Source organism: Moschus berezovskii, chromosome 14 (genome assembly GCF_049115385.1).
Source record: "Moschus berezovskii isolate FMDL1 chromosome 14, NW_MosBer_1.0, whole genome shotgun sequence".
Lineage (NCBI taxonomy): Eukaryota > Metazoa > Chordata > Mammalia > Artiodactyla > Moschidae > Moschus > Moschus berezovskii.
This window is the reverse complement of record NC_142473.1, coordinates 62373199-62517377: the sequence shown is the minus strand read 5'-3', so window position 1 is coordinate 62517377 and position 144179 is coordinate 62373199. Positions and strand designations below refer to the sequence as shown.

General features: G+C 40.4%; 2 protein-coding genes across 3 annotated transcripts; both read left to right on the top strand.

Moving 5' to 3' along the window:
* Positions 1–10666: 10666 nt before the first annotated feature.
* LIN7C (lin-7 cell polarity scaffold C) lies at positions 10667–21215 on the top strand. The gene is made up of 5 exons (XM_055423753.2): positions 10667–10735; positions 13921–14039; positions 14295–14366; positions 16367–16576; positions 17614–21215. Exons 1-5 carry the CDS (start codon positions 10699–10701, stop codon positions 17767–17769), a joined length of 594 nt encoding a protein of 197 aa, XP_055279728.1. The 5' UTR covers positions 10667–10698; the 3' UTR covers positions 17770–21215.
* Positions 21216–36941: 15726 nt separating this feature from the next.
* On the top strand, positions 36942–141693 carry LGR4 (leucine rich repeat containing G protein-coupled receptor 4). 2 transcript variants are annotated; one of them, XM_055423749.2, is made up of 18 exons: positions 36942–37644; positions 93565–93636; positions 112213–112284; positions 113819–113890; positions 121808–122023; positions 122882–122953; positions 124761–124829; positions 125712–125783; positions 125965–126036; positions 126356–126424; positions 129201–129272; positions 130340–130405; positions 131619–131690; positions 133410–133481; positions 133734–133859; positions 134652–134767; positions 135034–135117; positions 137470–141693. In XM_055423749.2, exons 1-18 carry the CDS (start codon positions 37460–37462, stop codon positions 138744–138746), a joined length of 2856 nt encoding a protein of 951 aa, XP_055279724.2. In that variant the 5' UTR covers positions 36942–37459; the 3' UTR covers positions 138747–141693. The 2 variants fall into 2 exon arrangements, with proteins under 2 accessions (XP_055279724.2, XP_055279725.2); XM_055423750.2 differs by lacking the exon at positions 36942–37644 and adding an exon at positions 92860–93115.
* The last annotated feature ends 2486 nt before the right edge of the window (positions 141694–144179 follow it).

Below are 144179 nucleotides of genomic sequence, written 5' to 3'. Positions count from 1 at the left end.
TTCTCCCCTACCCTTCTGTCCCTTTTCATCTCACCACCCATCCTATATCACCTCATACCACCTCACCTGGGTCCAATTATGTGGAATTTCTCCATTCTTCTTGCAGTGTTGGCACTTTCTAAAAATCGGAGCTTAACAGACAATGCTCAAACAAAGGTGACTCTCTCAAAGGAATTTTCTTACTATCTGCTGTGAGAATCTAGGTTTCTTCCTCTGTTTATATTTCTAAAATATAGTTTTAATTGTAGTTATTCAGCTTTTAAGATCTTCTGATGGCTCACTCTAGCTCAAAGGATAAACCCAAGCATTCAGGAGCCCCCACAATCCACCTCAGCCTAAATCTGAGTGAGGAGTGGCCATGTGGCTTGCAAGATCTTAGTTCCCTGACCAGGGATCAAACCTGTGCCCCTTGCAGTGGAAGTGTGGAGTCTTATCCATTGGACCACCAGGGAGGTCCCTCAGTTCAGTTCAGTTCAGTCGCTCAGTCGTGTCCGACTCTCCGCGACCCCATGAATCACAGCACGCCAGGCCTCCCTGTCCATCACCAACTCCCGGAGTTCACTCAAACTCATGTCCACAGAGTCGGTGATGCCATCCAGCCATCTCATTCTCCGTCGTCCCCTTCTCCTCCCGCCCCCAACCTTTCCCAGCATCAGAGTCTTTTCCAGTGAGTCAACTCGTCGCATGAGGTGGCCAAAGTATTGCAGTTTCAGCTTTAGCATCAGTCCCTCCAATGAACATCCAGGATTGATCTCCTTTAGAATGGACTGGTTGGATCTCCTTGCAGTATAAGGGACTCTCAAGAGTCTTCTCTACCTCAGTCTAAATGTTAGCCCTTATTTTCTTCCACACCCACTTAACCCCAGGTGCGTATCCATACTCCCACTGAAGCCCTCCTCATTTCCTAAACAGGGAGTACGTTTTTTCCCTGCCTGGCTCTTCTCACATAGCCCTCTTTCATTCCCATTCCCCATTTACCCACTTGTCAACATTCTGATCATTCCTCAACAAACGTTTCCTACTTGCTAAAGCTGAGTTTCTCGGTCTCACACCATTCACATTTTGTGCTGAATAATTCTTCATTGAGGGGGCTGTCCTGCACATTGTAAGATGCTAAAGCAGCATCTCCGGCCTCTACCCGCTAGATGCCAGTAGCAATCTTCACCCCCATTCCACCATCTGCAGTCGTGACAATTAAAAATATCTCCAGATGCTGTCAAATGTTCTCTGGGCTCCAAAATAGCCTGTTTGAGAACCCCTGCTCTTTGAATTTTTTTTTTCTGGTTACCCTTGATGAGAAATCACTTTATCCCACACTTCACTACACAACATTATTCTATTAAAACCCATGCAACTAAGGCAATAAGAACAGAAATGATAATATTTAGGGAACTTCCTTGGTTGTCTTTTCATACTGCTCATGAGGTTTTCAAGGCAAGAATGCTGAAGTGTTTGCCACTCCCTTCTCCAGGAATTGATGCCTTTCAGTAGGAGAAGACTCTTGAAAGTCCCCTGGACTGCAAGGAGATCAAACCAGTTAATCCTAAAGGAAATCAATCCTGAATATTCATTGGAGGGGCTGATGCAGAAGCTGAAGCTCCAATACTCTGACCACCTGATGTGAAGGGCCAACTCATTGGAAAAGACCCTGATGCTGGGAAAGATTGAAGTCAAGAGGAAAGGGGGATGATAGAGGACGAGATGTTTGGATGTCATCCCTGACTCAATGGACACGAGTTTGAGCAAGCTCCGGGAGTTGGTTAAGGACAGGGAAGCTTGGCGTGCTGCAGTCCATGGGTCACAAAGAGTGGGACACGACTGAGTGACTACACAACAGCAACAACCTGGTGGTCTGGTGGCTAAGACACTGCATTCCTAATGCAAGGGGCTTGGTTTAATCCCTGGTCAGGGAACTAGGTCCCATATATCACAACTAAAGATCCTGAGTGCCACAACTAACACCTGGCACAGCCAAATTAAATTAAGAAGGAAAAAAATGAACTGAGAGGAGGCATTATAAGAAAAAGAAACATTTAGCACCATCTGTCTTTTGATTCTGGGGTTGATCTGATGTCTATGCCACTATCACCTTTCACTGGGTTTTGTGACCTCTGTGAAAGCAGGATTCATCTTTCTGGTATCTGGACTCAGTTTACTATAGTGCACTGTTGTTCAGTCACTAAGTTGTGTCTGACTCTTTGCAACCGCATGAACTGCAGCACGCCAGACTTTTCTGTCCTTCACTATCTCCCAGAGTTTGCTCAAACTCATGTCCATTGAGTCAGTGATCCATCCAAACATCTCATCCTGTCATCCCCTTCTCTTCCTGCCCTCATTCTTTCCCAGCGTCAGGGTCTTTTCCAATGAGTCAGCTCTTTGCATCAGGTGGCCAAAGCATTAAAGCTTCAGCTTCAGCATCAGTCCTTCCAATGAATATTCAGGGCTGATTTCCTTTAGGATTGACTGGTTTGATCTCCTTGCTATCCAAAGGACACTCAAGAGTCTTCCCCAGCAGTCCAATTTGAAAGCATTAATTCTTTGACTCTCAGCCGTCTTTATGGTCCAACTGTCACATGAGTACATGACTACTGGAAAAACTATAGCTTTGACTATACAGACCTTTGTTGGCCAAGTAATAGCTCTGCTTTTTCACGTGCTATCTAGGTTTGTCATAGCTTTTCTTCCAAGGAGCAAGCATCTTTTAATTTCATGGCTGCAGTCACCATCTGCAGTGATTTTGGAGCCCAAGAAAATAGAATCTGTCACTGTTTCTACTTTTTCCTCTTCTATTTGCCATGAAGTGATGGAACTGGATGCCATGATCTTAATTTTTTTCAATGTTGAGTTTTAAGCCAGCTTTCGCACCCTCCTCTTTCACCTTCATCAAGAGGCTGTTTAGTGGTAATTGGGACATAACTGCAGACTTGATGTGATAAAGGCTGTAGTCCCTAACTAGCCATTTGATGGACACATCAGTTGAAAGATTGAGAAGCTAATTATTCTCATGCTGTTTTGCAAAGTTCTGTCCATACCTAACAAGTTATAAAAAGTTTTACAAACAATGGATTCTGGAGAGTTTGGGTTTTTTTGTTTGTTTGTTTGTTTGTTTTTATGTCTTCACATTTTGGAATGGTTTGTGACTGAATAAGTGTTAATTTTCAGACTCAGTTTTCGCTAACATAGTAATGTGGTTCATTTCAATGAAAATTTTAGTTTAAGTCAGTTTGCTGACTAAATGATTTTTTCAAAGCTTAAATGTAAATATAAAGTAGTGGGCTAAATCGTAAAACATAGTGCTTCAGTAAATGCTGGTAGAAAGCATTTCTGGATTGTTTCATTTCTGTAGATTTCATTGTCCAAATTGCTTGAGAGTTCCTTGAGGGTAGGAGCACATCTGGCCTTTTTTCTCATAGCACTTGCTAAGTAAATTCTTTTGAATTAATTATAAATTTTCTAATGGGAAAAAATCTATCAATCTGGAATTCTCCGGGAACTAAGTTAAGTTTTGAAAGTTGTGGTATGGTTTGGCAAAGTTTCTAGCCCAGGGGTCCCCAACCTCTGGATCTAATGCCTGATAATTAGAGGTGGAGCTGATGTAATAATAATATAGACTGCCCAATAAATGTAAGGCCCTTGAATCATCTCAAAACCACCCGCCACCCCTCAGTCTGTGGAAAAATCATCTTCCACAAAACTTGTCCTGGTGCCAAAATGGTTGGGGACCTTTGTTCTAGAGGCTTATCCCAGCATTCTTTTTCCTCTTCTTCTCAAGGGGACAGAGTTGAGAGTTTTAACTGAGCCCTTTGTCATTCAAAATACAATACTTGCCCCAAAATACATATTTCTGGATTTCTTTTACTTACTTTAAATGCACAGCTATTTTGAAGTTTTGTGTTTATATGCAGCTGCACCTATATTAACTAATACATATTCAATTGTAATTAAACAATATTTTTGAATACTATGCATTAGTTCAGTTGTTCTCAGGAAAGAGAACACATTACAAAAACCACTAAATACAAATGTTCCTTTTGTACTTGAGACTTTCTGAATCAAAATTTATGTGATAGGCCTCTGGCATTGAAAATATATATATACACACACATATTCATCCACACTGTTATACATATCATAAATTAGCTAAATTAGATGGCATGAATAAAGATATTATTTATATATAATATATAGTAAGTAAATATGTACATGAATAGTTGTTCATAGTATTCTCTTTACTCTTTTATAAGGTTGATGGTAATGTTCCCTCTTTTATTCTTGATTTTAGTAATTTAAATCTTCTCTCATTTTCTCCTGATCAGTCTACCTAAAGGTCTGTCAACCTTTTTGATCTTTGAAAGGAGACAAATTTTCATTTATTTTTTTCATGTATATATATATATATATATACACATATACATGAACACATATGTGTGTATATATGTATATTTTTATTTCTCTAATATTTATTTTTCTTTCCTTCTACTTATTTTGGATTTAGTTTGCTCTTCTTTTTTGAACCTCTTAAGAGAAAAAGGTTTTTGATTTCAGGTCTTTCTTCATTTTTAACATAAGCTTTTATAGCTATAAATTTCCCTCTAAGTACTGCTTTAGCTACACAACAGATGTACTTTTTTTAAAAGTCCTGCAGATAATTCTGATGTGCAAACTTGGTATTTCTTTGCCAACATAAATTTTTGTTTTTCCATCTCCCACCAGGGTTGCTGACTCTTTGTGTCCACAAAGCAAAACGTCTTGGTTTTGGTTTGGTTTTGAGTTTGCTTGCAGCTCAAATATTTGTTTTCAGAGACTGATCAAAAAAGTAAGGGCATGTTTGTTTTCACTGATCTTATCTGTGAAGATTTAGGTTATATAGGACCTTCTTTCCTACAAAGCCCTTTTAGTTGGAATCTTCCTTCCCAGCTTATTTCTAGAGTTTATTCTTGGCAGCCCTGACACAATGTTTATGTCATTTGAGCAGAGGTCAGCTAATAGTGAGAGCTTCCTCTGCTACCATAAATCCTCTCCCCTGGCCTCTGTACTTTGTTATTTGCCTTTCTTTGTCCATAATTTGGCAGCATTATCACCCAGTCCACGTGACAAGTGACATCATTGCTATAATGAGAATTCCAAGCAGCACCACTGGATCTAAGCCCATCTGTGTGCTTGCTCCCACACTTGAGAAAACAAATTCCAAATTCATTCAGCATGCCGGTGCCATTTAGTCACTGTGACATATCCCAAATTTTGGACTCTATGCAAAAACCGATCTGTGCCCACAAAATTAATCATGGAACACATTTTATGACGTTTGACAACAACTTAAAAGGTTCTTATCTTTGGCAGGTGGCTCTGCCAATCTGCAAGTATGTGCACGACAAATTTTGAACAATATATTGTGTGCCTGAAAATACATCGTGCAGGATGCATACCCTGGAGAGAGCCAGAGTGAGTCCAAACAATTCTGAAGTCTGTCTCAGTGACACATAAGCCAGACTGCTGTCTTGTGAAGGAAGGATGATGGCCTTAGGTACACATAGAACGCCAAAGAAAAGGCAACAGCTCATGTGCCAGTAAATGCTGAGAACATTGGCACAATTGCCTGTGTTGGCAGGACCAAGAGTGAGATGGCTAATTTAAGCGACAAGATCCTGGCAAACAGATTTATTTAGGGCAAGGGTGCGTCAGGAAGATGCCAGAAAAATGCATCAATCTGTGCCTTTACATGTACTGTAGAGTGATGATGAAACAACTGACATTAAAAAAAGTAAACCCTTACACTTTAATATAATCTGCAACTCATTCTAATAACAAGGAGGGTTTACCTTAGATTTCTGGTACTCTGAGATGAGGTTTTTGTGTTCTGAGCTAAGATCTGTGACCAAGAAAAATTCCTTTCTGAAGGTATTCTTAAAGAGATTTCCCCATATTGTGGTAGTTAATTGATTAGACCAAGTGTTTTCATATATTATTTAAAATGCAAGCTATTTCACATATGACATTTCACATTCACTTCAAATAAAGAAAGCCATTTGTCTAAAATTTTACTTTTCTGAAGTGTGTATTATAGAAACTCAATTGGAAAAAGAAAGAAAACTGAGACTTTAATTGTACCTATAGAAGCCTGAATAGGTCCCTTTATGTAAAATTAATGTTTTACTCTGTAGTAAGATGTGACTCTTTTAAATATGTATTCTATATAGCAGTGCCTATTTGCATACAATTCAACAGGCAATGAAATAGTAAAACCTTCCACTGGGAGTGTCTGACTTCCTCATACTACTTCCTCCTTTCCGGGCTTCCCCAGATAGCCTCCCATCCCCATTGTTCCCACCTACTCCAGTTTTCTCTTAATTGATGCTGACTTAGTACATTCCTCCTGCAGTGTCTTAAGAAAGTTCTTATACCTACAACCTACTTGGGACTTTCATTTCTTATACAAACATGATATTGGCATAATTTAGCTTTCACTGGAATTTGTCTAGACTCAGACTTCCTATTCTAATTTGAGTGTTCCTCTTCATCTATGAGACAGGAAGTAATGTGAGCAAGCAACAGGTGATGAAGAGTGCTTCCACAGGAAGAGTAATTCTTGATTAGGAAGCTGGCTGATTTAATAATCTAGCAGAACCATAAGAACAAAAGCAGCTCTGCCTCCTTCGAGATGCAGAATAGTGATCAGTCTTCTCTTCGGTAAAGTGAAGGAGTTGGAACTCTCGAGACCTCTCCTAACTCTAAATCTCAAAGATATATGAATTAGGGAAGGATATTTTAGAAGAGCTCGCCTCACATATTAACTGATCCTTTCATTTACTTTGTGTGTTGAATATAAATGTGTTCATTAATTTGAATCATAGTTTCTCCACTCAGAAATAGCTCCTAATACTTTTTCTTCCTTACTCATGCCTAGAAAATCCCATGGATGGAGGAGCCTGGTGGGCTGCAGTCCATGGGGTCGCTAAGGGTCGGACACGACTGAGCGACTTCACTTTCACACATTGGAGAAGGAAATGGCAACCCACTCCAGTGTTCTTGCCTGGAGAATCCCAGGGACGGGGGAGCCTGGTGGGCTTCCGTCTATGGGGTCACACAGAGTCGGACACGACTGAAGTGACTTAGCTGCATGCTTCAAATAATCAGCAATCTGTAGTGTTCTGAGTCCCAATTCTTTAGAATGTGACTTTTTATTCTTTTCATTCTCTCTGAAAACTTTGAGGATCTTCTACTTATCCCTGGAATTCAGAAATTTTATGAATATATGTATTAAGAAATTACCAAGGGTAGGGAATCATTCAAAAGGAACAAAGCAAACAATCCACAATTCCAGTTCATGAGACTAGTTCCTATTCCTGCTAATCAGTGTGTGTGTATCTATATGTGTGTATGTGTGTGTGTGCACGCGTGCTCAGTCGTGCCCAACTCTTTGTGACCCCATGGACTGTAGCCTACCAGGCTCCTCTGTCCATGGGATTTTCCAGGCAAGAATACTGGAGCAGGTTGCCATTTCCTTCTGCAGAGGATCTTCCATACAGAGGGACTGAGCCTGTGTCTCTTGTATTTCCTGCATTGGCAGGCAGATTCTTTACCACTAGTGCCACCTGAAAAACCCCTGCCAATCAGAGTTGAACCTCGAAATTCATGTGGCATGAGGTAAAGAACTTAGAAGGGTATTTATTTCCTCAGAGGTGGAACACAATTAGCCCTTTACAAAAGACTGAACTAGTTCCATTTAACAAAGCTTAAAATTAAGCCTCAAAAACCAAAATTATTTTTAAGTGTCCCATCTACATTTCAAAACAAATCTCAAAAAATATTTATACAAATATAAAAATATCTAGCTCCCCTAAATGTAAATTTCACGATGTTTAGCCCTACTTATTTAGTGAGTTACTGATCAGGCAAGAGGCAAGAAACTATGGGCTTCCTAGGTTTGGCTAGTGGAAAAAGAACCTGCCTGCCAATGCAGGAGATGCAACAGATGAGGGTTCAAACCCTGGGTCAGGAAGATCCCTGGAGGAGGGCATGGCAACCCACGCCAGTATTCTTGTCTGGAGAATCTCACGGACAGAAGGCTATGGTCCACAGGACTGTGAAGAGCTGGACACAACTGAAGCAACTTAGTATGCATGCATAAGTCATAATTAAGAGAAAAATCAATAGAAATGGCACAGATGACAGACTTAGTAGATAAAGACATTAAAACTGTCATTATAATTTTACTCCATATGTTCAAGAAGCTAGAGGAAATATTGAGCATGTTAAGTGAGGACACGTAAAATGCAAACACACATACACACAAACCCCTAAATCAAACTGCTGAAGATAAAAAAGACAAATATCTGAGATGAAAAATGAGCTAGATGGGATTAAGAGAATATTTTATGTGGAAAAAAGGAAACAGAAACCCTGAAAAGCTAAAATGAACAGAGTATTCAGTTCAGTTCAGTTCAGTCGCTCAGTCGTGTCCGACTCTCCGCGACCCCATGAACTACAGCACGCCAGGCCTCCCTGTCCATCACCAACTCCCGGAGTACACTCAAACTCATGTCCACAGAGTCGGTGATGCCATCCAGCCATCTCATTCTCTGTCGTCCCCTTCTCCTCCCGCCCCCAACCTTTCCCAGCATCAGAGTCTTTTCCAGTGAGTCAACTCATCGCATGAGGTGGCCAAAGTATTGCAGTTTCAGCTTTAGCATCAGTCCCTCCAATGAACACCCAGGATTGATCTCCTTTAGAATGGACTGGTTGGATCTCCTTGCAGTATAAGGGACTCTCAAGAGTCTTCTCCAACACCACAGTTCAAAAGCATCGATTCTTCGGTGATCAGCTTTCTTCACAGTCCAACTCTCACATCCATACATGACCATGGGAAAAACCATTGCCTTGACTAGACGGACCTTGGTTGGCAAAGTAATGTCTCTGCTTTTTAATATACTATCAAGGTTGGTCATAACTTTCCTTAGTGAGCTGTAAACAATGTCAGACACAGGAATATACATGTAAATGGAGTTATCAAAGGAGAGGAGCTGGAGGATGGAAGAAAAGAAAATCTTTGAAGGTCTGCATTTGTCTTTCTCCACATAGCATTCTTAGTGCCTAGCAAGGTGTCTGATAGACATTAAGCATTTAATAAACATTTGTTTAATAAATTTGTTTATCACAAATGACAACAAATTTGTGACAACAAATAACAACAATGAATAAGATATAAATACGTGAATGCTTTTGCAGGCTATAAGGGCCATTAGGGACCAATAAGGAGAAGAGGATGGAGATAGGGAAGCTGAGTAGGAGTGACACGTCTTCATAGCCCTGGAGGATGGATGGGTTCAGTCTGAGAATGTATATAGCCTAGAGAGCCAGAGGAGATGGGGAAGGGCAATCCATTTAAGAAAACACAAATGAAGACTTGTAAACAAGAAGAAACATGGTTTTGAATATTCCTCCTCTACTGGAGTGTCTACTCCATTTGACGGATAAAGAGAAACTAGGTTAGACAGATGAGTTATGTTCATAGTACACAAAGCTTTGGGCTTCCCAAGCAGTGCAGTAGTAAAGAATCTGCACGCCAACGCAAGAGACACAAGAGACATGGGTTTGATTACTGGGTCCCAAGGATCCCCTGGAGTAGGAAATGGCAACTTGTCCCAGTATTCTTGCCTGGAAAATTCCGTGGACAGAGAAGCCTGGCAGGCTACAGTCCATGGGCCCGAAAACAGTTGGACACGAATGAGCACACACAACTTTAGAAACAGGAAACAAAGGTAGAAGCCACTGAAAATTTTCAAGGGGAAAACAAAAAGTGTGATGGTGGCATTCATGTTGGACAAGAAGAAAATATTATGTTGAATGGGAACAGAGGATGGGGGCACCCAACTGATTATCAGCATCGACTAGCACTCGAATAAATGTTAGTGGACTCTAATACTCGGAAAATTAATATTTCGCTTAAGGTTCAAGAAAATTTCAAAAGTGGCCCTAAGAATCTACAATGTATGAAGAATATTACTTGATTCCTCATACGTCATTTTAGGGGCTTCCCTGGTGACTCAGTGGTAAAGAATCCAACTGCCAATGCAGGTTCCATCCCTGGGTCGACGAGATCCCCTGGAGAAAGAAATGGCGACCCACTCCAGTATTCCTGACTGGAAAATCCCATAGACAGAGGAGCCTGGTGGACTACACTCCATGGAATTGCAAATAGTTAAACATGACCGAGCAACTAACCACCACCCAATTTCATTGCTTAAGAATGTTAAGAACTCAGACACAGAACTTCTATGTAGGACAGAGGAATAAACTGAGGCCAAAAAACGGTAAGTGAGCACTCCAAGTTCACAGAGCCCCGAACAGTCAAGCTGGAACTAGAGTCCAGACTCTGCCTTGTGAAACCAAAGGTTCCAAGGGAAAAGAATATGGCTCGAATCCCCAGGAATGGGGCAAGAGTCGGGAAAGGGACTCTTTTCAACTATACCTGGCCGAGGGATTTCAGAATCTTAAGACTGCTGAAGTGCAGCACAAAACTGGCCTCGGAAGCCCACTACCCACACTCTCTCTACCTCGGCAAGACTCGAGGAGGCCCAGAGCCACCTCTCCCGCTCTCGCGATACTGGACGGCCCCTCCTCCCGGCTCCGCTAGGCCCCGCCCCTCCACCACAGCCCCTCTGTCGTCACTTCCTGTGGGTCTGCAGGCAGAGGGAGAAGATGGCGGCCCTGGGGGAACCTGTGCGACTGGAGAGGGGTGAGTGGGGCCGAGCCTGGGACCGAGTGGGCGGAGGAGGAAGGGGAGTGCCTTGTCGTCCGAGGGGGCGAGTGGGCCAATTTCCGAGACCCCGAACCAGGCTTTCCCTCGCGCTGGCGCCTGTGGCCACCGATGTCGAAGCGCCGGGCCCGGGGAGAGGGCTTGACGCTCTTGACTGATCCTGAAACCCCTTGTCTGTTCACATGGACTATCCCGGAGCACGGCATAGTTCACCACCACCTGTCTGCATTCGCAGACACACGCTGTACACACGCTCCCTGGATGGGCACGGCCTACTTTAAGTTCAGAGACGTCAAGCTGAGCAAATATCCCACGCCCCGTTCGGAAGGACTACACGCCCTGCCCGTATTGACGCGTTCATACACAGTGTCCCCACCTTCACTCACCCAGCCGGGACACGCAGCGCGTTCCCACCAAACCCCCTCTCATTTATGCACAAATGCCATCATTACTTCCACCACAGCCTCGCTTGTATACGTATTGAGGATATTTTCTGACTGTGGTGCCCCTCCCGGGTACGGAGAAGGTGCTTTACAGTCCTTCTGCTGTGGTTCTGGAAAGAAGGTTGCATAACTAGAAGAAATAGTGATTGTAAATTACGTTAAAGTGCAGCATTATTCTTCATTACAGATCCTACGATTGCTAACTGGTTGATTGCTTGCTTTTTAGAGCAGGCTGTCAAGGAAAATAAAACCTGTTCTGCTAAGTAATTAAAAACCGAAAGCCAGTGAAGTGAAAGACTGTGAGCCTAAAAGCGTAGTTTCAGTTTTTTAGCATTCCACTGTTCCCCAAATTCTTTCATATAATTTCAAGTATACTTTTGACACACCTGTATTAGAAGTCATCAGTAAGAGTCAAAAAGTAAAACTAGACATTTCGAGCACTAGTAGTAAACAAAGTATAAGATGGAGATTGACAGTATCTTGTAAATATTAACATTTGCATTTACAGTCTGAATATTTAAGTAGTTTCTGCTCTAAAAAGAGGTCTAAGTGAAGATGCTTAGTTGTGTCTGACTCTTTGTGACCCCATGGACTGAGGAGCCTACCAGGGATTTTCCAGGCAAGAATACTGGAGTGGGTTGCCGTTTCCTTCTCCCTAAAAAGGGGTACATTTTTAGAATTGAATTTTGGAGTCTTTCCTCATAACTTTACACAGACCCATGCATACACTTAACATTATTTATTCCTTGTGGTATTCACTATTTGTCAGTCTTTTTACAAGTAATGTTTTCCTCCAGCCCACCAGGCCATTAATTAAAGTATCGGTTTGACAGAGTAGCAGCTTACTCTGGGAAGATTTGCTAAGTTAGGCCTAAGATTGTGACATGTTCTTCCAAGCACAATGACACTGCTTTGTAGATGGGAACAGATTTGTCTGGTGTTAACTGGAGTAGGTGTTTTTCTTTGAAAACTTGTTGTAGAGTTCTGACATGTTGGCAGTCTTGTATTGTTAAGTGCAGTTCAAAATGTGAAGCTTCACCTCTGGCATTTAGTTTTGGTAGTCATGCCTTTGTTTTTTCCTGTTTCAGAGTTCATTTCAGTTCCACAGTAAGAGTGCTCAGAACCTGAGGATAAGCTATTAGTGGATGCCATTTAGCAGGATAAGAAAGATTACATCCACTTTGATTCTTACTTAGCATTCTGTTTAAGAGATTCTATTAAGAAACTCTCCCAGCAATCCTATAGTATAAAATTAGTTCATATGATCAAGATCTTGAATGCCTTCAAAGACATTGAAACAAGATTTAGTGGAACACATTTGAGAACGTACTGGGTACAGTTTAGGTTTGGTAAAGAATATTTTACTTTTTCAATTTTTTGTTACTTGGAAATTTTCATATAGCTTGTATATTATAATTTTGTAGGTCAGAATATTTGATGAACCAGCACTCCACATTCACCAGCTATTCTGATGGTGGGAGATGAGAATGGGGAAAATATTTTTCTGCTGCATTGGATTAACATCGGTTTAAACTTCTATTAGCTGAAATTGAAAAATCTACTTCTTTCTTCACTACATTTATTCCTAATTTTCCAGTTGCAAACAAAGACAGCAATACTGATTATATAAAGAGAAAAGTTCCAATCCTTTAGTATAATAGAAAATTTGGGATTTCTTCCACTTAAGACAAAAGGAGGGAAGGAACTTTAGAATAATAAGTACTCTAGCCCCCTGTGGTACAAAAACCGTTAAAAATCAGGGGAGAAATAGTATGAAACATGACTGAATCTTGTAAAAGTTTCTTAATTTGTAAAACACTTTTCCTTTACACTTCCCAATGAGAACTGCCTAACAGGCTTAATTGGTGCTAATGTAACATAACATTTATGCTTGCCACATGCCAGGCCCTTACATTGTTTTTTTGTTTCATTGGTCATGTAATTCTTATAAAGGAGATACTGTTATTTCCATTTTATAGTGGAAAACAGACACAAGGAGTTTTAAGTTACTCGCCCAAGATCACCCAGCTGTTACTGATACCAGACTCACAAACTAATTGCTTTGTATTTTGTAAACATGTATTTGACTGAGCTTGTCTTAATTAAAACACTGTGTGATGATCCTAAGTTGAAAACAGACCAGTTAATTTTACTGATTTGTATCATTGTTTTAAATTGTGTTCCTGCCAGTAACTAACTGCACATGTTATTGAAGAGTTTTTATATGTACATATATATTAAGCTTTCTTTTGGAAAATAGTGACTTCATTAGCACACAACGTTTTATACTGCTCAGCACTTTGATTACTGTTGATGGTAGGTAAATTTTTTTTGACTAAGTAGCTTCTGATAATGCTGTCAGCTTTTCTGAAGTACTACAATGTTCATGTGTCTGTCACATTTGAACTCCAGTTCTTTCCTGTGATGTTTAGGACTTTATATTTGTTTTCCTGTGTCTCTTAAAGATATGGTTTTTTCAGATTTTATGCATGTTCAACATCAGTTTTTCTTCCTAATCTGCTGTAAAATTTAACATTTTTCTCAGATTTTACATTCCCACCCTCCATACATGAACCGCCCCACACACAAGTTCATACTCTTAGGCTTTTTTCCTCTGTGTTCTATATATTTCTTGTTAGCCATTGAGGAGTAAATCCTAAATGCTGCACTGTTACAGAGGCATTTAGAGAAAATTATCTATTGGTGTGTGTTTAACTCTAGATATTTGTAGAGCAATTGAATTGTTGGAAAAACTGCAAAGAAGTGGAGAGGTACCACCACAGAAACTTCAGGCTCTACAGAGAGTCCTTCAGAGTGAATTCTGCAATGCTGTAAGAGAGGTAAGTAAATGGGATTAAAATGACTATAAACTTGCGTTATTTAGGGTAAGATAACATTCTGAAATTTGGGTTTGTAGTTTCTTAAAGTTAACTTTAGAACCCACCCCTCTCATTTTTGGAATTTCTAACAGAAAAACATGGTACAAAGATGCATAACTTTTTCTGAAATTTTGACACATTCATTAACGTTAAAAAGAACTCAAGCGTGTTATATTTTGAGATTTAAAGTCTCAGTGATAACTTTGGGTTTTGCAGGTATATGAACATGTCTATGAGACTGTGGACATCAGTAGCAGTCCTGAAGTGAGAGCTAATGCAACTGCAAAGGTACATTTTTTTCATTTACTGAAAGTGAGAGGATTCATCACAAATTACAGGTTTAAAATGTGAAGTTATTAGTTTCATGATAGACTTATTTTAAAAACTAACAAATAGTACCTTTCAAGTTACACTCAACTTGATTACTGAAAAGTAGGACTTTTTAATTGGCTTTACAAAACATATTTTATGCAGTCTAGCTGATACATTAAAATATATTTGCACACAAATAATACATCTATATAATATGTGGTTGCTGTAGGTAATATATATATATATTATTATGTAAATATTCATCAAAATTCTGAGGTATGGATTATTAGTCTCATTTTATTGGTGAGGAAGCATCAAATTAGATTACTTGCTTCAAATCACACAAATAGTAAATGGTAGATCTGAGGTACTCCCCTATGTTGCCATTCACTTTCTCCTTAACCTTAACTCTGCAAATAGGAGGTTACCTCCTCAGAGCTACAGGTGGGAGGTTTTATGTGTTTTTCTGTACCAGTGTTTTCCTCTAATAATTCAAGCATTGATCTCTGTCCATCATATGTGGTGGTGGTGGTTTAGTCACTAAGTTGTGTCTGACTCTTTATAACCCCATGGACTACAACATACTAGGCTTCTCTATCCTCCTCAATCTCCTGGAGTTTACTCAGATTCATGTCCTTTGAAGCAATGTTGCTATATAGCCATCTCATCATATATGAGTTAGAATAAGTAGTAGGTGATTTATACTGAAACTAACTATTCATTGATAGTTAACTGGTTCACAAAAGGCAATATTGGATTCTCTGTTGAGTCATGTGGGTATTGTTTGACAGAGTGGGAAAAAACAATTAAAATTTGGGTTTAATTCCTGACTTTCACAGCCTCCTGTACTTCTGAGCCTTAGTTCCATTATCTATAAAATGAAGCCTCTTAAAGAGCTTCGAGTATTCAGCAAATCTTGATTTTTTTCTCTTCCTTCCCATGTTTCTCATATACCCTGATCTAATACACAAAAATATAGTACCAGATTACTTAATTACATAAAGCAAAATGAAACCCAAATTCTCAACTTTGTGTTAGAATTCCTCTGAATTAGTCTAAATTTGAAAGATTTGGCTCTATGTGGGTTAATATACAGTGCAAATAGTACAGCAGCCAGAATGACTGCATAAAAGGACACCTACCTACGTTTAGGTTACACACATGGGTTGTGCCACCCCAAATCCCCTGAATATACCAGGCTGCCCAGCCCCAAAGTTGGTGGCATGCGAGGAGAGGGAGTTCTCCTTGTTAGTGTGCACAGCGTTCATCTTCCTGGCAAGGCCTGCTTGCCAAACACTGCACAGAAGTTCTGGGCACGGGAAGAACCAGGAGTGACCTGAACGACCTCAGCACTTTCTGCATAATCCCAGAGTAAGCTTCCCAGACGTCCTCTTAAAAGCACCATCTACTTAGCTTACCTTCACTGTCAGTGAATTTGCGGACATTCAGACATCAAAAATACTTCCTTCAAAAGTCGTTTTTAATTTGATACTGATTTCTAATTATCAGTATCACTGTGATTGCACAGTGATAAGAGAACACACTCTTATGATTTCAGTACCTTTAGACCATGAAATTTTTCTGTTTTGTTTTATGTCCCTGGATATGTTTCAGTTGTCTACTGGTTTATAGTCTATGGGAACTTGAATAGAATTTATATTCTGCAATTGTGTGAAAATTGTATAAATCTTAATTATGTTGAATCTGTTCATAGTGCTTTTCAGGTCTACTGTCTCCTACTTTTCTATCATTCTCTTAATTTTTGCGAGTTTGATATTGAAACTCCAACTAAAAATCTTAATCTACTTAGAGTGGGACTGTATGTAACTTGGTTCTGTATTTTTCAAATCTGCTGTAAATGTGTTAACCATACCCTCATAATTTAAAAAAAGAAGAAAAAGTAGTTTTTAAAAAGGGACAAAAGAGTGAAGTAAACAAAGGTCCTATTTTTTTAAATATGTAAAATTTTCTTTCAGGCTACTGTTGCTGCATTTGCTGCCAGCGAAGGGCATTCTCATCCTCGAGTTGTTGAGCTACCAAAAACAGAAGAAGGCCTTGGATTCAATATTATGGGAGGCAAAGAACAAAACTCTCCAATCTATATCTCTCGAATAATTCCAGGTGGAATTGCTGATAGACATGGGGGCCTCAAGCGAGGAGATCAGCTCCTTTCTGTTAATGGAGTGGTAAGGATGCATTTTCTTTCTACTTGACCACTTGGGGGTGTATTCGAGTTATAGAAACAGTCGTGCCCGACTCTGTGACCTCATGGACTGTAGTCTGCCATGCTCCTCTGTCCATGGGGATTGTCCAGGCAAGAATACTGGAGTGGGTGGCCGTGCCCTCCTCCAGGGGATCTTCCCAACCTAGGGATCGAACCCAGGTCTCCTGCATTGCAGGCAGATTCTTTACTGTGTGAGCCATCAGGAAAGTCAGAAACAGAAGATGCAGGGAAAGACCAAGAAGCTTTGTAATTTAGAAATCCCTTGGAAGACTCTTAGGCACCGCTTTTTGTGGAGTGATACATTTTGAAACAGTTTGTGTGTGTTTTGCTTTTTTCCAGTGTAAATTAGCAGGAAGGACTGATGCTAAAGCTGAAACTCCAATACTTTGGCCACCTCATGCGACGAGTTGACTCACTGGAAAAGACTCTGATGCTGGGAGGGATTGGGGGTGGGAGGAGACGGGGACGACAGAGAATGAGATGGCTGGATGGCATCACCGACTCGATGGACATGAGTTTGAGTGAACTCTGGGAGTTGGTGATGGACAGGGAGGCCTGACGTGCTGTGATTCATGGGGTCGCAAAGAGTCGGACACGACTGAGTGACTGAACTGAACTGAAGTGTGATTTTTTATGAAGTTATTAAGCTCTTTAGTAGTTAAGGCAGTACATTGAATCGAAAGCCTCTCCTCAGTTTAACTTCACCAAATAGCAATTGCTTGATTTACTTCTGACCTAGTGAAATAAAAGGGCATGTAGATGGATATACTAGGTATTTGGAACTTAAAAACCAGTTCCTGGACTGCAAACAGAATATGATTTAGCAGACAATTTTACGCTGATTAAAGTGACAAAGCAGGATTATTTCATAGGTTTATAGTTTGAAATGCTAGAACATTAAAATTTTTTTGCTTGTATGTGTTTTAAACATTTTTCATTTTGAGTTAGGTACAATACCTAGATATTAATTGTGTTTCTGTCTGGTTTGTTTTTTCGTAGAGTGTTGAAGGAGAGCATCATGAAAAAGCTGTAGAACTGCTGAAAGCAGCGCAAGGAAAGGTTAAATTAGTAGTGCGGTACACACCCAAGGTCTTGGAAGAAATGGAGTCACGCTTTGAAAAAATGCGATCAGCAAAACGCAGGCAGCAGACCTAATGCAGTTAAAACCTTTATATTCCATTTTGCTTGTAGCTAGAGAAGTTTTACTTGTGACCTACTGATGGCCACAATGCCAATGATTGTAAAAACAACAACAAACTTCCCATGAAATCCTCCTTGCCATTTTATAAATACCTATTTTAACATCATTTATGGTTCCAGAGATGCATACACTTTTTTCTGACAAGAAAAAGCAAAAAGGTAATGAGGGCAGTTCTGTCCTGCTGTTTTTACAGGCCTTTTTCAACAAATGCAGATTTTGTCATAAAGTTGTTATAGATTTTTAAAAATGCTTTTTTAATATTAAAATGTACTTTTACATTCTTAAATCTTTTTTTAGGAAAAAAGGTTTTCTTTATTTGCTTATTTGAAAAGAACAGTTCTCCATTTTTTTTTAACCTGTAACATTTCTTTATGCTTCTCCAAGAAATTACACATAACAGTCTCAGCAGTTCATTACACTATCAATTCAATGTTAACATCACTGCTGCGTTTTGTATTTGAAACACGTAATATAATCAATGGTAAATTATAACTCAGCACAGTGGAAGTTTTTTACTTTTATTTAAACATAATATATAATGAATATTCGTTTGTACTGATTTATAAAAGTTTTTAAACACTGATACAATCATTGCTAAAATATGTATTCTTTCATAATATTTGAGCAGTGAGGCAAGAGAATGTAATTTGATTGTTTGCATTACTGATTACATCTTTCTGTTTATATTCAACTATATCATAAATTACAAAAGCAAAAAAGGTTTAGGTTGCTTTTGCTAATTTTTTTAATGCTATTCATTGTTATTTAAATATATCTTCTTTTTCATCCTTCCATTCCTAGAGATGAGCCAGTTAGTTTGTGATGGGATATAGCAAAGGAGAAAAAATAATACCTTTAACCTCACCAGCCTCAAGAGTTATAGCTCAATTTAAAGAATTGATACTAAGTAAGAAAAAGATATGTTTAAGATATGTAGAAATTATGATGTGGTGCATTTCATAAGAATCTGCATACACTTTGTCAAAATGAGGAAGAACTCATTCACATTAAAGTTGTTGGATTTAGAGTTGTGATTCTTATGATTCAAATATGATGAGAATTCTGAGATACTTTCATTTGTCCACTGGATGTCACTGTTTTACTGAAAGGCAGCTATTAGTGGATGACTGTGACTGAGGTCTTTTTAAAGGCAGAAATTAAGAGTTAAGGTTCATATTCAGACATAACTTATAGGAACATTTGTCTGGCTTTTAAAAATTTTAAGTGACAGGTGCTAGAAAGAAAATAATGGATTGAAATATATAAGGACTTTAGAATAATTATCAACCCTGTGTAAAGAGTGGGCATTTTGTGACATTCCTTCAGGAAGGATAGAAATGTGTATCTTTCTGCATGTTTGTGAGCACTGTGAGTCTTAAAAAGATTATTCCAGTTTTCAGTGATTTCAGAAAAAAAGTCAATCAGCATTGTTATTTATCTTTTAGGTATTGAACACTGGATTGCATGGTTGAATGTGTCTTTAGTCCACTACAAAATGTGCTTGTTATTGATAGGATCATGTTGAATTGTATATTTCCAAAATTAATTGATGTTTTTAAAATGTTGAGACCAAAGTAGGGTAGAAGAATTATAGACTTAATTTAAATGTAAAATTATTAGAGGTATTTGTTGTAGAGCTTTATATATTAGAGAGAGGTATTGGTGCATATAAAAACAGTAATATTATTGTTGTGCTTGTATTCTTGCATTACAGGGTAAATAAACCCTGAAGAAATCTTATTTTAGTATTGCTGCAGCTGCAGTAGCTTTTAAGGGTGTGTCAACATTTCATTATAAATTATAGCTTCCTGGTTCAGTATCTCAGCTGTTTCAGAACTTTCAGCCAAGTTAAATCTTTTTTGGTGTTGAAACTTAGTAAGTTGAGTAAGCTATTTTTTGTTTCTTATACAGTAATCCACAATCTGTTCTTTGTGTGGGTTGGCACTTATTTATAATTTTTAAAATATGGATAGCTTAAAAGAGCCAAATACAGTCGTTTTGCTTGCTCCTGTTGAGCGTGAATAGTGGTAGTTTATTTTCTTTAATGCAGTTTTCATAGTGTATCCCAGAATTTTAAATCATGACCATAGAAAAACGCAGTCATTCAGTGGCAAAGATGTATGATCGTGGTTTAGTATAGTGAGGAAATGAGGGGAGTTTTCATCTTATAAATGTATGGTTTATGAACATAACTAAGACATAGTAAATAATAGGTATTTGATTTGTAAATTATAAATGTAAGTTACCTTCCCTCCCCAGTTTCCATTTATTTTTTTTGGTATTTCAAAATGAGTTGACCCGGTGATTCTCAACCTTAGCTGCATATTAGAACACCCTGCAGGCCTTCAAAAAAAATAATGACACTTGAGTCCTACTGCATACCAACTAAATTGCAATCTCTGAGGTGGGCCAGATGCTTATTTTTTCGAAGCTTTCCAACTGGTTCTAAAGGACACCTAGGGTTGAGGACCACTTGTTTCCCCCTTTATAACATGCTCTAATTACACTGGACTCTGTTTGGAAGCGTCAGAATAATTCAGTTTACGGCTACTACTAAATAGCTACAAATGTAAGGGTCAGTGATATTTCTTAGTAATCTCTTTAGGAACAAAGGTACTTGGCATTCCTTATTGGGAAAGTAACTATAGCTTAACTTTTTCTTTCTTTTTTTAAATAAAATCTACCAGTAGTTTAAATGTAAGTTTTTAATGTCTGTCACCTTTCTGCCCTCTTTGCCTTTAACTGTCAAAAATGTATGTTATTTGAGAAAGCATGTTTAAAAATTGCAGATAATATTTAATAATATTTTCACTGATAATTACGAACTGTCTTAATATGGCCATCTTATCCGTTAGTATAACACTAGGCTATAGTGGCCTGCTTCTTTGGGGTTTGATAATTCAGATTTTTTTTTTTTAATTGTTGTCTTCCTCTTCTAAATTTTTGAAAGTTACTTTTCTCAAGTACTTAAATAGTTTGGCTCAAGTACTTTGTATAAAATATAAGTGGATATTATAGCATTTAATAGAAGAAATGGCTATGGCTTATCTGAAAAGAATGTCAGCATGACTTGGTGTAGACTTACGAGACTATGTGTTGTGAATATTTTATTATGTGGAATGATTGTTGAAACATCAAGGACTCTAGTAATTGTATTTCCTGAATAAATGTACGTTTATGAATTTTCTAACTTATATTTTGTTGTTCCTTTGCTGACAGTCTGGTTTTATACTTTTTATTGTCCAAAATGTCACTAGTAGTGTTTCTTCAAAGGTTGTTGTAGTTCTAGAATGATGAAGTAGTGGAAAAGTGCTTGTTCATCAATTTTCAAGAACTTCCAGACTAATTTGTATATGGATGTAGTTTTTAAAAGCATCAATAAACAATATGTTTCTACTTTAAGTTTGAAGTAAAGGAATATAGTAGCCAAAATGGATTTAACACTTTTGCAGTGGGTGACTTCATTTATCAATTCTGATTCTAAGGCTTATTAAAATAAATTTGTATTAGTTATATTTTTGTTCTTTGGATTTAAAAAAAGAATTGATGTAACTACACAATCATTGTGTTTCTGAAACATACATATCAGTTCAGTTCAGTCGCTCAGTCGTGTCCGACTCTGCGACCCCATGAATCACAGCACGCCAGGCCTCCCTGTCCATCACCGACTCCCGGAGTTCACTCAAACTCATGTCCATCGAGTCGGTGATGCCATCCAGCCATCTCATTCTCTGTTATCCCCTTCTCCTCCCGCCCCCAATCCTTCCCAGCATCAGAGTCTTTTTCCAGTGAGTCAGCTCGTCGCATGAGGTGGCCAAAGCATTGGAGTTTCAGCTTTAGCATCAGTCCTTCCAATGAACACCCAGGATTGATCTCTAGAATGGACTGGTTGGGTCTCCTTGCAGTCCAAGGGACTTTCAAGAGTCTTCTCCAACACCACAGTTCAAAAGCATCAATTCTTTGGCGATCAGCCTTCTTCACAGTCCAACTCTCACATCCATACATGACCACGGGAAAAACCATAGCCTTGACTAGACGGACCTTTGTTGGCAAAGTAATGTCTCTGCTTTTTAATATACTATCTAGGTTGGTCATAACTTTCCTTCCAAGGAGTAAGCGTCTTTTAATTTCATGGCTGCAGTCAGCATCCGCAGTGATTTTGGAGCCCAAAAAAAATAAAGTCTGACACTGTTTCCACTGTTTTTCCATCTATTTCCCATGAAGTGATGGGACCAGATGCCATGATCTTAGTTTTCTGAATGTTGAGCTTCAAGCCAACCTTTTCACTCGCCTCTTTCACTTTCATCAAGAGGCTTTTGAGTTCCTCTTCACTTTCTGCCATAAGGGTAGTGTCATCTGCATATCTGAGGTTATTGATATTTCTCCCAGCAATCTTGATTCCAGCTTGTGCTTCTTCCAGCCCAGCGTTCCTCATAATGTACTCTGCATATAAGTTAAATAAGCAAGGTGACAATATACAGCCTTGATGTACTCCTTTTCCTATTTGGAACCAGTCTGTTGTTCCATGTACAGTTCTGACTGTTGCTTATATACAATAACTTAAATGAGGTAAAAGCAATACTCAGGTGGTTACTGGAATGAAACTTCAAACTCTACATTTTGCTTTGTGTTTCCTAAAATATAACTGGAGAGAATATTCTGTTGTATTATTTTAAGAGAGGCTGTCCGGCATGTGATTGAGAGCACAGAATCTAGAGCCTGATAACCCTGATTTGAATTGTAGATTCACCACGACTGTAACTTCTGCAAGTTACCTCTCTGTGCCTTAGTTCCTTCATCTGTCATGTGTAGTGAGGATGCGTGTAAGTGTCATATTGTGATCTGTAAAGCCCTTAGAAAACAGCCTGCATAGTAAGTGCTATTTATGTCTGCTGTTACTTTTGTGTATGATAGTTTTAGGGCCTTATTAGCTAAAGGGAGACATTGTGCCCAAATAATTAAAATTAGCACGTTCTTATTTTGTCCTTTCGGTTGCTCTAGGTGTTCATTGCCTGCCTGCAGTCTAGTCTCCAAGAGCAGGGACTGCTCCTGCTTGCAGTGCTCAGGCGTCTCAGTTCAGTGGCTCCTCTTGTGGAACATGGGCTCTAGAGCATTGGCTCAGTAGTTGTAGAACATGGGCTTAGTTCCTCCTCGGCATGTAGGACCAGGGTCAAAGGACCAGGACCAGGGATCAGGACCCCAGACCAGGGATCAGACCCGTATGCCCTGCATTAGTGTGTGGATTCTTAATCACTGGACCACCAGGGGAGTCCATCAAGTTCTTACTTTTGATGCCTGGAAGACAGATAACTAACCTTTATGCTTGAAAGTAAACAAGATTTATAGGAGTTTTCAGATTTCACTCTGATCAAAGAAACTCATGGAATTCTAAAATAAAGCAGAGTTTGGGGGATGTAGGGCTGAGGTCACATTCAGAATGAAACCTGTAAGAAAATAAGTCCCAGTAAGAGATTTGTTCAATCAGAAAAGCAATTTGTAGGAAGGATATGACCTGAAGATAATGGATTGCTGGAATGGGCCTCAGACAACACAAGGCATAATTCACCGTAGTGAACTTTTTAAAGGCAGAAAAATAAACAGGCAACCAAGGGTACAGTGAAACACATTGTTAGCCCTCAATTTCTTCAAAATTTCAGCAGACCAGAATACCGTTTTCTATAAATCTTTAAATTCTGGTTTTGTTACTTCATTATCATTGATTATTCTACTTTTAATATGATGAAGTGGCAGCCCTGTTGTTTTTTTTTACATTTATTTCTTTGTTGGCAAAAAAACCTGATGAAATCTTTAGGACTTACTTTATATACAGAGAAAAAGTAAATTCATACAGATTCCATTTGTCAACTTTATTTTTATTTAAATATATTTTAAAAAACACAAGCACTTCACACCAACAAGTTGTGTGTAAGCTCTCCTGATTCTCATCAACTATAGAAAAGTGTGTTTTGGACACAGTCAAGATCTCATTTGGTCCTTTTAAAAGTTTAGGAGAGAAAGCTTGGAAAGATTCTAAGTCTCTCCAGAATTGTTCTCAACAATCAGATTATAAAATTTGGCCTTTGGTGACACATGAGGTCCCTTTATGTGACAGTTACTGCATTTCATCAGAGAATGTGAAAACTCAAAAACTCAAACCTTTAATTTTGTTTTTATTTTGCAAGGAAGTGCAATCTGAAAGCATGAAATAGCCCTGGGAAAATTTTTATTTCTGGTATCTCTTACTTGATGTACATTGAACCCAAAGTTTAGATGCTAACTTTTGACTTTGTGTTATATTATGGATTGAATTGTGTGTTTTCCCTACCCTCAAAAGATAAGTTGGCGCCTTAACCCCTCAGAATGTGATTTTATTTGGAGATAGGGTCTTTAGAAATTATTAAAGTGTAATGATTGGGGTGGGCCAATTCCAGAATGGTTGGTGTCCTTATAAGGAAAGGAGAATTTGGACACAAACAGGGAGAACGCATGGGAAGATGAAGGCAGAGATTGGGGTGATAGCTCCATTAATAAAACAGCTAACCACAGAAACAAGGAGAGGCATGAGCAGAGTCTCTCCCTGAGCCCTCAGAAGGAACCAAGTCTGTGGATACCTTGATCTGGGATTCCAGCCTCCAAAACTGAAAACAGTAAATTTCTTTAAGCCACCCAGTATGTGGTACTTGATTATGGCAGCCCTAGAAAGCAGATACATAAGAACCCAGGTTCTGGTGGCGTTGTTATTGAAAATGGGTGCTGAAGCAAAATGTGGCTCATATGTACAGTCAGAGGGTCTCAGTGGAAATGGTTTTGGTGAAGAAAGGGTAAGACTCCTGGCCTCTGGGAGCAAGGGGAGGAGTTCTCTGCTGTGGTTGAATTGCTTTCTTAAAACACGTATGCATCTGTAATTGACCTGTGCCTCCAGTGGCCTCCTGGGCTCATAAGCCCCTCAGAACTTGGGTTTTTCTCCATTTTAGGCTGCCAGTTATTGCATTGGCTGTATCTTTCTCAGTTCAAGGACTTTCCAGGAGTTTGCAGTGGCAAAATATTCAGCACCGAGGAGAGGCATTTCAGCGTGGCTCTTGTTCTGATGGGAATGTGATGAGCATTTGTCAGGGGTGTTTCACCCTGTAAAGATTTGTGCTGGCTGCTTATGCACGCCTGATGCAAAGCATTATTTCAGTCATAATGGATTACTTTTTTTCCTTAAAACTTTCTGTTGTGCTTAGGATAAAATCCAGATCCCTTGCCATGATTTAAAAGGTCCTGCATAATCCATTCCCTCCTTCCTCTCAAATCTCATCTCATCCCAGCGTTCCAGTTGCTCTACTCCATACCAGTTCCCTCATTGGAAGGCTCACTCTGGTTCTTCCGCTGGCTGGCTGTCAGGTATAAGCTGGGGTCACCATCTGTTCCATCTGAAGGTAGGTTCCTCATCCTCTGCTAATAGGGCAAGACTTTGTTTCCTTGTTTATTGTTGTTGTTCAGTTGCTAAGTTATGACCAACTCTTTGCAACCCCACAAACTGTAGCCAGCCAGGCTCCTTTTTCCATGGAATTCTGCAGGCAAGAATACTGGGGTGGGTTGCCATTTCCTCCTCCAGGGGATCTTCCCAACCCAGGGATTGAACCCACGTCTCCTGCATTGGTAGGCGGATTTTTTAATCACTCAGCCCACCTTAGAAGCCCTTCTTTGTTTATATTATGTGCTTAATTGTGCTTTCACGTTACAATTTAAGTTCCAGTGACAGCAAGAAGGATCACTACTGTATTCACATTTATTCCCCCATCACCTAGCACAGTATGGTGACTCATATACCCTGCTGAATTGGCTTGCTTTTCATAATTCTGCAAGTAGATAAAGAACTTATTACCCTGGAACCATATAAAAAATAACAGTGATGGCATGCATCAAGATAGATGCACATAACTTTCACAGAGTCAGCTAAATCAAGTAGTTTTTCCAAAATCATACAGTTAGTGATCAACAAAGCCAGGATTCAATCTCAAGTTTGTTTTCAAAGCCCATACTTTTCCCCCAGTGCCACAAGTGCACTTACTGGTTTTTCCTCTCACCTATTCTATTTTGGCACACTGCACGGCATGCGGTATCTTGGTTTCCCAACCAGGGATTGAACTCCTGCCCCCAGCAGTAGAAACACATAGTCTTAACCACAAGACCACCAGGGAAGTCCCCTCCCTAACATTCATTTTTAGAAAAAATGATTGAAGTGTAGTTGATTTACAATGTTAATTTCTGCGTACACCAAATGATTCAGTCATACATATATGTAAAAATTCTTCATGTTCTTTTCCATCATGTTTTATCACATATTGAATATAGTGCCTGTGCTATATGGTAGGATCTTGTTTACCCACTCTATATACAATTTCTGTTTTTGACTGAGCCATGCAGCTAGCAGGATCTTAGTTTCCTAGCCAACCAGGGATTGAATCTGGGGCCATGGCAGTGAAAGTGCAGAGTCCTAACCACTGGGACTGCCAGAGAATTCCCAATAGCTTTTCTTTTTTTAATTGAAGTATAGTAATGTGGGCTTCCCTTGTGGCTCAGCTGGTAAAGAATCCGCCTGCAATGCTGGAGACCTGGGTTCAATCCCTGGGTTGGGAAGATCCACTGGAGAAGGGAGAGGCTACCTACTCCAGTATTCTGGCCTGGGGAAATTCCATGGACTATATAGTCCATGGGGTCGCAAAGAATCGGATTCAACTGAGTGACTAAAAAAAAAAAAAGTTAATGTACAATATTGTGTTAATTTCAGGTGTACAGCAAAGTGATTCAGTAATACATACATATATATATCTTTTTTCCTTCTTATTTCTTAGGTTTCTTGGTGTTTTTGGTTTAGATGTTTTCTTTTTTGAGCTAGAGTCCTGTGTGACACACACACACACACACATATTTTTAGGTGGTAATGAGTGGCCTAGGGGCTCCGAGACATGGACACACACAGACACACACACACACACACACTGAGGTGGTACACACACACACAGACACACACAGACACACACACACACTGAGGTGGTACACACAGACACACACACAGACACACAGACACACACACACACACTGAGGCGGTACACACAGACACACACAGACACACACACAGACACACACACAGACACACACAGACACACACACACACACACACACAGACACACACTGAGGTGGTAATGAGTGTTACGAAATCCAGGAGGGCAAGAAGGATGAAAGCCAAAGAGAAAAGACTCAGCAGCTTCACTTGTCGAGGTTCAAAGCTGTTGATGCTGCCATCCCTTCTCTCTGGGCTGTCCGAGGGGCTCCGAGACATGGACCCACCATATCTAAGTTTTTTTAAATTTTTCTTGGAACCTCTATACAGCACCAACCTCCATACAGTATTTCACATAATGCTTGCAATGACTGAGTACTAGTAATTTTTAGACACCTACTCTGTATTGATGATCCTTTTATGTAAATCACCCTTAACATACCCACTGACTCCCCACCATAGTTAGAATAAAAATCTAAGCACCTCACTATAACACCCTCAGTCCATACTATATGCCTCCCTCTGAAGCCCTCTCCACTTCGACTCTTCCCCGTTCTCCAACATGACAGGCCTTTACACTTGATGTTCCTTTTGCCTGAAATCTGATAACGTATTTGTCTATTTTGTCAGCCCACTACTTGCACAAAATCATAAACTTCTTGAGAGCAAGGCAGGCCTCTGTTTTGTTTCCTGCCATATACTCAGAGCTGAGAACAGTGCCTGGCATGTGGCGGACCATCAATCCATACTTGCTGAGAGAATGACATGAAAGAACACGGTTGCTATTTTACAGAAAGAGGACAGCAAACGCCTCTGAAGAGATGATGTTGGAACAGAAAGCTGAACCGTGTGAACTGAGGAAGTTGCCCATGTGAATCTCTGGGAAACTAGTGTTCTGATGGGGCCCAGTAAAGAGTGTTTCTCTTCCCCTCTATGGTTCTGAATGCGGCAGGAAATCAATGAATCTGCCAATGCGGGCCAAGATACCACCTTTATTATTTATTTGTTCTTACTCCACATATTTATTGAATATCTTCTCTGTGCCAGTCATGTTCTAGAGGGTAGGGGTGCAGTAGAGAAAAAAGATAAAGCCCTTGCCTCCAGGAGCCTACTTTCTGTTAAAGATGGGGCAGGCATACATACCTTAGGCTTAAGAAAATGTGCTCCTCAAATTCGCCACATCGACCCTCCTCATCTGGACCATGACTGATTTCTCATCACGCCCATTCTTCAGGGGCAGAGCTTGTTCATGCCCTAGATACCATCCCCAGAAGGGCAGATAAGAGATAGAAACGCTGCTTCCTTCTTCCCAGACTTACCAAACTCCCATGGTGTGAGTGCTTCCAAGAGAAGCAATTAGAAGTAACCACTGAGATAGAGGTAAAACCTCCAAAGTGTGCTGTCCTTCTAGCCAGATAAACATGTAAACATGTAAGTAATGTTGGAAACAATTAAAACACAAAGTTTTAAACCACGTTAAACAATTCTTAAAAATTGCAAACATTGGCAAAATTGGAATTTTAAAAATCCAATGTGACATTTTATAATATGAATACTTTTATTTTAAAACTGATTAAGGAAGGAGTCAGTAACACACACATCCCCCTTTTTTCCCCACCTCCTCCTGTAACTAGAACCTCACAGATTTATTAAACTCTGTATACAACCTTTCCTCCTACCTTTTTATGTTCCGCCACAAGGTGGCACCAAAGTGCTGTTGATAGTGTTGTTGTAAGAATTTTCTAGTGTCAATAGTCTTGCTAACTAAAGATTAGTGAAGTGAAGCGCTCAGTCGTATCCATGACTCTTTGCTACCCCATGGACTATAGCCCGGCAGGGTCCTATGTCCATGGAATTTTCCAGGCCAGAGAACTGGGACAAATGGCCATTTCCTACTCCAGGGGATCTTCCCAACCCAGGGATCAAACTCAGGTCTCCCACATTGCTGGTGAATTCTTTACCATTTGAGCCACCAGAGATCAGACCTAAGTTTTAAAATGTACTCAACCTTTTCTTTAAAGCCCCAGATTAGTATTTCTATGTATTTTATGAAATTCAAAGCTTTGTAAATGTGGGAAGAAAACTCTGAACACATTCTAAAAGAAAAACACACCTAAATAAGTTATATAAATGCTATTCAGTATATAGGTTTTCTGGGGTGGGAGAGGAATACAATTGATTCAGCATTGTTTTGATCCTTTTACTAAATATGAACAACTTTAGTTGGCTGGAAATTATTTTCAGCTTTACATCTTTTGATTATCTTCACCCAAATTCAAACAGGATGTTTAATCAAAAGAAAAGTTGTTTCAGGGACTTCCCTGGTGGTTCAGTGGTTAAGATTTCACACTTCAAATGCAGAGGGTGTGGGTTCAATCCCAGGTTGGGGAACTAAGATCTCACATCCCATGAGGTGTGGCCGAAAGATTTTTTTTTTTTTAATTCATTTCAGAGGGACCTGGTAAGTTCCTTTAAATAAATAAAAAACTGAGGTATTGCAATTAACCTGCATTGTATGACACTAAACTGTTTTTTTTAATGTTTTTTCCTTGCAAATTAAAAATACATTGTCAAGCCAAATATAGAGTGGAATGAGCAATTGACCTAGATATTGGCTCCAGTTCTGCTGGTGAATAGGTATGTTGCCTTTAGTAATTCAGTTATCCTCTGTGGGTTTGATTTCTCTCTGGTAAATGAGATTTAACTGGTGATCTCCAAAGTTCCTTCTGTTTCTGAGGATTTCACAAGTATCAAGAAGAAAGTTTGGCACAACATAAGACAGAACTTTCTAACAGCCAGAACCATACAAAGATGGAGTCAGCCCCAGTGAGGATGTGGATATGCTGACCATGTGTGAGGTGTTAGTCACTTAGTTGTGTTCAACTTTTTGCGACCCCATGGACTGTAGCCCGCCAGGCTCCTCTGTCCATGGAGTTCTCCAGGCAAGAATACTGGAATGGGTTGCCATGTCTCTGTCTCGGGGAATCTTCTGGACCCAGGGTCTTCTGGATTGTAGGTGGATCCTTTACTGTCTTAGCCAACAGGGAAGCCCTAATGCTGACTATAGACATATCCAGGAGAAGCAGAGATGCAGTTGAACATTTTTAAGCCTTAGGTGCTTAAACAGATCTTAAGGTTTTTTTTAAGCCTTAATTTCTTAATTGTATAAGTTAAATTGAATTGTAAGCTGCTTGACAGTTGGGACTACAAATCATTTCTTCTATTTTGAGGCTGCCAAGAAAATGCACCTTTCCAATCTCTGACTATAGGGAGACTAACTGACTAACAGTCCAGCTGGGAAGTTCTTCACCATAGTTCCCAGAGGCTGGTCCCAGTCAATGCTGAGTGCAGCAGAAATACTAAAACAGGAGGCACGGGACTCCTCTGATGGGTGAGTTTGTCTTAGGGTCTCCCCATTGGACTTACCAAGCTTTAATGAAACTTCACTGCCATCAGAGACTCATCCAACCACTTTTCCTTCCTTTCCTCTCTGACCTGGAGTCAAACTTGCATTGTAAGATCTCAGGGCTCTAAAAGTCTCCCGTACTTCCCTCCCCATGTTTCTTCACTAACATTTCCCCACATGAATCTTTTGCATAAGCAGTCCTTATGGGTGTCTGCTTCTCAAAGGACCCAAACAATCCTGTAGCAGAGACTCATAAATTTGGGTGGCAAGTTACATCAGAATCAGAACTTTTAAAATATTGAGACTCTCAGGCCCATCCCAGACCTACTATATCAGAATCAATGGAGGTGGAATTTGTATGTCTAAAGTCTTCTCCAACTGACTTACCTGTGAATTGATCAAAACTGCTCAGTCCCCAAGAGAGTAGAATCTGAGGTGTTAGATGTATGGTAACTATACCTTGGGGGGAAAAATAACTCCCCACAGAAGTTGAAAAGCTTGACAAGTTTGTGTTATTTTGGACTAAAAGGAACAAACTGGAAAAGTGAATATAATGTGTTTCCCTAACACCTCAAGGTCCTCCATTTTCTCTTTCATTGAAAATTTTTAACTTTCCTCGTATGTGTTCTATGAACTGAATTCATATATTTTAACACTAACCTGAGGCAAAAAAAAAAAGGAGTGTAATAAATAGTACCAGATTTTGTCAACCAGACCCCAAGAAAGCATTTTTGTCATCATCCTAACGTCCAGCCTGCCTCGATCCAGTCTCTAGACCCTCCCTTGCTTTGCCTCTTTCCAAGGTAATCCTGAGAATTATAGATGGTTGGTAGTTTGTCTGAATTTTTAGAGCAATTGCATCAGAATTTTTATTTTTGAAATTCTATTAAAGACATTTTCAGAAACCTTGGGATTGTTAAAATTTTCTTTCTGATTGCCACTCCTTTTAATTCGAAGAGAGTGATGGTAGCTGTTGTTAGACAAAAAGAAAGGAAATTACCTAAGATGTGTTTACCCAAGAAGTCTTTTTTGAGACCGCATTAGGAGCCAGAACAGGAAAAGAAAGACAATCTACAGAATGTAAAGTATTCTTTCCACCTCTTCCCACAACTTCTCCTTGAGTCTGCAATCTCTTACTGCCTTCTTTCCTAGATTTCTTTGCATGTATGTTCTTGTAGACAAGGAAGAGCTTTTGAGGATGCACTTGAGCAGTAGAACTGTCTTCAACCCCACACCCCACCCCAAGTTCTGGTTTTCTGTCCATGTCCTTTATGGGGTTCAGAGACTTTGCATGCAGTTCTTTGAAATAATTGTCTCATGTTACAGTCTTTCCAAAATGTTTAAAGTTCTATTTGGAATTTTGAGGGAGCGAAGAGGAACCACATTCTATGTCTGAACTCTGTGTTAAAACTTTGGCCCGAGCAAATGCTCAGCACGACTAGGTGATAATCTTCACAGTTTTCTACTCTGATTTTTCTCCCTTTACTTTTCTGTGATAATGCCTGGCTACTTTAATGCTCATTTAAATTTTTTTTTTCATCATTCTTTTGATCATTAGTAGATTATGTAGATTAGTAGATTATTACATGGACCTCGGGATCTACGAGCAGTTGTATAATTCAGAAATTGTTGCAGACTCTCATTCTCTTCTTGGGTTAGATTTGAAATGGAAATATCAGGAAAAGAAAATCAGAATTAGAAAGGGTTAAGAATATATATTAGGTATATTATGTATAGGAAAATATTTGATACTTGTCCTAATATTTTGAAGTTTAGGGTCAATACGGGTCTTTAGAAGTACTGAATAGGACATCTGACTACAGGATATTTGACCAGGTCAAGAAACTAAGAAATTTCGGGGTGATGTTTTGAAAAGGGCTGGTTTCAAGAATGGTCTTCAGTCACACCAGAAGCCTTACTGCCAGTTGTCACATGCCAAGGTCCATCAGCTCTACACAGGTGGCAGAGGAAAGAGGTCCCAGAAGTCCAAGTTTGACCACTTGTATAGCTTAAAAAGGTATTTTTAATTTTTCAACAATTTGATATTTTTATTTTTTGTGTGTGATTCAAGATAATCATTGTAGTTTAAAATTATCCCTAAAAAATAGATACTATTTCCTGTGCAAAACAGGACCACTCTAGAGACACTGAGACTCCAAAGAAAAGGACAAGTAAGTGAGCCACTAAGACTGCAAGCCTCTGGGGCCCAGTGTGGGAGCTCCACCAGTCCAGAGCCTGGATGCAGATGTGGAGGCAGCAGAGCAGAGAGACAAGCATTTACCTTGAGGACTCAGTTGTTACAGTAGGGACATATCAGTTGTCTGAGGGGTAGGGATTAGACCTGATATTCTTTTCTTATTTCCTGAATCTATTATGTTTTGAAGTGTTTATGTATATGTACATTTAAAACCCCATAAATATGTATGTATGTGTAGATACATAATTTTAATAACATAAACAGCTTCTAGGGCTTCCCTGGTGGCTCAGCGATAAAGAATCTGCCTGTACTGCAGGAGTTGTGGGTTGGACCCCTGAATCAGGAAGATCCCCCGGAGAAGGAAATGGCAACCCACTCCAGTATTCTTGCCGTCAGAACCCCACAGACAGAGGAGCCTGGCGGGCTCAGTTCATGGGGTTGCAAAGAGTCGGACACGACTTAGAGACTAAACAACAACAGCAGCGAAACAGCTTCTAACATCGGGTGGTGGGTTTGGCACGGATGCTTTCATAAAGTCAACAGCTATTATTCACCCATCATGTGATTGCATCAGGTCAATATTTGGGGTATCTTTTGAATGGGAGGTACGATAAACCCTAAGCATCCAGGACAACTTGTACACCATTCATTCTAGAAAGAGAGGCATGTTTAAGCTTGCAATGGACTCTTCAGGGCTCATTCTGCAATATAATCTTCACCATGAGCTCACCACGGAGACCAGAAGTTTAAAAGTGCTTAATGTCAACAAGAGGCAAGGAAAGATGGTTACATTTGAGGCGTGTCCTTCTGAATTTTACATAATCCTACAAATGGTTTTAAAAAATAATTAGATTTCAATAAAGGATTAGCACCTATAAAACAGGGTTGGGAAACTGTATGGCCCACGGGCCAGAACTAGTCCAACATGTGTTTTTGCCAAAAAAAAAAAAGTTTTATTGGAACACAGCCACATCTATTTGCTTACATATCATTTATGGTTGCTTTTGTGCTACAATGGCAGAGTTGAACAGTTATGACAGAGACCATGTGGTCCACAAGGCTCCAAATATTTACGATCTGGCCCTAAACTAGAAAAACAAATATAAGCAACTCAACAGAAAACAAACAGGCAGAGGAAACGAATAGGCAGTGTGTAGAAGAGCACACCAAATGCCCAATGAATACATGAGAAGATGCAGTTGGAATCAGTTGTAATTGAATTACAGTGAATCGGTTGTAAATGAATTACAATTACAATGCAGTTGTAATTGAAATTCAATTTAAATACTTTGATTTTATTCGGTGTGCATCAGATTCACAAATATTTAAGTCTTAAAACATTAGTATTGGTAGGAAGTAGAGTAATGAGGTTTCTTATTCTCTGCTGAAGGAAGGACAAGTAAGTACAATCACTTTGGAAAGCCATTTGACATCCAATAACGGTGAGTGTGTGAGTGTACCTAAGCTATGACCCAGCAATTCCACTCCTAGACACACACACGTATAGAAAGGAAAATACATTTTAGAGAATCTCTTGCATATATGAAAAAGGAGACTTGAACAAGAATATTCATGGTAGTATTGTTACAAAAAAAACAAAAATAAGTTTAAATAGAATGGACAAATAAATACTGAGTGTATTTTTAAATGGAATACTATGCAGTAATGAAAATGAATTAACAATAGCACATAGTTCATGAACTTGGACAAAGCTCACAGGCTGAAGAAAACAAGTTGCTGAAGAATACAGAATGATATTCTTTTTAGGGATGCACACATACAAAAACCATGAAAATATGCATGGGCATTAATGATAGAGTTTAGGCAAAGGGCTTACTTCCAGGGAAAGAAAGAAGAAAAGGAATATGGTTGGGGAGGAGTACAAAGGGAACTTCAACTACATTTGTAACTGTATTTCTTAAGCTGACTGCTGTGAACTTAGATTTTTGTTCTTTTGTAATTTGCAAGTATTTTATAAGAAGTGAAATTCTGTACATTTGAGGACTTTTAATTCAGTCGTTATAGCACTCCCAAAGAACCCTCACAATCTCTCAGTTTTCGTTTCTTTAATAGAGCAGCCTGCAGAAGCATACACTTGTATAGGTCTGTATTTGTAAGAATGGGTGAGAGGGTGAGTGGGACCAAAGTCCAGCTTGTCCCGAGTCAACACACCCTATACCCTTTGCCCAAAAGCCCCAAGATGAGCATCACCAGGAAGGGATGCCTCCTTTGTTGCTCCACTTCCTCTTATCGAGCTTGTGGATGCTACTTATTTACTCATCCATGGCATGAAAAGCTAGAAAGAAGAACCAGTCTGCAGGCAGAGTCTCTATTAAGTTTATCTATTGGTTCATCTAGATATCTTTCCAGGTCCTTAAGGTTATGGAAAAGCTGATCATTTTTCTCTAGTTATCTGGGATAGTATCTTAAAAATCAGGGTGTGTTTTTTTTCTCTCTTGGGGCAACTTATCCAAGAAGCGAAGAGTAATCGACCAGTTTGAAGCAAAGCATACATAATGTAGCAACTATACGGAACACTAAGACTGTAACATATCTCTCCTCTTTTTTTCCTCTACCCATGTCCTTTGTTCCTGATATTTTCTCTTCTTGGACAAGCTACAGATTTGAATCCTCCTTTCTTACCTTCTTCATCTCCTAGATAATAGAAATGTATTCTTCAATAAAATCTATATCTCTCCCTTTTCCAAATCTCTCCTTTCGCTTACGTTCCCAGGCCTAAGATCTTATTCCGTGAAAGCAAAGGATAAAGTTCCCGACTTGACATACATCAAAATGTTGATTTTAAGGCTTTAAAGCCTATTAAGATACTTTGCAGTTTTAATCAAGTTTTGCATGTGATTCTTATGCTTGCTAAAGTTTAAAGAAAGGAAACGAGTTATTTGGCCAAAATAAGATCAATCAGTATAACATATTATTGTCATAAAAAAAGGAGATAATGATATCTTGGCAAGAAAATTCTGTTGTAATGAAAGAGAAGTGTTAAAGGAATCAAAGAAACAAAATTAACAGTTTTCACTTGCTCCTGAGAGTTGCCAGCAAATAATGGAAGTGATTTAGACAATGGAATCCAGTTTAGAGAAGGCTCCAAGGGTACTATACAAGGAACCAGGAGCCCAGGAGCTGTTCTGTGATGATATTGGACAGAGCACAGTATCTGAAAACTTCTGATTTCTTATCCATAAAACCAGAGGATGGTCCATCTACCTTTAAATTCTCTTTCAAACCTACAACTATAGGAAACAGGTTGTTCCTAAAACTTAAATTCAAGGCATAACTGTATATATTTGACTGTCAAGCATGTCAGACAAGAATTTATTGTTATTCGTATGCCCAACTGGCATTATTTTAAAAGATAAACTCCTGAATGTAAAGATGATGGAAATTTTTCATTTAAACTTCTCAGGTCTGTGTCAAATTATTTCCAGTTTCTTTAATTTTACTTATATGACATGAGTAATCAATTTAATGACAGTGAAATTTTTAACTCTGCCTAATATTAAACTCTTAAAATATTTGTGGGAAATGTCTTCAAAATCAAGAAAAATAACTCAAAATCATAGTGGACAGCAGAAAGGAGGTGCCTACAAAGCAGTAGTTGGTACAAACAATAATAATAATGAGGGGTCTATTATGACACAAAAATCCAGGAGAGGAAGGAATGCTGATAATCACTTAACACCAAAGTTGCTGCTGACTTCTCCAGGGTAGTTACTAGCACTCAAACGTTGTGTTGTCTGGAAAAATTTTCCAGTGTTCAGGAACATCACTTCTGTTGACCCTAACAAGATTCCTGTGTTCCAGGATTTTGAAGTAGGTGAGAAAGCAGTCTGCGTTGGGGGTCACCAAAACTCTATATCGTGGGTGGCTAATTGCTAAGACTTAGCTACCCAGTGCATATGGAGATAGGTATAAAGATGTTAGGTGAAGGGAGAGGTTCGTGGGGGATACACTGTTTTAATTTTAGTATATAGGTGAAACTTAAATATTTATGCCAGATTAAGAGAAGCCTTTTCCCTCCTCTTTAAAATCTTTTTCCCATTTGCACAGCTCCCAGAGTCCTCACTATTTGGAGCAGCACAGAGTCATTTGAAACTTAACTGAATGCTGGAGGCAAGTTCTACTTTTCAGGTCGTCCAATTTAGGAGATCCAATTTCTGCAGAGGGAAGAAAACGAGTCGGGGAGGGAAAAACCAGATTCTACGTCTTCAGACCCTCTACCTTCGATCCACAACCTGCCACGCAAATCGAGCCAAGTCAGGGATTTCTGCCTAGAACTACCACCACCACCACCACCTTGTCACTCACGCCCGATACACACGCCCTTCTGGTCCACTCTCGGCCAATGGCGGCTCCCCTCCTCGCATAGTAATAAGCTACGGACCTCCCCCGGCCAATGGCGCTCCGGGAGACGGGTTAGTTTTGCATGTACCTAAGTGATTTGCATAACCCAGCGGCTGGGGGCTTGGGAACCCGAGCGTGCAACCCTAGAAGGGAAAAAGGACGGGAGGAGATCGAGCCGCGGCTGTGAGAAGAGCGAGAAAGAGCCCGGGTGTTTGTGCGAGAGCCGGGCGGGGGCTGGGGCGAGGGGCCGGCATGGCTGAAGTCTGCGCTCCGCAACCTTGAAGAGCGGCTGCGGCGGGAGGCCGGGGACCGGGAGGCGGGTGCGATGGCAGAGAGCGGCCGCCGCAGCTGCGCCCGGCCGGGCCGGCTGGCCTGAGCCGCGAGAGGACCTGGGGCTGCCTCTGCGCTTCCATGGAGCAGCGGGAAGGGCGAAACTCCGGAGCGCCGCGTCCCTGCGCTGCTGCCGCGTACTGTTGAAGGAGCCGAGCCCGCGTGACTGCCGAGAGAGGAGAGCCCCCGGCCCAACCCGCAGGCCTGCCGCCCGGGGCGCCGGGGGGCGTCGGAGGGCGGCGGAGGCGCGCCGAGCGAGCGGCGCCGCGGGAGAGGCCGGCGCGGGTGGCGGCCGCAGCAATGCCGGGCCCGCTGGGGTTGCTCTGCTTCCTCGCCCTGGGGCTGCGCGGCTCGGCCGAGCCCAGCGGCGCGGCGCCGCCTCTCTGCGCGGCGCCCTGTAGCTGCGACGGAGACCGTCGGGTGGACTGCTCCGGCAAGGGGCTGACGGCCGTGCCCGAGGGGCTCAGTGCTTTCACCCAACTGCTGTGAGTGCGGGCTGCGGGGGCGCCGGGGGTGGGGGTGCCGGGGGGCGGAGCCAGTGGCCGATCCCATCGCACACCCACCCCCCCCGCAATGTGCCGAGGAGGGTGGGGGGTGGCGCCGGCACCTCCTGGGCATTCACTCCAGCGCCACAGGCTTCCCAAGCTTTGCCAATCCGGGTCCGAGAACCGTGTGGCTCTTTTTCGCAGACTTTAAGGGCACGATCACCAGCTCCCCCCACACCCCCTAACTCTCAAGTGCATCTGGGGCTGAGGAGGAAAGAGGAATCTGGAAACGCTTGCCCTTGGCAACCTTTTCACGCGACTTTCTCTTCTCACCCGGGCCCCCTGCTCAGCTGGCAAGAGCTTTGCAGGCGTTAGGGGTGAGGGCGCCTCGAACTTGGCCCGAGTCTGAGACCGAGGCGGCTCTCGTGGGGAAGCACCTGGAGCCTCACCGGTTCCAGCATGTGGGGAGAAGAAACACCTGCACAGTAGTCAGGGCCAGTGGCCTTCCTGTTTGGCCCTGTCCGGGGAGAGCAACCTGGCACCTGGGTTCGCTTGCACTCCGGACTCATCAGCCAGCGCCCGGGGTTCTGGAGCGCGCGGGGAAGCCAGGCCAGAACAAGGGAGAAGAAGGGCAAATTGCAGGTTTCTCTGGGTATATTAGTCTTCTTACCCCAAAAGGCCTTTTAGAGAAGGAACGCTGACCTGAAGTACAGGATGTTGGAGGAAAATGAAAGTGCCAGAGCATAAGCTCTGCCCTTCTCGAAAGGTAGCCGTTTTCTGTTGTTGCTTAACCAGGAGAACTTTTCTTTTGAGCCTCCCCGAGATTGGGGAAGTCGCTCAAATGGTTCTGACTTCCACAGACCCTCTCCACAAATGGGGACAGTCTCTGCTTTTAGACATTCGCTTCAGAAAGGAAGAATTTGAAATAGGTGCTGGAGATGGCACTGGCAGATGACCCCCGGAGAGAAAGGATAATTGAGTGCCGGGCTTGGTGTAGGCTCCTGTTCTTCCTTGTTGTGTTGTGTGGCCAGGTTAAATCAAGGGCAGTGAAAGAACTGTTTGAGAGAGAAAGGGGTTCTGAAAGGCCTTGGGTAAAGGGATTTCCTTTTACCTTATAGCTCCTGAGGGGGATCTCTTAGACCTAGACAGTTGGAAAGAAAGAGCAGACCCCATGGAGAATCCTCTATTCAGGCCAGAATATTGCTGCCTCCAGGTGGGTGGCCGGATCTGTTCTGCTTGCCCTCTGCCAATGGGTGGTTTTTTTTTTTTTTTTTTTTGAGTATTGTGGCCAGTTGCCTTGGAACCTGTCTCATTCTTTGGCCACCACCACCCCCTTCTCTTTTTTTATCCCCCTCCTTTCAGGTTGAAGTTACACATTTGAAGTCATTTTCCTTCAATAAGGTGAAATTTAACTTTTCAGTGAAAAATGTTAACTTTGCTGTGAGGAGCATTTTGCCTACAAAAGATACATTATGTGGAAAAGTTTGGGTGGGAGTGGGAGACAGAAGGAAAGAAGACTAGGTGGAGGGGATGGGACTATCTTTTCCCCCCAAGACCTCTTTAAACTTTTAGGGAATTCATTGCAGAAGAGGTGCCTTTCTCTGAAACTTCTTTCAAGCCCCAGAGAGAAAAGCATAATTTTACTGTTTTGACCAGTTGAAAAGACCTTGTTGAGCAGATTCCTTGAGTTTTAATGACTAGACTTGCCTGCTCTGTAAGGAAAAGGGCTGTTTTACATTATTACCTAAAAAGCACAAAGAAATATCACATCTTAATGAGAGTGCACTCCTTGCTATAGAACATCAGACGTCTTTCTTTAGAATTCACCAAAAGTAGTGAAATGTTCTGTTTTTGACTTTGAGCCTTACACAAGTGACTGTGGATGGCTTGGGAAACATGAAGATAATTGGCACCAGTCCAGATCAGGTTGTCTAAACTAGCATCGTCGTAGCACTTTCTGAGCTGTGGTAGTGGGCACTTGTGTTACATTTTCTTCTTCACTTTGTGACCTGTGGAGTAGTTACACACCTGACAACGCCTTATTTCACTTGAATACTCTCCATTTCACCCTTAAAAGTATATGTTATATGACCAGTGCATGTAAAGGGCGTCGCAAGGGCAGTATATTTGCATTTTGGAAAATCAGTGACCTCAAAAGCCACATTGGGGAGGGGCAGGTGCTATGATCTGCCCATTCAACAATTGATCTTACAAGACATCTTGGAATCACCCGTGGTCTGTTTGCAAGTACTTCTGATTTGCTGTCCCATCACAGCTTTGGTGAGCCTAAGCTACACACCAAGGGACTAGATCAAGGGTCCTCAAACTTCGATTGACCGATTTTCTAATTTCTGGAGCATGGGCACCAAGGCCTATTTAGTTATCCATAAAATGGTAATCACAAACATAGACAAAACAATGAGACTATAATTTTAAATCAGTTCTTGTATTTTCTTGTCATTCCTCAATGGTGTCTTACCTTCACCTCGCTCTGGGGTGTATACATCCCATGTTGGAGACTCTTGGTCGACAGAGCAGGGATTTTATTTTATTCAACTTGGAGTGCACAGAGCCTGGTACACAGGAAGCACTTTCAAAATGTTGCAGTGAATAAATAAGGACTTCAGGGCACACCAAGGGGCAGAATTGGGGATTGGAATTCAGCCCTCATTCCCACGCAGGATTGCCAAACTCTGCATTCTCAGCATTTAGCCTTTTGTCCAGATCTGAGAAGGCCCCAGAGTGAGAAGGCTACCTGCTTCTTCTCCTTTAGGCTCGTTTAAACTTGTTCAGTCTAACAGTGTCTGTTTCCTGCCGAAAGCTGCTTTATCCAAGTCTAGGGGCAAAGTCAGATGTAATCCTCAGTATTGTTGATGAGATTCTTGTGTTTACAGCATCGGCTGCACCTGTAGTGATTATTTATATTTCGCAGCAGCAGTTCCCCATCCTGTGTCACAGTGCAATGGCTTGTCACACTTCACCCTGAGATGTTTGAAAGGAAGTGCTCTGACTAGTATTAAAATTCCAACGTGTATTTTAATCAAAAAGATTCAAGGTTATTCCTCTATTAGATCTAATAAGGGCCGTCTTAATCACCTGTGTTCCAAGACTGTTGATGGGGAGATAAAGAGATGAAGTCACAGTGGAGGTGGGGAAGGAATTGTGAATGTATGTTCTCTGGTTTGTGTGGCCACACAATTTGAGACGCAAATTTCCACATCCTAGGTTATATCTGGTGCGTAGTTTTAGGATTATAAAGCCTGTTTCTGTGGTTCTGTGGAGAGGGTAGTAGGTTTGAGCCCCTGACCCTAGTAATTCTTACCATACTACTCAGTAATTGAGTGGCCTTGGGCAAGTCATTCTACCTTTTTTTTTTCGGGAGGCGGGTGACAGTTTTTCATTTGAAAAATGAAGTCATTGGATTCACTAGGTCCTATTTAGGCTGCTTGTAGCTTCCAGATGTTCTATGATTTTTATAATCCTTTCACAATTTTAGGATGGCAAGGTGACTATAGCCTTCTGCTGCTTTCATGAAAAGATCCCAGAAGGATCTGAATATCCTTCTAGTTGAAGTTGCACAAGCCTATTTATTGCCACTCACTCTGAGGAAGAGTTCTTTGTGTTTAGAAGTGTGTGTTAGGAAATTTGCCATGGAGACTTGTTACAGAATGCCTGACTAGCTAAGGCGCTTTGCTGGGGTAGAATAGCCCCGCTTGTTTCCTGTCGGTATGGCTTCACACTTGGAAAATAAAATCACTCTGTTTCAGTAATTTGGATACTGTACAAAAAGTTACTCAACGTCCTCACTTCCATGTAATTAGTCATAATCTCTCCAGCCTTCACAGAGTGCGTACCCTGTACAGAGGCAGGTTAGCAAGCTTTCTATATAAAATTGATGGTTACCTGAGGGGCTTTGAAGGGTTTTAAAAAATAATCTGTTGTTTTTTCTTCTTTGGGAAGCATCATCTCAAATTCTTCCCTAAGGTGTACTTTTCTCATGATACCAAGCACCTTTCTTTTAATAGTATTATTTGAAAGTATTTTCTTATGTTTCCTCTAATGTTAGTTGTATTCCCAGGCAGGTCAGTAATCAGTGGCTAAATGTTTATGCCTTTTTTGATGGTCAGGCCTTGATATTTTGATGTCTGAATTACTGTCTGTAAATTTCATTGTTAGCTTACTTTCTGTGGTCTGTCTTTCTAGAGAAGTATTTGTGTTATGTACCAAGGAACTTTGTTCTAAACAAGAGCAATATATGAACATCTTTAAGTACAGGTCCTTCATTTCACAAACTAGTGAACTGCTGGATTTTCTTTAAATTCAAGAGGAAAGAGCATTCTGCTGGGAATACGGAGAGCTGGTTTCCAGATCTGTCAATAAATCACACAGGTGACCTTGAGTGGTGACATACTTAACCCTTCAGGGCCTTGGTTTCTTCACCTGAGAATAAGGAAGTAAAAAACTCCTACTGCCAAGAGTTTTCTATCTATTTGATTTGATTTTTCCCAATAAATAAGTTTGTCTGATCCTCTCTCTTGTGTTAAGAGTAGTGTAGGTGTCTCAATCTTGAAATTTCTCCCCCACCTAGAACACTTCTCCAATTGTCCAACTCTACTGAAATGTATCCATTGACTGGGAAACCACTGCCTCACAAGGCAACAATGTGCTGGGTGTGGTCTGAGTTGTACCCAGGATTTAAACCAGTGACTCTCCTGAGGCTCCTGAAGGCTTGTGGTAACCACTAATATTTTATGATTCTCAGTCCAACTCAATGCTAATGACAGTTATGGTATCACAAGCATTTAATGTCCAGGCACTTGGCTCTTACCATTAGAGTCGTAAGGTAACATTTGACAACTTAATCTCTTAGGGAAGATCAAAGTTCTGTACTCGTAGGTGGATCCAGGCAAGTTTGGGCATTTTCTTGGCCTTTGTCAGGTTATCTCTCAAATTCTTATTTTAGTCATCTTTATAGTAGAAAGCACTGACAGACAGCCTGCGAGTTTGGATTTCGGTCTTTGGTCTCCTTGGTTGTGCTTATTTATCCTTTTATTCCCATTTTTTCTTATCAAGAGATAATGGATATTGGTGACTAATGGCTCTCACTGCTTTCAGTCTCTCTGAATCTGTGTAGATTATCTAGTAAGTAAAGTTGTAAGACTCTTTTAGTGACTCTTTGAAATTTTTCCAAAACTGTTTCTCACTTTTTCTCTTTTTTAAAAAAAGATTATTTCCATAAAAGCACAGTATGTATCAGTACACCTGGGTTAAAAGTTAAACCCTCCCCAATGTGCCTTTAACTCTGAAAAATGTAGCTAATGTAACTTGATAAGACAGTTTTTCTTTTCATTTTTTTTAAACTAGAGATCAAGGTTTTGACTTTAGAAAGGTATTATCTAGCTTGCTCTTTAATTGCCTCTTGCAGCCTTCAAGTTTTCGGCAATGCAAAAAGCTTGTTTTCCTATATAGACAAGGGTATGGCTAATTTTTTCCCTTTTTTCCCCCAGTTTTGTTCAGTGAAGTGTAGTTTTTTGAAAGATTCATTGAGGATACTAAAATACTATAGCTTTAAAGTCTGTCAGTGAAGAAAAACCAGTTAAGGCATTTCACAAATCAGTACTCTTACACAATAACTAATTTGTTTGCCTTTTGAGATATTTCTTTTGTGTTTCAACACTTGATGGGCAGACAGCAGGCCAGGTATCCATTCTATTGTCTAAAATTGAATGAATTCAAAACTGAGTTTAGAAATGATTTTCTAGTTCATATACATTTAGTAACATCTCAACTTTCTAAAGACTTGAGCAAGTTACTACTCAAATACCCCCCTTTAAATGGCAAGATGTGGTTATCTTGTAGTGTACTCTGAAATCACCCACCCATAGACAAATATTTGTTATTAAACTTTGTATATGGCTGGGACTTTTTAGCAAATGTATAGAAGTATTGTGTGTCGTGTACAGGCAGTTAAAACTCTGAATGGGTGGTTGTTTTTAGTCTCTAAAGCATGCTTTGATACCGTTACATATTTTACTAGTTAAAAGAGCATGCTAGCCTAGTTCCTCCCCCGCTGCAGTAAGATTTGTCATTTGGCATCTCTTATTTTAAATGCAAATGATTGGGGTTCAGGAACGCCCACCTAAGAGTATAGGTTTCAAAAACGAACATTTGAAAAATATATTTTGATAGTTCTTCTAGCTTTACTGTATTGAAAGATCTTGTGAGAAAAACATTGGACCACCCCTCTTGGCAGCATGTTGGCCCATTAAGAATATAAGAATATCCTTGTAAGGAAATGTAAACCATGGATATTTTGGGAGGCAGCTGGACCAAGACTGGATATACGTTTAGATCCCAGTCTGGTCTGCTGTCTGTGCTGGTGAGAAAGCATGTAGTGGGAAAGCATATTTAATCTGTTATGGGATATTTAATGATACTTTACCCTTTGTATTTCATTTGTATTTAAGTATTCTGAATCAAGATAAGTAAAAAGTTGAGTAATCCCCTTGAGTTAGCTCCCTTCCACCCTTTATTTTTATCGTAGGAGAATATAGCTTTTTTTAAAACAAAGTTTTAAATATAAAATTGACCGTTAAAAGAATGGAAATGCACACTGACAGCAGAATACTTTTATTCTTTGAATCAGATTTCAGAGCCTGGGATCCAGAAAAATCATAAGTTGGATTCTCCCTGTTCCTGTGTATTTTTAAAGTTTTCAGTGGGGAAATTTTCCTTCCCAGGGTAGAGCAACATAACTTTGGCAAGGAGGTGGTGTCTTTCTCTTGGTACTATAGGAAGCATGACTGAGGAATGGGCCCACGATTGGTTGGGACCCCACTTATCCATTCCCTCCAGGGTCTGAGTGCCCACATGGAGCTCTCAGTACAAGCCACAGAGTCACTGAGTACAAGTGGTGACATGTGATTGCCCTAAAGAGCTTGACTGGAGCTGTTTTCCTAGTGAGGTAGACAGTTGGCCATTAGAAGTTTCACTGTTATTCATGCCTTTTGTTTGGAAGTGCAAGGTAGGAGGTGTGCTTCCAAGTTGGCAGTCTTCTCTCTGAAACAGTGGGGACTGGGCTCTGATGTTGATTAACTTCTGGCTTTACCTATTTACCTACCAGGTAAGCTTCATGCTAAAAGGCCCTCAGAGAAAGTACATAAATGATATGGATACTATGAGAAGGGCTTGGCAGACTAGATTTTTCTCAGGAGAGAGGAGACCTTCTTTTCAGGCTCTCCTTATCTCATATCAAGCATGTACAGAATTCTACAATTTGATCAGAGTTAAGAAAGGAATATTCACTGCATTTTAACATTTAGTATCATGTTTTAAAGCTTGATTTCCTTGGTGGCTCAGATGGTAAAGAATCTGCCTGCAAGGCAGGAGACCAAGGTTCAAACCCTGGGTTGGGAAGATCCCCCGGAGAAGGAAATGGCAACCCACTCCAGTATTCTTGCCTGGAGAATCCCATGGACAGGGGAGCCTGGTGAGCTACAGCCCATGGGGTCTTCAAGAGTTGGTCATGACTTAGTGACTAGCGCTTTCACTTTTTATACAAATATTACATGTGGATATACTAACTGGTACTTACCAGTTTATCATAATCCCACTTCTCATCTGTTCAGTGCTACTGCTAGTTCATCTCGTTTGATTAGGGGGGTGTGTTTTCAAATCTTAATGTTTTCTTATCTTTGTAACAAAGAAAAACTTTTCCGGTTGGCCTTCTGTTTTCCCCCAGGTCGTTCTGAATCCGTGGTCTCATAATCCAGCTTTTTATGTCACTGTCTACTCTTCAGTGTTCTTTTTATGGACCTGTTTTTATTAACAAGACTTCAGAAATAGTTTTATTTTTGAGAGTGTGGTTTCCAGGAATCAAGACCTCTGAGATCCTCAATCTGCACACTTGGGGAGATCACTTTTTTTTTTTTAAATTTTAAAAATTTTATTTATTTATTTTTGGCTGCACTGAGTCTTAGTTGCTGTGTGGGCTGTCTCCATTTGCAGCAAGTGGGGGCAACTCTTGGCTTCTCTTGTTGCAGAGCACAGGCTCTAGGCATGCATGCTCAGTAGTTGTGGAGCACAGGCTTAGCTGCTCTGCAGCATGTGGGCTCTTCCTAGGGATCAATGTCCCCTGCATTGGCAGGCAGATTCTTTACCACTGGAAGCTTCCCTGACCAGGGAAGTCCTGGGGATATCACTTAATCCCTTGGGATGTCGACTTTTCCATCTGCAAAAGGAGTTCACTTGACTACAAGGTCATACGTAAGAAATTTCAGCATGACCTGTTTGAGTGACCACCAGAGAGCCCCTTGCAAGGAGGTCCAATCAGTCCATCCTAAAGGAAATCAGTCCTGAATATTCATTGGAAGTAGTGATGCTGAAGCTGAAACTCCAATACTTTGGCCACCTGATGTGAAGAACTAACTCATTTGAAAAGACCCTGATGTTGGGAAAGATTGAAGGCAGGAGGAGAAGGGGATGACAGAGGATGAGATGGTTGGATGGCATCACCGACTCGATGGACATGAGTTTGAGTAAATTCCGGGAGTTGGTGATGGATAGGGAGGCCTGGCGTGCTGCAGTCCATGGCGTTGCAAAGAGCTGGACATGACTGAGCGACTGAACTGAACTGAACTGAAGGACCCATTACATTATGTTGTCATTTCTTTGGGGAGTGACTAAGCAATTGTCTATGTGTATTATCCCTTTAAGTCATTTAGATTTAGAATTCTAAACTCTGTTTCTCTGGTTCTTTGAATGTATATCGGGTTCATAGCCTGTTGGAGACTTCACAGTGAGCCCTCATACTAATGGGAAAATGTCTTCTTGGCTGGCAGACTTTTCATTCAGAAAACTGTAAAGATCCTGGTGGAGAAAGAACAGCGCATATGTTTTTATCAAGATCCCTTATTGGAGGTGGTGCTGCTCCCTTTGCAACAAGAAAGCCTAATGGTTGGGGGTTACAGTTTCTCTAGAGGAGAGAGCTCAGGGAAAATCATGCTTTCTTGCCTTAGTCTCAGGTTGGCTGTTGCTTCCCTGAGATGGCTGGTCAAGGCAAAGGATGCTCTCCTAATAGGGGGACACCTTGTTTCTCCCCATAGCAAATGGGCAGGTAACCTGAGACAGTGTCAGGGTGACCTTTATTTATTTTTTAAATTTAATTAGTTAATTATTTTTTGGCTGTGCAGAGTCTTCGTTGCTGCAGGAGGGAGGCTTTTCTCCAGTGGGGGCTGCCTGCGTTGCGGTGTGGGTTTCCCATTGCAGTGGCTTCTTGTGTTGCAGAGCGTGGATTCAGTAGTTAAGTAGTGGCTTAGTTGCTCCACAGCATGTGGAATCTTCCCGGACCAGGGATCCAACCCGTGTCTCCTGTACTGGTAGGTGGATTCTTAACCATTTGACCACCAGGGGAGAAGATGTAATCTCTAGACACTAATTTTCTACTTCCAGACTTTGGAACACTAAGGATTTTAATGCAGTAATGCTTAACTTTTTAAGAAACCTCATGCCAGTGAGTGCCCAGCAGTTTCTCATCACTTTCCATATTGGGGATGGATAAGATTTGTTCAGGTTTGACAATTTAGCTGGATTCTTGTCTCTTCATATCACTTTGTAACAATATGCAGATTATAAGATTACTTTCTCTTTTAAGTACTTTGATATTTTACTTGTTATTGGATACCTGTGTGTGTGTGTTGTTTTTTTTTTTTTAATGTTTGAGACCAATGGTTGTGTTTTATGGATAAAGAAAAGCTTATTATCCTTGAGGTAATTTTAGAACTAAAATCCCTTCTTTAAAATCTTTCACACATTGCTCAAAAGTTATATGACATTCTTGGTAAGCACATTTAAATCTTTCTCAGAAACCTTAAAAACTTTTCTGGGTTTCAGTTTAGCTCTGATTTGAAAATGAATTGTAAAGCCAGAGCAGCAGCTAACACATGCAAAAGTGCTAACAACCTATTTAGATTGGCTGAGTGTTTCAAATACAGTTGTGCATTTTCTACCCCAGTCTCTTTCTCTAAAAAAAAAAAAATGTTTGAGATGTTTTTCCCATTACCATCTTGACATCTGCCTGGTTACACATGAATAGCTTGACCCAGTCCCTCAGCAGGGAGACTACCATGGCCTTGCTTTCAATAGCCATGTCACTGACAAAGAAAACATATGGAATATTTCATCCCTGCCCTTTGCAAACAGTCTGGGGCTGTGAGGGCATGCAGCAGAAGGCTTCATCCTTCATGGTAAGTTGGCAAGTTGTGTGCTAACCACAGGCTTTGCTGTTAGCAATCAGACTGTGTTTTCCAAAGCCCCATTACATTCTGTGGAAAGGAAATCTCATGTTTTGGATAAATCAGTGTCTAATATTAGTTTGAATTAAGTTTATATGACCAGGTTCCATAGTAGAGTTTTCTACTAGATCAGTTTTTTCACCAAAGGGAATTTGTGTGTGTGTTCGGAATGTTTCAAGGCTGTTCTCCCAGGTTTGATATGTGGTGTCCGTTTGATGGATAGAACAATAGAACATGCCTTGAGGACTGTCTGCCTTGATGTTTATCTTCTTGTCAATCTGCAGAAGGAGGTCCATTGATCACTCTTCTGCTAGCCAAGGCCCACCGCATTGACCTTTAAGGTTTCTGTTGCATAGCACCAGCTTCTACTGGGGACTTGGTTTCAGTTCAGCGCGCATTAACGGCTTTGCTCTGTGGCATCTGAAGTCACAGTGTGGAGGCTTGTCGGCAGGTGTAGCAGGAGAGGGCCAAGAATGTGGAAAAGAGGGGTAAATCAGCTGCTGTCTTTCGCAGGTCTTCTTCTGCATTAAAAGAATTTGCCCTTGGCACTACCCTGGCTGATGTGGCATTGCAGAAGCGGGGTGGAAAAAAGCAACACCCTATGACACTGAAGATAAGAAGATTCATGACTTTGGCGGAGGAAATAACGATATACATTTCGTCAGGGTCCTTTCCAGCCCTTAAGTTACCCGAGCTTGAATTTCTAGTTCTATTGTTTCTTAGATGTGCTGGCTGGTTTTGTCAAGAGTGGATGACAGCTTGAAAAGGAAGTGAGTTTTATCCTTGATAGAGGCAAATATTTAAATGTATACATCTCATCTAGAAGGTATTTCCTTTTTTAAAAATTTTTTTGTTTTTGTATTAAAGTATAGCCAATTAACAATGTTGTGATAGTTTCATGTGGACAGCAAAGGGATTCAGCTATGTAGAAGATCAGAGAAGGCAATGGCAAGCCACTCCAGTACTCTTGCCTAGAAAATCCCATGGATGGAGGAGCCTGGTAGGCTGCAGTCCATGGGGTCGCTAAGGGTCGGACACGACTGAGCGACTTCACTTTCACTTTTCACTTTCACATATTGGAGAAGGAAATGGCAACCTACTCCGGTGTTCTTGCCTGGAGAATCCCAGGGAAGGGGGAGCCTGGTGGGCTTCCGTCTGTGGGGTCACACACAGTCGGACACGACTGAAGTGACTTAGCAGCAGCAGCAGCAGCATGTAGAAGATATTTCTGATGGTTCTTGCTCTCATTACTGAACATTTGCTGTAAATCAACATGCTAATAGACATTGCTGCCTCTCACATTTTCTTATATTAATTCCTTTTGTAGTTCTTGATTATAATAGATTTCCTTTAAATTTGGAAAGTTACATTTTAAAAGTTCTTGGGAGTTTATATTTTAAAAAGTTTTGGTTTTCCAATTATTCATGAATGAGTCTATTTGAGGTTCCCCTAACTTTCTGTTAGTGACTCTGTATGTTTATTCTAAAATAACTGGTGTAATCGCCAATGTTCCGTTTTCCTTCTTTGACTGCTTAACTGATTTTCATAACTATGAATTCATAGGGAAAACTCCCCTAAACCTCTCAATCTTAAAAGCTCACCCTTTCTAGTATACAGGAATATAACCACCAACACTGTTCAGATCTAGAACATTCCCATCACTCAGCCTGTGCCCTTGGTAGTCAACCTCTCTCCCCACTTCTGGTCCCTGGCAACTGATGATCTCTTCTGTCTTGAGTCATGTATTATTTTGCATTTACCAGAACGTCACATAAATGGAAAGTAACAGATGATAGTCTTTTGCCTGGCTTTTTTGACTTATCATAATGCGTTTGAGATTCTATCATGTTGTTACCGTCTTGTTGCGTTTCTATATGTAATATTCCTTTTTATTGTCAAGGAGTATTCATTATATTTAGTAGAATAGTGTGTTAGTCACTCAGTCATGTCTGACTGTTTGCACCTCCATGGACTGTAGCCTGCCAGGCTCCTTTGTCCATGGAATTCTTCAAGCAAGAATACTGGAGTGAGTTGCCATTTTCTTCTCAAGGGGACCTTCCTGACCCAGGGATTGAACCTGTGTCTCCTGCATTGCAGGCAGATTCTTTATCACCTGAGCCACCACAGCTTCCCTGGTATTCCATTATATGGATATACCAAAATTCTTTTATCAATTCCACAGTTGAGGGACATCTGCTGTTTGTCCAGTTCTTGGCAGTAATGGGAATAAAGCCATTATGAATATTCATATAGAGGTTTTGTATGAACATGTAGAGGTTTTTATTTCACTTGTATACATACCTAGAAGTGAGCTCCTGGGGCGTATGGTAAGTATATGTTAATAAAAAAACGTTGGCCTAGATTTTAATGTCTTAGAGGTTTGATAGCCCTAATTATTTATAGCCTCAATATATTGTTAACATGGTATGTATGTGGCATTTGCAGAAGTCACTAAAGATTGGTTATGTTTAAATGTCTGTGCTTTTACCAGAGTAGAATTCTTAGGCTTCTTTTTGATATCTGTCAGTTAACTATGATACCCCAACGATTCGTGTGGAAATTAGACCAAAGTGGAGCATTTTGCTGACAGTGAAAAGACTGCATTATTACTGCATTTGTGTTTGGAAAGTCTGATTCAAAAAAATGGAAATTTGGTAAGGAATTGCTAGGCCTTCTTGTGTATTTGGCATGTTACACGTGGCATGGTTCCCATTTTATGGCTGAGCAAACGAAGTTGGAAAGGGTTAGGTAACTTGTGCTGACATCCCAGTTAGTGGGTGGTAGTTGGTGTTTGGTATTTACTTGTCCATCCTGTAGTTAACTTGGAGAGTTCACAGTTTCAGAAAAGGGAAAGGTTAAAATTTAAAAGAAATGGTGAGAAGCTACAGATTATTACGGGGGGGAAAAACAGAATTGAAAATTAAGCATCCTCAAAAAGCGTACACATGTACATACATGCAGTAGGAGACTATCACTTGATTTAGGAGTAACTTATGTTCAGAAATCAATTCAGGATTTCCCTGGCAGTCCAGTGGTTAAGATTCCATACTTCCACTGCAGTGGGCATGGGTTTGATCCCTGGTCAGGAAACTAAGATCCTGTATGCCGTGCAGCTTTGCCGAAAAAAAAAAAAAAAATCAATTTACCAGGTAAAATTATGTTTTATTCATAGCAGAATTAAAAAAAAAAGTCTCTCTCACTTGGTCTCCTTGCTTTCTGTACATCTTTGTTTAAAAGCTTTCACATCATTTTCTATGTTAATAGTGTTTTTCCATGTCAGGAAAGTAAATATTAGTTGTGTGTCTTTTGGCTTGGTCTTTTTTTTGTGGAATTCCCTCGAATGGTATATGAGGATCAGATCCGTTAGCATACTCACTTTTTGGTTTCTTAAGGAGAAACAAATTTCTGAATGTGCTTTTTAAAACCAAAACCTTGAAGTAAATTAGAAAGCAAAGTGTGCAGTATGATGGTTTCCATATAGCTGCCCCCTTTCACTCACTGGAATTTCCTGCCTCTCCTGTTGAAGATGTTTTTATAGAGAAGTCAGCATAAAAGTGAATCACCCATGAGCCTTTTTTCCCCCCCTCAAGGCATTTCATGTAGTCAACTTGGTATTAATTTAGCTGGTACTCTTCAGTTGACTTGAACACCGTGTTTTTGGATTGTGAGCTGATGTTTATTAAGCTGTTAATATTTTACAGACTGAATGGGTTCCTGTTTGACTCTGTGTTCTCTTTCCTTTAACAGCAGGGCTGTTCACGACTGAATCTGTGACCACAGTTTTGATTTTGAATGTACCAGCCCCCAGCTTTGAGGGTCATTTACCTGGTAACACTGCAGGTGGTCTTCTTCTGGAAGCATTTTGCAATTTTATTTTGCTGAAGTTGCATTTTTTGTCATGAAGAGCTGCTTCATGGTCTGTCTTGCCATACAAATAAACCATTATCATCATCTTGTTGTGAAAATAAATGTCATTGAATACCAGGCATTGGGTGAAGCGCCTTTGCATGTATTATCCATTTAATACTCCTATCAGCCCTCTAAAGCACATGCTTTTATTTTCCATTTGATAGATGGAGAAACGCCCAGGGGTGGCGGGGGGGAGGTGAGGGTGCACAGGTAATAAATAAGGTTTTGTGGATGAGATGTTGGATCTTGCTTTTTCAGACCAGGATTATTTGGTTGAGTGGGTTATATGGGACAGTGTCCTTTAGTCCTCTTCTTAGAGGTAGGCATTTATCTTTGTATGGTGGATATCATGAACTACATCTTTTATAGACGAGGAGTTACTTCTGGAGAGATTAAATCTGTTTGTTCTCTGCTTGAAGTGTTCTCTGCTCCTTAGAATGTAGATTCAGACCCTTCTAAATCTTAAAGGTCTCTGGTGCGATGGTCCTAAAAATCCTGTGTGTTTTATGAGCCACTCAGCAAAGAGGCTGTATTTATATGTATTTATATGGCTCAGATAGTAAAGAATCCACCTACAGTGCAGGAGATGCAGGTTTGATCACTAGATTGGAAAGATCCCCTGGAGAAGGAAATGGGAACTCACTCCAGTATTCTTGCCTGGGAAATCTCATGGACAGGAAGCCTGGCAGGCTACAGTCCATGGGGTGGCAAAGAGTCAGACAGAACTGAGCCACTAACACTTTCACTTTCACACATATATATGTATATTTACATACACATACATATATTTACACATTTAAAGATCTTGTATCTATTTAGTATTTTTTCAGCATTTCAACTATATGAATCATAACCAAATTTTTGCTAATATTTTTCTCACCTTCCCTCCTTTCTTGAAAGTTCACTTTTTTTAAGAACTGGTAGAAGACAGTTGGTCTAGTTCACGTTCTCCATTTAACCTGGAAGAAATCCAGTTGCATTTAGTTGTATGACTTGTCCAGAACCGTTGGTGGCCTTCCAGTGTATGTTGACAAAAAAAATGAGAAGGAAGCATATTATCAGAGTAGATGGTCTTTTTTTTGATTATGTAAATCTTTAATATTTAATGAGACTTTGATTTGGGTTACCTGTGGCTTATGCTTGTTGGATGGTAAGATTTTCTCTGCTTCTCCCTTATTTATTGTCCAGTCTTTCAGGGTCCAGTACTTGATTAAAATTGTAGGTGAGGTGAGTAAAACAGTTTTGTGTAAATAATTTTATCAGTTCAAACTATTTTCTGAGAGCTGTTAATATTGGTATAATGGTTCATGAAATAAGCTCTAAAGTATTAATTACTTATTGGGATAATAAGTCATTGCTTTAAAAATTAATTTGTTCAGCATGTATTTCTTAAGTATTAAGAATTGTTCTTGGAGATGGAGACACAGATATTATCTGACAATATCTGACAGCGTCCCTCTCTTCGTGTAACTTTGCTGGCTTGGGCTGGGGTAGGGGTGGTGGTAGACAGTAAAAAAATAAACACAATAAACATATAAGATCAGCTAATATTAAGTACTATCAAGAAAAATAAAACAGGATGAAGGGGACTCACTATTTAAGAGTTGCCAAGGAAGCCTTGAATCCCAGCGTGATTAAGGTAATTACTGATTAAGAAAGTCAGTATCTGTTGGAATATGAACCCATCTTAAGCAGTGGCAAAACTAGATTTTAAAAGTTCCTCCCTACCCCATAATTATAATTTAGTTAAAACATAAAAAGATTATGTGCATTGTGTGCATTTGCACATGCCATAATAAACTGGTATATCAATACAGTGGACTACTGCACAGCAGTAAGATAGCCATCTATTGATACTTGCAACAGCATGGATAGTTCCCATGGGTATTATGCTGGGCAAAAAAACCAATCTCAAGGTTACATCTGCTGCATGATCCCATTTAAAACAGCCTAGAAATGACAAAATTTAGAGTGATGGAGAATTGGTCAGTGGTGGCTAGGGTTAGAGGTGGGAGAACTGTGAGACTAAAGAGGTACAGGAGGGAGTGAGGGGGCAGTGATGGCAAAGAGAAGTCTTTATTTTATTTCATTTAGTTTTTAGCATAGGTGTAGTTGCATCTGGGCTTCCCCAGTGGCTCAAGCGGTAAAGAATCTGCCTGCAATGCAGGAGACACAGGTTTGATCCTTGGGTTAGGAAGATCCCCTGGAGGAGGAAATGGCAACTCCTCAAGTATTCTTGCCTGGAAAATCCCATGGACAGAGGACCCTGGTGGGCTACAGTCCATAGGGTCACAAAGAGTCAGACATGACTGAGCACGTAGTTGAGTCTAGTGTCCTAAAGTGAGGATTAGAGGTGAGAGCAGAGTTTTCTTTGAGAATATTTTTTATTGAGCAGCCACAACATTATGGGAGGTTTTAATTTTCATTTTCCAAGTTTGTGGAATTGAAAGTGTCTATTTTCTGCAAGGAATTGCAAATATTTTACCGGGAGGAATTGAAAGTATTCGTTCTATCCAGGGCTTTGTTTCAAGTAGAGTAATATGCCCATATTTTTGTTTTTATGTGGTGAGGGAGCAGTTCCTTATAGTGACTGCAGTGGTGAGTATATTAATTCATACTTGTGGTTTAAAAAATGAGTGCATATAAAAAGTTGTGGAATCTGAGTAGGGTCTGTCGTTTAAGATAATAGTGTTGTGAAAGTGCAAGTTGCTCAGTCGTGTCCAACTCTTTGCGACCCAGTAGAGTGTAGCCTGCCAGGCTCCTCTGATGTCCATGGATGGAATTCTCCAGGTCAGAACATTGGAGTAGGTAGCCATTCCCTTCTCCAGGGGATCTTCCCAACCCAGGGATTGAACCCAGGTCTCCCACATTGCAGGCGGTTTCTTTGCCATCTGAACCATCAGGGATGCCCAAATGGGACTTTTTGAGTTCTGAGATGTAGGACTTTCTGTGCTAGAAATCAAGATATTCTTCAGGCAAGAATACTGGGTTGCCATGCCCTCCATTAGGGGATCTTCCCAACCGAGGGATGGAACTGAGGTCTCCTGTATTACAAGTGGATTATTTTCCATCTGAGCCAAGGGAAGCCCAAGAATACTGGAGTGAGTAGCCTATCCCTTACTCCAGGGTATCTTCCCAACCCAGGAATCAAATCAGGGTCCTCCTGCATTGCAGGAGGATTCTTTACCAGCTGAGCTACCAGGGAAGCCTACTATAGTGTTGTCCCCAAGTAGATTTCCTGGTTTAGCTAATGTATTCTGGTCACGTAAGATGTTGCCATTGGGAAATCTGGGTGAAGGATGCATAGGAACCTCTGTACTATTTTTGCAACTTCTGGTGAGTCTTAAGATTATTTCCAACAATCTTAACAATTATAACAACAACTGCACCAGATCAGTTTAGAATCTTGAGAAACCTTAGTAGAAATCTTGGTCTTCTCCTCCCTCCTGAAATAAGATAAGGAAACTGACTCTGAGATGACATATAACCTGAGGTTGCAGAGCTGAAGTCTGAATCTAGACCTTTTAACTGTCAGGTCGACAGTATTTTGCTCCCTTTAGAGCTTAGCCAGTTTCCATTGCTGTCAAGCAGTTTTTGGATATGATATGCCTGTCCTCCATGTTTTTCCCTAAATTTGTCTCCCCACTTTCCACCTCGCTCTGTGTGCGTGCGTGTGTGTGTGTGAATGCTCTTCTATGCCCTGCAGCATAGGACGTGTAATATATAAAGTATGCATTAGATTTATCACTTAGATGGTTTTAGCCATCTATGTGAATAAATCCCATATGCGTCTCCTATTATGAAGGTCCTTCATTACTGAGCGCTTGGTCCAGTCTAAGCATTGTGGGGAATCATGTTGGATTTCTGCCTGTGAATTAGTAGCTGAGTGGTGTTTTACTTCAGATGATTCAGTATATTTGCCTTAATTGCTGGATTAACCAATTTCTTGCCTCCCACAAAAAGCACACACATTTGTATAAAGAGAGGATAAATGAATGAAGTTTTCGGGACTAATTTTTGTGGTATTTAAGCAATAATAGTTTAGATTACCCACAACCTTAATTTCCTTTCATGAGTCCTATAGATGGGCTTTGTCACCATTTACACTTGATTACTTCATTGTTAACCCCAGTGATGTGATTTAGCATGCAAAGGCTTAATTATTCCTTTCTGGCCTAGTGGAGAAATTTCCTTTCAATAATTGCCTCCACTGCCCTTTAGCCTCTTAAGCATTGAGTTTGTTTGAAACAACATGGTTGCTCAGCAAGCAATTCCAAGCTCAGCAGTGCCTGGAGCTGTCTTGGGACCACAATTTATACCTTTGACATAGTGACTTAGGCCTCAGTTCTTCTGTGAGGTGCCTGGTGGATGCTCTTCATTAGAGCAGTGGTGCGATGCATTTGTCTGAAGTTGAAGGCAGAGAAGTTGATGACTAAATGGCACTAAATAATTGTCTTGCAGCTTCTCTTTTTCAAGTTAACATTCTCTTATTTTAAGTGAGCGGTTATGCCAACTTTGAAAATAAGATTAGACTCTTAAAAGCAAACTTGAGTACTTTTACGAAGTGTCTTGTGAGGCAGTCATGTGTTGGTGTAGTCACAGTATAGAGATCATTGTGTAACAGGTCACTGTCACAGTGAGACTCAGACCTTCAGGATGAAACCGAGAGGCTTGTGCAGGGTTGGCAAAGAGATATCTTTGTTTAGTTTTAATATAAGGTTAGTGACATCTAGGACCCTAAAGCATGGGATGGAGATGCATGAAAAATTTTCCACACGAGTATTGTTATATTTTTCATTTCATAGCAACAACAGATATGAAGTTCTGTTTTATTTCCCACTTGGAATTTTGTGGAATTGAAAGTGTCTGTTTGTTGCAAGGAATTGAAAATATTCTGCCAGGAGAAATAGTATTAATTCTACCTAGGACTTTGTTTCCTGTAGAGTAATATGCCCATGTCTCTATCGACACTTAACAAGGCTTAAATGGCTTAATGTCACTTTGGTGTGGGGGGAGAGGGCAACATGATGCTTCCCAGGTGGTGCAGCGGTAAAGAATCTGCCTGCAATGCAGGAGACACAGGAGATGTGAATTTGATCCCTGGGTTGGGAAGAGCCCTTCTCCAGTGTTCTTGCTTGGAGAATTCCATGAACAGAGGAGCCTGGCAGGCTATAATTCATGGGGATGCAAAGAACTGGACGTGACCAAGCGACTGAGCATGCACACAGGGGGCGGTGTAGTTTTAGAACTGTCCTCCCCAGGTCCCTGTCACCCAGCTTCAAAATTCTATCCCTTCCCGTTTATGTAAACAATATTAACTGCTCAGTTTTTCTCAGAGAAGTTCTCAAATAACAAGGGTATCATGGGCCTTTGGATATTTTACAATAAATTTGCTTGTATGCCAGTCTGTTTTGGGTAGGGCTACACTGTTAGAACAGAGAATATCACATGTATCTCACTAGTTAAAGATGTTTTTAAGGGAGGTTTATGTATCAATAAACAATTTCAGTTTCCGTGCTTACAGGACTTTTTTGCGTTAAATGATCAGTTAGGAGATCAACTCCTAACTGTTAGGAGAACCAACTCGTTTTGCTAACATACGGAGTAAGTAGAAGGAATACTTGTTGTTCAGTCACTAAGTGATGTCTGACTCTTTGCAACCTGGTGGACTGAAAGTCTTCCCTGTCCTTCACTGTCTCCTGGAGTTTGCTGAAAGTCATGTCCATTGAGTTGGTTATGCCATCCATCCATCTCATTCTCTGTTGTCCCCTTCTCTTGCCCTCAAGCTTTCCCGCATCAGGGTGTTTTCCAATGAATCAGCTCTTCACATCAGATGACCAAACTATTGGAGCTTCAGTTTCAGCATCAGTCCTTCCAATGAATATTTAGGGTTAATTTCCTTTAGGATTGACTGGTTTGATCTCTTTGCTATCCAAGGGACTTTCAGGAGTCTTCTCCAGCACCACAATTCAAAAGCATCAATTCTTCAGAAGGAATACTTACTGAATAGCTAATAAAGCCATTCCAATTGTTAAAAAATCGGTCAGGAAGCATGGCAGAAAATTGAAGCCCTCCTGCAGTATAGTTTCTAGAGGTTTTTGAGAGTTTAAAATCGTTTAGACATTTGCCATTTGATTTCTCTTAAATAGTGTCTCAAGTAACAAAATTTTGCTCATAAATGTTTCCAAAATTTCACGCAATAATTCAGATAGATTTCTGCTAAACTTTAATTATCCTGATACTATAATAAATTCAACAATATTGTTTTAAACTCTCAGGAATCATTAAGGATTCATTATATTTAAGCAGGCATTGATTATTGTACAGACAGCCAGTAAATATCTGGACAATGTTAAGATGCTGGACAGGACTTTCTTTTGGATGATGAAACTAAGACTTGACACAGTTTGATTTATTAGTAGAGATTAGTTAACCTGTCATCAGATATTGTCAACTAGGTTGAGTTTTTCCCCATAATTTGCATACTTCCATGGGAAAATAAGAGAGGCACCAAAATTAATTACTTACTGTGGGTTGTTTTGAGTTTGCAGTATCCATGAGAGAGTGAAAGATGTTTGCTAGTGGTCTAACCTGGTGACCAAGGAAGAACTAGTGCCCCTGCATGCTTGCAGGGGGCTTACTCCAGTGTTTGGTTTAAGGAGTTAATTTCTGTTTCTCAGTTATTACTCTCCTCTAAAGAGAATGGGATACAGGAAATCTGCCTGACATTGTCACATGCAGGTATTTATTGGTAACTTTCATGCATTTATTCAGACTCTGATGAAGTTAGTGTTTTACCACTAAAGAAACTGGGTCGTGGGCAAATGTGTAGCAAAATCATTTTGTTTCCATAAATTTCTTTTCACCTAAATGACAACTAAAACACTGTTTTATTTTAACAGTGGTTTTTTAATTAGCAATGATTTCACTAAAGTAGGTCTTCCTAGAACTGCAACATTTAAACAAGTGATTCTGTATTTAACAGTGAAGTCTTTGAAAAGAGCCTGACGGAAACAATAATTTTGCTATGCATTTGTTCCTGACCCGAATTTTTAAATTTCATACCTAAGTAGTTTTGACTCTTCCAGGTGTTTTTTGACTTCCTACTTTTGCATTCCAGTCCCCTATAATGAAAAGGACATCTTTTTTGGGTGTTAGTTCTAAAATGTCTTGTAGTTCTTCATAGAACCGTTCAACTTCGGCTTCTTCAGCATTACTGGTTGGAGAATAGGCTTGGATTACTGTAATACTGAATGGTTTGCTTTGGAAACGAACAGAAATCATTCTGTCGTTTTTAAGATTGCATCCAAGTACTGCATTTTGGACTCTTGTTGACCATGATGGCTACTCCATTTCTTGTAAGGGATTCCTGCCCACAGTAGTAGATATAATGGTCATCTGAGTTAAATTCACCCATTCCAGTCCATTTTAGTTCACTGATTCCTAGAATGTCTACATTCACTCTTGTCATCTCCTGTTTGACTCTTCCAGGGCTCCAGAGAGCAGTGTCTATTGTCTTAGGACAGGCTGTGGACCCGGAACCAGTGCACATGCTATATTAGCATAAAGATTAGTAAGAATTACAGGCTTCACTGAAATATGTGAAATTCAACATCCTTCTTCCTTCCTCCTCCCTTTGCAAAATTAGACACGTTGTTATACATAAGTCTCTTAAATACTAGATGATGTAATACATGCTGCACTGTTGAGAAAATTTGGGTCAGGCAAATATATTGTGAAAGCATAACCTTGGCCATTAGTATCAGAGAGATGTATCTCCAGATGCCGCATGCTCAGAATTGCTTATAAGCTCCATAAAGGTAGGAACCAAGTCTCACTCATCATCTCTTGAGCTCTTCCCTTGCCTATGTTTGTGCCTTGTGTGTAGCATACTCTTCAATGTTGAATATGTTGAAAGACTGGGAAAGATTGCCTTTGGAAATTGACATTTTATTAGTAAACTAATACGCTTAGCAAAAGTTGATTTCATGAACATTGAGTGTGTGTGTATGCTTCCAACCATGCTCCAGTCTTCTTAGGGGGAGGGGAGAAAATAAGGATGATGTTTCCTGTTTTAACATTGACCAAGCTCCTGTGTGTGCCAGGCATTTGGCAAACTTCACATCTGCAAGTTCACTTGATGGTCATCACAATAGCTGTATGGAATGGTATTCTTTATCCCCATTTTACGCTCAGAACACTGAAGTGCAAAATGCGTAAGTCACATGTTCAAGGTCCTGTGTTTTCTCGTGTCTAACCAGGATTTGAACCCAGCTGTCTTACTGCAGAGCATGCGCCCTCGTCCCCTCAACCACGCTGGCTTGTGGATCAACCATGGGTGATGGTGAAGACAGACATAAACACAAATAAAATACAGTGTGGGAGTGCCATGGGGGTGGGTGGGTGGTGAACAAAGGGGTGTGGGAGTGTAAAGGAAGGGAACTTGCTCCGCCTTGGGGAGCTGGAAGGCTTCACAGGAGAGGTGACATTTGAGTTGGGTCATTTAGTCTTCTGTGGGGCAGCTGCCCGAGTTCTGCCCTGTTTGAAATAAGCACATTTACAAGAGAATAGTGGAGCACATTCGACTTGATGGATTGGATTGACAGGTTGGAAGTAACTCCCCAGAATGATGGCTTTGTTAGGTATTTGTTCTCTGAGAACCCTACCTGCCACTCCCCTTCAGTGAATTGTGGCAAGAAAGCTGTCACATTAAGCTGTCACTCAGGATATTTGTGAGAGGAGGAGGGAAGGGGAACAAATTATGGGCAGGACTAGGTACTTTGAGAACAGCCTCCAACCCGGAAAGATTATATTTCAGACCATTTAAAAATGAACAGAACGGCCTTTTTAAAGTTGTGCAAGAAGAAAATTGAATAATGAAAAGTTATTTAGGCTATGGAGATTTTTAAAAAGCTAGACATTCTGATGCTTATCCACCATGATATCTGAAGCTTTCTTAAAGCCAGGATTGGGGAGGAGGGGGTTGAGAGCGAGAGAAAGGCAGAGATCAATTATAGAACTGCACAAATTTCTTACCAAGATTGCTTAACTGTAAAAAGGTTTTATCTTTTTCTCTGTGATGTTTAAGGAGTTTGTAAGAAGCAGTTTCAATTCCAACTTTTTGTCTCTGTTGTCTGGCTGTTCGCTTTAAGAATACCTCTTGAGTTTTGCTGTTTCTTTCAGTGTGTATATGTGAAGCTAATGAAAGGTTTAGGAGCCCAGAGTAGATCTTTCTAAATGAGATCTGCTAACAGTTTTATTTCTGGAGAAATTGTTGCACAGCATTTCTCCTGCTTCAGCCCCTGCTTTCCACACATCCGCCCCCATCCCCTCTAAACAGCCCCTCCTTCAGCCTCCATTCCCCAAGCCTGCAATGCAAAGAACTTGCTTTGTTACTGATGATAATATTTAAGCTCTAAAATTTTAACAGTATTTCAGTTGCAAATAAATGGAAATTGTGTATTCTGTTTAATGTGTCTCAGAAAATCCCTGCTATTTTTTTTCTTTAAATACAAGAAAACAGGCGTGTAATGCCTCATTGAAAAAGGCCTGCAGGGGCGCTTTGTGCAGGTCTTAATTAAGGGCTTTGAAAGACCAAACAAAAGGAAAAAGGAAAATGCTACAGGGTTATTGTTATTCCACCCCATTGGCTCAGCTAGCTGACCATCCATTGGAGCATTTTGTCCATTTTGAAACTGAATGACACTTTTGTTCGTGATTAACAGAGGTGAAAGAAGCCAATTATTGGGCCGTCTTTTTCCATAGAGCAGCTGCTGTTGGATTTAACTGCAGGCAAATATGGCCTTTTACTACCACAAGGATGTTGTGATGACAGTTTATTTTTATAGAACTATGTGGTGGAAAACAAAATCTGTCTGACTCCTGTTATGAATATGCCCTGGAATTTATCATGAAAGGGTGATTTTCATGTTCTAGCTGTTCCTCGGTTCTCTTTTTAAAAATAATATCTATGTGTACTTGTGTGTATGTAATACTTGTACATGTGTGTGCAGTTGCTCAGTCATGTCTGACTCTTTGTGACCTCATGGACTGTAGCCCACCAGGCTCATCTGTCCATGGGATTTTCCAGGCAAGAATACTGGAGTGGGTTGCCCAGGTTTTTTTAGGTATGAGATTCCAACCGTAAAGTTATATAAGCTATTTGTTAACATGTACATATGTAAGCTGCTTCAACTCTTCCCTATTTTAATTTTAATAACTCCTCCCCCTCCCTTATTTGTTAAAGTTGCAGAGTAATTAGTGGAAGATGGCGTGGTTTGCCTGGATCTTAAGCTATTTTGATATATCAGCTACTTAAGTGGGGCAGATGAGTCTTCGAGACCACCTGCTCATTGGTTTAAACTTCCAGACTGTCTTACTTTCTGTGATAGGACTGTAACTTGGGAGGAATCTCCCATGAGCCTTGGTATTAAATGAACGTGAAATAATGAGGTAGAGCTAGGGGAGAGGCACAGGTGTCAGCATTCAAGATCGACATTCCTCTGATACACTCTTAGATAATGGGGCAGGCGATGGGGCTTGGGGCACCAGGATCAGCTCAGATTCCTTCCTTAAGACTCTAGGTCTTCATTTTTATCTTTTCAGGATCCTGGTGCACTGGACAAGTCACCATGTCCAGTCTCCCTAGGCAAGTTTCTTAAACTTGGTAAACCTCAGTTTATTCCTCTAGTTGGAGTTAACAATATCTGTCTCTCAGAGTAGTTGTGAGAATGAAATGAATTGAGCCTGTTCTGTGTCTAGTACAGTGCCTGGTCCATAGGAAATGTGAAACTGAGTCCCCCTAAAACCCAGTCCCCCTGCCGAATTTGTGATTAACTTCTCTCTCCAAAACTTCATGCCCTTCCTTGTGCTGCCCTTGAATTGAGGAGTATCAAAGAAAAGGGGCTCCAAAATCACTGCAGATGGTGACTGGAGCCATGAAATTGAAAGACGCTTACTCCTTGGAAGAAAAGCTATGCCCAACCTAGACAGCATATTAAAAAGCAGAGATATAACTTTGCCAACAAAGGCCCAACTAGTCAGAACTATGATTTTTCCAGTCGTCATGAACAGATGTGAGAGTTGGACTCTAAAGAAAGCTGAGTGCTGAAGAATTGATGCTTTTGAACTGTGGTGTTAGAGAAGACTCTTAGTCCCTTGGACTGCAAGGAGATCCAACCAGTCCATCCTAAAGGAGATCAGTCCTGGGTGTTCATTGGAAGGACTGATGCCGAAGCTGAAATTCCAATACTTTGGCCATTTGATTTGAAGAACTTACTCATTGGAAAAGACCCTGATGCTGGGAAAGATTGAAGGCAGGAGAAGCGGGTGACAGAGGATGAGATGAGATGATCACTGACTCGATGGACATGAATTTGAGTAAGCTCCAGGAGTGGTGATAGACAGGGAAACCTGGTATGCTGCAGTCCTTGGGGTTGCAAAGAATCAGACACAACTGAGTCTCCTAGGCCTTGCCTGAATTCCAAAGAACAGACTCAAGCAGTCACTATCAGGGAAGCCAGGGAGTGCACAAGCAAAGGAGATTAAACTAGAAAAGTAATGATAGCTTGGACAATCGTTCAGCAATAAAGCAGAGTCCTAGTTCCTCCTCAAGGGTTATACATAACAATCTGACATCTATCTTTGAGTTGTTCTGTAGGAACTAGACTGTCACTCTGGTGGAGCATGGTGACTTTGTGCTGACCACAATCACTTAGACACCAGACTGGTTGGAACCAGAAGGTTGATGGTGAAGATTCCAAAAATATCACTACCCTGTTACCTTTTCACCACCAACCAGTCAGAAGAAAGCTCACAAGTTGCAACCTTCACTCCAAATATTGCTTTAAAAACCCTTCTGAAAGCCAGTGGGGAGTTTACGTCTTTTGAGCACTGTCTGTCATTCTCCTTGCATGGCGCCCTGCAGTAAACTCTGTACTTTGCTTAACCACAACCTGGTGTTAGTAGATTGGCTTTGCTGCATGGCGGACCAGCAGACCCAAGTTTGGTTCAGTAATAAATGTTTGATCTGTGCTAAATCTCTTTCCCTTTTTAGTTATGAGGAGTCACCTCATACCTAAATCTGAAGCCAAGGGGCTGGAGGTCAGTAACTTTGCTTTTTACCCAATTTGTTCTTTTTTCTTAGCAGATTTTCTAGTAGCAGAGGGTTGAGCTTTCAAGGATAATTTGATGAGAATAAATGGCTTCCTTCTGCAACGCTGTCTTAATCCTTGGTCTAGGACAGAATCAGTGTGACTCCTCCCTGCTTTGTAAACCATCTGAGAACATCCTGGAATATTGACTCATTCTTTGAGAACCATTGTCGTAATTCATTTAGAAGTCCTTTTAGGCCTGGCTTTGTCTTGCTCAGTAACCCTGGGAAAGTCACTTAACTTCTGTGCTTCTTTATTGGCAACATAGCAGTAATAACACTTAACTCACTTTCCACTTTGCAGGTTTGTTTGGAAGATGATTACGTCATAGGTGGTTCTGAAGAACTATGTAGAAATCACTATATTAAAATGGAAGGGTGAGGTCCCCCACATTGTACCACAAAATAAAATACAATTTTATGGCAATGTAGATAATCTAGTTGTGTAGCCACATGAGATTAAGTGTCATTTGGATAAGCTTTTTCATATTGAAGTTTGGTTTGAGGTCCGCTGGGATGTTGGCATAGATTTTCATCCCCATCGGAGAGTAGTTTTGGGTGATTAGAGACTTCCCCGAAGAGGTGGTGTTGGGGCTGGGTGGTGCGTCTCTTCTCCCATGACTTGGTTCCCCATTCCTCTATTCCATTCTGAACCTTTGCCTCATGTTATTTCTAGCTGTCCTTCTCAGATTGATACACTTTCCTACATCCTCAGCCTCTTCACTGGTTCTCTCCTGAGGACCCTGCTTGCCTGCAGCCTTTTGGTTAGGTGCTGCTCATCTTCCCACACCATTAAGAGAGTAACATTGACGTTCTTGCCTGGGCTGGAGGTCATCAGGCTTCCCTCTTCACTTACAACCTCTGTTTGTTCTGTGGTACATGACCTTCAGTTCTGAACCCTCCCTTAGAGCTGTCATCAACTGACTTCTCTCTTGGCTCCCTCTAAAGAGTTAGGTGTTAAGCTCAGGGTCTTCTCATTTCTGCTACCCCTACACTTTCACAAGTCATCATTTATCCCACTTAGGCCTTCCAACACCCTTGCCTCTCATTTCATTTCTCCCATCACAGTGGTGAGTGCTGATCAGCTCCACTGTAGCCAATCCCTCCTGTGGCCACAGCCTGGACCTTGCTAACACCCCAAGCTGCTAAATACCCCTTGACCATACCTGTTGTTACTACAATGTTTAGCTGAGTGTCTCCATGACTGTCACTACTTAGATTTTTCAACCTCATTAAGTTCTCAAGTTCCTGGATCCTTTCACTTTTTTCTCCATCATTTGTTCATTTCTGGTTAGATTAAGGTCCACCACCCATTCCTTCAGTCTCTCTCTCTATCCTTAACCTTCTTATCCTGTTGTCTTATCAAAGGTGACTTTTTGTTTAATGATGAGAAGAGTTTATTTAGTCATCAGCGCTGGGGTTTTTTTTGTGTGTGGGTGTGTGTGTGAAATAGGTCTCAAACTAAATACTTATCACATGAACCTCAGGGTGATAACAAGCGACTCATCATTTGAGGAGCTGATTAATGATTAGAGGCTCGCTGCTCAGATGGAATGGCTTGCTGGAGAAGGAGCTCTCCATTGTGATACTGTGTGGTCTTACTCAGATGTCAGAGCTGCTCTGAGTTTTTGTTGCCTCATCTGTATAATAAGGCTACTTGGCTATGTGATCTCCAAATTTTCTCCCAGCCCCTCACATGTATGATACTAATTACATTACCTTATAGTGTAATTCACATGACTTGATAAAAAAAAACTATGCTAACCATTTCCTGAGCTGTATCACTTGAGGTAAATCAGGTGACTGCTCTGGGCCTCAGTTTCACCATTTTTAAAAAGGGATACCATCCCAGCTTTGTCTGCCTCACAAGGTTGTTGTGAAATTTAAATGATATAAAAGTTAAGATCTAGGCATTGGTTCTTAGTGGTGCTACTTAAATGTGCATTTGAATCACCAGGAGGGTTAGTAAAACTCTGATAGCTGGGCTGCACTCCCAAAGTTTCCGATTCAGCAGACATTGGATGTAGTCCAATAATTTGCATTTCTAATTCATCCCTGGGTGATGCAGATCCTGAGAGCACACTGGGAGAACCGCTGCTTTCAGGTACTCTAGATATGTGAAAGATTGCCTTCTTACCCTTCCAAACTGGGCCTCCCAGGTGGCACTGAAGAATGGTAAGGAACCCACCTGCCAATTCAGGAGATGTTAGAGATGTGGTTTCGATCCCTGGGTAGGGAAGATCCCCTAGAGGAGGGCATGGCAACCCACTCCAGTATTCTTGCCTGGAGAATCCCATGAACAGAGGAGTCTGGAGGGCTGAAGTCCATGGAGTCACAAAAAGTTGGGCACAACTGAAGCGACTTAGCAGGCATACACACACGCCCTTCCAAACTGTTCATGTAGGTATGTTTGATCATACACTTCAGTTAGAAATCAGGACAAGTCTAAGGGTCTTTGTGGGAACAAAGTTACAAAATAATTGGAATTCAGCCTCTTCCTAAGCATCTTGGACTAACTGCTGTTGTCTAATGTGCAAGTATGTAAAACTCCATTTCTCCAGGAATTAACTCAGGGCAACGACTGTAAAAAGCACCCATTATGGAGATACATTGGTTTGAATGGGTGCTCTGAGGCACCACTTTGAAACTTTTTTCAACACTAGAAAATAGCAGTGTGTCGTGGATCTATCCACCACACATGGCTAATTATGATTTCTTTTCAAAATAGCAATTTATTTAAAAAAAATTGGCCAAGACCTTATGGTGTCTTGGCTATTTTTAAGGAAGAAATTACTAAGATGCAAAATCAGTTTTAAAATAACGAGGAGCGTGTGTATATTTGGACTGACTTACATGTTTATATTGGTTGTCCTGGCGCAGCCACATAAGTGGCAGGTTGCACTCTGGGCCAAAGCATTTCATTTTTGCCATCCGCCAGATTTTAGATCCATCCCAACTTTTTAATGGCTTGTGTTGCTGTCTAAATATTGGAAAGAAATAGCAGAAGAACCAAAATAAAGCACGGGGGGATTATTTGAAATTAAAACTAGTTAGTAATCAAACCAAACAGACAGATGTGTGCCAAGTTTTTTAGTGTCACCCGACTTTCACCCCGTCAGCCTCCTTTCAACTCCCCGCCCCACCCACCCGCTTCTTCTGGTTGCAGTACACAGCCAAGCAGGAAGTCCATCATACAGATACAGGATTTGCAAACACATGGTATGTAGGCCTGGAGTTACTTACAGGAATGTGATTTGCATGATAACATTATGAGCAAACAATATTACATTAACACCTGTGACAAGGGCAAATGCTTCTCTAGCGATTTTCACTAGTGTTGTAAACTGTAATTATGAAAATTGTAGGGCTCTTAGAAAACATCTTTACTGCTCTCATGATTTATTTTCCTGAGATTTTTCTGTTTGTTTGTTCCCCCCCCCAACATATATGATGAAAAACTATAGTGAAAAAACAATGCAGTAAATGTTTTAATTATAAAGTGCCTTCACCTTCTACCAAACCAAAGGACATTCCTATTCTTATAAATTTCCTGGATAAGTAAATGGTTTTAGAACATTTCTTAAAATAATTTGTTAGGGCCTGATAGTTATGGGTGTGTACTTTATTTTTTAATTTTTATTGAAGTATAGTTGATTTACAGTACTGTGTTAGTTTCAGGGTATGTGTGTGTTTTAAGCCTTAGATGGTGTAGTGATTATGGAGACAGGGTTTTAGAGACAAGCTTCCTGGGTGTTCAAATCCTGGCTTGATACCTGGACAGTTGCATTGCCAATTCTGGAAAACAATAGTCATGGTACCTGCTTCTTAGGATCGTTCTGAGAATAAGGTGTCCAAATCATTGGTTGCAGCTCCTGGCACTAAATGCCAGCTCTTTTTATCATTGGAAGTAGTGTTGATTAGTTGAAGTGGTATTTGGTCAAAGCATATTATCTAAAAAGGGTGATAATGTTATTAGAATTTGATCCCTGAAAAATTGATCCTTTAAAAACTACTTAAAAGTTGTAAGTAGTCAGAAAGTTCATCTGAGGTAATGTTGGTCCCCACTGGCCTCTGTGACAAATTGAATGGTGAAATATGAAAGCTAGGGGTAATGCTCTGATTTTTAAGTAAGTCTTTTAGTCATCTTAAAGAAAGCAGTGGTCCCCAACTGAGGACCAGGGACTGGTTTCGTGGAAGGCATTTTTTCTATAGATGGGGTGAGGGGGCTGGTTTGAGGATGATTCAAAACTATTAAATTTATTGTGCACCTTATTTCTGTTATTGTTACATCAACACCTCAGGTCATCAGGCATTAGATCTTGGAGGCTGGGAATCCCTGTCTTAAAGGACCATCTTTTATTCTATGGTTACGTCCTTTTGGCTTACTTTGTTATTAAATGACCCCCCGTATCCTTATAATAGATGTTTTATAGATAGTTGTGTGGATTTTAAGGGGTAGGGTTGGAAGTTCTGCTGATTTAACCAAAATTCTGAGAGTTGAATTCGTGGTAGGCATCCTCTCTTGTGTCTTTGACAGATGGTCTTCTAGCCGTTGCCCAAGATCTCCAGCAACAATGCAGTGGCTTCTCTTACTGAGCGGCTCTAAAGCATCAGCAGTGTCCTTTTATGTTGTATGTTGTGATGTTCTCTGCCTCACAGATGTAGTTTAATGGAAAGACTGAAGGCTTCTACTCCAAATTTTATTTTACCTTGGGTACTTAAGGCCAGAGTTGTTATGAGTATTACAAGGGGACACAACACTAACCCTATATAAGACAACTGGCAGTGCTCTCTCCTCCTTCCTTTCCCGTCCATTGCATCTGTTCATTGTACCTACTTCGCCCATCTCACCTCCTCTGATCTCCATGGGAGCTCTTCAGTTCCTTACTTCCTGCTCCTCTTCTCCACACCCAGATAGCCTGCATTTTCTGTGGCTCCCCTAGTCAGAGTTTTCAGGCCCCTCACCAGCCCAGACTTAGGTTTTGGAGGCAGGCTACATGAAGTCTCTGTATTTAGCTCATGCATTCTGCCTGGGCACGTTAGTATACACAGAGTAATAGTAGTAATCCTCAAGTTCACACGGCCTCTATAGTTTTCAAAATGCTTTTGTACCTCCCCAGCCTTGTGGAGGCAGACGCCTTCCCATTTGCCCATGAGGAACCTGGGAGCCTTTCTAAGAACAAACAGACATCATTTAATTTTAGAGTTGGGAAGGCTTTGCATACCATGTCAGCCTCACATCCCAGAAGAGAAACCGGAAACGCAGAAGAGTTGAGGGAGTTGTCTTGGGCCGCGTGGCTGGTGTTTGGTGATGGCCCTTGGGAACTGGGTTCCATTTTGATTCTGGTTTTGGTCCAGATGTTGAACTGCAATGCTGTGCTGCCTCTGCAGTGGTGCAGAGAAGTGTTAAACAAATAAAACAGGGCTCCTTAGCACAAGGAATTTACCAGTGATCAATTTCGTCTTTCTGTTTAGTTCCTTACAGGGTTTCCAGCAGCTGAGACGATGATGGGTACAAACTTTGGGAAGGAGGTCTACATTGAGTGGGATTGTTCAGGGAGGGTATTTTGTAGGCGATCTTGCTGGTTTGGTTTGTAGGGAGAAGAGAGTAGAAGTGTGTCCCGTGATGCACATTACTGCAGCATTTCTTAAAATATCCGTGGTGGTAGGCCAGTTTTGTTCTTTAAATCTCCACCAATCCAGTGTGGCTCAATACTTTTGTAAAATATAATAATGATTAACTTTTAGAAAAATAACGAATCCCTCCGCAGTCCGGTGGTTAGGACTGCACTTTCACTGCCAAGCACGTGCGTTCAGTCCCTGGTTGGGGACCTAAAATTCCACAAGCTGCACGCACAAGCTGCACGGAGCAGAAAGAAGGGAAAAAAGTAAAATGGAAAAATGCAAACCTAAAGTTGTTACTTCCCTGGTGGCTCAGAGGTTAAAGCATCTGCCTCCAATGCGGGAGACCCAGGTTCGATCCCTGGGTCGGGAAGATCCCCTGGAGAAGGAAACGGTAACCCACTCCAGTATTCTTGCCTGGAGAATCCCATGGACGGAGAAGCCTGGTAGGCTACAGTCCACGGGGTCGCAAAGAGTCGGACACGACTGAGCAATGGAACGGAACGGGAAGTTGTTATTATTTGATTGAAGGCATGAAATTACTTTGTCAAGTTGCTCCAAGGTGAACTTGAGTATCTGTGGTCTCACTGTGTCTCGCTGACAGTTTACACGCTGTCCCCATGTTTGGAGAAGTGCTGTCTCCTGTGAACAGAAGTGGGTAGGATTAGTCCCCAGTGGAGGGGAGGGGATGGGGCTCAGGGGTCTGAGCAGGGAGGACATAATCAGAACAGGTGTGTGTAGGTGAAACGTAGGAAGAAAAAGAAGGTGAAGGTAGTGTTAGCTGATAGAGAGTCTCAACTTCCAGTGGGCAGAGGAGAGTTTAAACTTGGCACCATGAGGAACAGGGAGCTCCTGCAAGTTCTTGAGCAAGGATGCTGGTTTGTCAGTGGTCCGCTGAATGATGCTTTTGGCTATTCTCAGTGACTAAGATACTTTCTGCTCTGTAAGTAAGCTGTGTGTGTCTGTAAAACTCCTTTGATGCCTGCCAGTTAATCTTTCATGTTTTCTGGTTTTCTTTGTCGTCTTCTGTTTATATCATGTGAAGAGCAAACATGGGCTGCTTTTGCAGGATCTTGCTTCTTGAATTTTGCCTTCTGACCTTTTCCAGGGGACACTTTTATCTAGAGTAGATCGATCACTTTTCTGCTCTCCAAATCTTGTTGCTTTACCGCCTCTGTGCAGCTGCATTCAATTGTTATAAAATTCAGATTTTCTACCTGAAAAATTTTTAATTTTTTAGGCAAATACAGTTGGCCCTCCCAATCCATGGATCCCACATCCACGGATTCAACCAAACACTGATCTTGTACCACGTTTATGGTCAAAGCTGGTTGAATCTGCAGATGCAGAGGGGTCAGACTCAGGGATGTGAGCTTCTGTGGATTTTGGTGTCCACCATGGGTCCAGGAACCAACCCCTTGGATACCAAGGTGCCGCTGTACTTGTTTTGTTTCTGAGCAACTTGAACACACAGTCAGAAATGGGGGCTGGGGAGAGAGTGTGGAGGTGGATAAGTCTATGTGGGAGAGGTATTTAGGGAACAGTAGAGATAGCCCATCTTAAGTAGGAGCGGTGCTCCTGGTATGTGGAATGTCTTTTTATCTTTTGTCTACAAGAACGCGGCAGTGCTCTACTATTTAGACCCCTGAACTACCGTGGCCAAGAGCTTGCTAAAGTCCGAGGCCTGGTAACTGGCAGAGTGTGATGTGTATGTGAGTTTGGAGTGCTTTCTGTACAACAGGCACGATCTCATCGCTTTACATGTATTACTTTGAGTGCTTCTCCCAGCAGCCTTCTGAGGTAGGTGCCTTATTCATTGTGTTTTAGACGAGGAAGCTGAAGCACAGAGGTTGATGAAGTTTGTTGAAGTTCATACAGCTAATACATGAAGGAGCCTGGATTTGAACCCTAGCAGCCTTGTTGCAAAGCTGTTAATAGCTTTTTACCCATTCTGTTTGACCGTTGGAGACTGGTACGCTCCTACAGTGTGGCCGGAATGCTCTGAGGTTTGGTCACCTTGCCTGGTTTAGTCAGATCTACAAAGAGATAATCGTATCCTGAGTGCTGAGAAATATGGGGGAAAATACAGAAGGAGGCAGAGGAAGAGGTATCAGAGCTCAGCCAGTGTCTTGGGGGATTGAATAACAATAGGCTTCCTACCTTGAAGTCCCCACGGTGCGTTAGGTCCTGGACTAGGAATTAAAAGATCGGTGGTGACCAAGAAAGACTAGATCTTAGATCATAAATGTTCATTTCTGGCGAGGAAGACCCGGACTACCTCAGCAGGCCCCATAATACAGTGTACTGCCGTGGCTCTCACATTTGAATGTGCATCGCAGTCGCCAGAGAGCTCGTTAACATCTCTGGAGTGTCTGATTAGTAGGTCTGGAGTAGAACCCAAGAATGTGCCTGTCTATCAGATTCCTAAGTGATACTGGACCACACTTTGAGGACTCCGGGTTGAATGCTGGGGCTGGCATATAGTAAGTGCTATGTGAGAGTTTTAAAAAATAATTGACCCAGAGGGAGGATAAAGGGAGGAGGGAGGTGAGAGGGGGGTTCAGGAGGGGGAACTCATGTACACCTTGGGTGAATTCATGTCAATGTATGGCAAAACCAACCAATATAATATTGTAAAATAAAAAAAATAAATTAAAAAAATAAATAAAATCACCATGGATGCCAAAAACAAAAAACTATTCAGCCTGTTGGTTTCAAAAATCAAAAAAAAAAAAAAATAATTGACAGGATTTCTCCAGGTGGTCCAGTGGTTAAAACTCTGCCTTCCAAAACAGGGGGCGCAGATTCCATCCTTGGTTGGGGAATTAAGATCCCACATGCCACACGTTGTGGCCAAAATAGAATAAATGAAAAGATTAAAAATGAGATTATTATAAATGGTAAGAACCAGAAAGATAAACTGGGTGGTGAGAGAGTGAGCTGGGAGCCACTGTCACAGGGCTAAGGGTTGACCTTTGAGATGAACCTAGAAGATGAGATTAAGCCTGCCCTGAGGGGAGCTGGGAAAGCACCTCGGAGTGGTAAACAGAAAGGAACTTGGGTGAGCTGGGGGCAGAGGATTGAATCTTTGGCGATGAGGTTGGGGAGGATCCAGGGGACAAGTCATGTAGGGCTCTGTAAGGAGACAAGTGGCATAAACTGTTTCCTTGCTTAGGCTGCTAAGTTGCAGGTTGAACTGGAAAAAGAGAAGCATGGAGGCAGGGAGACCAGATTGGAGGCTGCTGCGGTGGTCCATGATGGATGGGGGTGGCTTCGATGAGGGCGGGGAAGAAACAGCTAGGAGCTAGAGGAATGTGTCTGCTTTTGTGTCTGGTGGTTTATCACAGCAATGGATGCTCATTGCAGAGTCCATGAAACAGTTAAATTATATCTTATATGTGCTGCTTGAGAAAGCAGAGAAGGACAAGGAATATTTTAAAAAGTCATCATCAAAAGTTATTTGAATGCTGGCATGCCTTCCTCCAAATGCCCCGTGCTCCCCAAGGGCAGACCCTCAGCTATCTGGAAAACTTGGCTCTCTGGGACAACTCATTCTCTGAGATCTCTGGTGCAGCTATATTCATGTGGAGTATAATCTATGTGTGTGTGTGTCATTGCTTAATTGTTGGCATGTAGTGACTCAACTGGTAATTTAAATTAATAGACTGCATATAAGCAGACTGTTGTTCGTCTTAGATCTTGATGGAGCTTTGATTGGCACTTAAGTGATGGTGTATTTGAATTAATTACTGTAGCTGAGAAAGAGCTGGGAAGACACATGCGGGAAGAGAAGTGTAGTTGTGAGGTGCTGTAGGAGTGAAAGAAGTACATTTAGTTTGAGAGTGAGCCTGGAATCGACACTTCTGGACTTAGAGAATGAAGGAACAGATGCCAGGACGTCATGGACATGTGGGGCTCTGTGTACACTGCTGCGCCCCAAAGAATGGTCAGCCGGGAGCCCCACCTGCTCTCTGCTGGGGGATTCCAGCCGCCTCTCCCTCTCCTGCCCCTTCATCCCAGCAGGAGGGATAGTCATATTGTAGGGCCCCTGTCCTCATCTCCAGCATCCTAGCCCAGTCAGTTCCACCTCAGGCGTCTCTTTCCCACATGTTTACACACATCCTCTCTAAACCTTGTGTTTCTTTTCCTTTTCTCTTTTAAATCTTGCCCAGTTACCTCAGGAAATTCTTTCCCTTTCTTTGTTCTATTCCTGGAGCCAAAGTTAGCGAAAGAAAAAAAAAAAAAAAAACTTCTAGTCATGGTTAGTATTTATGAGATTTATGCTATGATAAGTCTATTGACAAATGATCTGATTACCAAATCCTATGGCTAATCTATTTCCTGATTACGTAGCAGCATCAGACAGTGTATTTACTTGATCTCTTAGAAGCTTTTCCTTCAGATTCTTTCCTTCTCTTCTTGGTCATTCCCTTCCTTCTTCTGTTCCTCTAGTTGAGTTCTTTTTTTTTTTTTAACTATTTATTTTATTTTGGGGTATAGCTGACTAATAGTCATGATAGTTTCCGGTGAACAGCGAAGGGACTCAGCCGTATGTATACATGTCTCCACTGAGTTATTTCTCAACCCTTGTTTCGCAGCCATTTTTTATTTCTGTTCATCCTCTCTGGGCAGTGCCAGCCACTCTGGAGTTTCCATTCTCCCTTGTCTTTACCCTTCCCTGACATTTACCATCCAATACGGAACACCACACGAACTGATAGAGCCAACACACTACCCTCCTGTTAGGTCCCCAGCTGATGGCAGGACCCTTCTCCCAGATCCATGAGTGAAAAGAAAACAGTGTCAGCGTCCTCTTCAGGGTTCAGCTTTTCCTTTCCCCCAGCCTCTAATCACTGCGTTCTGCTGGTTCTGCCTCTGAGGGGGTTCTTCATTGCTTTTCTTCACTGGCCCTTGTGCAGTTGTGTCTCTCCCCTTCAACCTTCTCGGTTCCATGATCACCCTTTTATAAAACCACCCAAATGGGCTTGTGCCTTTGTTGACTTCTGAGTGCAAGACACATAGTGAGTGCTCCCCAAATACTAGTGTTAGCCTCCTTATTCCAAAAAGAGTCCAAAATAACTTTTATGAAAATGCTTAAGATAAAATATAAAGTAAGTGGCTAGGAGACTTGGCCACTACCCCTTAGTTAGGAATGGAAAATACCAACTGAAGACAGGAATTCCTGAAGCTGCCCATCTACTGTATATACATTTGTGAAAGGGAAGGTTACAGTTTTGGCTCAGAGAATCTTAATAGCTAATGGGAAGAGGAAGAGAGAATCCATTTCTGTGGTTGCCCATTGTCTATATGATAGAAAGGATGCGCTGTGCAGGAGAAACACAGCTGTTCTGGGAATGGAGGTCAGAGAGAACTTTTTCCCAAGGGCTCTGATGAAAAGAATACTGTGTGGCTTCGTGAATCATAACCTCATCGAATTCTTACAATATCCATAGCAATCCGATTCATGGCGACGCTGCTTCTGACCCCATTAAGCAAGAGCCAGCAACAGCATCAATGTGCAGTTTCAATAAAGGTCCTAGTAACGAAGATCATGGCATCTGGTCCCATCACTTCATGGGAGATAGATGGGGAAGCAGTGGAAACAGTGTCAGACTTTATTTTTTTGGGCTCCTAAATCACTGCAGATGCTGATTGCAGCCAGGAAATTAAAAGACACTTACTCCTTGGAAGGAAAGTTATGACCAACCTAGATGGCATATTAAAAAGCAGAGACATTACTTTGCCAACAAAGGTCCGTCTAGTCAAGGCTATGGTTTTTCCCGTGGTCATGTATGGATGTGAGAGTTGGACTGTGAAGAAAGCTGATCGCCGAAGAATTGATGCTTTTGAATTGTGGTGCTGGAGAAGACTCTTGAGAGTCCCTTGGACTGCAAGGAGATCCAACCAGTCCATTCTAAAGGAGATCAATCCTGGGTGTTCATTGGAAGAACTGATGCTAAAGCTGAAACTCCAATACTTTGGCCACCTCATGCGAAGAGTTGACTCACTGGAAAAGAGTCTGATGCTGGGAGGAATTGGGGGCGGGAGGAGATGGGGACGACAGAGAATGAGATGGCTGGATGGCATCACCGACTTGATGGACATGAGTTTGAGTGAACTCCAGGAGTTGGTGATGGACAGGGAGGCCTGGCGTGCTGTGATTCATGGGGTCGCGGAGAGTCGGACATGACTGACTGAGCGACTGAACTGAACTGAACTGAAAGGTGTAGAGATAGTAAACATTGTGCCCATCCACTAGAATTTCTTTGCAAAGCAGCCTTTTATATGTTCCTTATACAATTTTCTATAACTCCTTGTTTCTGTCCTCAAATTCTTTATTATATGGACATTCAGTGTGCTCTGTAATGTGAGCTTGTGTTATCCTTCTGGGTTTGCCCCGACCTGTGAGCTCTGCATCCCAGCCCGGCCAGCGTACTTGCTGTTTCCTGAACAGCTCTGTCCATGCAGGCTGTCTCTTTAGCATCCAGGAAGTCCTGCCCTCCTTACCTTCTTACCTGATTTGCATCCAGCTCTTTTCCTCTCTCCCCAAGTTAAGAGGGAATGTTTTAACCAGCAAGCCAATAAAGCTGCACTGAACAACAAACTGTGAGTTCTTTACATAAAACTGAAAATATCAACCTATCCATAAAGGTGTCCAGAATTTCATTTTACAGTTTGGCTTCATTTTACTTATTTATTTACATACTTCTTTGCTTGCCTGCTTACCATGCAGCAAGGCATGTAGGATCTTAGGTCCCTGACCAGGAATTTAACCCATGCTCCCGGCAGTGGAAGCATGGACCCCTCACGACTGGGATCGCCAGGGAATTCCCAGCCTCATTTTAAACTTAAGACTTCTTCAAAGACTAGCATCGTTAATGTTTAAGAAGAGATTTTTCATGCATTGGTTTGTTTCTTTCTGTGTTTTGGTTGTCTCACTTGCTCATTAGTTGAGCTACAGTTGAGGGCTTCAACCAGCTCTTACTTGTTAACTTTAGAGTCTAAGCACCATTGAATATGTTTCTGATAAAGTTATTTTCCCCAGTCCCAGAGCATACTGTTAAAATATTACAGCAATATTTTCCAGTTTAGAGAAGTAAAAGGAACCCTGAACTGGGATTTATCTTTTTAATTCTGATCTTGGTTTCTTTGATTAATTAAATTTAACCCCTCTGGGCCTCAGTTGCCTCATTATTAAAATGAGATGGTTAGACCAGATGGTGATGAGGAATGATGATAATAGTAAAAATAATAATGGCTGACTTTCATTGTTTGCTGTGGGCTAGGAAACTATACTGGGCCCTGGCTAGAGGTTCCATCCTTTAATCTTCACAGCGACATTCTAAAGTCAGAAGTGTTATCCCCATTGACGCTTGAAGAAACCAAGGCACAGAGAAATTAAGGGATTTTGCTGAGGGTTATACAGCCGGTGAGCCAGCAGAGCTGTGTTCAAACACAAGGCTCTTGGTCAGTCTTCTGGGAGAAACTTTTAACCACTCTGCTTTCTAGTTCAGTGGTTCTGTGAGATGCTATTTATAGGGCAGAACCTGTATTTTGAATTTTTGAGGAAGAAAAATTAGTTACTGAAATCCAATTTTAATCATTCCTCCCAAGCTATTTTTAAACCCAAGAACTTGTATTGAAATGAACGTCTTGCTCTCTTTCTCCCAAATGTGTTTGCATGTAAATGCTATTACTTGGTTATAGCAGTAGACTTTGCGAGGAAATCTGTCATTAATGCTCTTTGCTGTCTATAAGCAATGTGCTCTTGATGTCTGTCCCAGAAGCAGATCAAATGTCAGTTGTCAGGATGAAGATATTTTACGTGCCTCCTCCTTTCTTTTCTCCTGCAGCCAGGTCTTTGACTATCTTTAGATAATTGGGAAATTAAGCCTTTTTAAGCGGGAGGAGAAGGGGACGACAGAGAATGAGATGGCTGGATGGCATCACCGACTCTGTGGATACGAGTTTGAGTGAACTCCGGGAGTTGGTGATGGACAGAGAGGCCTGACGTGCTGTGATTCATGGGGTCGCGGAAAGTCGGACACGACTGAGCGACTGAACTGAACTGAACTGAACTGAAGCATTTCTCTTTTTTGGGAAATGTTAAGAAAGGACTTGTTACACAACTGATAAAGCATTTAACGTAGTGTCTGCCGTGTCATTCATTAAACTGTGACCACATTGAGCTGAAGATTTGGGATACCGTTGTGAGCCAAACTCAGGGCCTGCCCTCGTGGAGCATAAGGTCTAAGTGGAAGAGCAGAAAATCGATCAAAGTGATAATTTACAAATGCTACAGATGTTCAATGAGATGTTTTCCATGTTATTATTTTTCTCCTAATATTATACAAATGAGGAATTAGCCTTTTATTTAAGCCCTTCCCAAAGCAATGGCAAGCCACTCCAGCACTCTTGCCTAGAAAATCCCATGGACGGCAGAGCCTGGTAGGCTGCAGTCCATGGGGTCGCTACAAGTCAGACATGACTGAGTGACTTCACTTTCACTTTTCACTTTCACACATTGGAGAAGGCAATGGCAACCCACTCCAGTGTTCTTGCCTGGAGAATCCCAGGGAGGGGGGAGCCTGGTGGGCTTCCGTCTATGGGGTCACACGGAGTCGGACGCGACTGAAGTGACTTGGCAGCAGCAAGGCAATCCAAACCAAGATTTCCACTTCTTCCCATCGCAACTCATTCAACACTGTTCACTCATACCTATGGCTGTCAATGGATGATGATTCAATTTATTGCCCAGATGACCTTACCTTTGAAAGTGAAAAGGAGCACCATTAATAATTATGCTGAAACGATAGATGTAATCTGGGATTGTCCAAGGCAGACTGGAATGTGTTGTCAACCTCCTTATCCGTATCTGAATTGACCTCGTAATCGTAAACATTCCTCAATTGTGGTTAAGCTCTTTATGCAGAGAGAGTATGTGTTTGTGTGTGTGCATGTGTGTGTGCACGCCTACACTGATGAACAAATCAATCAGAAGTGTTGCCTGATTTCCCTGGAGGTCACGAGCATTAAATATCCCCTTCCTTATAGGAATTTATTTTCTAAGACATTGTTTCTTCTCAACTTTCAACAAAACTGCTTCAGTAAAACATCAGGTCAGCTGTAGAATTGAGAGATTTTATTAGATGAACATTCTAAAGTAATAACTTTTAACTTTCTATCATGCCTTTTTTTGTTTTTTAATTTTTATTTGAGTATAGTTGATTTACATTGTTGTGTTAGTTTCAGGTAGACAGCAAAGTGAATCAGTTATACATATACATATATCCACTCTTCTTTAGATTCTTTTCCCCACAGGTCATTACAGAGTATTGTGCTTTGGGGTTCCTAGTGTATATGTCTTTCTCTCTTTTTTTAATAAATAGATTTCAGGGTAGCCCATTGTTTTCTGTCCAGGTTAAAAAAACAAAGGACCATATCACCCATAATGATTGCAGAATTCAGAAGGACAGTGAAGTGTTTTGTGTCCCAGACTTTTTAGAACGTGAAGACTTGTAAAAAACGGAGCTGTCCGGAAGTATTACAAAGCCTCAGAGTTGAGAGTATTTGCTCCCAAAGATCCAGGATCATCTCAGGTTTGATTGCCTGGCTTCTTCTGTGTTGACTTTAATGAGTTGTAAGTCATTCCCAAGGGAATATCTTGAATGACTTTTTATAAACCATCATCATCAATGTCTGTTGTCTAATAGTCAACAGAAATGATTGAGTCATCCCAGTTACAATTTTGAGTCATTCCTCTAAGGATAGAATACATTTTACAAGCCTTTTAAAAAATTGGCCATCAGAGAGGAAAAGAGAGAGAGTGTGTAGTATGTGTTTGGGGGGGTATCGCCTGCATGCTGGCTTGAAGGGAAGCAATTGCCCCACAGAACCAGCATTGTAGGGATGGTGAAACCCCAGCGTCTGCCCCTGGGTTCAGGCCTTGACTGTTGGCAGCTGGCCTTGGGGTGTAAGCTGCCTCATGGTTTGCAATTTTCCTCTTGCCTCAACATAATGAGGTCAGTGCCTCAGTGTCTTGTAAATGGGAGCTCCTATTGCCCAGGCTGATTATCGGATGTGCAGACAGTGCTTGTTGGGAAGCGCCTCTTGGATTTGGGGCCTTGTAAGGGATTTACTGGAGTGTAGTTTTTTGTTACTGTTGTATTAAACCTTTAAATCACTACTTTAGTAAAGCATGGTTTTGTCAGATTATTTATAAACACCTTATGCACAATAAGTGAAAATTTATCATGCTGTTATCTACTTCTAGAAATCTGGATAGAGCCCAGGGTGTGGTTTGCTGATGTTGTTTAGTTGTTAAGTTGTGTCTGACTCTGCGACCCCATAGACTGTAGCCCACCTGGCTCCTCTGTCCATGGAATTCTCCAGGCAAGAATACTGGAATGTGTAGCCATTCCCTTCTCCAGGGAATCTTCCTGACCCAGGGATTGAACCCATGGATTGAACCCATCTTTTGCACTGGCAGGCAGATTCTTTACTGCTGAGCCACCAGGGAAGCCCCAGAGCCCAGGGTGACCAAATAGAAATTTAGCGAAATCAGCTGATTTATTCACAGTTATGTTGAAACAGTTGAAAAGTAATAGTGTAATATAGTGTTTTAAATGTGTGCCTGTATGTCTGTCTCTCCTTTTTAATTTTTAAAATTTATTTATTTATTTTTATTATCCCTGGTTTATTATAAAGGATTTAAAATGAAAAGCCAGATGAAGAGGTACATGGGATGAAGTTCCAAAAGGTCTGGGGCGCAGAAGCTTCTGTCCCTGTGAAGTTGGGGGGTGTGATCCTCCCAGCACGTGGTTATGTTAAAAGCTCAGAAGCTTTCCAAGCCTCCTCATTTAGGGGTTTTTTGGTGGCTCCATTACATAGGTGTGATTGATTAAACCATTGGCCACACATAGTTGAATTCAAATCAGCAGCCTCTCTCACCTCCCCAGATGTCAGGGGGTGGGGCTAAATGTACATTTTTTTTTTTCTGATTTTGGTATTAGAATTGTTATTTTTAAAAAATCTTTGCAACTTATCTATACTAACAGCTTCTCCCCGCCTCCGCCCCTTTTTTTTAAATAAAGAAAGTTCAGGGTAGCCCATTGTGACATTCTCTCAAACTACTACTTGTCTGTTTTAGAAAACTGCTGTCACTAAAGTATGACAGTACTGGGGCGTACCTAAAGGTACTACTTTAAAGGTTACTTATATCCATTCTGCCTGGTGGTGCTGGGGAAGCAGCTGTAGTTTGGAATCCATTTGGCAGGAGGAATAGAAAGATTTGACTTGAATAGCCAAGTTCTTGAACTGATGGTTCTCACTGTATCACACAGACAATATGTGTGAACTTGAACCTAAGCTATGTGAATGAGGAAGACAGAAGCCCACATCTGCTGAAACAAAACTTCCTGAGATGGTACTTATCTTTGTTAGATTTGATGCATTCTGATGTTTTTCTATTTTATTCTCTATTCCTTCATATTTTAGTTGAAAAAAAAAGTTGGCTATGACCCATTAAAGTGATTTCACCATCCATTAATTGGTTGTGAGCTGAAGTTTTAAAAAATACGCGTCTAAACAGTTTTCGTGGGTGGGTATGCATGTTTGAAGGCAAGGACCATGAAGTAATGTTTTCCTATCAGTGGTGTTAATAAGTGTAGCCATAATAAAACAGCAACCGTTTAGTTAATTAGAATATTTACCATAATAAATGCTGTGGGGTTGATTTCTTTATGAATAGTGCATTTTGTCTGCTAGGATGAAGTAATTGAGTGTTTCCAATCAGCCCAGACGACAGTCCTTACAATGCTTCTTGTTGATGTTAAATGGACTATTGAAATAGCATTTTGTTTGTGTGTCTCGACTGGTAATGAGCACTGTTTTGTCATCGTTAGAGTTACCAGAACAGCTGTTGACACCCAGAGGATGCCTGAGAATGCCCGTTAAGTAGCAAGAAAACAAGGAATATTACAGTTTAACCCTTGTCTATTCCATGTGATGCCAGATGCTAGGGGTCTTCATTCAAACTATACAAAAGAAAATAATGTTCTTTTTGTCTTTGGTATTCAATTGTTCTTTACCATTAAGTAAACATTGCTCTAGATTTAGAACATTTTATATTTTCCTCTTTAGGACACATCTCACACTTGAAAACTGGCTGTATTTAAAATGACAAAAAGCAAAAAACCTCAAAAACAATCAGAACTTCTTTCAGTGTTGGAAAAGACTGAATTATTCTAACTGGCTTTATTTTTTAAAGTTACTCTTTTGCGGATGTGTGATGTAAATGACACATGACTTTTGTTGCAGTATATTTACACACTCCTGTTTTGCTCTCTGTCTTCTACCTTGCTGGGTTAGCATCTCCTTGAAGAACACACCCTTCAGTGTCTCCTAGACTGTATTGCTTCACCGAGACCATAAACAATTACGGCATAAAATATTACCTTTGGAAATGAAGTCATGCGTCTTTCTTAATTGCTGAACCCTTGTAATTCTGAAGGGGGTATGTTTAAATCTATCCTGATACACACACTTGCTACACACACTTGCTAACATAAGCAAACGTAGCCTGCACATCTAGGAAAAATGTGAATCACAGGGCTTCTTATTTTCTACTAATTATGCATGGAATGTGCAGGAGCAGGAATGTCGAAGTAGAAGTCATAATGATAGATTTTAAAAGGACCTTCGAAGTTAGCAAGTACAGGATATTTTACAGTAGAGGAAGCTGAGTTCCAGAGGAGCAGGAATTTCTTCTTCCTAACTTCCCTTCCTTCCGTCGCATGGCAGTAGATGGCTGCTAGAATGATCTTTCTACAGCAAACATGACATGCTTAGTCTTCCTCTGGTAGCTTCCCATGCTTTGGGAATAAAGTTGTGATTTCTTGAAGTCATTCCCTGAGGCTTTTGGGGATGTATTTTCTGCTTGTCTTGGTAGCTTCTTTGCCAGTTATATCCATTCTGCTTTAGTACTTCAATTCCTGTATAGCTTTATCTTGTTGACCCCTCTCGTTTTATCTCATTTAACATATTCCCACTGTCTAGGAACAAAGCTAGTGGAGGTGATGGAATTCCCGGTGAACTATTTCAAATCCTAAAAAATGATGCTGTGAAAGTGCTGCACTCAATATGCCAGCAAATTTGGAAAGCTCAACAGTGGCCACAGGACTAGTAAAGGTCAGTTTTTATTCCAGTCCCAAAGAAAGGCAATGCCAAAGAATGCTCAAACTACCACGCAATTGCACTCATCTCACATGCTAGTAAAGTCATGCTCAAAATTCTCCAAGCCAGGCTTCAACAATACGTGAACCAAGAGCTTTCAGATGTTCAAGCTGGTTTTAGAAAAGGCAGAGGAACCAGAGATCAAATTGCCAACATCTGCTGGATCATCGAAAAAGCAAGAGAGTTCCAGAAAAACATCTATTTCTGCTTCATTGACTATGCCAAAGCCTTTGACTGTGTGGATCACAATAAACTGTGGAAAATTCTGAAAGAGATGGGCATACCAGACTACCTGACCTGCCTCTTGAGAAACCTGTATGCAGGTCAGGAAGCAACAGTTAAAACTGGACATGGAACAAAAGACTGGTTCCAAATAGGAAAAGGAGTATGTCAAGGCTGTATATTATCACTGTGCTTATGATGTACTTTGCATATAAGTTAAATGAGAAACGCTGGGCTGGATGAGGCACAAGCTGGAATCAAGATTGCTGGGAGAAATATCAATAACCTCAGATATGCAGATGACATCACCCTTATGGCAGAAAGTGAAGAAGAACTAAAGAACCTCTTGATGAAGGTGAAAGAGGAGAGTGAAAAAGTTGGCTTAAAGCTCAACATTCAGAAAACAAAGATCATGGCATCTGGTCCCATCACTTCATGGGAAATGGAGAAACAGTGGCAGATTTTTTTCCGGGGGGGGCTCCAAAATCACTGCAGATGCTGATTGCTGCCATGAAATTAAAAGACGCTTACTCCTTGGAAGGAAAGTTATGACCAACCTAGACAGCATATTAAAAAGCAGAGACATTATTTTGCCAACAAAGGTTTGCCTAGTTAAGGCTATGGTTTTTCCAGTGGTCATGTGTGGATGTGAGAGTTGGACTATAAAGAAAGCTGAGCAAGAATTGATGCTGTTGACGCTGAAACTCCAATACTTTGGCTGCCTGATGCAAAGAGCTGACTCCTTGGAAAAGACCCTGATGCTGGGAAGATTGAAGGCAGGAGGGGAAGGGGATGGCAGAGGATGAGAAGGTTGGATGGCATCACCAACTCAATGGGCATGAGTTTGAGTAAACTCTGGGAGTTGGTGATGGACAGGGAGGCCTGGTGTGCTGCAGTCCATGGGGTTGCAAAGAGTCGAACATGACTAAGCGACTGAACTGTGTGGAAGGCACCCTCTACCCAAACAAACTAGTTATCTGATTCAGAGGCCCAAACAAAGTTATCTGATTCAGAGGCTTTCAGTTTTTTCCCCTATGAATCCAGTGACAACTGTGTTTTACACCATGGCTGAAAATATATATGAAATCTAAATAATTGTCATGAAATAGTTATTTATCTTTTTCTGTGTGACATACTTAACTTTGAGATTAACTGTTCCTTGCGAAACTGAAAGTCTTAGTTGCTCAGTCATGTCTTGACTCTTTGAGACCCCGTGGACCCCCACCAGGCTCCTCTGTCCATGGAATTCTCCAGGCAAGAATACTGGAGTGGGTTGCCATTCTCTTCTTCAGGGGATCTTCCTGACCCAGGGATAGAACCCAGGTCTCTTGCATTGCAGGCAGATTCTTTACTGTCTGAGCCACCAGGAAAGCCCAACTATTCCTTATATTTCTTTTTTTAAATGCCATTTGTCACCTACTGAATGGATTTCAGATCCCTCTCTATGCTGCCAGCTTCCTACGGGATGTTTGGAAGCATTTGGGGAATGTTTTTAGTTGCACTAATTAGTGCTTTGGAGGACCAGGGGTGCCAAGCACTGTATAGTGAGCAAGACTGTCTTGAAAAATGAAGAATCATCTTGCTCAAAAGCCAGTTGCATCTCTTCTGAAAAACAGTGCTGACCTAATGTGTGAGACCACAGATTGAAATAGCAGCTCTCTATAAGGGAATATCTGCCCTTTCTACCTCAGTACCACAGCCCTGCGTCTGGAAGCCTCTCTCTGGCTCCAGTTAAGCTGACCATCTTCCCTTGCTGTACCATGCAGATCATGGTATTTATTTGTTGCTTTGTTATTGCAGAGCACACTTAGGGTAATCTTTCCTGTCTTTATCTATCCGGGACCCAGCACAATCCTGTCTGTCACAATCCTAAAGTTGCTCAATAAAGAAAGAATGAAGAGGCTTGGTCCAGCACCCTCCAGGTAGATAGCAGAGGCTTTAAAAACAACCAAAACAACACCAAAAAGGCAAATCAAAAATCCTGTAGGTTTCCTGACTCTCAAGCCAAACCAGTGCTGTGCATCATGTTGTTTGGTTTGGGGGCAGGGTTGGAAAAGAAGACTTCTAGCCTCAGGATGAATTATTTTTCCTGTGGGAGAAATGTGAAGAGATAATATCATATACATATACTTATTTGTGAAGGCCAACACAGGCCTTGAGGTTTAATTTACATACAGTAAAATATGTACTTTTACTTTTTAGTATACAGTTCTGAGAGTTTTGATAAATATATACAACCATGTAACCACCCCATGCAAATCAAGATATAGACCATTTCCACTGGGCCAAAAAAGTTCTTTCATTTCCCTTTGTAGTCAACCTTTCTCCTGTCCCATCCATTTATACCTTGTTCATGGTCATAAGTTTATATTTAATTTTATAAGAAACTGCCATACTGTTTCCAGAGTGGTTGTGCCACTGTGTGAGAGTTCCAGTTTGTCTATATCCTTGCCATCACTTGTTACTGTCGATTTATTTTTTTGCATTTTCAGTTCAGTTCAGTTGCTCAGTCGTGTCCGACTCTTTGTGACCCCATGGACTGTAGCATGCCAGACTTCCCTGTCCATCATTTTGCATTTTAGCCATTCGGATAGCTGAGTGCTATCTCATTGTGATTTAATTTGCATTTTGCTAATGACTAATGTTGAACATCTTTTTATGTGCTTTTTGCCATTTGTGTAATCTTTTGTCATTGTGTAATAGGTGAAGTGCCTATTCAAACCTTTTGCCCATTGAACAATCAGATTTTTTATTGACTTTTGAGAGTTCTTTCCAGGTTATAAATACAATCCTTTATCCCAGATGTGTTTTGCAAATGTCTTCCAGTTTGTTTTGTATTTTTTTATTTTCTTAGCAGTGGCAATAGAGCTTTGAAAGTCTTTAAAAATGCTAAGAGGGGTTTTCATCCATGAAAGTAGATGATTATAAGATGAATTCAGCGTTTTTCTCTACATCTCTATAGCCAAAACTTTTTAACGTATTTTTATTATTTTTTTTAAGATTTGAAGACTGTATGCTGGGATATTCAAGTCCCTTATGTAGTCAGTGATTTTACAAGACGGTAACTATTTTTGGCAATAATTAACATCTATTTAGGTCAGTTATGGTTGTTGTGTGCTGCCCTGGTGGCTCAGACGGTCAAGAATCTGCCTGTAATGGAGAAGACCTGGGTTCAATCCCTAGGTTGGGAAGATCTCCTGGAGAAGAGAAGGGCAGCCCACTCCAGTTTCTTGCCTGGAGAATTTCATGGACAGAGCAGCTGTGGGCTACAGTCCATGAGGGTCACGAAGAGTCAGACACGTCTGAGCAACTCACACTTTCACATGGTTACTGCAGCAGCTCACCTCTTAAGGACTGCAAAGCTCAAGAAATCACGTTTTGGATTCTTTCTGCTGGGAAGCACTGAGCCTTTGTGTTTGAAACACCAGGGAAGGTGACAGATGTATGGAGCCAGTTTATCCTGCTGCCTAAAATTGGAGTGGAAACATTTTACACGGCCTCAGAAGGGTGTCCATCTTGCCATCTAGCAGTGAGAAAACACATAAGGTCAAAAAATATCTCAGAGCAAACTGACTAAAATGGCTCCCATTCCATTTTGGCCCCATTTCTGCAGTATAATTAGAGAGCAGTATCTTTACACATATGTAGCTGTTCTTATTGCTTCCAAAATGCAAGAATGCGTTTTAGAAAGGTTAAATTTAATTGCACGTTGCAACAGTGTCTCCAGCACTAATAGTCGGGTAAGAATAGAGCAGACTGATGAATTTTAATTAAAAGAAAGTAAGAGAACTGTGAACTTATCTTTTGATATAAAAACTTCACCATCCTAGCGCAGTGCCTTGCACTTATATGGGTACTTTGTACATATTTGTTAAATAGGTGACAGTGTATCTCCTTGTCTCGAAAACAGACTTATCTCTTTTCTTTTTGGCACAGTGATTTCCAGGTGCAAAGGCGATCCCTCTCATGATGTATGGCCTGCCAAAAAATGGCATCGAGATATATATTAAATATGCTTTCCTTAAAAGATATTTTCAGAGAATTTTTTTTTTCCATTTTGCAAGTGAAGAATCATGTGTCAAGAGATACACATGTTTAGAATGATAGCATTTCATATTGGTGAAAATATATACCATCCATAGAAAAAGAACCTGTAATGTGTCCCATGAAATAGGACAGTGGTTATTCCTGGGTATTGATATTGTTGATGGTTTTCTCTGTATTTCAGTGCTTTAAAAACAGCGAATATAGGTTGCTTTGTTGTTATAAAAGTGGTGAGTGAAAGAGATCACTTGCCCAAAGGTTCAGAATCCTGTCAGAAAAGAAATTAAACTTGGGACTGCCCTACTGGTCCAGTGGCTATGACTGAGCTCCCAATGTGTGGGACCTGGGTTCAATCCCTGGTCAGGGAACTAGATCCCACATGCTGCAACTAAGACCTGGCAGAGCTGAATAGATAAACAAATATTGAGGGGGGAAAGAAAGGAAATTAAACTCTTCATACGCCTGGTCTAGAACCTTGGCGGTGTGTGTGTGTCTACATTACTTCTTTGTGAGAGAGACCTTCCCTTCCAGTGTGTCCCACCAGGGACGCTTTTTAAGTTTAGTTTTAGTTTTTTGTTTTTGTTCAAAGAGTAGACATCTGTGGGCCTGAAAATTTTTGGTGGATGACAAGACCCTCGAAAAGTCATTGGAATAGTATCAGTTCTTTATCATTATCAGCATGTGTCTGCTGAGTTTCAGGACATCACCCCCATTTTCTGGAGAACGGTTTAGAGAAGGATGTGTTTTGTAGAAGCTGTTTGTAATTTATTAAACATAATTTATCGACTTCTCATATGGCTGGGTAATATTTGTGTTATTCCTAACACCATGGCAGCAAAAGTGCAGTTTTATCTAACACAAATAGGAGAGTTTATTCAAAGTTAGATAACATTGGGTCAATCACAGTATATTTAAAATTAAATAACCCCATGGCAAAAGGCCCAGACCAGCAAGCATGCGGTGGCGAAGTCCGCGGTGGTACACTCTGGGCCATCAGCAAACAGGTTGGGCTCGCTTCGGGAGCATTTTACAGGGATTTTAAAAGGTGCCTTGTTGAAACATGATGTTCCTCTATACTCAGTAGATGCTTTAGCATTAGGGAATTTTATGAGCGGAAAAAAGATAGTTTAACCACTGGGGAGATTTAGCAGTTTCAATTAAACAATTGCACCCTTTCAGTGTTAATTTTGAAGTTGCTGACTGCTGGTGTTGGAGGTTTCACCTTTATTTTCCTAGTGGGGTGATGTACTTTTGCATTTTTGATCTCTGTTGTAAAACTTGGGGAGTATTACACTGGGTGTGATATGCATGTGCCCTGTTCCAGTTGGTATACCTTGAGAGGCCTAAATTATAAAGAAATCTGTTATGGAACCGGTATGTATAGAAAACATATGTTCAGGCATTTCCCCCCATTAAGCAGAAGTTCTGAGTTCTATCCCCTGCTTTATCACTTATGGTGCAAAGTCCTCCTGGTTCAAAGCCATTTGAAAACAGCTCTTATCTTTGCTGTATTTCTAACAATTTTCCTATGAGAATGTAATTTCCTACCTCCTTCTCTCCCTGTCTCCCTTTCTTCTCTGTCAACAACCAGGCCTCAACATTTTACTTTTTTTAAAAACAAAGTTCTTTGATCTCAAAGAGCTCTTCTATCTCAACATCCATGACTCCTGGAATTCTGGAGTTTAGAATCCAGCTTTGTAGATAAGAACAACTCCAGGTTCTAGACCTTCTGCACCATTTAGTATTTCCCTTGTGTAAAAGTGGTTTCTTTTCTGGGAAAGAAGACCACCAAAGGCAGTGAAGTGCTTGGCCTGCTGGCTCTTGGTCCAGGGGATTCACACAGCTTCCAGGAGCAGTAAAACATGGACAATGATGACATAACACCTGTTACTTATGTAGCTTTTTATACGTGACTTGACACGGGGCTTCCCTGGTGGCTCAGTGGTAAAGAATTCACCTGCCAATGCAGGAGATGCAGGTTCGATCCCTGGCTCAGGAAGATACCCTGGAGTAGGATATGGCTACCCACTGCAGTTTTCTTGCCTGGGAAATCCCATAGACAGAGGAGCCTCATGGGCTACAGTCCATGGGGTTGGACACGACTTATTAACTGAACAACAGCAATGTGGCTTGACATTTTCTGGTCTTCACAGGATGCTATAGGATTAGTTACTACTACCTCCTGTATCTAAATGAAGAAGCCAGGTCTCAGAAAAGATGTCCGGTTTGCCCAAGATCACACAGCTAATGCTAGTGAATCCTTATGAAAGCCTTAATCTTTGAGGGCTGCATCCTTCTGTTTATGCCAGGTTGGCTCCAAGTAAGGCCATCTGTTCTCTTGAAATCACTCTTTGGAGGCTTTTGAGTTGGTGGTCGCTGACCTCATAAGATTATTTCGTTTTCTACCTTATACTTATTTTCTTCATAGGAACCCAGGATTGCAAATCTCCGCGTTTAACTACAGATGTTCCTGGCAAGATTGTGTTGCTCATCATGAATGTCAAAGCACTGACCTAGGGGTGTTATCTTCTAGCTAAAAATTTTCTGTACCATTTTCTTTTACTTATGTACTTTAGTAATTTATAGGCCCATGAGCCCAATATATTTGTAATTATTGGCTTAGGGCTTCCATTTGTAAATTGTTACAGTTAAGTCATCACCCCCAGCATCCGAAGCCTGGAGCTCTCTTGCCGATGTTGGTGATGTCAGGTCTGGAATCTACTCTTGGGGCTGTCTGTAGGTTGTTTATCACCATTAGCCCTCATTATTTTAAATGAGTACCCACCCACCTTATACTCTGTAACCACATGTTTCCAGAGCTTCTCTGGAGATTACATCTTGCAGGTCCCCCCCCCCTTTCTTTTCTTTTTCTCCTCCTTACTTGCAAATGCTTTGAAAGTGAGGCCCAGAAAATATGAAGGAAAACAGCTAAAAAGATAGTATGTGAAATTCAGATCAGTTTGGAAACAAGTGTTGCTCTGACTCTGAAGCTTTGGGAGAAAAAAAAAAACAAACCCTGACCAAGTGTGTTTAACACATATTAGTTTGTAAATATGGAGTCCCACTAATTGCATTTATAGCTCACAGCAAAACTACCTGTTATGTCTTGTTACTCTGAGAGGGGGAAAAATGAGAGAGTTATATAGGTGTATGCATTTTACAAAATTGGAATTCAGGGAAGAGTGTGGTGTAAATTCTTTTATAATTATGTGTTTTTTTCTGCTGATGCAATTAGTCAGTTTTTCTGTTGCTGAGATGCTTACCTGAATTTAGGTGTCCCAAACTTAGAGGAAGGGCTTCCCAGGTGGCTCAGTGGTAAGAGAATCCACCTGCCAATGCAGGAGATATGGGTTTGATCCCTTGTTCGGGAAGATCCTCTGGAGGAGGAAATGGCAACCTGCTCCAGTATCCTTGCCTAGAAAATCCCAGGGACTGAGGAGCCTAGTGGACTGCAATCCACGTGTCAGAAAGAGTCAGACGTGACTGAGTACATGCACATGCAAATTTAGAGGAAATGGTATGGAGTACCTCCTTTCATAAAGAAAGAGATTATGATTGTCCTTCTTTCCCCTTTTATTGGAATGATTAAAGAACACCAAAATTGTGTGATATTTTGCATCACTGCTTACTTATTATTTTGCTTTTCCGTGTGATTAAAAGTTTTGTTGTATTCTTAAGAATTATTTTATTGGTTAAAGGTAAATGTGTTTTGGTTAAAAGTAGATGTGATGGAGGATGAAATGGTTGGATGGCATCACCGAATCAATGGACATGAGTTTGAGTAAACTCAGAGAGTTGGTGATGGACAGGGAGGCCTGGCATGCTGCAGTCCATGGGGTCGCAGAGTCGGACACAACTGAGCGATTGAACTGACTGAACTGAAATGTGTTTCCAGTGGAAGTGATTCAGCTGTTTTCTAATGACAAACCAGGAGTCTATAAATGTTGCTTTATGGTCAGTTTTCAGAAAGCTGCCTTTTCCATCAGGTGAAAGTGAAAGTGAAGTTGTGTCTGACTCTTTGCGATCCCATGGGCTGTATAGCCTACCAGGCTCCTCCGTCCATGGGATTTTCCAGGCAAGAGTACTGGAGTGGGTTGCCATTTCCTTCTCCAGGGGATCTTCCCAACCCAGGGATCGAACCCAGGTCTCCCGCATTGCAGGCAGATGCTTTACCCTCTGAACCACCAGGGTCCGTGAACCTCATGTATTTTCATCAGGGAGGGTGAGCACCTCCATGAAAACTTCCAAAAAAAGTGAATCACGGGAGTATATCTCAGGCCAGGAAGCACCCCAGTACATCAGTGTAGCTCCCTGCCCCCACCATTTTACAGATAAGCAAACCAAGGCCCCAGGATTAAACAGTATTCCTTCTGACCCCTATTGGGGTGCTGTTTCTCTAGTATGTTGCACCAGTGTTTATGAGAAATGAAAGATTCCCCCCTCCCCATTCCCAGGGATAATAATAGTTAACTAAATTAGTATCAGGGCCTGTATTTAAAAATAATAATTCCTAGAAAAGTGTATTAATTTTGTTTTCTTATGAATTATCTTTAGTAGAATTTGAGTTGTTTTTAATGATAGACAACTTTGGAATGCATGTGAATCCCTTTGGTCAGAGGATTCATCTCCAGAGAATTTTCAGAATTTTGTTTCTTCAATAGCTAAAGCTATTTATAGTTTTATTATTATTATTTTCAAGCAGAAGCGCTCTTCCTGAGATCCCCTGATTATCTTGCCAAGGTCTTGGGGGCAGTGTCCTCCCCTCTCTCTAACCTTGGTTGGACTCAGGGTTTGCTTTATGTCCTGACTACCACTGGAGCAAAGTAGCAGGATCCAAATGATGTTTTAAAAGACTCGAAGTTTGGAGTTAAGATCTTGGACTCTGGAGCTCACATGTCCTGTTACACCACTTGCTGGTGGCCTCAGGGATTTTATTTTGCCCCAGGAAGCCTCAGTTTCCCCCTTCATAGAATGAGATCAACGTGCAGTCTTATCTCCTGATCGGTATTCATGACATGTCAGCTGCTACTGCTGTTTTTGCCTACTGCATTGTTGTTATTATTCCCAAGCCAGGACGTTTCCCAAACATGCCTTGAGAAAGGCTGGTAAGAAGGAAAGCAAATTCCATTTTTAACTGTTGGGGAGAAGGGACTGACCTACGTTGATACTCAGTGTCCTTTAAAGGAAAATTTTACCTGATCAGAGTAAGGAAAAGAAAGTGGTGTGATTGTCAGCTGGTTTCTGTGTGCTTGATTTCTCTTCCACCTTCTTAGACCCATTTGTCTGATCCAGTCATGGGAAAGTCACATGTGTGAATTTTTACGATGCTTTATAGAAAGGAGAGACCTGTGGACTGAACCACAGAATTTAACAGCAGATGAAAAGGCAGGGACAGGCTTCCTTGGTGGCTCAGTGGTGAAGAATCCACCTGCCGATGCAGGAGATGCAGTATCGACCCCTGGGTCAGGAAGATCCCCTGGAGGAGGAAATGGCAACCCACTCCAGTATTTTTGCCTAGAGAATCCCATAGACAGAGGAGCCTGGCAAGCCACAGTCCATGGGGTTGCAAAAGAGTCAGACATGACTTAGGGACAAAGCAGCAGCTACAGCAACAAAAGAGGCAGGGGCACCTGGGTGAGGCAGGCAACCCAGAACCTGCAGGGACTGTCCCTGGTGAGGCTGCCTTCACCTGCATATCACACTGTCCAGATTAAGCAGAGTGTGGAAGGAGAAAGCCAGTCCAAAAGACAGCTGTCAGAGAAGAAAATGGTTAATAAAGTGTTTTTTTTCAGCTGCTTGAACTAGTTAATTGTGGAATTATATTGTCGAGTGGGTACCCTCCTTGCTGCTGTCTCTTTAAGGAAAAACTGGAAGTGGACCACATACCTGTCATGTACGCACTTGTTTTCAGCCTGAGTCTATTCATAGGCTAAAAATGAAATCTACTTACAACTATTCCCTGGAGGACTTTTATAGGTTTTGCAGAAAATATGACTGGGTACAGTTAGGACCTGTTTTATTATCCCTGACAGTGGCTTAAGAAGCCACCCGTACCTGTAGATCTCTTTTATCAAGTTCTGGGTATTCTTTTGTTTATTTTTGTCAGATACACAGTACTTTGAATACCAGAGCCCTGAAAGGCCACACCAGCTCACTCATTGTAGGCAGTTGGAGACATTTTTTTTCCAAGAATACTTAAAGGGCAAAAACCCAGGATCTGGATATAGCATAAATGATGGGGTACAATTTTTAATAGAACATTGAACTTTTCTGTTTTCTTAACTTTGCATTCTGAAGCTAAATTATGACTATTCCTATATCTGTCTTCTATGCTCATTTCTCTTGCTTCTTTACAAAATTTTATCACCTAATTATTTTTATGTTGAATTCAGTGCTTTAAGTCTAATATCACATAATTAACAATCTTCTTAACTTTATGTTTTCCAGGGATATCAGCATGAATAACATTACTCAGTTACCAGAAGATGCATTTAAGAACTTCCCTTTTCTAGAGGAGTTGTAAGTATTCTTTTGAGAACTGTTTCTTTGTTTATTTGAGTATTTCTCCTTTTCTCTTTGGAAATTCTCACAACAGAGATTGTCTGCTGTTTCTCAGGGGACACTCAGAGAACTGGGTTCAGTGGCCTCTGTATAGTGGAAACCATGTGTTTTGGGGGAAACAGACTTGAGTTTTTAAGAAGTGTGATCGCTGAAGTTATTTTTGAAAGTCAGGATGAAAAATGCTACTTCCATGGGACTTTTTTGCTGCAATTGTTATGACCACAAATGAGGCAGTGACACAGGTTAATTACAGTGCTATCCCAAGATAACAAGGCTGCTGTGTAATTACCATTATTGCCACAGGAGTTTCTGTGTGGGCAATAGAACCATAAAGAATAATCCACAGCATTTCGGGGTCATGATGCAGCAGATGACCTCAACGTGAGCCAGCAGAAAACTTTCCTTGGACATGGGCAGGTGGTCTTTGGGAGTGGGGCGAAGACGTGGACCATCCTTCCAGTCTCTGAGAATACCTTTAACGTTAAGCCTGTTTCTGAACTTGGCAGTGTCATCTCGCATTTCCAATTTAACAGGTTACATGGGGGAGAAGTTCTTTCTACCTGTAACCTCCATTTTGTTTTTCTCTCCACACTTATTTAAAGTCCATCGTCAAAATAAGCACTTTTAGATTTTATAGGAATTGGCAACGATCAATAGCTTTTAAGAATTCAGATGAAAAATAAAAGTCATAGTTGAGTTGAGTTAAATGGAGGGCTTTAAAAACAGCTAAGCTAATGGATTATGTAATATGTAGAGGCAAGAAGGTGACAGTTTGATGGTAAGAACATCAAAGAGCTATAGCCCTGAAGGAATCTAAATTCATATTACGGATTGTGCCCTACAGCCAGCTGTTGAGTTTTAGATCCAAGTCAGTGACTGTCTCTCCTATCTTGGGTCGGCCCCTCCCTGCACATGGGGAATAGGAATTGAAAATAAGACAAGCAGGTTGTGCTCCCAGTTTCTAACACTGTTGAAACAGCAGTTAAGGATTTAGTGAAGTTGAGGAGAAGGTTTTCTTCCCACACTACTTAATTGAACGTAATGTTCCCACAGCAAAAGTTGGACGGAGATTCTTTGCCATTTCCAAGCTTGTGAACTGGGTCAAGTTATTTAACCTCCCTCGGTTCAGTTTCTTTGTCTATAAGGTGCAGATAAGACAAAACGAATTAAAATAGATGTTAAATACTTAGGACAGTGCATGAAGCAGGGTGAGTGTTATGTAAATGCTAGCTGGTAATTATTTCATCATTTTAAAAGTGCTTACGGTGAAGGGGGTGCGGGGAGCAGCAGCTTGTATACCAATTGTTGTCATGGGTTACAAGGTTTCAATGTATGTTTTACTTTATTTTTGCCTGTTTGTTTTTTTTCCTTTGAGTGAAATTAATTCTTTTGTAAGAAATAACGCTTCATTTTTAATTAGACATTTACATTGAATGAAAAAGCAGTGAGCTGTGTATTTGAAGCCCCCCAATTAAGCTCAAGGATGCCTCACCTGTTTCTTTTCATTTCACATATAGTTTCAGCCTTTAGGATTAGTTTCCCTTTACAGAAGTAACCACACAGTGAAAGGCCATTCGTGAGCATGGGTTCAGCTGTTGGATCACCCCCAGAGATATGAGACGCAGTGGGCGCAGAATGGAGACCCCCCCTTGTTCTGGTGAACTGTGTGCACACACCACATTGTCAGCGCCTTTGTCAGCCAGTCCCCTTGGAGGAGTTGGCGGTGAGCGCCTGGATATGGAGTGCACCCTGGCTAATCTCTGCTTTGTGAAGTTCGCATCTTGGATTTCGTAAAACTCTCAAATGACCAAGCATATTTCAAGCTCACAAATTCTGTCAACTGAGAGTTTTAACTGGAACCAAATTGGATTTGATTGCTAGTCCTTTGTAGCGAGGTTTTGTTCGCTTCACATTCTGTTTATGGCAGCAAGGAAGCCCACCCTATGAAGTCTGTACGGCTCCTCCAAATACTGTTTGGGATTCAGAAATGAATTTGGTCAGGAGCACTGATGGTTAATTTTAAAGAGTGAGTCCTTCAGAATAGTGTTTCATATGTTGGGTATACTTAGAGGCATTTGAGGGAATTTCTTTTCCATGTTAATAGAATCAGGGTAAAAAGCCCGTGTTTTTTCTTTACAAAACACTGTAGCCGAGTTTGACATTCCAAAATGATGCTGCCAGGAGTATTGTAATATTTCAGAAACAGCATCACCCTTTGTCCAAAAGTCATCTGGAAGTCATTTAAGAGTGATTGTGAAGCTGAAGTACCCGGGACAGAAATGAATGATTTACTGAGGGCTTTTTTTTTTCCACAATAGTTAATGAGGTGTGCTTTACATGATGTGACCGGTTTGGCTGAATTTTACATGATAATCCAGAATGCTGGGACTATTGGGTGGAATCAGTTCCCAACTTAAGTGTTTATAGATGTTTACGCGTTCGTTTGTTCTTTCGACAAACACTAAATCCTGGTCTGTGCTGGGTCCTATGATGGGTGTCAGGGACGCCAAGACAAGTTAAGTGTGGTGTTTGTCCTTGGAGTTGACAGTCTGTTTAGAGCTGTGCTGTCCAGTACCATAGCCACTAGCCACAGATGGTTATTTAAATCTAGACTTACAATAATTAAAACGAAAATAAATGCTCAGTTTTTTAGTGGAGCTAGCCATCTTTCAAGCGCTCAGTAACCACCTGTGGCTAGTGACTCTTGTGATGGACAGTGCAGATGTACACGGTTTCCATCACTGCAGAAGGTTCATTTGGATAGCAAGGGTCCAGATGAAGGGGTGGAGCTATCACTTGGTGTGGCCTGGTGAAGACTGTCCAGGTGCAGGGTCAGCGGAAGCCTGAAGTAACCTGTCTATTGAGACTGGAGGATTTGGGAAAGGCTTTCCAGAATAGCTTCAGCTGAGTCTTGAAGGACACATGAGAATTAGCTAGGTGAGGATGGGTAGTAGGGGTGCTCCAGGAAGAACCTTATAGCATTTGCAAAGTCACAGAGGGATACATTTCAGAAGTCAGGACACAAGATGATAGTTATTGCAACTGAAATAGAGAAATCTGAAATACCGAAAGATGGAGAAATGTGAGGAGATGAGGCCAGATCACCATGGGACTTTTTAAGCTAAGGAGTTTAGACTTTATCCTGAAGGAGCTGAATTGGGTATGAGGGTAAGCGATAGGGAGGCGACTAGGAGTTTTTTTCCCTGAATGACTAGATGTCATTCACTGATTTCCGCACCCACGCCGCCCCCCCCCCCCCCGCTTTCTCTGGGAATCCAAAAACATAGGCTCTAACCCTAAATTCAGTACATAAAATGTGTAGTCTTGAGTCTATTGATTTTCATATCTCAATTTCCTACTCTTTAAAATGGGACTCTTCAAAATAGTATTGTAAAGGGAAGAGGGAATTATTTGTATAAAAGTGCTTTGTGACCATGAAGTGCTGCATTGACATGAGTAATGTAAATTTCACTAATCCTATTAAACATTGCTGTCTTTCTTGAAGTATTTGGGGGAGAGGTTTAGCTTGGAGATGGGAGTTGGAATGGGCCCATATAGATTTCTGTTAGTGATGTGAAAGGAAAGATAGAATTTTTGGAAAATATTAATTCAGCATCCACAAAATTGGTGTCTGATGTGATGCAGTGTGCTCAGTCACTCCGTCATATCTGACTCTTTGTGACCCCATGGACTGTAGCCCACTAGGTTCCTCTGTTCATGTAATTTTTCAGGCAAGAATACTGAAGCTGGTTGCCGTTTCCTACTCCAGGGGATCTTCCCAACCCAGGGATCTTACCTGGGTCTCTTGGGTCTCCTGCATTAGCAGATGGATTCTTTACTACTGAGCCACCAGGGAAGCCCCTATACTACACGTTGCTGCCATAGTATTTTGGCTGTGCTTGAGACCTGTCAGGGCATTGGTAGCCATTTAGGGAATGGCTGAAATGTGGAGTTGTGAAATTGATTTAATTAGAAACAGGAGAAGGAATATCCAACTGCTTTTCCATAGGCTCCCACTGAGAAATCCATGATTGTTACTTTGAGCTTAGATGTTGCAACAGCAGTGGAAACTGTTGCCAGCTTTGGCACTTGTACAGTTATTGTTTAATACATACTATAAGACTAGGCTAGTTCTATCTGTTTCAAAATGTACTTTGACTTTGGAACTCTTTACAATGCTAAAGTGAAAATTAAGTCTCTGAGTACTTGTTTTTTTGGCAGGTGGATCTGTAGGACAATTAATTCCTAGTAGAGATATTACTTTACAGAAGAGAACTAGTAAGTAATTTGAACAGGAAAATAAAGAGTGGGTTAAAATTAAAAGTTATAAATAATTTAGCCAATAGTTGAACACACACTCACATGTACATGCAGACCATATAAAATGTGTGTACATTTTTTCAGAACCATTTGAAAGTAAGTTGCAATCTTTGAATTCTCCTTTACTTCTAAATAGTGCATTGTTTATTCCAAAAACACGAGGATATTTGTTTAAATAATTGCAGTGCAGTTGTCAAACAGAAAACTAGATTCCTATGTATTATTTGGTCTGTAATTCTTATTCAGATTTAATAGCCAATCCAGTAATATTTTTTAGCAAAAAAGAAAAAAAGTAGAATTCTGGTTCAGGATACATTTAGAACCACAAGTTGCACCTGGTTGCTGTGTCTTCTTAATCCATTTTGATTTTCTAAGACTAAGTTTTATGGTCTCTATTTGAGTTACTGCATATAATTAAAATTGGTCAAGCCTGGCAAAAGGAAGTTATTTTAGGGTTCAGTAGCAATAATGATGGCGGCCAACATTTATTGAGAATTTATTATGTACTAAAAAACTTAGAGCATATAATTTGGTTTAATGCTCACAAGATGCTTATATATCATCATGCTAATTTATAGATGTGGGCAAGGAGGCTTTAGAGAGGTGAAAAACTCACTAGGTCATATAGTCAATAGCAGAGCCAGGATCTGAATTCATGTCGATCTGATTCAAGTATTTCGTTTTAATTTCTAAGCTGTGATACTGTCTCAAGAGGCATAGGATTGGAAGGAAGCTTAAGAGGATACTATTTACTCTCATCTACAAAGCTAAGTGTGTCCCAAGCTAACTGTCAAAGATGGTTGGCTGCCTAACATATCCCTTAGTAAGGTCATTGAACAGAAAACTTATTAACAAAGAGATCTTCCTAGAATGAGGTTTTCTGGTTTAGCCATACCATTTTATAGATGAAACTATCAAGGCTCAACAGTAGATGAGTGACATGTTCCAAGTACTACAGTTAGTATGCATCTGAGCCAGAATTAGCCCTACCTAGTTTAATGCCGTGTCCACTATGTCCCATCACCTTTCGTATCTGAGATGCAGAGGTAGTCTCAAATAGTCTTACTGGGTTGTCTAGAGCTCTAGAAAGTAGCAGACTCTGTTGTCTTCCAGTATGTACAAGGAATTTCCTTTGCTTCCAAACTAACATTTGACACACTTAACGTTTACTCCCTTGATGAAGGTTTCTCAGATAAGCTTTTTCAACTGCAATAATTTTCCCCTGTGATTTTTAATAAATTTGACTGTGATATTTGACAGTTCAAAGTATTTTCTTGGGATTCTCTTGTTCCACTTAATAGAGCCTCGGTAGGATGAGTTGGTAGTGAAGATCCCTACGTTTGCTGTTGGAAACTACGTAGTCATCTCACAGAGGCGTATGGGTGCTCTGACTCATATCATTCCCTGTGTGTAATGTGGGAACCTCTCAGATTTGGTTATAAGGGTGAGAAGAGACATGGGAGGGATCCTGTACTTACTGGACCTTCTTTGTACCAGACAGGTCCTCCTGGAGCAAGGACTGTTTTGTTTGAAGTCATAAAACTCTGTGGGCTATATGTATTCCCATTTTGGTGATAAGGAAGCTGAGTTTTTCTTGAGGTTGATTTCCCAAGGTCACATAGCCTGTTAGTAATGGGTCTGATTTCAATCCCACATCTGACAGTGTAGATGTGAAAAGGACCAGGAAAGACTTTATTAGATAATTCATTGATTCATCAAACTTGTGTTAGGTAAAGTGCTGTGTGCATTGTTGGAGTCAACTGGGGTTCTTGCCTTCAAGAGAGATGAATGGTGTAGTAGAGTTACAGGAGTTCAAAGGAGAAAGGAAGCGAAATAACTTCTAGCAAAAAAGATTAAGGAAGGCCTCATCAAAGAGTTGGCATTTCTAGAGAGAGCCTCAAGGGATGGCAGAGTTATTCATGAGGAGATGTGGAAAAAGGAGGATGAGCAAAGATATGGAAATAGACTGGGACAGGAAGAAGGAGTGCTATGTTTGGTTTGATTTTAGAAGAGATTTCTGTTGGTTTGATTTTAGAAAGGATTTCTGAAAGGAAATTCTGGGAAGGAAACCTTGAAAGGAGTCGAAGGCCAGGCTGAGGACATTTCCTGGCAGACTCATGGAGGAGGGTCAGGTGTTGTGTGGCTATAGAATTTTGAGCTAGGAAATGACTTGGTCAGACGTGACCTTCCATCTTATCAATGTAATTTCATGGCACAGAGTAGGATGCTTGGGAATGAGTGAGTGCAGGGAAACAGATGAAGATGGTAATGGCAGTGGTCCAGGTGAGAACTGTGAGACTCTGAACTCACGTAGATGAAAGACAGTGAGAGGGAAGAGGAAACTTGGCCTAAGGTGTGATGCAAATCGACACAAGAGGACATCTCAACTGGGATGGCAGGGGTTGTCATCAATAGCACTTCACTTTTATTTTATTTATTTATTTTTGTAGTTGCAGCATGTGGGATCTTTGGTTGCAGCAGTCAAACTCTTAGTTGAGGCTTGTGGGATGTAGTTCCCTGACTAGGGATCGAACCCGGCCCCCTGTATTGGGGAGCATGGAGTCTTAACCACTGGACCACCAGGGAAGTCCAGTCCAGCACTTCACTTGTAGATTACCAGGAGTTTGGTGGTATTTTGACAAAACTAAACATTCAGAAAACAAAGATCATGGCATCTGGTCCCATCACTTCATGGGAAATAGATGGAAAAACAGTGGAAACAGTGTCAGACTTTATTTTTTTGGGCTCCAAAATCACTGCAGACGCTGATTGCAGCCAGGAAATTAAAAGACGCTTGCTCCTTGGAAGGAAAGTTATGACCAACCTAGATAATATATTAAAAAGCAGAGACATTACTTTGCCAACCAAGGTCCGTCTAGTCAAGGCAATGGTTTTTCCCGTGGTCATGTATGGATGTGAGAGTTGGACTGTGAAGAAAGCTGATCGCCGAAGAATCGATGCTTTTGAACTGTGGTGTTGGAGAAGACTCTTGAGAGTCCCTTGGACTGCAAGGAGATCCAACCAGTCCATTCTAAAGGAGATCAATCCTGGGTGTTCATTGGAAGGACTTATGCTAAAGCTGAAACTGCAATACTTTGGCCACCTCATGCGATGAGTTGACTCACTGGAAAAGACTCTGATGCTGGGAAAGGTTGGGGGCGGGAGGAGAAGGGGACGACGGAGAATGAGATGGCTGGATGGCATCACTGACTCTGTGGACATGAGTTTGAGTGTACTCCGGGAGTTGGTGATGGACAGGGAGGCCTGGCGTGCTATGATTCATGGGGTCGCGGAGAGTCAGACACGACTGAACGACTGAACTGAACTGAAAGACCTTGCAGTAAGAGAAATTGGTCCAGAAGAGAAGATAGTACATATAATTCTGAATATACAGCTTGATTTTAGGTTAGAGAGGCATAGGGACATCTGGAAAGATAGATGTGAAATCAAGACTTGAGATGAATAGGTGGGGATTCTAGAATGGAGTTTCATGGGTATAGATTTTAGAGGCTTTTATTTTGAGGGGATTACTGGAAACATTAGGTAGAAAGAGCTTGCCAAAGGAGAGAGGGCAGAAGGGAAGGGAAGGGGGCCAAAGACAGCTCATCGGGAAACACTTGAATCAGGGTGTGGGAAGAAGACCAAGTGCCAGAGGAGCAGGATAACTAGGGCAGAACTGTGCTCTGGGAGCTGTGGGAGGGGAGGTTTTTCACAAGAAATGAAGGATCAACAGTGGCATGCTGGAGAAAGGTGCCTACAGCCAGATCATGACAAAAGGCCTTGCATTTAATTTTTTGTTGTTGTTTTTTGAGTTCTCTCTACTGAGGGTTGTGAGAGTGCCCTTGGGGTAAAGAAGTTCATCTTAAAGCAGGTGTTTGGGGACTGCTAGTAGGTAGTTTCTGGTTTGGAGAGAGAAGATGATGTTTGAAATATGCCTGTTACCTGACAGGAGTCCACAGGGTGTAAGAGACAGAACCCCAGCTGAGGTTATCATAGGATTTATTGTTTCAGGTAGATCTAGGAAATCTAGAGATGGAGTTGGCTTCAGATGGTCCTGGATCTCGGGGTTTCACGGTTGTGAGAGTTTTCTCATGCTTTCCATTTCTCAGCTTCAGTTGTCTCTGTGTTTTTGATTTTGTTCTTTCCTGTGTTATTTAGCCTGTCTCCATATAGTGGGTAAAATAACCTTCAACAGCCCCATGTAAGTCTTTGCCTCTTGAGATCCGAGGAGAACAGGTAAAATCTTCCTTTTTGCTTTTAGCAGCAAAATCCCCGGACGACTTTAGTTGGCCAGACCAGTCCCATGTGCCTGTCCTTGAACCAGTCCCTCTCCTCCTTGGGTTGGTATGGTCCATCCTGGGTCCTCGACTTATCCCCACTAGGACTACCTGGAGTGGAGAAGAAGCCTCCCAAAGAACTTATAGTGGAACCTGCAGGCTCTGAAGTAGGTTAGAAGCAGAGGCAATAGAACATGTGATATACTCAGAATTGGGGTTTAAATTAGTATTTCATAAGCAACTAGGGGAAATCAAGCAGAAGAATCAACAGTTCATTGTTATAGTGTTTGACATGGAATTCAGAAAGTGTAGAGAGGCTAATGAAACCACAATATGCTGGCGCATTTACCTATTTTAATCAAAGCTAATTATGTGTTCTTTGACTAAAAGTAGTACTGTCTACAAGTAAGTGAAAATGTCTTTAATATTCTACGAGCATGATAGAATTTTCTAGTAAGGAAATAGGCAAAGTCATTTCTTTCATGTATTGTCCACTCCTAGTCAAGCCATGATTTATTCTGTAGTAGAATTTTAATTCAGAATTTGTTCATCATTTGCCCCTGTTGGCTTTTATATATACATCAAAGATTATGTTAGACATGCTAAAAATACTTGTATCATTGATGTACTTGGCTTTGTAAGGAAATAATCCTAAAATTAATGGATACTCAATTTTTTAAATCTGGACACATAGAAAGATAAGGAGAAGGGAGGAAAAATAATGACCTGTATCATACCACAGGAAATAACTGTGGTTAACATTTTGTTGTTTATACTTCTCAGCTCTTAGTATATGTATGTAATTTCTTTTCTCAGCATGATTGGTTAAGACCAATCAGAATTTACTCATGGAGGTGAGTCACATTTGAACAAACCTAAGCTCTGCCAGGAAGGCATGGCTGGGTGTTTGGTAGGCAGCCAACAGTATGCACCATGGTTCCTCTCTCCTAGTCACATCTTATTCATTTTATCTAGTCTATTTTGAGCCCCTTCTGCTATTAGAAAGCCTTTCCTGGTCTTCCTTATCCAGATTCCTCTTGTACCTTCTCTGCTTCTCCCCACTTAGCACTGGATTGAATGCCTTGTTATTTCGTGTTCTAGGTGTGTCAGTCCACACCTGTCTATTCAGTTCCACAGACTCTCCTCTGAGCGCAGCACCAATTGTCACCGTTCTGCTGCATATGACCTTTGGTGACAGTGACCACATTTTAGAATTTGAAATTGAGGGAGAGTTAAAACAGAGGGTCTCTTCTTATTTTGAGTTTATTGAAGTAATAAACCTTATCAGCCTATAGAAAAACTGCATTCCATTGAAGGTTTATGTTTAATGAATTATCCTTATTTAAAAGAAATGAGAAATGACTTGGGAAAATTAAGTACTTACTTTGCCCTACCTGTGGTACTTGGCTTATAGTAGAAGGTCAGTATTTGCTGGTTATGTTAGCGGTAAATTTTTTTCTTAAGCTATGGCATATTTCCTCATATGGGTGGATATTTTGTGTGTTTAGTGCCAGAAGATAAATGACTGGGTTGTCAGGATAAACTTTGCTCAGGAAATTGTAACTATTGCCAGGGTTTTTATTGATTTGCCTATAAAATAAAGCCTTCTATGGATTACTGACTATACAAGGAAGTGGCATATACAAAAGGGTTGTGGGTGCCGGGAGAACTTAAGTTTCTTTGAATTGAATAAAGCTCTTTTAGTATATGGTGGAGTTCTAAATGGGCTGGAGCCTGAGTTTTAGCAAGGACAAGCTTATTTTTGATTAAGCATTGCTGCTTTTCTTTTTTGTGCATTTAAACATAAATATGTAACATTTTATATATGTATATATGTATATATGAAATAATTTTCCCCTTCTCTGTGAAGAAAGACTACATTAAAAATCTTGGGAATTTCCATGATGAGAGTTCTTAGTACAGGCATGTTTATAAAACATTTAATTTTTATATATACTTCCATGAAATTTGTATGAAAGTATAAAATTCTTCCCTGGTATGAGAAGAAATAGGGTAAAACATTATTAGTGGGTTCAGGACTCTGCTCTACTGTATCAGATAAAGTTTGTTTAACCTTGGTAGGAAGCATGTCCAAGGAGACCTATCAAGGATGCTAGTCAATTGCTGGCCTTCTGTATTCGCTAGGAAAAGAGCCATATATGTTGGTCCTTTGAAAGTCATTCGTAGAAAATAACACAAAACAACATGGTTCTGTTTCTAGAGTTTCCATTATTTTATTTTGATTACCCTATACTATTTCTAAGATTTACATTCTTTAGCTATGCTGTAGGAATTTAGACAAAGCACGGAGGAAACGGAGGCTCACTTTTCTCATCTGTTAAAAAGAATAAGAGCAGGCCCACAAGACATAGTAGGGTAATGACAGTGTAAACTGTTACACAAATGTTAGTTTTTGTTAAGATGTACTGATACCAAATATCCCTAACAGGGAACAGTCCGTTTCTTTTTTTTTTAATATTTGGCCACCCTGCTCAGCATGAGATCTTAGTTCCCCAACCAGAGACTGAGCCTGAGCTCCCACCACTGGAGTCTTAATCACTAGATTGCCAGTGTTTTGTCTTTTTTTTTTTTTTTAATAAAAGGATGTCTTCCCACCCCACCCCACCCCTGCCCACCTCTTGAGTTCTTAATTTTTCACAGGAGCCAGCAGAGTTCTGAACCCATAGTAGGGCCTTAAGATACAAATAAATAGATGATTAAGGACTTATTAGAGGTGTGCATTATAAGTTGTTTTTTTTTTTCTTTCAAAAATGTCGCATACATTTTGGGTCTTGCTGATGTCCAATTATATTTAATAGGAGACGGTTGCTCACCTCCTGTTGGATGCTTTCCCGTGGCCTTCCTTGCCCAGTTCAGTGTTGAACTGGAAACGCCATCTCTGAGGGCAGAGTCATGGGCTGGTGGTTGCGTCTGTTGTACTTGGCACGGAGCGTGATGCCGTGCAGATCCACCCACTTGAGAGAATTTAATGGCATCGCAGGAGGGGCAGCCTGGAGGTGTTTGGGTCCCATCTGCCAGAGGTCATGTGCGTGGCTTTGAATGCAGCTCTGTCGGGTGAGGACACGTAGCTGTGGAAAGAAATGGTGAGGGAAGCAAGGAGCCGTGGCCGTGGGGGGTTAGATCAATGGGGGCCCCCTGAAGCAAAGGGTGGTGCTCACAGTCGTTTTCTCTCAGGACTTGCCACAAGGTCAGACCATCTGGTGGCCACCTCTGCAGAGGAGCCAGGGGCACATGAGTGGCTGGGAGACTGGCTCTGTAACCTCCAGCCGGGACCTGTCCACCAGGTGACAGAGAAATTGCCACAAGCCACGCTGGCTGTTGTCTGCGTGCGGAGCGTGCTCAGGCCTGGGCCTTCCTGCTGCAGTTGGTCTGCCTCCCTCTGCTCACTCCTCCCCATGGCTCCTCACAACAGCTGCTGGAAGCTTCTGACCCCTTCTCCACCCTCCCCCAGCTCCGTCCATGTGTCTAGTGAGTGTGGATAGTGCAGTCCTTACCCTACTGTTTCCCGGCTGGAATTCCAGCCAAATGGCTGCAGTGACATTTCTGTCCCAGACAAGAAGAAAGCTAAATCTAGGCACTTCTCAGAGACATAACACCAATTGGTGTACCCTCTAGTTCACACCCGCCTCTCGTGTTTCTTTTAAACCGCTTCCCAAGTGAAGAAATCCCAGTCTAATTCAGCACATCTCATGAAGGTATGAGCCCTCTGGCATGGATGACCGTGGATCAGTGTCCATTTAATCAGGGCCAGCCCTGCTTTCCTACTTCTGGGAGGGTTGGCAGATAGAAAATATCATGTAGCATGTGCATTAAGAATCAAGAATATAATTGCAAACTCTAGCCTCCCCTAGAAGGAGCCCCTAAGTGAATCCTTGGTCCTTATGAATAATAAATGCACTCAAAACAGACTCAGAAAGACATTATACACTGAGCCACTTGTGTCCTGTTTCCTGGAACAGTTCCAAGTCCGAAGGGAGTGCGGAAGGCTAATGGATTGCTGTTTCCCTCTCCTCCACCCTCTCTCTGTCTCTCTTCTCTCCCTCTCTGCTTCTGGGACTGTTGTAACAAGCAGAATAAATAGGAGTTGCCTTGAGGTAAACCGTGTCCCCATTGGAAGTCCTGCTAGACTCGTTTTAATTCTGTGAGATCGTGTGCACAACCCCAGCCTGTGTTGAGATAACACTGTTGATCAGGGGACTGGTGTTCTCATATTCAAGGCCCACCCCTCTTCCTTAAGAAAATATACTACCAGAACATGTTAAGAAAGAACATTGTTACTGTAGCACTTTCAGATCAAGCCAAGTAGTTCTGTCCTGTTCTGAGAGTGGAGGGGAGTTGGGCAGTAGCAATGAAACAAGAGGAGAAAACATGCAGAAAAGATCATGAGTCAGCTTTCCCCATACCTGAAGTAGCAGTGTTTCCTTTTTCCTGAATCTGGTCTTATACCGGGGCTTAGTTGAGGCATTACAGCTAACACCAAGTGTCTGTTTCATCGAAGCTCCCACACAAGAGGATCCAAAATGAATATGACCTCGTCCATTCATATTTAAGGCACCTAAATACAGTTGAATGAGATGCACCAACTTAATAATAACCAGAGGCAAAGTAAAATGCACCCAGTGAGAGAGGTTTGTCTGAGATAATCCATGGAATCCAGGAAAGGGGATACTGTAGTCGTTCCACACTGATGTAATGTCCAGCTTGCAATGATGATCAGGTTTTCAGCTGGCAGAGACTGGAGTAGGGATATTTCAGATGAAGGCAGTGCCATGAAAAGGATCTGAGTTGGGAAAGCAGGGTGTTGCTAAAACGTAGGATACAAGGAACATTCAGGAATAAGGTGAGAAGGGAGGAGAGGCTCATACTGAAGGTCTAGCTGATTCAGTTGTGAGGGCGGGGGGAAGCATTTGGGGAAATGCTCAATTGTGCTTTTTAAGATTTAGATCTCCCAGTATTACGGTGAAGTGGTTTGAGGCAAGAATCTCAGGGAGGTTCATGGCAATAATCCAGGAGGAAGAAAACAAGGGTCTAGACTCGGGTGGCAAAGCAGGGAAAGTAAGAATGGATGGGTTGAGACCTTCCACGGGGTTCTCTACGGGTTTTGGAGACTGATGAGCTGCGGTGGGGGGAAGGGGGTGCAGACGGGGGGAGGAGGGGTGGTGATGTCTGGGACTGCCCACCACGAGCAGCAGAAAATGGTACCGCTGTTCATTGCACTCTTCTGTTCTCGCTGTAATGAGGTTTTTTTTTTTTTCCTTTAGTGCTTCATAATCATCACAATAATAGTAAAAGATAGAAATATCATCATTTATCTAATTAAAAATTTTATGGAGCCAGCCAGTAGGTCCTCATGAAGTGAGTTACAGAGAAAACTGTTGGGTGTAGCACAGACCAATGCAGACCAGGAAAGGGAAGGGGCTGGCCTTCGCTAGTAGAGGGCCACGGGTGACAAATATTTCCTCGAGATCAGCCATCTCTTCGTCCTCAGCGTGTGGTGTGCTTAGTCGCTCAGTTGTGTCTCTTTGCAACCCTTTGGACTGTAGCCTGCTAGGCTCCTCTGTCCCTGAGATTTTCCAGGCAAGATTTCTGGAATTAGTTGCCATTTCCTCCTCCAGGGAATCTTCCTGACCCAGGGGTCGAATCCACGTCTTCTGTATCTCCTGCATTGCAGGCAGATTCTTTACTGCCTGAGGAGAGTGCTTTGTGTCCTAAACAGAGTCGGAGTGAGTTTAGGCCTTGCTGCCTGCCACTCTTAGCCACCCAGGGATCCCATCTTACCCCACTTTGCCGCTGCTCATCTCTGACTGTGGGGAGGTTGCCCCATTGGTCTGTTGGAAATTCCTCCATAATTGCAGTTCTGAGCTCCTGATGCCACAGACCCTGCTGTGAGCTCTGCTCTGCTGAGAGCTGTTGCTCCTCAACCAAGGCTATTAACTCGCCCAGGTCCACTGTGTTTCACCTTCTGAGAATTATTTCCTAATCTCTTGGTGACACACCAGAGGCATCAAATTGCCGAAGGACACAGATAAGCCTTGGAGCCAACCAGGTGAGAACTGGAATGCTGGCCCCTCTGCTTACCCGCTGTGTGACTTCTGCCAAGTCACCTAACCTCTCAGGGACCCAGAGAAGTAGGGCTTCTGTCCAGAGAAGATTGAAAGACAAGAATGTAAGCCACCTAATTCAGTGCCTGCAACTACTGTGGGCACATGACGTAGTAGGCTTTTCCTTCCAGAGTTTGGGACTTTGTCCTTAACCCCATTCTTTATTCACTTTGGTCTCTCCTGGGAATGAGTTTTTGGACATGAAGCATCCATAGCATCTACTATAAGAAATACTGCTGCTGCTAAGTCGCTTCAGTTGTGTCTGACTCTGTGCAACCCCATAGATGGCAGCCCACCAGGCTTCCCCGTCCCTGGGATTCTCCAGGCAAGAACACTGGAGTTGGAGTGGGTTGCCATTTCCTTCTCCAATGCATGAAAGTGAAGTCGCTTAGTCGTGTCCGACTCCTAGAGATCCCATGAACTGCAGCCTACCAGGCTCCTCCATCCATGGGATTTTCCAGGCAAGAGTACTGGAGTGGGTTGCCATTTCCTTCTCCTATAAGAAATACTAGGGGGAAAAAAGAAGTACTGGCTCATAAAGTAAGCAAAATGTAAAGAGACTTGGGAGGGAACAGTTGCTGAAGCTGCGGAGGCTTTATTAAGCTGCTGTGTTTATTATTCATTAACCCAGCTGCTTGGTAAATGTGGGTAGATGCATTCCCGAAGGCTCCACTTGATCTGTTTATTCTTGTAAGGAACCAAGTAATCAGAGTGGTGTGAGTAGCCTGCTTTTGGAGGTTAGGCTCCTTTAGTTTTCCCAGGGTTTATAAAGAGGCGGATCATTGGAGAAGGGAAGAAAATATTTTGGCTATTGTCAGCACTCTTTTCTGTTGACAAGTAAAGGTAATCACACTTTGTAAAAACACTCTTTTCAATACAATAGACTGAACTCCTCAAGGAAAGCCCATAGATAGGGGAACATTCAAAACCAATATTAGAGATAAAATTCTGTGACAGCCTTGGTCTGTTTACAGTGTTTGTTTTTTGGTGGACTCGGCTTTTTAAAGCTGACCTTTCAGATAATAGTCACTTGCCACCCTGGGGACATGGGCTCCGTTCTCCCTTCTAGTCCTTATGGTCCAATTTGATCTTACAAAGTGTGACCTTTTGAACACTGCCTTCCAGCCCTGAGGATTATCAGTTGAATGTAATTCGTGAGTCTGGGGTATAGAAAGCCCCCCGAGAGGGCTTGTCCTAAGCCTGCACTAAGGTAGGTGCTGGGATGTTATCTGTTTTCAGGGAGGAAATGCTGAGAATGCAGTTTCTGACTATTGGGTTGACACACTTGTGGGTGGCGACAGAATTGTGAAATGCACGACCTGTTCTTGGAAGCTTTTGTATTTGGCCTATAAGACTAACGTGCTAGAAACAATGAGTAGAAGACAACCTGTTTGATGACCACACAAGGCATGTTTATGGTAAGAACTGGAGTTTTTGAGGGAAGTTACACAGGAGATTCTAGTGGTAAAGAACCCACCTGCCGATGGCAAGAGACACGAGATGCAGGATTTGATCTCTGCGTCAGGAAGGTCCCCTGGAGAAGGGAATGGCTACCACTCCAATATTCTTGCCTGGAGAATTCCATGGACAGAAGAGCCTGAAGGGCTACAGTCCATGGGGTCGCAAAGAGTCGGACACAACTGAGCAACTTGGCACTACTCACACTGGAGTCAGGAATTTAAAGAGTGAAGGTTAGGTCATGAGGTGAAGCATTTAAAGATACAGTGGTGAAGCTGGCTAGTTCAGAACTCATACCATTTGCTGGGGAGGGATAGTTTTATTTTTTAAGAATAAAATCGGGTCTTAGCTGTGGCACGTAGGATCTTAGTTTCCCAACCAGGGATCAAACCTGTGTCACCTGCATTGGAAGGCAGATTCTCAACCACTGGACCACCAGGAAAGTCTCCAGGAATAGTTTTAAAACAAGCATTGAAAAATATTAACACCATCTTCTCCAGTCCCTTCTTTTCTGTATGGTGAAACCTGAGAGGTGGAAGGCCATGAGGCTGATGATCTGCAGTAAACTATTGTGAGCCTGGATTGAGGAATGCCCTTGAAGGGCATACAGTTTGGAGCTTAGGTGCTAGGGTGCCTTGTGAGAAACTGTGCAGGGTGAGACAGCTTCCTAGGAAGGATTTAGTTTAGGAGCATGAACCTTGTGTTAAAACTGTAGCGCTGCCTGGGAACCTGGCATAGTTGTCCTTGCAATTGAAGAAATAATTCTATACACTCACTCTTTGGGTTTCTGAGTCCTCTTTCACTTTCCCACTTCCCCCAACACACACACATCTTCCATGCCAATTACTGTGTTAATACTAAGAAATGATCAAGTGTTATCCTTTCCAGGGCTATTTGTATTTTAACGGGGATGAAAACTTCCAAGAGAGAATATTGCATCTAAAAAATAGTTTCACATCTCTGTGACTTCAAGTTTACGAAGGGTAAAGGAGCCATCTTTATGTCCTACAGTCAGGGTGTCTAAGAGCAGATTGAAATGGGGGAAACCTGAAGTCTAAGAAGAGGATGTCATCTCCCTGGGGCTGAGTAGGCACTCATTTGTTAATCAGTGAATGAACTGCTGACTAAGGCTCGGGGGTGGGGGGGCACTGTGTTTACAGAAAGAAGAGAAAAGATAATAGAAATAGACCCCGTCAAGGTGAAAATAATATGACTTGATGACTGTGATCCCAAGATGTGAAGGGGAGAGAGCATTAAAAAAAAAAAAAATCATACATATAAAATCTCATTGCTTGGGAGAGTCCCCCCGAGGGAACCAGGAAATTGGAAAAGTCCTATGTTTAGTCATCTGGGCACATAACTATCATTTTTAAGTCAATACAGCTGACCCTTGAACAGTATGAGTAAATCCACTGATAATTTATAGTCACCCCCACCCTTTATCCAAGGTTCCTCGACATCCAAGGATTCTACCAACCATGGGCTATGTGGCACAGTAGTATGTAGTATTGGAAAAGATGCATGGATGGGGACCCATGCAGTTCATACCTGCTGTTTTTCAAGGGTCGACTGCACTTAACTCTGCCTCCAGTTCACCTGTTTATAAGTTGCTCATATGAGTTGCTGTCCTGTTTTCTGCTTTTCCCTGAAGTTTTCTATCCAACTTTTCTTCCCATGTCTGAGTGTGTGGGAATGGTAGGAAAAGTGGGGCTCGTTCTGAATTGTGTGCACCTTTCTTACCAAAGGACCCAAGGAATTCTTATCCTTTTCTTACTTCACTCTTGACTCGCAGTTAAATTTGTCACTTTGAAATTTCCTTAGGAAGAAATTTATTTGTTTTTTTAAATATGCTTTTGTTTGGGAAGTTACGCTTAGAGTGACTTTCACTTTCTGCTTCTCTTTTGCATGGAATATGCTTCCCTTGGTTATGGAGAGGTAACAGGATGCCTCCCAAAGGCATTCATTCCTCCTTGTTCTGATCGGTATAAAGCTGCTGTCTGCTGTATACCAGGGCTCTGTATTTGTGAGGCACTTGGAAAACACTGCAAGCTGCAGAGAGTGACCATGAATAGCAAACTTAATTTGGTCTAATGTGTTTTGGCTTGCTTGACCTCACCAGAAGAAAAATGTGCCTGTTTAAATTATTGTATTGGAGTTTAAAAAAAATTCTAGAGGCATTTATCTTATTGGAAGAACCTTGGGATCACTTTAGCAAAGGTTTAAGTCCATGTTTAATGTCAGTTAGGTTTGAAAGATGTTTAATGTAGAGCTTTAGTAGCAGATTGGGTTATTGTGAGTTCTGAATTTTAAGAATCTGAGTTACTATTTTTCTCTTGCTACCTTTTTTTTTTTCCTAGACGATTGGCTGGCAACGACCTTTCTTTTATCCACCCAAAGGCCTTGTCGGGGTTGAAAGAACTCAAAGTTCTGTAAGTAATGCAATTTTAGAGTTTCACAGCTGGCTGTGTTTTTTCTTTCTGCGTAGTCAACATGCTTGGAGCTAGGTTAAGCACAGTTTCTTTAGGTTCAGGATTAAAAGATTTAAGGAGAGGCCAATGGGTACTGTGGGAGGCTAGAGGGTGATTTAGGCAAACTTGGGTCTAGATAACAAAAGTTAACATCTAAATAATAGGTATTCTGACCTCCAGTGCATTACAGTTGAATGTTAGGCTTTATGTGTAGCTAAAGCACTGAATCAAAATCATATTTAAACTTCACTGGCAAGCTTTGTTTCAAATTCTCTCTACCCCCGCCCCCACATTGTTTCTACTTTTATTATATTAATAGCTATGAGAATTTTGAATTTGCTGACCCTAAGGGCAAAAAGGCTTACAAGAGCTCCAAATTGTAAAAATCATTTTAGAGCTAAAGGGAATTGAGGTGCCTATGATTTACATAGCCTGTGAGGGATCAGGAAATAAGTTCCTGGCAGGGGGCAGGAGCTTGGAGGTTGGCAGATTGGAGAGCAGGTGAACCGACTACCAGCCCCCCTTTGCCACTGCCTCTCTGGGTAAGCATCTGTAGGTCACTCAGCCTCTCTGGTTCAGTGAGTAGATGGGCCTTTTTCCATTCCATTCTATAGTGGTGATTCTAATCAGGTAGTCATTTTATTAATGTGACCAGGAAGGGCATTAGGCAAAAATAGTAAAGACTTCATTTTCATTACTGATCTATACCTCCATTCTCCAGGTTGGCGATAATTAGATAATCAAAGCTTTATTTCTACCTCAGCCCTGTATTCACTGAGGACATGGCCACTGCTCATAAGGTGTTGAGAATCTGCTGTCCTCTTGGCAGGATTGTCATTATCTAATGCCCATGTTTCTGGACTCTGCTTTATTCCAGATGCTTTTTTCTGGAATAATGCTTTATTCCAGGCATTAGGGATTCTAGTGGATTTGCTTGCTCTGTTGTTGTTTAGTCACTCAGTCCTGTCCAACTCTTTTGTAACCCTGTGAACTGTAGCCCACCAGCCCCCTCTGTCCATGATTTCCCAAGCAAGAATACTAGAGTGGGTTGCCATTTCCTTCTCCAGGGGATCTCCCTGACCCAAACCCACTTCTCCTGCATTGCAGGTGGATTCTTTATCAGTGAGCTGCCAGGAAAGTCCTTACCTCCCAGTTAACCTGTTATATGTCCCAGTTAACCCTCATGGTACCTCAGTGATGAATATTAATTAGGGTGTCTTAATTTCTGAGAAAGAGTGACAAAACAATCCCAGATGATCCAGCAGGTCTGTGTTAGGAGATGGCTTGGGAAATCAGCCTACTGTATTTCTGGCTTTAACGACAAACATCTCTTACTCTTTGGCAATTTTCTTATCTTGGATGCGTTCCACCTTGACTCCTCCCCCTTTCTTGCAATTGGAAAGATTTTTTTTTTTTTTAAGAAATGGTTTTAAATTCTTCTAAGAAAAAATGGTCACAATTGCTTCTTATTCACTCACCCAAGTTTTCCTTCCAGAACCCTCCAGAACAACCAGTTGAAAACAGTACCCAGTGAAGCCATTCGAGGACTGAGCTCTTTGCAGTCTTTGTAAGTAAACTTTTTGGTTTTCTGCATCCTTGCATCATTAGGAAGACCACTCAGGCTGCTACATATGTACAGAACTGGAATCCTAGAGAAAGAAGAGATGTACCTTCTCATTTGGGATAAAAATGGGAATGACTGGTTGCTGTTACTGAAATGTCCTTTGAAATGTCCTATCATCTCCAAGGCTGGGAGAAAGCTGAAAGGTTGCATGTGGCAGGTGACTCTCTTTGGAGTCAGAGTTATGTGTGTACTGAAGTCCTACAGTCTTGTGCCATGACACTCAAGAAACAGCTACAGAGAGGTTTCTGTTTCGGGTGGTAATGATCATCAGAGCACAGCGATTATAGATCTTTATCTGTGGATATTGAACACGTGTAAGGGATGGCAGTTTAATTGCCTGTGCTGTCTTCTTGTTTTTTTTTTTTTCCGAGACAAAGTTGGCTTGATGTGGAATATTCAAGATTTCAGCTCTTCAACAACAAGGTCCTACTGTATAGCATAGGGAATTATATTCAATATGCTATAATAAACTGTGTATGCTAAGTTGCTTCAGTAGTGTCCAACTCTTTGCAACCCTATGAACCATAGTCCACCAGGCTCCTCTATCCATGGAATTCTCCAGGCAAGAAAATACTGGAGTGGGTTGCCATTTCCTCCTCCAGGGGATCTTCCTGACCCAGGGACTAGATTTTAGAAAAGATTGAGAAGCACTGAACTGAACTAACCCGCATCTCTTACATTTCCTGCATTGGCTGATGGGTTCTTTACCACTAGCGCCACCTGGGCAACCCAATGGAAAAATATATGAAATGTATATGAATATGAAATATATGTATATATAACTGAATCACCTTTTTGTATACCAGAAAGTAGCACAGCATTGTAAATCAGTTATACTTCAATAAAAAAAGATTTCAGCTCTTGGTTTTAACCACGTTTAGCCACTATTTTCAAAATCTTTTTCATGTAGCACTTAACTTTATTCTTGTTTGCATTCTTTCAAATATAAATGTGTGTGTGTGTGTGTGTGTGTGTGTGTGTGTGTATGAACCTGGAGAATGGGAGTCATTGCCTCTGTGGTTTGGGTATGCATACCCCACTTCTCCCTGGAGTCGGGGATCATGTAAGCAGCAGTAGTATCACTGGACTGTGCAAACCCACAGAAGAGTCTAAAGAAACAACCATCTTTATGTTAAATAGACAAATATTTATTCATAACTAGAATGCATGTTGTGGACTAGTGTCCAGTCTCCCCATCCCTGACTTAAAAGATCTAATTTCTCTGTCTTCAGGGACTAGATTTTTAGAAAAGATTGAGAAGCATTGAACTGAAGCATGTAGTTATTGTAATCTTTTCCCAAGATTAAGAGAAGCCCTTCACGTATTTATCTGTCAGAATATTTATATTGCTCGCAAAAGGAATTCAGATAAGTTCAGATTAATTAGAATTCTGGAACAGGCCTGTCTGGTTTTGAATCCCCACTCTTGCCACTTGTTAGCTGTGTGATGTTGGGCAGGTTATTTAAAATTCTCTGTGAGTCGTTTGCTTATTACCTACCATGTACTTTCATGCGTGAAAAGCACTTTCAGCGATATATGACCTGTAGTAAGTTGCTCAATAAACATTTGTAGAATCTATTAATAGTAATAATGGTGATGACTATTTCATCTGTTCTTTGGATTGCTAGATTACCCAGCTTGCCTACCTAGGTGAAGGAATCGTTTGAAAGAAATGAAAAAGTATTCTTTATAACAAGCAATTTCATTGTTTCTTACTCTACTGCAGTAATAAACACAAATTTGCATTGCTTCAGTTCATGTCCTAATAGTAAATACAGTGGGACCAAGGCCTAGTTTCTTGAAGTGTGGCACTTGGACCACCCACAGCAAGACCACTAGGGGGATATAGCTAGAATACAGGTTCTTAGGCTGTATCCCAGGAGTCACGGCATTGTGTTCCTAAAGGTAGGGTCCAAGAAGCTGTATTTTAAAAACTTTACTCTGATCATCTTTGTGCATACAGAAGTTCTGAGAGTCACCATGTGAAAACCTGAAGTAGGGACCATACTTAGGTGCTCTGGGCGATATGATTAGGAGGAAATGGCAGCCCACTCCAGTATTTTCTTGCCTGGAGAATTCCATGGATAGAGGAGCCTGGTGGACTATGGTTCATAGGGTTGCAAAGAGTTGGACACTACTGAAGCAACTTAGCATACACGGTTTATTATAGCATATTTGTATACTGATCTATCCCATAGGTTTTTAAATTGCCCTTTGAAATAACTGTGAATGTAAGCATTAGCAGAAATGCAAGTGAGCTAGGGAAGACTTACGTGAAAATGATTGACCGGCTAGTCCCCTCCACTGGCTAATATAAAATAATTTTTAACTGAACCAAAAGCATATCACTGGAAATTGTAAATTATAGATTACCTTTGACCTTAGATATTTTGATAGTTAATGGGCAGTGAATGTGAAAATGAAAATATATACTAATAAAGCATAGCATATGCTATAAAGGCCAAACTTTAAAATATATCTAATATCATAAAAAGGTATCTGGGGTACTGACCATTTAAGTTCTGATTTCAATATAAATTTATTTAAGGTAGAAATTTGTTAAGTAGCTCATTTCACCCAAATGCCAAGTTATGGAAGATAAGAATCTGTCATAACTGATTGAATAGGATTCTGAATAGATTCTTTTGGTGAACAGATTGGAGTGAGTTCCTTTAAAGCTCGTGGTTTCACTGCATCCACACCATTTCTAACCTCAGACAGAAGTACACAGAGAGAGCCATCTCACCTCCCTTGGATCTGAATTCATTAGACATTTTAAATAGTTCTCATTTTCTTTTGCTTCTTCAGAATTTGTTTTCCTTCAGAACCTTCATACAGAATTGTTCTTATTTCCCAAGACTTAATGATCAAAATATTCAATCCTTTTGTCTAGCTGGAAGGCTGAAAAAGAAAAGGCTAAAATCTTGAACGTTAGAAAAATTACCAAGAAAATAAGCAAATAGATTTTTTTTCTCTGATTTGTCATCCTTAAGTGCGTTAAAATACACATGGCATTTTTGGTAATTTAGATGGTTTAAAGTATTTTTCACAGAAATCGTAGGCTTTTCCCTCTAAAGTAATGTTTTAAACCAAGGATACTGTGCTCATTACCACTAAGTGCATTGCATTGTTTAAATTATGTCCAAAATTGGGATGGGAGGTTGGGATAAGGAGAGGAGTTAAACTATTTTTTTTTAATGAAGGCATTGGGTTTTTTTTTTTTTTTAACGCATATCAGAAATACAAGGAGCTATATGTCAGGGCTGTTTTATTTAAGAAGGAAACCTTCATGGGTTTGTTAGCATAGTGGGTGCAGTGGTTGAGTTAGATACAATTGAAATTCTGTCCTGGTGTAAAACAGTCTTATCAGCACTTGAGTCAGTTTGAAAATCTGATCTTCAGACCTGAATTACATGAAAGATTTCCTTATGGTTTTGAAATAGTGCTTAGAAGGAGCAAAGTTCATTAGGGCTTGAAATTGACCAGAAGTGGTTTGATTCAAGTGGGTGATGATGGCTGTAAAAGCTGAAAGTGAATTGTAGATATTAATGAAAAGCTCACCTAACAGCCCTCCATGAAGCCATGAAAATGACTAAAGCATTGCCTGAGTTGGATATTAAAGTGACAAGTCAGAATTTGTTCCACTAGAATTTAAAACATTTTTTTCTTTACAGTCATTCTCACTTATATTTACTATTAGAGGATTTCGATGACTAAATTTCCTAGGTTTTCTACCATAACAAAATTTCTTAAATATTTTAAACTGGTAACAGAATATAATACTTTAATGTTTATATTATTGGTAAATGAGGAGTAGAGAGAAAAGGGGGGAGCTTTTGATTATACTGAATGAGTGTTAATAGTAGCATAGACATTCATCAGAAAATACACATAGAATTGTTACTGTCATTTCATTTAAGGCAAGAGAAAAAAACTGTGTGAGTCTCAGTAAAATATAAAACAGGCTTCTGAGAATAGGGAATAGAAGCACATTTTAAAGACAAAAATAGTAAGGGAATTCAGTCAGTACATTGTTAACTGTTTAACAATTGAAGTGCACTTAAAGAAAGTAATAGTTATCTCTTGCCAAACGGAGTTGAAATGGTAAAATAACTTAAGCCACATAATCTCTTCACTTTGTGAGATATCTAATACTATTTACTGCCACTGTTGAAAGAATTAGTTGGGTTTTTTTTTTTTTTGGTCTGTTAATTATGATGAATTTTAATAGCGTAGATCATTTGTACACATGCACACTTTAGAAGACCATTTCTCTGAGAAACATTGATCTTGATGTAAGTGCAAACTCATTATATTTATGGGTGTGCCACCAACACCCATGTGAATTGAGGCATAAGGATTAACCTTTTGAGTCACCCCAAATCCTTTTTCTCATTAACTTTTTATTTAAGGTTTCCATTTTCCCAAAGTTCTTCCTTTTTATTTCTTATGGCTGACTTTCATTTGGGGAAATTTTTAACAGAGGAAATTGTGTCTGTGCATTTATTGTTTATAGTTATTTTGCATAGAAAGTAGTGTCATTACTGTTCTTAGCTCAAAGCTCACCTAGTTATCTTGCTCAGTGAAGACCACCCCTTTTCTTTGGTGGGGTGTGGCACAGAATTTGGCAGGAGCTTAAGTGGTATGTGTAACACTGGACTTTTGTTTAAAAGGCCTGGACAACTTTTCTTATAGTGTTTTGCCACATCTTTTTTCCTTCCAGTTTTATTGAGATATAATTGACATACAGCACTGTATAATTTTAAGGTGTCCAGCATAATGATTTTACTTAACATACATTTTATGGAACACTCTGAGTCAACGTTTTGGCCAACCCAATAATACCATAGTAAGTTTAGTGAAGATCCATCATCTTATGTAGATACTTGAAGTAGAAAAAACGATTTTTCCTTGTGATGAGAATGCTTAGCATTTACCATCTTGACAGCGTCATATATAACAACAGGGCTGACTATGTTCATCGTGCTGCACATTGCATCCCTAGCAGTTATTCTCAGCACGAACAGAGAGGACTTAATGCCTCTGGAGTGTTGTATGTGTGGGGAGCATTGCTCATTATTTTCATGAATGATATATTGTATGTTATATTGAATGTATGTGTGGGGAGCGTTGCTCATTATTTTCATGAATGTTATATTGTATGTTATATTGAATGTTGTATGTGTGGGGAGCATTGCTCACTATTTTCATGAATGCTAATGACTATTATCTCATTATTGCAACACAAACAGTTTACACTTTTAAACTATTATGATGCTGAGAAACTGGGGAGGGATCTCAATTTGTGCTTAAAATATAATCCAAACTCCTCACCTGGCATCCAGGGCTCTGCGTCTTCTGGTCCCCGTTTGCACCCCTTCTGGTCTCCCTGGTCCCTCCTCTGTCTTCCTGCTGTGTTCTAGTCGCTAGAAGCTTCTGGGAGTTGCTGGGGCCACACCAGCTGGTTTCTACTGCTGCGTCTCTGCCCTCACTGTTTGCATTGCCTCGAACACTTCTTGCCCACCTTCCTTGGTCCCTCGCTCTGAATCTGTTCATGGCACCTTCTTAGAGATGCTTTTCCTACTCAATACGTTTTCAGAAGCTACCCTCCCCTGCAGCCCCTGCTAATCCCTATCTCACTACCCTGTTTGTTTACTTCATAACGCTTTGTAAGCACTTTGCAGTCATTGTTCGGTATCTTAATTATAGTGTGGGTCCCTCTTCCTCACGCATGTGGTGTGCACTGTTTTTACTTTTTTGTGCGTAACAAGATGCCCAGTTTACATGTGTTGAATGAATTGCAGACAAATTAGCTACAAGGAGAATTTAATTGTGTGATTTAGTGACATTATATGGTTAATTGTATGGTTGTATTTCAGTTCCACCTTATTTATAGAAAATGTACAGATGTCTGAATGTGAAATGAATGTCCTTAACTCCCCTCCACCCAAAATATATATCTCTCTCCCTAAATAGAAGTACCTTGAGTCTGTGAAGTGTGTGCATCTGTGTGTGTGTGTGTGTGTGAATGTGTGTGTTTGAACACACTGCTGTCTACTCAATAAAGCGGATCTGCTAAGCAACTCTGTAGCCAGTACATTGCCAGTCTGTTACATAAAGGATGCCTATCTTTTCTCAAGGGTAGGTTCTAGAAACTCCAAGGAATAAACAAGCCTAAAACTCTTTGTTTCTAAGTGGATTCTTAAGGCAGCTGCTCAGTTTCTGGCGCTCTCCCCTTTTTAGTGCTCTTCCAGTTATCCTGACTACCAAAAAGGAAGCTTCCATGAGATCTTCACCAGGACCAAGGGTCTTTGACCTTGACCAGTCTGCCTTTGGGAAGGAGATTGCACTTGGATCTGGGGCACCTAGTAGGGAGCAGAGGCTCAGCACCTGCATGGAGGGGAAGGGACAATTATGGCAGGATCTGAAGCTGGAGCAGCATAGAGAAACTGCAGGCATGAAAACCACTCTGAAGTCAGAACTTCCTGAACTTGAAAGCTGCCAAAGTTGATTTCTTCAAAAACAGGCTGCCATTTTGACCGTGCACCCATTTTGTGGTGTATGTGTGTGTGTGTGTGTTCACTCATTTTCACCAAGAGGTCTAAGCCTCTAAGACGTGGATTTAAGTAGTGAAGATATATCAACAGGGGATTTGTGAAGAAAATTGAGATTTGCCCAGGGCATGCAGTTCCTCAACATATTAATTACTAGCTTATCTTTGTGTTTAAAAGCAGTTATTCCAACAATTATGCCTGATTGTGTCAACACTAACATTTAGGACTAATTTTCTCAGATTTTCAGATAGGGATTTAACTTTTAAAAATGAGTAATCCTATTAGTAAAGTGTCCTTAGTTCCAAAATTTTGGGAAAAATCAAAAGTAACTCAAAAGCCACAAACACGTTGATCAGAGGAACTGTTTAATTTTTTCTATGGATAGTTTGCCCTTCTCTTAATATCTGTTAATTTTGACAAACTAATTTTTCAAATGTACTTATACCTAAGAGAAGAGGAGAGGGTTGCTTTGGTGGTATGTGACACATATTTTTAACTTGCCTGGTGGTAATAAGGATTGCTAAGAATCTAATGAAATGGTTTGTTGATGTAGAAAAAAAATTTTTTTAAATTATGTTCTTACCTTTTCCCCTTTGGTACCAGGTCAGAATAGCAATTAAATTTAATATCAAATATTATATTTGTAAGTAAAGTAGTTTATTTGCTCAGCTTAGTTTCTTCATGTTGTTTTTCTATATTTTTGATAAGTGCATTCTGTAACATAAAATTCAAGCTTGAGATTTATGATTCCATTCTTTTTCTTTTTTTGAGAATTGTAATTTAAGTTTTATTTGGGGCAAAATGAGGACTGCAGCCCGGAAGACAGCACCTCATATATATATATCAGTTCAGTTCAGTTCAGTCGCTCAGTCGTGTCCGACTCTCCACGACCCCATGAATCACAGCAGGCCAGGCCTCCCTGTCCATCACCAACTCCTGGAGTTCACTCAAACTCACGTCCATGGAGCCGGTGATGCCATCCAGCCATCTCATTCTCTGTTGTTTCCCTTCCTTCATAACAAAGAGATGTGTAAAAAAATCTAAATTTTTGGCTAAGCATAATTGTATGGAAATTTAGATTTTTACACATTTCTTTGTTACGAAGGAAGGGAGACAACTGACTTTCACATGCTGGTCTTGAAAACATTAGATTTGGGAAGAACTTCTAGTAAAATGAAAGAAATCAAGGACGCTGTGGCTATGGTCATTTTTTAACTTATTTTTTTTGGAACTCTGAGTAGTTGTGTGACTTGGCTTAATTCATTCCACTAGAATCGTTGCTGAAGGTGATTGTTGTTTCTGTCAGGCGTTTAGATGCCAACCATATCACCGCGGTGCCCGAGGACAGCTTTGAGGGGCTCACTCAGTTGCGGCATTTGTGGCTGGATGACAACAGCTTGACGGAGGTGCCAGTTCATCCGCTCAGCAATCTGCCCACCCTGCAGGCGCTGACCTTGGCACTCAACAAGATCTCCAGCATCCCTGACTTTGCCTTTACCAACCTGTCCAGCCTGGTGGTTCTGTAAGTATCCATCCCTTTTAACACCGTATATTTGTGTTAATTTGGGGGGCAGAAGCAGAGTTCTTGTGGAAAATTGTTTTGAAAGAACCTCACTGAATTGTGTTCTTAGAGAGCTGGTGTTTGGAGGAGCTGTCTTTTTTTTTTTTACAAAATTACATGTGCTGACTTTTTAAAACACAGATCAGGATAATTTAAAAATGAATGGCTGATGATAACAGTTGGATCTCTCGAAGTTAAATGGCCATTTGTAGTCAGGAGAAGAAAGTGGGTCATGCAGCAAACCCTTGTATGGCTTTTTGTGTTCCAGCAGTGCATTCAGTGATAAAAGAAGCAGAATTCTTTTCGAGACGTGCATAGAAAACAAGTTTCAGTGATATTTCATGTTTCTTTACCAACTTGTCTATTCAAGGAGTATGTGATTCTCTGTTGTTTTTAATCTTCGAAAGCTTGAACATAATTAAGTGGCATTTCTTGTAAAATCTGTTACCAATTCTCCCTTATGAAGCTGACATTTCCCCCACCTCCTCATGGGAGAATTCATCAAAGTTTCACTTCATATAATTAAAAGTGCATCAAAACTTTAGTTTGGATATGGGTAACTTCTCAAGAATCTTCCATGTGTGTAACCCTTCTCTGCTAGAGTGATGTTTCTTTTCCATTGGCCTCTTGTGTTCAGTGAATCTGAGTTTGTACAGGGTTTATCAAGAGATATCTACTCAATGCTATTTGTTTTTTATTAGTCGAGTGTTGCAGTGTTTAGCTGCACCATTCCTTTAAGCACTACCAGTTTAGACATCTAAACATGATAATAGTTGCTACTAGGTCACAAGAAAGTCATTTTGATGCTTTTTTCCATAGGCATCTTCATAACAATAAAATTAAAGGCCTGGGTCAACACTGTTTTGATGGACTTGATAACCTGGAGACTTTGTAAGTTTATTTCTGTTTTGGATAATCACATTTGGGATGTTGATGGTGCAATTGGGCATTTCACTGCAGAAAAAAGTAATGGTCTTTAAGTTCAGCTCATTATTAGTTTGCTATAATAATTTGTTTTAATGTACCACTAAAGTCTTGCCTTCAGCTAACACAGTCATGAAAGCTAATCTAGGTTTCTGGTTAAAAAGTTGCACAGGAATGAGCCTGATATTTCTTCCAAAAGGACATGGCAGCTGAGTCTGCCAAGATATATACCTTTTCAGAAATTTTGGTTCTATTATAATGTATGATAGACAGTTTCGGAACTTGGAACCTTATAAAATTGATTCTGGAGAAGCTGGTTTGTTTCTTTGTTTTCTCCATGATCTCAGCTGTCTTGCTAATTGTTAACAGTGGGCTTGAATACTGTCTCGACTTTTATCTGCTAAATGCAGTGAAGGTTTCCATTTTGCTTAGGATACTTTTGTTGTTGTTTCTGTTGTTAGAGCATTTGGGAATTCTGGCTGTTCAGCTGCCCACTGTACCATGATATGAGCAAAAGACATGATGCAGCTGTGTGTTAACAAGACCAGGACCTTTATATTTGTTGTTTTGATTTTCTTAGTGGCCTTTATTAGGAGATTTTTAGTATTTCCCATTATGGTATAGTGAATGGTTCAGAGAATGTCCCAGTTAGATGGGTAAGTAACACCTGATTGAAATGTTTACCGTTTGTCACATCAGTATTTTGTTTAATTGACTTTTTGGTTAACTGTCCAGTCAATGAGAAGACTTAAAATCTTTTAGTACTTTATTAATTCACTTTCCTGTTTAAACCACTAAAGGATATAAACATCAGTGGATATTTGAAAGTGGAAGCTCTTGAAGAACTGACAAACCCAGTTCTTCTTTCCTAAGTTATAAATGCCAGTGGAAAAGAAGACTGGGCCAGCCTTTTGATCCTAAACTGTGTATATTATTCCAATTTATATTAAAATTAAGCATTTTCTTCCAAATTGATTTTTTAATTTATCACTTTTTTCTATGTAGTAAAGGAGAAGAAAATAGGTCTCCAAGGAGCTGGGCGTTGGTTTACTCTCATTCTGAAATCAGTCGCTGATCACATGTGAACATTCTCTCTAGGTTAAACAAAATGAAAGCTTAAATACACTCAGAATTAAGATTTTTTAAAAGTACAGATCACTATGGCTTTTCTCTCTCCTAATTAATGCAACCTTTTCAACAATTTTTAACTTACTTGAGGACGGTAGTTGTATGAACCCATCTTAGTCCTTCTCCTTATCCTGCTGATAGTAAGGCTGAGGTCAGCTACCCTCATACCAGAATTTCACTCTAAACCTCAAATAGAAACCTCAGTTTCAGGCTATTGTCATGTGTAAATGGATAGTCAATACATTCTATTTTATGGAAAACTGCCATTCAGATGATTTGTTTGTTTAATGCACCAGTAATATGTGATTCTGAGAATTTTTTGAACTTTTAAAGCTGTTGACTTAAAGCATCGTTATCCTTCAACTAAAAATAAATTTTAAAAAAGACACTAAAATCCTATTTTTATGGTAAATTAAGTGAAATAAAGTTGTAAAAAAATGTTTAAAAATGAAGAATTAAGATTCTTTTTTGTATTCAATATTTTAAGAAAAAGTGTAAATTTAATTAAATGGAATGACAGTTGTTGGCAAAGAAAGATTACCATCCAGAGGATGTGATTTAAAATATATATATATTTATACAAAATTGCCTTATAAATTGTGACCCCCTCTTCAGTGTTCTTACATATTTTCCTAATTTTTCCTAGGGACTTGAACTATAATAATTTGGGGGAATTTCCTCAGGCTATTAAAGCTCTCCCCAGCCTAAAAGAGCTGTGAGTATTGCTTTCCTATCTCTATGCCTTAATATCCCTAGAATTCACAATTTAATTTTATACCAGTGAGATTTTAGAACATCGTTGTTCCATTGCACGTTCCATAATACACACACACACAGTGATACAGACTAAATTATGTCAGCTAATCTGGGCAATTTTGAGCATAGATTACTGTGTAAGTCTGGATTCTAGTGAAACAAGCCATAACGTATAGTCTCTGCTTTGTAGGAGCTGTGGTCTTAGTCCCATTGGGGAGGCTGACTATGTAAGACAGACAAAGAGTAGTCTCTAGGTGGAAATAAGTGCTGAATGAATAGGATCAATAAATCACTCCAGAAAAAGACCTCATTGAGGCTTGGGGTCATTGGAAAAGACATCACCAAAGAGAAGGAATCTGACTGGACTTGAAAGAATGGAAATGTTTAGATAAATGAGAGATGAGGGGGCATTTTAGATGTTGGATTTGTCAAGGTCAGAGATAAGAATGCACATGATATAATTGAGATTGTGTGTCATGAGTTGATGGCTAATATTCCAAGATGTGTTGCTTAAAAACTAAATGGAGGCAGTGATGAGAGGGATTTTGAGGTTAGAGTACCTGTGATTCTTGCGGCCTAAAGTTCTTTGAGGATAAACAAGTTAAAAGTATATAAAGGACCTGCCAACTGATAGGTTAAGCAGGGGGTTTAGAGAGAATTAAGTATGGTCCTGAAAAAGATGAGCTGGAATTAAAAATTTGGTTTCATCACATTGTTGAAATTTTTATATAGTTGTTATCAGTTATATTTTATATACTACTGAATAGTAGTAGATATTTGAGTTTTAACTTATTTCACAAGAGGATAAGCATTTAAAAATATTTTTCTTCTATGTTTGTAGGTTATTTCATAGTAATTCTATTTCTGTTATCCCTGATGGAGCGTTTGATGGTAATCCACTCTTAAAAACTATGTAAGTAGTTTGAAATTTTCTTTTAGTATGTAATCATGTAAAGCAGTGTCTGTACGAGGCCAAACATCTGGATGAAGAATGAAAATTCAGGCTGTTAGATATATTAACTTTGTGAACATAGATTTAGTGTTGGAGTGCTTGTGAACACATAGAAACTTTGTTTTTTTGGCTGTTTTTACAGACATTTGTATGACAATCCTCTATCTTTTGTGGGGAACTCAGCATTTCACAATTTGTCTGAACTGCATTCCTTGTAAGTATTATAGAAATTAAAAAACAACCTGAATATTTACACCATTGCTTTAATGGAAAACTAGAATTTATTACTGTAACTCCAGAAAACAGTATAATTTATTTTCTTTCCTTTGGTGGAAGTCCAAAAGACAATTTCGAAAATTTATAATGGTTCTTATTTATTCATGAACACCTGGTCAAAATGATCACATTTTCAGAAACTAATCTTTTTAGGTATAGTGGTATTATAATTTTAAGCTGGTTCAAGAATAAGTTTAAAATATTATCTATGAAAATTCATTACTTTAAATTACTTTTTCTCTCGCAATTTCTTAAAGAGTCATTCGTGGTGCAAGCATGGTGCAGCGGTTCCCCAACCTGACTGGAACTGTCCGTCTGGAGAGTTTGTAAGTGTGGCTCTTTGAAGCGAGGGTGTGTAAAGATAACACCACACTGGCCTGCTAGTAGGTTGCCAGTGCTTTTTGGTGATGATAATGAGTTAATCTTGATTCCTACATCCTTGCTTTGTGAATACCATGCATAGAGATAGATGGTATTGGGTTTGAAATCAGTCAGCTCAGGTATAGTCTGGAGGTAGAAGCTGAAAAAGTCTCTGAAAATATAAGGCAGTAAGTAAGCACCAGATTAGAAGCAGTGCTTTAGGAGTTCAGAAGTGGAGTAGTCCATGTAAGCTATCAGAAAAGGCTTTATGGAAGAGGTTAAGTGTTTCAAAATTAGATTTCACCGAGCTGGATCTTTTATTTAGAAAAACAAGCCTTAGTGAAATGGGGAATACTGAAAATTTCTTGGCATGCATGCAATCACTTGGTGAATATATGGGGAAATAATGGGAACAGTGAGAGACTTTATTTTTCTGGGCTCCAAAATCACTGCAGATGGTGACTGCACCTATGAAATTAAAAGATGCTTGCTCCTTGGAAAAAAAGCTATGACCAACCTAGACAGCATATTAAAAAGCAGAGACATTACTTTACCAAGAAAGGTCCATCTAGTCAAGGCTATAGTTTTCCCAGTGGTCTTGTGTGGATGTGAGAGTTGGACTATAAAGAAAACTGAGTGCTGAAGAATTGATGCTTTTGAACTGTGATGTTGGAGAAGACTCTTGAGAGTCCCTTGGACTGCAAGGAAATCAAACCAGTCAATCCTAAAGGAAGTCCTGAATATTCATTGGAAGGACTGATGCTGAAGCTGAAACTCCAATACCTTGGCCACCTGATGCAAAGAACTGACTCATTGGGAAAGACCCTGATGCTGGGAAAGAATGAAGGTGGGAGGAGGAGGGGATGACAGAGGATGAGATGGCTGGATGTCATCACTGACTTGATGGACATGAGTTTGAGCAAGCTCTGGGAGTTAGTGATGGACAGGAAAGCCTGGCGCGCTGCAGTTCATGGGGTGGCAAAGAGTTGGACATGACTGAACAATTGAACTGAACTGATAGCCTGCGTGTGTGCTCAGTTGCTAGGTCGTGTCCAACTCTTTTGTAACTCCACGGACTATACTCCACCAGTCTCCATGGGATTTCTTGGGCAAGAATACTGAAGTGGGTTGCCATTTCCTTTTCCAGGGGATCTTCCCCACCCAGGGAGTGAACCCGCATGTCCTTCATCTCCTGCAGTGGCAGGCAGATTCTCTACTATTGAGCCATCTAGGAAGCCTAAGTATGACATACAGATGATCGAATATAGCTAGACTTGTTGATAATAGTGTGGGGAATGACATGGAGAAATTTGGAAAATTGTTGGGCTTGTAAGTTTAAAATGACACACCTTGAACATTGAACGTTTGGTTATGGCAGAGCTTCTCAATGGGTGGCCTGTGAATGGGTTGCAGGTGCATGTAAGATCTTGATGACCTCAGCCCTCCAGAAGCCACGTGGGGTCTGATGTGGCTACGGTCTCTACCACAAGGACCACAAGTGTAATGCACAGGTTACAATTTTCATGTGTGCCAAGATGTAAGAAAAGAAGTCAGGAAGCATTGAGCTAAGGAGTTTAAATTCAACTCTCAAGGCAGTTTGGAGATGTTAAAAAATGTTGGATGAGGTGGTGTGAAGAGGGTAAGAAGAGAATACTAGAGCTAGAATGGTGAGGAGACCATGGGAATACTCCACTTCGCTAAGTGAGCACATTTAACTATGAGAGTTCTGTGTCTTCAATCCATCCCTGGAATTCCTCTGTGAGGCCTTAGATTCCTCCCTCCCTCTGCATCATTTCACCCTTGATCTGCCTAGTAGCAGTAAAAATGAAAACGGTCAGATGCTGAGATCTACAGAAGAAGAAAGAACAGAAATTGATGGTTAAGTGCAGATGAGGACATAGAAAGGGAGGATGGATTACTGGGCTGCACCCCAGAGGTCTTTAGGGCCTGTACTTGCCCAGCTTCAAGTCTGAAGAAAGAGCCCGGAATCAGCAATAGAGACATCAGTGGTTTAACGAATGGGGGAGCTTACATGTCTGAAGCAGGATTCCGGAGCAACACCTCACCAGCATCCAGCTGACAGGACATGGTGCAGTTTTTGCTCCCCAGGGTGGTGGAGAGGAAGGGGAGATTACCAGTTATATTGATCGGAATAGACATCAGGTTGGCTCATCAGTTACCAGGGAAACCAGCAGAGGGGCACACCCTTCACTGCCCCAGGCCTGGGACAAATATGTAGGAAGGGTTATGTGAGTAGCGTGTAGGTGAAGCAGGTACTGGTTGGGCTGGGATTGTAAGAGCAAGAGAGCAGCCATCTTGAGGGGCCTAATCATACAGGGATTAAAAGAAAATTTCAGAACATTGAGTCAGGTTGATTGAAATAGTAGACAGAATCAAGATTTGGGGGGCAGGATAATAACTTGGTCTCAAATATTTTGGGTATGAGGGTCGGTGACAAACTTGCAGGTGACCATGGTCAGCTGTAACTATGGATTCATTTTTTTCTGTTGGTCCACATGAGAACTCAAGCTTATCCTCTGGACACTATGAACATCTTATCACAAAGCTTTCTGCATTAGAGGGGTCATTCCTCTTCCCACTTTAGGGAGTAGTTAGGCAGCAGGATACATAGACTCTAGTCCATATGCAAATATGTGAACATGTACTTTTCTCTGTGAGAACAGCGTTTTGTTTACCATCTCAACTTGAGTCATTTCTTAGACAAACAATGTTTCTCCACAGGACCTTGACAGGTACGAAGATAAGCAGCATATCCAGTAATTTGTGCCAGGAACAGAAGAGACTTAGGACTTTGTAAGTTGGATTCCTCTTCCCGTCTCCTGCTTTTCTTTTATGTATTTCACATAGGTTGAGTTTTGTTTTTAATAAAGTGTTTTCATTTGGTGACATTATGATATAATTATTTCTTATTCGTTCCCTTCATGGAAATGAGCAGGTGTTCTGGTATCCCCCTGGGTAGGTAAAGTTTATTTGAATTTTGTTTTACAGTTATGTGTGTATCTCCCATCTTGTGACTCTACTTTGAATAAAGTGAAACCATGCTGGGCTCTTCCTTGATTTCTTTTCTTTTATCCTGACCTTTCATCCTTATTCTAGTTGCCCCAGGGTAGTTACCTCTCTGTATGCTGTTCTTTCACCATAACCTAAGTAAGAGCCCAAATCTTTCTTGGATCAGGAACCAACTAAGCATTGGAGCTTTCCAAAGTCTCGAAGCTGCCCTGAAAATTAAAAGTAAATAAAACATGTACAAAAACAGTTAAGTTACTAAGTTGTTAATAAGTGTTCAGTGGCGAGAGATACTAACAAGTGACTGATCAAGCAAGCAATTAAATGGTGTCATGGAGTATTAAACAATGATATCATTGAGAGAAAACTGCAGTGGGATTAACAGAGCTAACTAGTCCCCATTTTTTATTTAATATAAGTATTTTTTAAAATATGAGTGCACACACCACTCCTCTTCTAGCTTTTTAATAACATGGGCATTATTTATGGTATAACAATATAAAATTATAAATTAAAAAATCCATATCTCCACCGAGTGAACATAATTAATTTTTGTGTATTTCCTGTACTATATTTTTCATATTTATTTTATATTCTTGATGTTTTAAAATATTTTATATTGTCTATACTCAATATTATGTACTCGAAGTTTGCCCATTTTAAGCTTGTTCTATCCCTAAGGAACTCTGGAAAGCTTACAAGTGTAAGGAAAACAAAGTTTCTTTTCTTGTTCAGCCATATCTCTTTATAACAGATCTTAGCATTGTTTTTTATGCTTCTGAGTACAGCTGTCTTAATATAGCATTCTGATAACATAAAATTAATTGATCATTTTCCATTTGCATTGTTTTAAGGGACTTGTCTTACAACAGTATAAAAGACCTTCCAAGCTTTAATGGTTGCCATGCTCTGGAAGAAATGTAAGTTGGTCTTTGACTTACTCTTTTTGCTGTGGTCTACTGTTAATTCATTGAGCCTTTCCTATTGTAAATAAATGACTTCCATATTAAGGTCTTAGAAATTCACATAGTCAGGTGTTCCTGCGAATAAATGTTCAGTGGCACCAGGTATGTTCATGTGACAAGCACTTACTGGGTACCTATCTGTCAGGCAATCTGTGAGACTGTATGGGAGGAGGACAGTAGGAAAAACCAAACAAACAAAATCTGGTCCGGGTCTGGATGTCTACCATGTAGCTTTATAATACAGCTCTGGTGGGAGTTGACTGGGAGGTCGAGAAAGGGAGGAATGTTTTATAATATTTTATAATATCTCCTCCATGTTTTATAGTATCTCCTCCTTCCTCTGACCTTCTTTCTGCAGTACTTGACATGGTTATATTGTCTTGGGTTCTTTTTTTGTTTTTCTTTTTCTAATAGACTTTATTTTTTTTCTTTTGAGCAGCTTTAAATTCACAACAGTACTGAACAAAAGGTTCAGAGATTTCCTATACTCCCCACCTTCATACGTACATAGCCTACCCCGAGTCAACATTCTCCACCAGAATAGGATTCTGTTCTAATTTATGAACCTACTCTGACACATCCTTATCACCCTGAATACATAGTTTAATTAGGGTTAATTGGTATTGAACATTCTATGGATTTGGACAAATGTATAATGACATGTGTTAATTATTATAGTATTATACAGAGTCCTTTCACCACCCTAAGATTTGGAAACTACTGTTTTTTTTTTCTCGCCTCCATCATTTTGGCTTTTCCAAAATGTCATTTAGCTGGAACCATAGTATGTAGCTTTTCTAGATTGTCTTCTTTCACTTAGTCATGTGCAATTAGTGTTATTCCATATCTTTTGAAAGCTTGATAGTGTCTTGGGTCCTTTGTCACTGTGTTGTTTTCCTGCTCTCACTCCTGAGTGGAGTTGGTGAGGAATTTAGATAGTGTACCTTAACTGTTAGTTTCATTTTGGGCGTAATACCAATTAGTCTAGTCCTTTCATCCTTCAGATGAGGCAACAACAGTTCTCTTTACTTTCAACAAGATCAATTAGTGTTACTTGTGAATGAATATTTAAACTTCGAAAAAGTTAATTAAGAAACGTTATTTTTCAAAATAGAAAATATTTTCTCGTTTCTTTTTTTTTTTACCTTTCATCTTATTCTTTTTTTAGTTCTTTGCAGCGAAATCAGATCCACCAAATAAAGGAAGATACTTTTCAAGGCCTGACATCCCTAAAGATTCTGTAAGTTCCTCTATGCTTATCAGAGGCAAATAAAATTGTTGTCAGGCTGTAAATTAATATATCATTACAATTTCCATGTTAGTAAATATACTTAAATATAATTTATTATGCATAAATACTATTTTTCAAACTTTACCATGTGGTACTTTAATTTCTTTTCAGTGTTTTTTTTTTTAACCTTAGCTAATTTATGAAATTTATGAGTCAAAAGAATATAATGTGTATAGCTTAAGAAATGCACCTTGTGTATTTTCAAGTCATAGTAATGAAGTTTGCCAGTTCTTTAGGTGATGGGTGGGCATACTGTAGCCTGTGGGTCACAGTCAAGCTGTTTACCGTTTCTGTCAAATAAGCTTTATTAGAACACAGCCATGCCCTTTGGTTAAGTATTGTCTACAGCTGTTTTCATGGGGTCGCAAAGAGTCGCACACGACTGAGTGACTGAACTGAACTGAACTGAACTGAAAGCTGTTTTCACCATGCTATGGCATAGTCAAATAGTTGCAGCAGAGACCATGTCACCCCCAGAGGCGAAGAATATTTACTATCACTATCTGATGCTCTACAGAAGAGGTTTGCTGACCCCTGTACTGGTGTCTATCCTGACAAACACAGCTAATACGCAGCAGACACACTCATTTAAAAAGTGATTTGTATTTGAGGACATATTTGTGCCTCGTACTCTGTTAAGCACTTGGGAATATAGAGATGACTAGGACAAACCGTGTCACTGCCTTCATGCAATGCAGAAGACACAATACACTTAATTAGGAAACTTTTTTTAATATAGAAAAAAATTGGAAACATTGACAGTGAATTGAAATTACAGATACTAATATATCATGTTTTCTGGTAGATCCTCATTAAGAAATCACATGTGTTCTACTAGAAAAATACTTTATTGGTAGTTGGGTTTCTGGATCTTGCCTTGTGGCAGATAGGCTTCCTGTGGGCCTGGGCAGTAGTAGGGAAAGGGACTGACTCCCAGATGTAGTCACTTCCAGAGCACTGATAAGTGACAACAATGCAAAGCTACCCTGCTTTGTCACGATTTGGAACCAAGTCTGTCGAATTTTCCTGTTATCCAGGAGATGTGTCATGGAATGAATTTATCCTATCTTTAAATTTCCATTAAGGTTCCCTGTAAGTGTGACTGCAGATTATTTCTCTGTTCTATTAATTCTGTAATATCAGAATTCCACAGGGTGTGTTCCTGAATGTAGTATGTGGCTCTGGTGTAGATATGGATTTTTTTTTCCTGCTTGGGGGAAGAATGATATCTGAAGCCCTTCTGGAATGCTCTTGTTTGCGTATTGATTCTTTGTCTTCCCGAAGGGCCTTATCACTAACCTTTGCGAAGGCAAACAACACTAAGCCTGTTTTTATTTTCAGCTTTGTCAGGAGCTGTGCTTCTCCTCACCTAGTTAATAGTACCAGAAGCTATATCATATCATTTGTATTTTTGAACTGGTACCAGAATGATAAGGAGGAGAAAATTCACAACTGTTTTGAAACAGATGCCAACTGAAATTACTCCTCCCTGGAACACATTCCAAGAAATAGATTGTTGTGAAGGGGAGGCCTTCCACATAAATATTAAAAATGTTGTTGAACAGGATTAAGCATCTTTGTTATTTTATCAGGGATATTAGTGTAGTCAAAGTAATTGCATTTCGAGTTTATTTGAAAGGAGTTAACAATTTATTTTTATAATTACAGAGATCTTAGTAGAAACCTGATCCATGAAATTGATGACAGAGCTTTTGCCAAGCTTGGGTCAATAACAAATTTGTAAGTTTCATGCAACGATATCATGAAAGTAGTGAATAGTCTACAGAAACTTGTGTTTTAGCATTGCCTACCCAAATCATCTTTCTTTTGAGTGTTCCTTTGTATAAATGCTAACCTGCTATGATATAGTGACAGCTTGTGAAATGGTTTTTCCTCACCTAAACTTCCTCTTAAAGCTCTAGTATTTATGATGTTAATACATGTACAGACTTGTGTTTTAGGAGTTAATGTGAAGTCTTATTCACATTTTAGAGATGTAAGTTTCAATGAATTAACTTCATTTCCAACGGAAGGCCTAAATGGGCTAAATCAACTGAAACTTGTGGGCAACTTCAAGCTGAAAGAAGCCTTAGCAGCTAAAGACTTTGTTAATCTCAGGTGTGTTTTTCTTATTTTTCTTTTTTGTGGAAATTTTGGTAGGCCTTCAGATTATAGAGTATCCTGGTTTTTTATTTTTATTTTTTTTGCTGTGGTTCCCAGATTTCAACCTCAATCCTCACAAATTTGGAAAAAAATAGAGCACTATTCCATCCTTGTTGAGAACATGAAGTGCAGTCTGTAATGCTGTCAAAGAGATAATATAGCCCTTCATCAGAATGGTTTTATGTATAATAGGATTTATCATTTGCAACATGATAGCAGAAACCACTTGTGAGCCAACAGAAAACTGTTACAATGTGATAATACTTCATAGAGACAGAGTTAGAGCGGGGACCTCATTAGATATAGTAGAGGGAGGGCTTGGGAATATTATCGTGGGAGAAGAGGAAAAGTATTTTCATTATACTTATATGGGAATGCGAATTCATTTAATGGTGTAAAGTCACAAATGACCTGGAACATTAATTTTAAATGAAACTACCAGTTTCATATGATACATTAGGTGTGGTTAATTCATTTATAAAAGGAGTCTGATAAAATTTTTCTTTAAATTGCAGTATTGCTATTAAACTTTAAGGATGGCTTGATTCAAATTCAGTTTTCCAAAGCATACCTTATCTAATTGGAGAAACTCATGGTGCCCCCTGATACTAGAGCCTTTTGTTTTCAACAAATGAAGAAACTAAGTCCAGAGAGGATAAGGACCAGTTTAAAGTATTTACCTTTCACAAAACAAAAGCATGTCTGTGAAGTTGGTATTTCAGTATAGATTTTGCCATTTCTTTCCAGGTCTTTATCGGTACCATATGCTTATCAGTGCTGTGCATTTTGGGGTTGTGACTCTTATACACATTCAAACACAGAAGATAACAGCCTGCAAGACCACAGTGGGTCAAAGGATAAAGGCAAGTGCATGAACTTTTAAAAACAGAACACTCTTTACGGCATTAATCAAAGTCTGTGTTATTATAATCAGTTTGTGAAGGATCAGTATGAAATCTGTGGAGGAAAAATGGCTTTTGTGTACTGTGTTCCTGACATCTTTAATATGTTATTAAGTGTGGTACACACTGAACTTACATCATGTACGAGAGAAAACACTGCTGGAAAAGTGTTGTAATCTTTTAATCTGCCTGAAGCTTGAATTGAACAGTTTGTATTATTTGTTCAGGTCTCAGTGATGTGGCAGGTGTCACCAGCAGTGCTGAAAATGAGGAGCACAGTCAAATCATTATCCATTGCACACCCTCAATAGGTAAGCATAGTACATTTGGCTGCAATTTCTTGCTTTAAATGAACGTTAGGCAAATGTATCTAAAACTTCCAGGGATAAATGTGATTTCTGTAATAGGAGTAGGACTAGATGATTTCATAAGACCTGATTCACCTGTGGTCTATATACCAGGAGCTTAGGCATCTCTTGAAGAATCTGAGGCCAGACCCAGTGACTCAGAATCTTTGTGTTAACAAGCTCCCCAGATGGGGGTTACACACATTAAGGATGGAGAGGGACTTTCTTCATGCAACTTTAACCCTGGGATAGTTCTGGAAGTTACTGGTCTATAAGGACTTTTAGTATTATCCTTAATGCAACCTTGTCTACTTTTCTATTTTACTTCACTGAACTTTAGTAGACTTGGGAGAGTTCCTAAACTGACACCACAATTTAGTATTAGATCGTGACTGTGATATCCTGCCTAATCTATCAGAGAAGATGGATTTGTAATTTTACTGTTAAAAAAATTTTAATGGCTAAGTTGTGTGCTATGAAGTAGATTCCTGTTTAATCACACAGGATGTTCTGAACATTAATTTTATAACTCAGAATCATAAGTATTATGGATTCTTTAATGATTACTACTGAATTGGTGAGCTTCTTCAGAGGCTGTGTATGTGTTCTTTTAATATTAGCACAGTTCCTGGTGTAGAGAATAAGTTTATAGCAATCAGATGAGTGAATGGGTTTGACAAGAATCATTTATAAAATCTATAAAAGGTATTGATTGTTAGAAATCAAGGGCTGTAGTTCACTCACTTGTTTGCTGGGGTTTTTGTATTGGACTTAAGGAAGCGAAAGTCTTTATTAAAGGGGAGTCTAGACATGAATATGCAGAGATTCCATTTCTTTCTTTCTGATTTTAAACTTTGAGGGTCAGCCAAGAGGAAAGTTGGTCTGAGCTCATCTCCCCAGGTGGCAAAGGAGTGAATGGCAAACCTATTTCCCCAACTCCACTCCGATGTAGTAACACAGAGACAGCCATGTGGTGACACAGAAGCAGGAAGTGAAGACAGCAGGAACCTTCTTTTAAAACTGGAGAAGGCAGCTGGTTTCCAAGACAGGAGTGGAGCCGACTTCCCAGGCCTTTGAGGGGAAGTAATTTCATCCACTAGTCAAACACTTTCCAAAGGGTGTCCTATTCTCCTGGATCATGAGAGCTACTGCTTGTTCCTTTGTAGAAAGATGAGTTCAGATTCAGAGATAAAGGTGAAAGCTTCCTCTTCACACTTCCCGGAGGGGGGAAATAAAAAAATTAAATAGAAAAAAATTTTTTCTGTAAGTTTCTTCAGTCAAATCAATATAAATAGTGCAGCTCAGGCTTGTTCTGTGAATATCTCAGTGATAAAGATGCTTTACAGGATGTATCAAACACATTTTCTTGTGCCTCTGCAGACAACATTTTGTTTTTCTTTACTAACCTTTAAATAAAACAGTTGTCATTTGGGACATAACTAGCATGCCAAAGTCAGTTGCTAGAACATGCAACTTAGCTACTAAATTAGTTCTTGCAGTTCTAGTTTAAGTGATGCAGGGTGTTATTGGACATAGTTTTACATGATTTGGTAACATCAATGTAATTTATCTCTCACTGTACTATTTTGTTCAATGACCTCTGTCAGGTCTACCAAACACTTTGAAATCTCTTTGTGAAAAATGGGGATAATTATATTTATCTTAGCCTGTTTCATCAGATTGCTTTTGAAGGCTGTAAGAAATGTGTATAAAACATATGTCACATATACATATCATATATAATTAGTATAAAGTATATTAGGAACTGGGAAGAAAGAAGATAAGGACCTAACATTTTTTGAAGTCCAACTATGTACCTAGTAGCCTGTTTAAGTACCTTGTGTGTGTAATTTTACTTAAGCTACACAATGCTATGAAATAGGTGTTATTATCCACAAGTGGGAAAATGAAATTTATAGAGGTTTAAGCTGCCCTCTTAAAAGCAGCAAGTTATAACCCCTAAGCTCAAACCCTAGTTTATCTGATTCCAAGCCCCATATGAAGTAACTTTCACATACTAGTCACTGTGCTATGTATATTAACTTCTGTGTGAGAAAAAGTGAAAAATTTCCTTTAAATATCACTGCATGACTTTGCCAAGTAGTTAATAAAAGAAATAAATATACAATAAGAGGACATATTAAAATAATTTTTTAAATAGCCTAGTCCAGCGATTAGATGCCTAAGAAATGATAATCTTTTCAGTTTGGGTCAATTCACTTTGGTAGTAGATTAATTATTCTAATAATAATTTCTCAAGCCATATCTTATGGGAGATAGTCTTTTATAAACTGTCTTTTCTCTCTTTCATTTTAGGTGCTTTTAAGCCCTGCGAATACTTGCTGGGAAGTTGGATGATCCGTCTTACTGTGTGGTTCATTTTCTTGGTTGCATTGTTTTTCAACCTGCTTGTCATTTTAACAATATTTGCATCTTGTACATCAGTGCCTTCCTCCAAATTGTTTATAGGCCTGATTTCTGTGTCTAACTTATTCATGGGAGCTTATACCGGAATCTTAACTTTTCTGGATGCTGTGTCCTGGGGCCGATTTGCTGAATTTGGCATTTGGTGGGAGGTAGGCAGTGGCTGCAAAATAGCTGGGTTTCTTGCCGTTTTCTCCTCAGAAAGCGCCATATTTTTATTAATGTTAGCAGCCGTCGAAAGAAGCTTATCTGCGAAAGATATGATGAAAAATGGGAAGAGCAATCACCTCAGACAGTTCCGGATTGCTGCCCTTTTGGCTTTTCTGGGGGCCGCAGTGGCAGGCTGTTTCCCCCTTTTCCACAGAGGGGAGTATTCCGCCTCCCCTCTGTGCTTGCCATTTCCCACCGGAGAAACCCCATCGTTAGGGTTTACCGTAACTTTAGTGCTGTTAAACTCACTAGCATTTTTATTAATGGCCATAATCTACACTAAACTCTACTGCAACTTGGAGAAAGAAGACCTTTCCGAGAACTCCCACGCTGGCATGATTAAGCATGTCGCTTGGCTCATCTTCACCAACTGCATCTTTTTCTGCCCCGTGGCGTTTTTCTCGTTCGCGCCATTGATCACCGCCATCTCGATCAGCCCCGAAATAATGAAGTCTGTTACTCTGATATTTTTCCCATTGCCTGCTTGCCTGAATCCAGTCCTCTATGTCTTCTTCAACCCAAAGTTTAAAGAAGACTGGAAGTTACTGAAGCGCCATGTTACCAAGAAAAGCGGATCGGCCTCAGTTTCCATCAGCAGCCAAGCCGGTTGTGTGGAGCAGGATTTCTACTACGACTGCGGCATGTACTCACATCTGCAGGGCAACCTGACTGTGTGTGACTGCTGCGAAGCCTTCCTGTTGACAAAGCCAGTGTCCTGCAAACACTTAATAAAATCACACAGCTGTCCTGCCTTGACAGTGGGTTCTTGCCAAAGGCCAGACGGCTATTGGTCCGACTGTGGCACGCAGTCCGCCCACTCTGATTACGCCGATGAAGAAGATTCCTTTGTCTCAGACAGTTCTGACCAGGTTCAGGCTTGCGGACGAGCCTGCTTCTATCAGAGTAGAGGATTCCCATTGGTGCGCTATGCTTACAATCTCCCAAGAGTTAAAGACTGAATCCATGTGTTTGTAACTGTTTCTCCCATCAACCAAAATCACAGTGTTTATAAGAATGAACTCTGATCTCTCTTCTGGGAAGCACTTCAGTGATCACTGCCTGGTGTCACTTAGAAGGAGAAAGGTGGCAGGTTATTTCTTCAAACAGACCTTTGCAAAGGACAAGTGCCTGAACTATTGATTAATGACAAAATGCAGTGTCCAAGCAATGTGTAGTCTATTTGAAACAAATAGTTAACTTGAAAACGATTTTATGTATATCGTAGCAATATAACGTTGGGTTTTTCTGATCCATAAGGAGCAAATTTATACCTGTTTCTGAATTAAGCACAAGATAGAGAACAGCTGTTAATATTTTTTAAGAATATTTTAAATGGTGATTTTATATAATTGAAGAAAAAGGCTTGCTAATTTTACCTAATGTTTCATCATTAATCTCAGGACAACTTACTGCAGGGCCAAAAAAAAGGTTTGGTGGAATCGTTTCCCAGACAGGACTATGAGAGTGGATGTAGGTACTAAATTCTTGCATTTTTCTAATCCATCTCTGATATAATAGAATCATCAATTTTGTGTAAGAGATTTAAAACCTGAAGATGTTTTTAAAACAATATTAACAACTGTTATATTTTAAAAGAATAACTGAGCACATTTGTCTTCAGTCATTATGCGTTGCTTTGTTTCGATCACAGTCATTTTTTCTTCAGTGCTTGTGATCATACTATTAGGAAAAAGTAAAGGGCTCATTGCTGTGTGATTTTAGTAGATTTGGCTAAACTACTAACAGGGGATTTTAAAAGTATCTGAGGGATTTGATGGCTCCATATAATGTTCTCATGGATAAAACTCTTCCGAATATCATTGGCTTTATCAGTATTTTCCAATTCTCTTGGTATGTGATCTACCTGTAGCTTGAATTGTACAGAAAGTAAATTGTGGCAGATGGTTTCAACTAAGGTGGAAGAAATTGGGAGTAATTATGACACAAAGCACTTACATTTATTTCTTAGTGAGCTGGATTCTCCTGAACCTATGCTCTTACATGGATGCTCCCATATATTTTCCCTTCCTTTGATTTACAAGAGCCTGTGCAACAGCTCTGAAACTGTTCTTGTGAGACAAGACAAATATGTCACTAAGGAAAAAAAAGGCATAAAGCTTAGGCCTATGTCTTTAAAAACTAAAAATTCTACTTGATAGTCATCTATGGACTTTTGACATGTCATTATGTGGAGTCTTAAAGTTATAAATGTTCAATACATTTTTTTGAACAGTATGCTAAATCAATAGCAAATCCACTGCCATATTAGTTGTTCATGTGATACTAAAAAACAGTAAGCTAGATTGCAGTTTAATAATTAAACTGTATATAATGTGCATATAATGAATTTTTATCTTATGTAAATTATTTTTAGAACACAAGTTGGGAAATGTGGCTTCTGTTCATTTTGTTTAATTAAAGCTACCTCCTAAACTATAGTGGCTGCCAGTAGCAGAATGTTAAATTGTGGTTTATATACTTTTTGCATTGTAAATACTCTTGGTTGTACATTGTCAGTGTAATAAAAACAGAATCTTTGTATATCAAAATCATGTAGTTTGTATAAAATGTGGGAGGGATTTATTTACAGTGTGTTGTAATTTTGTAAGGCCAACTATTCACAAGTTTTTAAAACTGCCATCATGTTTGTATATTTACACATCTGATAAATATTAAATCATAACTTGGTAAAAAAAATCTAGCTAAAAGTTTTTTTCTTCAAAAGTCATGTTACTGGATACTTTCATTGCATTCATTTAAACAATAGAATAGCAGATATTTAAAATACGTGGTAAACTGTGTTATACATATGATAGGAAATATTGTATGCAGTGTGTTGAATCATTAAACTTTCTGGAAAGCAATCTATTTTGCCTTAATTTATAACTAGGTATATTAATGAATTTGTTTTAGTGTTAAATTAAGCAAATTAAAGTAAAATATTTATAAAAGTTCTAGAAGAAATGTTGGGAGAACACTTTGCTGAAATTTAGAAGGTTTTATTGTATCTTAAGTCTGAACAATACTCATGGAAAACAAACTGAAATTTAAGAGGATTTTCAATTAGCTTATTTAAAAGCAAATGATTTTTTTTTTAAATTGCATATTCCAGATATGGTCAATTGCCAAAATGGAATAGTCCTCCCTTTCTTGTCTTATCCGAGGTTTCACTTTCCATAGTTTTAGTTGCCTATAGCCAACAGTGGTCCCAAAATGGAAAATTAAAATGGAAAATTCTAGAAATAAACTCAAAAGTTTTAAATTGTGTGCCCTTCTGAGTAGTGTGATGAAATCTTGCACTGTTCTATTCTGAAATGAATCATCCCTTGTCCAGTGTTTGCTGTCCTTTAGTCACTGAGTAGCCATCTCTGACTCTCAGCGTTTGTGTTCAAGTAGTGGCCCCAAAGCATGAGAATAATGATGTTGGTAATTTGGATATTCTCTTACTGTGCCTAACTGATAAATAAAACTGCTATATTTAAAGTGGATAACCAATAAGGACCTACTCTATAGCACAAGGAACTCTGCTCAATGTTATGTGGTAGCCTGGATAGGAGGGGAGTTTTGTGGAAAATGGATACATGTGTATATATGGCTGAGTCCCTTCAGTTCACCTGAAACTATCACAGCATTGCTAACTGGCTATACCCCAATACAAAATAAAAAGTTAAAAAAAAAAACAACTGTGTAGGAAAAAACATGGTATTTGTAGGGTTTGGTACTATCTGCAGTTTCGGGCATCCACTGGGAGTTTGGGACCCTCATGGATAAGGAGGGACTGTTGTGCTTAGAACTAACTCAGTATTCATAATCATCAAGCCCTCATTTTACAGATGGGAAAACAGAGGGCCTAATGAAATTTAAGTGAATACTTGACACAGCAAATTAGAGCCCAAACCAGCACCCAGTTCCCCTTAATTTTTTTCTTTTTGTTTGTTTTTGTTTTAAACTTCAGTATATGTTTGGAATTTCCATAACCAAAAGTAGAATACTGTAATTACCCCTCCTACGCTCTCGGCCCTCACTGCCCATGCCCATCATCCAACTTTGGCAGTTGTCAAGAGCACGTGGTAAATGTCATTTCTTCTTCATCCCATTCACTCATCTTCTGGAATCCCTCTGCCCCTTGGATTACACTGAAGCAAATCCTAGACATTTTGTTTCATCTGAAAATGTTTCAATATGTCCAGGGCTACATTTTTTTAAGAGGTATAATATATTGCCTTAGGACTCACTGGTAATAATGTTACTTTTGGTAACAGATTTTCAAGCAAAGGTCTCTCTTTTCACTTACACAAGATGACAGTGCCAACCAAAAAAACAGAAATTATCCCCAATATACCATGAAAGTGAAAATAAATATATAAATAAATGAGTAGTAAGGAGAGAAGTAACTAAGTCAACATCCTGAAACTTAAGGGAGAGGCCTTTTGACCTTATTTATACATTTTATATAATTCTACCAAGCTTGATTATGGTTTCTCAGTCCCAGTAATGAAAAGGCGCTGTAAGAAATGAGACCACAGGATTTGATTATGTTCAAGCACCAACACTAGTGGCTCTTTGCCTCATAGTTCCAGAGTTGTTACAACATAATGCAATACTTGGTCATGTATTGGATGATTCTGAGGCATCCAGGAAAGGGCATAATTTGTTTAAAACATTTTAGATTCTCATAGTAAGAGGTTACAGTGGGAAAGTTTTGGAGCTTATATGACACAAGTTACCATTTACCATTTTCTCTTGTCTGATCCTGGGCTAGAAGTTTTGAGAATTAATAAGATGGGCTTCCCTGGTGGCTCAGAGGTTAAAGTGTCTGCCTCCAATGCGGGAGACCCGGGTTCGATCCCTGGGTCGGGAAGATCCCCTGGAGAAGGAAACGGTAACCCACTCCAGTATTCTTGCCTGGAGAATCCCATGGACGGAGAAGCCTGGTAGGCTACAGTTCACGGGGTCGCAAAGAGTAGGACACGACTGAGCGACAGAACAGAACAGATAACTGGGAAACAGATTACAGAACTTCCCTGTTTTACAGAGGAGTGAGTAAGGACTTGGAAAGGCCAAACAGCTTATTTAGGTGATGTTGTGTGTTAGTCGCTCAGTCGTGGCTGACTGTGACCCCATAGACTGTAGCCCACCAGGCTTCTCTGTCCTGGGATTTCCCAGGCAAGAATATGGGAGTGAGTGGCCATTTTCTTCTCCAGGGAAACTTACTGAGGGAAACCTAGCAAATAGAAAAACCATGGCTTCAAATCCAAGCCCTTTCATACTGAAACTTGTTTTCCTACTATGCTTCAGTAATATGGGGTGATGTTTCTTGGGAACAGCTTCTCAAGTTTACTGCCTTATGGAGCCCTAAAGTGACCCAGGGTGATGCTGTTTCGCATCAATCAATTAATTTATTAATTCTAAAGATCCTCACCTAAAAGGTTTTAACCAGACATGACACTATTGAGTAATTAGGTTAAGAGAATGAAAACTCAAGCCATTTTTATTCCTCCATCAATTTCATCACTCATTTAAATTACTCCAGTTTTCTTCCATTTTCATTTTTACTGAAAATTTTAACAAAGTTTATATTCCATTTAAATAGTTTTAACCATGTCATATTTTATTAACTATAAATTGCCCTTGGTTACCATTATTTCTACTGTATATAATTCTTTGGTGTCAATTTTTGCAGATCTAAATGTCATCGAAGATTTTGTATCCCTCCTTGGTCAATGACATATCTTGTTTGCTGTTTTAGCCACTGTCTGTTTTCATTGTGTGATAGTTCTACTAGCAATATGCATTATGAATTGGACAAAGCCCACTTATTAGCATGAATAAAGCAACTAGCTTTAGTGTCTATTACCTCTCCCTTACTACCTTCATCCCCACCGTCAATCCCTGAGAGGAGAGTGCTCCTTTCTAAGTCCCACAGATTTTTTTCATTCCTCACAGTATACGTATCACATGATATTTTAATGGTATGACTCTTCACTAGGAAAGAGTGAGGACTGCAGGGCTTTTATTTTTTATATCTCCAGTGCTTAGTACAGATCCCAGTACACTAGATGCTTCAGAGAGGCCCTGTATAAGCAAGGGCTTGTACATATTTATGTTTATATATATTCACCTGAATAAGCAAGTTCCCGTAAGATGCCAGGAAGACGAGGTGATGCTAGGCAGACGAGGTACTACCAAAAACAATGAAAAATTCTTTAGATACACTTATAAACTTGGATAAAGTTCGCCCCTGCCCCCAACCTTTTCCTAAAATACAGCCGTGTGTGGCCATGTGCTGAGAGAAATCGTGGCCGATCCTTGTAACCCTGACCTTGTAATGATATGGGGGTAGTTTTGGCTTCTGCCTCTTTCCCCTTTAAAGAATCTGCCTTATTCAGTAA

What these genes read in the sequence shown, in the direction of transcription:
- LGR4 (XM_055423749.2), top strand. Translation starts at nt 37,460, where the DNA reads ATGCCGGGCCCGCTGGGGTTGCTCTGCTTCCTCGCCCTGGGGCTGCGC. An exon ending in TTGTCTGAACTGCATTCCTT is followed by an intron (nt 126,037 to 126,355) that starts GTAAGTATTATA and finishes AATTTCTTAAAG; the next exon opens with AGTCATTCGTGGTGCAAGCA. An exon ending in AAAGACTTTGTTAATCTCAG is followed by an intron (nt 133,860 to 134,651) that starts GTGTGTTTTTCT and finishes ATTTCTTTCCAG; the next exon opens with GTCTTTATCGGTACCATATG.
- LIN7C (XM_055423753.2), top strand. Translation starts at nt 10,699, where the DNA reads ATGGCGGCCCTGGGGGAACCTGTGCGACTGGAGAGGG. An exon ending in ACCTGTGCGACTGGAGAGGG is followed by an intron (nt 10,736 to 13,920) that starts GTGAGTGGGGCC and finishes GTTTAACTCTAG; the next exon opens with ATATTTGTAGAGCAATTGAA. An exon ending in TCTGCAATGCTGTAAGAGAG is followed by an intron (nt 14,040 to 14,294) that starts GTAAGTAAATGG and finishes TGGGTTTTGCAG; the next exon opens with GTATATGAACATGTCTATGA.